General features: G+C 39.7%; 4 protein-coding genes and 1 pseudogene across 7 annotated transcripts in view; 3 read left to right on the top strand and 2 right to left on the bottom strand.

The window, feature by feature from the left end:
• Window positions 1–12,469: 12,469 nt before the first annotated feature.
• Gmps (guanine monophosphate synthase) lies at window positions 12,470–57,380 on the bottom strand. 2 transcript variants are annotated; one of them, XM_032898299.1, is made up of 16 exons: window positions 57,216–57,380; window positions 43,615–43,796; window positions 41,619–41,733; window positions 37,886–37,983; window positions 36,164–36,267; window positions 33,530–33,723; window positions 33,086–33,251; window positions 30,489–30,640; window positions 29,817–29,990; window positions 26,797–26,902; window positions 25,105–25,220; window positions 22,441–22,566; window positions 17,229–17,344; window positions 14,868–14,998; window positions 13,624–13,796; window positions 12,470–12,595 (listed from the first exon to the last, which is right to left on the bottom strand). In XM_032898299.1, exons 1-16 carry the CDS (start codon window positions 57,363–57,365, stop codon window positions 12,494–12,496), a joined length of 2,205 nt encoding a protein of 734 aa, XP_032754190.1. In that variant the 5' UTR covers window positions 57,366–57,380; the 3' UTR covers window positions 12,470–12,493. The 2 variants fall into 2 exon arrangements, with proteins under 2 accessions (XP_032754190.1, XP_032754191.1); XM_032898300.1 differs by lacking the exon at window positions 57,216–57,380 and adding an exon at window positions 47,429–47,622.
• On the bottom strand, window positions 18,696–19,339 carry LOC116896824 (annotated as a pseudogene).
• Window positions 57,381–60,370: 2,990 nt separating the features above from the next.
• On the top strand, window positions 60,371–82,703 carry Slc33a1 (solute carrier family 33 member 1). 2 transcript variants are annotated; one of them, XM_032898301.1, is made up of 6 exons: window positions 60,371–61,757; window positions 70,951–71,141; window positions 76,721–76,905; window positions 77,302–77,419; window positions 80,344–80,559; window positions 81,704–82,703. In XM_032898301.1, the coding sequence occupies exons 1-6, from the start codon at window positions 60,983–60,985 to the stop codon at window positions 81,869–81,871; spliced, it is 1,653 nt and encodes a 550-aa protein (XP_032754192.1). In that variant the 5' UTR covers window positions 60,371–60,982; the 3' UTR covers window positions 81,872–82,703. The 2 variants fall into 2 exon arrangements, with proteins under 2 accessions (XP_032754192.1, XP_032754193.1); XM_032898302.1 differs by lacking the exon at window positions 70,951–71,141 and having other exon boundaries at window positions 61,617–61,757.
• Window positions 82,704–93,930: 11,227 nt separating this feature from the next.
• Window positions 93,931–112,032, top strand: C3H3orf33 (chromosome 3 C3orf33 homolog). 2 transcript variants are annotated; one of them, XM_032898303.1, is made up of 5 exons: window positions 93,931–94,064; window positions 95,510–95,569; window positions 97,336–97,483; window positions 106,471–106,631; window positions 110,746–112,032. In XM_032898303.1, the coding sequence occupies exons 1-5, from the start codon at window positions 93,951–93,953 to the stop codon at window positions 111,145–111,147; spliced, it is 885 nt and encodes a 294-aa protein (XP_032754194.1). In that variant the 5' UTR covers window positions 93,931–93,950; the 3' UTR covers window positions 111,148–112,032. The 2 variants fall into 2 exon arrangements, with proteins under 2 accessions (XP_032754194.1, XP_032754195.1); XM_032898304.1 differs by lacking the exon at window positions 95,510–95,569 and having other exon boundaries at window positions 110,746–111,239.
• Window positions 112,033–125,889: 13,857 nt separating this feature from the next.
• Window positions 125,890–144,179, top strand: part of Plch1 (phospholipase C eta 1) — a 195,689-nt gene continuing 177,399 nt past the window's right edge. The window contains exon 1 of the mRNA XM_032898305.1: window positions 125,890–125,976. The gene's annotated coding sequence lies outside the window, so the exon portion shown is untranslated. The remainder of the gene's footprint in view (window positions 125,977–144,179) is intronic.

Below are 144,179 nucleotides of genomic sequence, written 5' to 3' on the forward strand. Positions count from 1 at the left end.
TAATAGTAATGTTGTCATTACTTGCAGCAGTGGCATTTCTTTTATGGTATTTTGAGGCAAAATATAATTTCCACACAACTCTGACTCAAGAAGCCTTAGTTCAGAAAAATGTAAATGACCTTGGGTGTTTGATCACATGTACAGAGCCCAGACTCCTTGGTCAACACATTGACTATATTTTCTGCACTCTCCCAGCCTTGTTTGATTGAGCCTTGAAGGTCTGAGGCACTCAGGCCTCTTTCAGAAATAGTGATAGATTCTGTCTAGACTTGTCTTTGCCTCCAAGCAAAGAAAACACGTGAGCCCAGTGAGGCTCTGAAAAACCAACTACTTTACTAACACTTACTAATCATGCTTGACACCGTTCGAATGTGAAATATTCACTGTAATCTCGTGCCTAATTCCCTAGCTCGTGCTGCTGACAGGGTACGTTATGGAACCTTTAGGAAGCAAGGCCTAGGTATAGGAAGTCAGTAACTGAAGAAGGGTCTTACATACAGGCCCTACTTTCTATCCTCTATTTGCTTTCTGGCTGCTATCAAAATGTAGTCAACCACAAAGCTACAAACATAGTCAAGAGCTCCAACCGTCACGCTTCCCTGTCACGAAAATGATCTAAAGTGAATCATACTTCCTCTAACTTACTGCTGTCAGACTGTGTTGGTGTTCTGTACCTATTTTGGAAAACAGTATTGAATTGAGTAGTTCTGCATGGATGATAAAATAGTATACATAAGTGACTGTCAAAGTTCTACCAGAAAACTCCTACAGCTAATAAACACCTTCAGCAAGGTGTCTAGATACAAAATTAGCTCAAGGAAATTGGTAGCTCTCCTTTATACAAATGATAAATGGGCCAAGAAAAAAGTTAAGGAGAAAACATCCTTCAAAATAGTCACATATGACATAAGATATCTCAGTATAACTCTAACCAAGCAAATGAAAGACTGAATGACAAAACTTCAAGTCCCTGAAGAAAGAAACTGAAGAAGATATTAGAAGATGGAAAGATCTCCCATGCTCATGAATCAGTAGGATTAACACAGTGAAAATGGTCTTCTTATCAAAAGCAATCTACAGATTAAATGTAATTCCAATAAAAATTCTTACACAATTTTTAAAGAACTTGGAAAAAACAATTCTCAACTCTTTATTCAAAAATAAGAATTCCAGGATAGCTAAAACAATCTTGTATAATAAAATAAATTATGGAGTTATCACCATTCCTACCTTCAAGTTGTACTTCAGAATAATAGTAATAAAAACTGCATGGTATTGGTATAAAAACAGACAGGGTGATCAACAGAATAAAATCAAAGACCCAGAAATAAATCCATACACTGACAGATACTTGATTTTTGACAAAAAAAGCAAAAATCATATAACGGAGAGCATCTCCAAAAAATGGTTCTGATCTAATTTTATGTGTGCATGTAGTAGCCTGCAATAGATCAATATTTATGTACGTTTTATCAATATTATCCTTCACAAAATACAAGCCAAGTGGATCAAAGACCTCAACATAAAACCACATACATTAAATATAAGAATAAAACAGAAAGTGGAAAATAGCTTTGAACTCAGGAGATAACTTTGTGAATAGAATACCAACAGTTCAGGCTTTAAGATCAACAATTGATAAATGAGACCTCATGGAACTGAAAAACAAAGGACACATTCAACAGGACAAGATGACAGCCTAAAGATTGGGAAATGACCTTCATCAATTGCAAGTCTGACAGAGGGCTAAAAAACACATAAAGAACTCAAGAAGTTAGACACAAACAACCCAAATAACCCAACTTAAAAAATGGGGTACATATCGAATGGCTGAGAGGCACCTAAGGAAATGTTCAACAATCTTAGTCATCATGGAAATGTAAGTCAAAACAACCCTGAAATTCCACTTCATACCAGTCAGAATGGCTAAGATCAAAAACTCAGGTGACTGCAGATGCTGGTGAGGATGGGGAGAAAGAGAAACACTCCTCCATTGTTGGTGGGACTTCAAGCTGGGACAACCACTCTAGAAATTAGTCTGGTAGTTCCCCCAGAAAATTGGACATAGTACTACCTGTGGACCCAGCTATACCACTCATGGGTATCTGTTCAAAAGATTCTCCAAGACATAACAAGGTCACATGCTCCACTACATTCATAACAGCCTTATTTATAATAGTCAGAAGCTGGAAAGGACACATATGTCCTTCAACAGAGGAATGGATACAGAAAATGTGGTACATTTACACAATGGAATACTATTCAGCTATTAAAAACAATGACTTCTTGAAATTCTTAGGCAAATGGATGAATCAAAAAAATATCATCTTGAGTGTGGTAACCCAACTGCAAAAGAACACACATGATTTGCACTCACTCATAAGTGGATATTAGCCCAAAAGCTTGGAATATTCAAGATACAATCTACAGACCATATGAAGCTCAAGAAGGAAAACCAAAGTGTGGATGCTTCAGTCCTTAGAAGCGGGAAAAAATACTCACAGGAGGAAATATGCAGACACAGTGTGGAGCAGAGAATGATGGAAAAGCCATCCAGAGACTGCCAAACCTGAGGATCCATCTCATATACAGTCACCAAACACAGACATTATTGTGAATGCCAAGAGGTACATGCTGACAGGAGCCTGATACAGCTGTCTCCTGAGAAGCTCTGTCAGAGCCTGACAAATACAGAGGCAGATGCTTGCAGCCAATCATGAACTAAGAATGGGGTGCCCTATGGGGAAATAGAGAAAGAACTGAAGGAGGTGAAGGGGTTTACAACCCCAGAGGAAAAACAACAATATCCATCAACCAGACACCCCAGAGCTCCCAGGGACTAAACCACCAGCCAAAGAGTACACATAGAGCAATCCATGGCTCTAGCCGCATATGTAGCAGAGGATGGCCTTATTGGACATCAATGGGAGGAGAGGTCCTTGGTCCTGTGTAGGCTCAATGTCCCAGTGTAGGGGAATGCCAGGGTGGTGAGGCAGGAGGGACTGGGTGGGTGAGTAGGGGAGCATCCTCATAGAAGCTGGGGGAGGAGGATGGGATAGGAGATTTCTGGAGGGGAGATGGGGAGAGGGGATAACATTTGAAATGTAAAGAAAATATCCAATAAAAAAAGCAAAAAAAAAAAAAAAGTGGGGTATAGAGCTAAGCAGAGAATGCTCAACAGGAATCTCTAATGGCTGAGAAACACTTAAAGAAATGTTGAATGTCTTTAGTCATCAGGAAAATGCAAATCAAAACAACTCTGATTCTACCTCACACTGATCAGAATGTCTAAGAACAAAAGCTCAACAGATAGCACATGTTATCAAGCTAGGGGAACATTCCCACATTGCTGCTGGGAGTGCAAGCTTATACAACCACTCTGGAAATCAATTTGGTGGTTTCTCAGAAAGTTGGGAATAGTTCTAAACCTCAATACCCAGCTATACCACTCCTGGGCATATACTCAAAAGATTCTTTACCACCCCACAAAGACACTTGCTCAACTATGTTCATCACAGTTTTATTCATAATAGCCAGAAACTGGACACAACCTAGATGTTCTTCAACTGAAGAGTGGACAGAGAAAATGTGGTTCATTTACACATGGAAATGCTACTCAGCTGTTAAAAACTATGACTTCATGAAATTGGCAGGCCAGATGGATGGAACTAGAAAATATCCTGGGGTTGGGGATTTAGCTCAGTGGTAAAGCACTTGCCTAGGAAGCGCAAGGCCCTGGGTTCAGGCCCCAGCTCCGAAAAAAAAAAAAAAAAAAGAAAATTGCACTGATTCGGCTAAGTGGATAATAGTCATAAAGTGTAGGATAATCTGAGCTACAATCTTCAGACCCAAAGAAACCAAATAACAAGGAGGACTCAAGGAAGGGTGGTTGAAATCTTTCTTAGAAGGGAAAATAAAATAGATATTGGAGGTAGATAAAGAGAGGTAACTGGGTAGGAGAGGGGATGAGGAAGGGAACAGTGAGGGAATCAGGTGAAAGGAGAACAGGAGAAAGAGAATGACTATCAGCAAATCTCTAGGATGTGCCAGTGACCTGGGATGGGTAGAGAGGGCCTCCCAGGGTGTCTATGGGGGCAACTCTGGCTAAGACTCCTAACAGTGGGGCATATGGATACTGAAGTGGCCACTTCCTATAACCTCCTAGGGGAGGGCTAAGGACAGCAACCCAGCCACAAAACTTTCAACTCAAAATATGTCCTACCTATAAGATGTGCAGAGGCTAGGATGGAACAGAAATGATGGGAATGGCCAACCAATGACTGCCCCAAGTTGACATCCAACCTATGGGTAAGAATCAATCCTTGACGCCATTAATAATAATGTTATGTCTATTTCAGACCATAACTGTCCTCTGAGAGGCTCCTCGAAGCAGCCCATAGAAACAAATGCAGATGGGGTTGGGGATTTAGCTCAGTAGTAGAGCGCTTGCCTAGGAAGGGCAAGGCCCTGGGTTCGGGCCCCAGCTCCAAAAAAAAAAAACCAAAAAAAAAAAAAAAAAAAGAAACAAATGCAGAGACCCACAGGCAAACATTAGATGAGGTTGGGAAGTCTTGCCCAAGTGTTGAGGGAAGGAATGAAGGACCTGAAGAGGACAGGGACTCCAAAGGAAGACCAACGGAATCAACTAACCTGGACCCTAGGGGGCTCCCTGAGAGTGAACCACCAACCAAAGAGCATACAGGGGCTAGAACTAGGCCCCCTGCATAAATATAGCCAATGTGCAGCTTGGTCTTCATGTGGATACCCCAACAACTGGAGCAGGAGCTGTCTCTAAATCTGTTGCCTGTGGATTCCATTCCCCTAACTGGGCCTTGGTGGGAGAGGATGTGCTTAGTCCTGCAGTGACTTGATGGGGAAGGGGGGATTCTCCCTTCTCAGAGAAAGGGATGTATGAAGGTGGAACTTGAAAGGGGGGGGTGCTGATATTAAGATATAAAGTGACTAAATTAATGGAAAAAAGAGTTCTGCATGAGTCGGTGGTGTATGAATTACACGTGGTCCTGAATGAGAAAGGAACCTAGAAGATCTGGCATTTAAACGCTTGGTTTCCAGTTGGTAGCACTGTTTGGCAGAGGTTGAGGTACAGCCTTGCTGGAATACAGCACTGGAAGTGGGCTGAGAGTTTAAGGCTGCACATTTCCTTCACTCTGGCCTCATTGCTTCCATTTGAAGAGGTGGACCCTTAGCTCTGCCAGCAGGAGGGTCAGTACTTTGCTTCTTTGAGACAGAGTTTCACTAATGTAGCTCTGGACGGCCTGAAATTCACCTCTGCCTCCTGAGTGCTGAGATTAAAGGTGTATACTACCACACTTGGCTCATAATGGACTCGTGTACCTCAGGAATCGTAAACCCAAATAAGTTCTTTCTTCTCTGTGTTGTTTCTGGTCATGGTATTTTAATAGAAAAACGGTACGATAAAATAAAAAACTTGAAAAACTATCTGGAGACTGAAGTGGTTAACTTTGCTTCTGCAAGGGAGTAGACCAGAGAAAAAGGCAGACAGAAATATTGTTTTCAATTAATAATATTGTTTTCATTTATTTCAACTTTTATTTAAAATGTTATTCTAGGCCAGCATGTTGGTGCACGCCTTAAATCCCAACATTCAGGAGGCAGAGGCAAGCAGATTTCTGTTAGTTTGAGGCCTGTTTTAAGGACAGCCAGAGATACACAGAAAAACCCTGTCACACAAAACAACTTTTTCCAATTACTAAGAAAAGAGTTCATTAATTTTAAAAGAAGTATAGGGGCGAGTTTGGTGGGATAAATGTTACAGTTTTTAAAAAGTAGTAAGTATGTTACTCTCTACTGGGCTGGAATGTGAGCAGTTTGCCACTTTAGCTGGTTGTCCACTATGTAACTTTGCATAGCCTGCTCTTAGACACTTGGGTCCCAGCACACTCTCTGCTGCCTCATAACTCTGCTAGGTCCAACTTGAGTATCTGAAATTCTCCCCTAATCTCCAAGGGCATTGCACTCTCATGCACATACATACAGCCACACACAAATATACAGTTTTGAAAACAAAATCTTAAAAGGAGAATATCCATTCTAAAATCAATTGTCATAGAATATCACCAGTGAATGGTGATTCACCGTCCTGACTTGCTTGATTTCTCTCTCTCTCTCTCCCTCTCTCTCTCTCCCTCCCTCTCCCTCACACTCTCTCCCTCCCTCCCTCCCTTCCTCCCTCCCTTTCTTATATTGCAGTGTCCTAAGCTTTGTATTTAAATTTTTCCAAAATTTTAGAGACGCTTGTGGAGTAAACAGTCCTTAAATGTATGTGTGCCATCTGTATATGGGCTTTTTGGTACTTTCCCAATAAGATGCTATAAAAATTAGTTCAATTTATTACGTCTTCACCACTATAATCAAATAAATAGAAGCTGCATTAGAAAGAATCACAAGTTGGAAATGTCTTGCACTTAGCTAAATACTTTTTTTATTCCACAAATTAGAGTAAATGCCAAACACTGCAATGTAATTAGACAAAGGTCTCCTGTGTATTCTATTTTACATAGCCACATGAATGGGAATTTTTAAATGGTTTTCACTAACATGGTTTAAAAGAAAAATTAGTCTATTTGGCAGTGATATGATTTCTAAAAGAACAGTAATGCAGGTACAGTATTCTAATTAAAGACAAAGTTAGGATTTAACGTAATAGCAAGGTTAGATAAGGATCTCTAAATTCTTTTCTTAGGATATAACCTACATAAAGTCTTGTAATATACATCACAAATAACTTTTAAAATGAACAATAACAAAACTTGTCCATGTTAAACATGGTATTTTTTTAAAGTGGAGAATGACAGTTTTGATTTATGAACTCTCCAGACTTAAACTCAGAAACTTTTAAGCTGTGGTAAGATACTAAAAAACTTCTCAAAAACAAAGTTGAATTTGTTTTCTGGGTTAGCAGAAGGCTATACCAGGTCACAGGTTTGAACCACTAGCAAGGCAGAGTACCCTGGCTGTCAGCAGTGTGTCTGCCCATGGTTTCCTTTAATTCTCTCTGACAGGAGATGACTTTACTCCAATCGTAACACACCTATAAAGAAATACGAACCCAGTGCTCATGATGTAGCTGTGGACAAATGCTTGCACATCAGTCACTGGGTTTGACTTGCAGCACTATAAAATACATTAAATTAGTAAACCCTGCATTTTGAGAAGCTGGATATTTACAAAAACTGAATATTCAGAACATTTGTGGCTAATTTTAAAAGCACACGTGCTTTTAATACTTTTGGTTGGCCATTTAACTACAGAACAACCCAAAGACTTGTGTCCACTGTTAACACTGGACATGATGTCGACATATTCCTACACACCTAAGCTTACTGTCCAGAACTCTTGATATATATGTATATTGATATATATATCCAGAACATTGATAATATATGCAATGTTTTGACAATATGAACATGTCAGGTCCTTTTGGTTCTTGCTTTCTTTTTTCATAAACACCAAGACTTAATGACAAATTATGAAATCATCATTTCCTCCTTTAAGAAATTTACTGAAGACAGAAGGGATTTTAGTCATTTCACATTAATTTAGCAAAGCAATTTTATAGTCAATATTATTGCAACATAAAATACATGGCAGTCACTAACAATTACACAGCAATTCACAAAAACTACACTATTCATTTCAATTAACAAGTAGCACTTTATAAAAAATATTTCAGAGGATGTTTACATTCACTTTTTGTAAATCAACTCATATTTTTGTGTTTCTGAATGTAACACAGGAAGGAAATAACCAATCTCTTTTGTGTATTTACTAACTCTAAATATTAAACTCCAAAGCTGCCACAAGGTTCACAGAAAACAAAGACCTTAATAGGAAAATTACAATGGTGCCATTAAATGACTAGTCGGAAGGTGCCTCTATTTCTAATAGCTAATAACCAAATGGCACAGATCCTAAAGTTTTGGGGTTTGTTTGTTTGTTTCCAGCTATGTAGGGATAGCTCAGCCTTAGCTCATGACCTGAGCAATCTCAGAATTGCAGGTTGCTATAACACAGGGGTAGATTTCTTCTAAGAAAAACTAAAGAGTAGGAAGAAAGAGGGTGAATAAGTCCATGGGGTATACAGATCTCAACATGGATAACCATGTCAGTTGCCCTTCAGATTCCCTACACAGACTGGTATTTCTACCTTCTATGGAACATAGACGCAAGCAGATCCAAGTCAGTATCCAGGGTCTAAACTTAGCTAATGAGGCCCTCAGCAAGACTCTGATTTACATTCTTAACCTGTTTGACTCTAACAAGAGACCAGTTATGTCCCTTAATAATTTTTTCTTTCTGAGAAACTTGTAACTGCGTGTTAGTGTGTGTGCATGTGTGTGTGTGTGCGCGCACACACACACACAGACACACACACCCCAATTTGGTCAAATTTGAGTTTTTTTTAAATCCTCAGATGACAGCAACCATGGTTGGGATCCAATTAAAAAGGTGAACAGTTCCATGAGATGCTGACTCTTCTGTATACAGTGTGCCTACTGTTGAAAGGTGGCATCTTGATATTCTGGGGACTCATTATGGGCTGTTAAAATGTTCACATACTACAACTGGATCCAGGTTCAATTCCCAATGATGGCCGAACAAAACTGTAGATACAGATGCAGCAAAAGCCATTACTGCCGTGAAAGCTTCGTGTGGTAAAAGATAGTTTTCCTCTGCCATCTGGTACAGCTACTTCAATCAAGACAAGAGGGAATTCTCCAGTTGAAAACATTTAACCTGTACTCAGTTAAACCTTGGGTTAATTAAAGAAGTATCCATCACTGAGGCAATCTTAGTGAAGGCTTGCCATCTAACATCACTCTAAAGAGTCTTGGAGAGCGGAGTGAGGATCATGCAGAAGAGCAGTGAAAGCATGGTCAGAACACAGGGAGTGAGAATGTTGGTATCATTTCTCAAAGGCAATGGGGTCCCCAGAATTCCTGTTAAGAGATACTGTGACAGTGGATCTATTCCTGATTAGTTGTATGCAGAACTTCAACAGAGAATTAGAAAGCCTGAATGCACTCCTGCTCTGCCAACAGTTAACAATTACAAATACTTATCTGTTGTCAAAGCAGCAACATATCCTAGCAGCTCTTCCAAAAACACATAGTAAAGAGACAGTCTGCAAACACTGCAAGTGAGCATTTTCAAGAATCTGAGATGACCAAATCTTGATGGTATGTTCTTCAGCTGGTGAAAACAGATCAATGTTTATATATAAAAAACAAAACAAAACAAAAAAACCACTATCCTGCTAATGCTTTTTCTTGCTTATAACTAAGAATGCATCTAGGCACGTGGCCCAATTGGTAAGTGCTTGCCAAGCACACACACATGGTTCTGAGTTCAATTACCAGTAACATAAACTGAGCACAGGACTGAGGTGGTGTAGGCAAGGGTGAGAAGACTCAAGGCCATCCTCAAATACATGATGAATTTGAGGATGAGCCAAATAAATCCTGTTTCAAAGAGACAAATGTAACTATTCAGCATTGGATTGGTGTTGGAACTTCATAAGATGAGGCAACAAGATTAAACTGACCTTTCCAGGTCCACGCTTCCTTAATAGCAAGGCAAAACAGTAGGATGTACAGTGTTGTCTATTTTACCTGACTACCCTCATTCTCTATACAGAATAGAATTCAGTTATTCTCCAAAATTGGCCATCAGAAGCTAAGTCCCCACACAGCAATGAAATCAATATTATGATTTATGGTTGCATGTAGCTACTATATGATGAAGAGAAAACAAAAAAATAAATAAAACAGTATAATCCCATCACTGAGATACATCTAAAAGCTTGTCCTCAAAATTTATGTCAGGGGACGGAGAGATGACTTAGCAGATAAGAGCCACTGACTGCTCTTCCAGAAGTCCTGAATTCAATTCCTACCACCAACCACATGGTGGCTCCCAACCATCTGTAATGGGATCTGATGCCCTCTTCTGTGTGTCTGAAGACAGTGACAGTGTACTCATGTAAGTAAAATAAATTACTCTTAAAACTAAAAAAAAAAAAAAAAAGTAAAATAAAAACTTATGTCAGGTTGTTATATCCCATGGACAGACCATCACTGATAGGTCCAATAAGATAGGACTAGGATTTATTGATTTGACTTTTAAATTTTTCTGGTCTGCCAATTTGGGAATAAATCACATTTTCACAGATCTCTCTTACTCTAATAGTTATGAAGAAATAAAACACAATTATGCAGACAAGTATCCAAGTAACTAATAGTGTAAGCCAAAACTGCCCAGTATATCAAGTGATAAATGTTACTAAGCACGAAGTCCAAGTAAAAAGTAAACAGCTTGCAAGGCCATATGCTTTTAGGGCTGGAATACACTTAATGGAAGGATGGCTTCCTCTAAGAAAAACTGGAGGGTGGTTCTTAAAGTCACTGGCACATTTCCAAGTTGAGCTTGTTTGTCTCCTTGACTGTAACTATTTTCAATGGCCCACATGAACTACTGTGACATCAAGTAAGCTATACAGTACAGGGCAAAATGACCACATAGGAAAATAGACAGTAAACCTGAAAATCCTCTTAGTCTCACCAAGTGTCTATATCATGTGCAGATATGTTCTAGAGAAATTCTTTTCAGCATTAAAGATTACATAAAGGCATCTAAGAGAAAACATAAGAAAAACAGTAAGCACATTTTAACTCTTTCTGAATATTATATATACCATCAACGTCCAGAATGCAAAAGTCACAAATAAGCAGCACTTCCAAAAGATCACCTGACCAGCTATACACAGACCATGGCAGTGACCAACTTCAGGGTAAGAACATCTTACATCCGTCCTGGTTCTTGCTGTTTATACCATATATGCTTGCTAGGACAAAGTTTCTAATGTAATCAAACATGCACTGACTCCTTGGTAAACATTCTGGATTTGGCAGCTCCCACTCAGAAATAACACAACCCTCAATCTGCCTAAGTCTATCACATCTTCCTTTTAGAAAGAACTTTCTCGCTGGGACAATGAACACTTAACCTTTTGTAGAAGACAAATACTGTTTCCAGTGTGTATGTCTGCTGTTAGAGATCCTTCCCCCTTGGTTGAGCAGCAGTTTCTGGCTATCCTCTAGACTATCCAAAAAGATGACTTCTGCTATATGTCATTTTGTTTTCATTTAACACTGAATCCTAAATAGAAATTGGTGCTTGAGTAATAGAAAAGATCTTCGACAACAGACTGCAACCTGGGGTAAAAGCAAGTAAGAAAAACATGGTAATATTTCTTAGAAGACCTTAACTTTGTACTGCCTACTTTCTCAGGCTTGTGTGGCTGTCATAAAGAACCCATGAGAACTACTGGCAATGGCATCAATGGCATTCAAGTGGTCTTGAACCCTCTCCAGAAGTTGGCAGAAAAGATGCTGGCAAATACGCTGCACCCATCAAGACTTCTGTCTACAGACCCAGAGAGTCCATCTACAGCTCTTTCCTAAGGAACAGGAACATTTCCTCTCCCAAAAGAAAAGGAACATGTTCTCATCTCTTAACCTTTTCCGAGACAGCCTCTTGGGGAGAGTATGGAGATGGCCTTGGGGACAAATTAAGAAGTCTTTCTGCACAACTGTAGGAACTGATGACACAAGGCTGGACAGATGAAGCTCTTGGCCTACATTAACAAGATGACGGTGAAAAACACGGCATCTGTAAGAAACATGGTCAGTTCCTTTTTACTCATGGCTGTGACATCATCAAACTCTAAGTGGTTCCATAATAAATTCCTGGTGTGCTACATCTTTGAGGCATCTTATATTTTACTTTCCTTGTATCATGCCAAAAAAAAAAAAAATTGTCAAGACAATTTTCTTATACCTTTGTATGGCATGAATAGGTTTTCCTCACTTGTTTAAGAAAAAATAAAAATTTTAAAAAATTCAGATTCTTCAAAAGTCACACACAGTAAGTCATGCTGGTAATTTAAGGGTGTTTTGTTTCTAACAGTTTCTAGATGTGGGCAAGCAGACAGAAGCTAGTCATCCATCATCATATACAGGTATCAAGAATCTATGGCCCTGCCAAGGCTGGACTCCCCCAGTGAAGGGGTTATGTCGGTGGAGGGGGAGAGGGGAGCGGGGAAGGGGGGCGGCACACCCTTATAGAAGAAGGGGAGGGGGATGGGATAAGAGAATAACATTTGAAATGTAAATAAAAAATATCCAAAAAAATAAAAAAAAGAATCCATATATAAGAGTGAGGCAAAAGCAAGAATAACCTGTCTGCATTTGGGCAATGGTGCCTTGATTATTTACCCAGACGATTCCTTCCCTTTTAATCATCCTCAGCTCCACACTAAGCCATGGATAGCTGCTATGAGACCTGGAATATGAAGTAGCTGCTTCAGTAACAGTTTTCACAGTACTGCATGTCATTAACAAGTGGTTTCTAATGAGCGTCAATTGCACACAGTTCTTCAACAACACATTTATTACTCCCACTCAGTGGTTCCCGGGGGCTTTGACGTTAGGTCATACATAATTCTAGAAATTCCAGGAATCTTCTTTATCTCAGTGACCATCTTTAGCACCACCTGTTTACCAAAACAAAGATTACAAAAAAAAAATGAGAATACACCACATGTTCAATAATCCTAAAAGGCTTATGCTTGCACCTTAAAACTAAAACATGAGAGGGTTCTGATTAAACTGAGATTATTTCTCTCCATAGATTCAGCGACTTCGAGTCAATACTCCCCAAAGTGTTTGACAATATTATAGCATCAAAACAAATCACTTTATGTGTTAATACAATACTTTGTAAATTATCTATGGCTCAAACATCAAACTCCAGCACTACCAAATTATTACAGGAAGCACTCTAATAATAACTTTTGTCAAAGACAGTTTGAGCACCTGACCATCTTGAAGATCTGACAAACTTGGCCATAAGAAACAGACGCTAAACATTTCCCACCCAGGCACCCAGCAGGCCCTGTCACAGCCTCACATTAGTGCAATAATAAAGAGCTGCTCCACTAATCAATGTCCCAGTTCCACTTCTCACCAGTGCAGCATAAATAGCTCCTATGGAATTTCACTTTGGTGAAGGACAAAGAGAATGGTGAAGAATAACAATGGAACTATAGGATTCAATCCCCAGCAAGGTGGGTGGCACATGCCTAGAATCCCAGCACTTGGCAGGGTGATCAGAAGTTCAAGATTATCCTCAGCCAGAGATTCACAGTTTAAGAAACAAAAGACTTCATCTTAAAAAAAAAAATTGTAATTATAAATATTATCAAATCCCATTCATATTTCTTAAAAATCCCAACTTTTCTCCACTCCTAGGAGTGTGCCCTTTATATGAGAAAACTATAAGTAAAAATCAGCAGGGTTAGGTAATACTCTATGTTGTAATCAGAATAAGCAGGTATCTCAACATTGTATTAGATTTAAAGTCCCTTTCACTGTATTAAAAGTGGAAACAAAGAAAAATAAACCTATCTTATAAAGAACCAATCCTAGAAATACAAATTGTCATAGCCTATCTCTGTCACTGTACTGTGCAATAAATGAGGCAGTGACAAACATGTATATTAGGAAACGTAACATAAATTACCTCTACAGGAATCTCATTGCCAGGTGTTGCAGGTACTCCAGTCATGAAGTCACTAGTAATAAAGGTTCGAATAACCACAGACCTCTGGCATGAAGGCTGCTTCTGAAGTGGATCTCGATCAAAATGTAATGGGGTTAAAATCACTGGCATCTGGCTGATTTTCCCAGCATACCCTAAAGAAAGAACCATGTAGTGCTTAGTATCATCCCAGAATGGAAAAATACTCTAACCTAATTCAACGAAATCCTAGCAAAGAATCTCTAGTTATCCCTCCCTCTTCCCCTTCCTTGCACGCATAAAACACTCATCACACACTGAATTCAAATACGTGTACAGGATTGAAAGTGGATGCAGCAGAGTCTTATGCAGATGTGGTAGTTCATATCTGTACTCTCACCTCATGAGAGGCTGAGACAGGAAGGTCTCAAAAGTGAGAGCTACCCAGACTATTCACTGAGAGACCTCCATAAAAGAAAGCAAACAATTATTTTGTCCACAGCAATGTTGCAGCAATGAGAGACATAAAAGAAAGGCAATTTCTGTTATTCAGTGTAGTCCCACATTCTACACTGGAAACACTGACTTAGTGATCAACAGTCCACTTTTCCCAGGGGAAAAGGAAATAGGCATAGGTTCCTATAAACCTATGATCAAATGTGCTCTCCGCAAAAATCAAGCCTTGAGTGCCTTTCTGTTTAAAGACATCTAATCTGACATTTATTTTAGATCCATCAACATTAAAGTTACAATTAATGGAACTACAACTCCTGCCTTGACTTATCTAACACCTGAATCTTCACATGAGGTACACCACAGCTTTCTAGTGCTCTAGGGTCTAGCCAGCTCTTCAGCATTACACTTCTCCCTCTCCTCCCTCTCCCTCTCCTTCCCTCTCTTTAGGGTGATTTTTCAATAGCAAAATCATCAACAACAGAAAACCCTGAAAATGTTGAAAATACAACAGCCAGTGAACAAGAACACTTGCAAAGAAGCTCAAAGAAGAAGTGTTGCTGTGGTCCACATCAGCTGCTGTGATGACAAGCATGGCTATGCACATGTTTTTTGCTACTCAAGTACCTGTGAATAGGCGAAAATTTAAATTAATTGTATTTAAAAAGCAATATTATGGAAACGCCCATAATAAACAGCAAAAGCTACATCCTACTGCTTGAAATGATTAAGGCCAACTTTCTAAAACCCTGTTATCGTTATAGTGCTCTATGATAAACAGAAGGTGCACTTACCAGACTCCCGGAGAATGTTATGGGCCTCAAAATCAGCTTGGCGTAAAGTACTGAGCACCCCTGTTGTCAAAAATGTTGGAGTAACATCTGTAGGAGGTTCTTTAACTGGTGGGCCAAAGATATAGACAACTCTAGATGGAAACAGGTCAGAGAAAACATGCTGCTGTGAGAAACTGTATGTGGGACTTTCGATCATCTCAGGACAGTTCAGGGTGGCATGTTCCTATGGATTTGGAATTCTGGCTTTCCCAATTCTCTCCTTATCATTAACACAACTCTTCCAAGTTATACCTAACAGATGCATTTCAAGTTTCTGTACAAACTAAAGTCAGAAGTCTCAAACAACTCTTGTTGGTTAAGCAAATAATATTCATAAAAAAAAAAAACTGGATAGAGACAATCATTCTTTATTTCTTAATATATACCACACTAAATATAATATTTAGTGATTCTTTGATAATATAAACCACACCAAACTGTCAAAGTGTTAGCAAAAGGAAACACTTTGAATTCAGGGAATCCTAATTAAATTGGCATAGTCGAGAATAAAGACAGATGCTACCTCATTTTTAACCACTGTCTGTGACAGGGTAATGATCAGACACACAGGAGAGTTCTGCTTAATTCTCAGACAATTAAGATTTCCCCAGTGGTTACTAAGCATATTTTCATAACTAATGACATAATCTAAATATTAATCTAAACTTTGAGGTAGCATCCTCCATATTTATGATGTGATGAACACTAATAGTTAAGTCCAGCTTTATCTTACAATGAGAAGCAATGATAATATTTATAGAGGTAGGACTACTACTTTGAGAGATTATATTCACTTTACTTAATTTACTTATATTCAATTTTACTTAAATCTGGACTGTCAAAAAGAAATTTTCTGTAAGCTTTTCATGATCTGAATTGTAGCCTGATATACAAATTACATTTAGTAAAGACTAAAAGACATGTGATTATTTTTGTTTTGTAATAAATAGACAGTGGCTGTTATTCATTAGTGGCCTTTTTTATTTATTTATCTTTATGTGTACACTGTGACTGTCTTCAGACACACCAGGAAAGGGCATCAGATTCCATTACAGATGGTTGTTAAGCTACCATGTTGTTGCTGGGAATTGAACTCAAGAACTCTGGAAGAGCAGCCACTGCTCTTCACCTCTGAGCCATCTCTCCAGCCCCATTAGTGGCCTTTTTTAAGATAAGCTACTAAATCTGCATTTTTCTCCCCGCTTAATTCCAGCAGAGACCACTCCTCATCCAAGGATGTACTACTGGGATTCTCAAAATTCTCTATCGGTGTTTACTTTCTCTACCCTGTGTTCTTGTTGGTATTTGTGTAAGAGAATCCGGTGGACAAGTCTTCCTAAACAGACTATGGAGGTTCAATCTAGCCCTTAAACATTGCCCAATTTTAATTTTAATTTGCTTTTTCCAATAACCACCGCCACCACAAACATTACTGATCCAAAGCCATACGTCAGTTCTCTAGGCCAAAGACATACCAGTTTACTATCACCTTAGTTATGGCTTCTATTGCTGTAATAAAACACCTTGACTTATCGCAACTAGTTATTTCTTATACTTCCAGGCAACAGTCCATCATCAATGAAAGGCAAGGCAGGAACTCAAACAGACAAAACCTGAAATCAGTAAGTGATGCAGAGGCCATTAAGGAAGGCAACTTACTGGCTTGCTCAGCCAGCTTTCTTAGAGAACCAGGACTTCCGGCCTAGGGGTGGCACTGCCTTCAATGGGCTGGGCAGTCCTACATCAAACACTATTTAAGAAATGCACTATAGGCTTGCCTATAGGCCAATCCTACGAAGTCATGTTCTCAGTTGAAAGTTCCTCTTCCCAAATGACTCTAGCTGATGTCAAGTTGATATGAAACTAGCCTGCACAGAGGTCTCTGGCCTTTTTGGATGCATATATGTCTTATCACATGTGTGGAGGTGAGAAAACAACTTGTCAAAATTCCTTCTCTCCCCTTGTCATGAGGATCCCAGGGATCTAACTCAGGTCTTACGGCTTAGTAGCAAGAACCTTTTCCTGATGAGTCACCTAGCTAGCCCCCCAAAATTTTTTTTCAGTAAGTTTTCATGATTAAGCAAAATAATTATATTGTGATGAGGGATCAAAATATAGGATAATATTAAATATTCCCCTAACCACAGCCAAAGCACAAGAAAAAGGCAAGTTAACCAAAGCACATTACAAAGAGATGTGAGTATACCACTCTCATCTCCTATCTTACTTATGTGAATAATGAGGCCTTCTAATCTTTCATTAAGATTATTCCCCACCACACTTCATCCACACCCTCATCTCCTCTCCACCTAGGAAATATACCTGTTAATGTTATGACACATTCGAGGTATAAGTCTGGCAAGGAAAATAAGAGATTCCCAGTCAGGTTCATCTTTACTGGAGATTCCACACACATAACTATAAGAACGACAGTCACCCTGTAAAAATAAATATAATCAACTTTTAACAGTTAAGTAAAAAAATGCATCAGAAAATGTTTTTTAAAGTGATATTATTAGTAGTAATTTGTTTTCTGCTTTTAAAAATATATCTGAAAAGTATATTCTACATATTTGTCTAGTAATACAAGTTAGGTCCTAAACCAAAATCCTTCATTAAATCCCACCTGGATCAATTCAAGAATAAAGAAACCATCATGGACATTTCAACAATTTATATGAAACACGCAGGAGTCCACTTGAAGTCATTCCAAATGGCTGTCCAACTATCGCAAACCAGCATATTGAGTTTGACAGGCAAGATCTAATACCCATATTTAACAATTGAGTAAAAAAGTATTTTGTTTAAAAATAAAATACTAACTTAGAAATAAATGAATGGAAACAATGTGAATATTCATCAATAGAACTATAAATTACTATATATACACAATGAAGTGCTATTCAGCTAATTGAAAAATGAAATCCTCTCCTTTGTAAAAATAAGGGTAGAACTCAAGATTTTGATATTATGTGAAGTAAGCTGTATACCAAAAGACAAGAAGCACATGATCACACTCATAGATAGAACTTAAAAAGTTTATCCTACATAAGTTGTAAGTACAATATCGGTTACCAGGGGCTGGAAAAAGTTAGGGATGAAGGAGGTGAAGAAGGATGAGGGAAGGGTTGATCAAAGATACAGTTACAGAGTTAAAGTTGAACAGTTTAAACACGTGGCAATAGTCAATGTTTTAAGAGCAGACTTAAGCATAACACAATTTACGCACACATGCACACATCAAAGCATCGCAGTACCTGGAAATGGTAGCAGGAAGGCAGTACTCCTCCCCAGCACAGATCTGCACTTAAGAGATAACCTCTAACAGGACAAAGGCATACAACAGGAGTCTAAGAGGGGTGAGAGGCCCAGCCTAGATAAGGGCTATCTAAGGTCTATCTGGTACTACAAGAAGAAGTATCTGAGGGGCAGCAGCTCTGGCTGACACTGCCTATTTGCCTACCACACCTACAAGAGAACAAGACACTTAGGACACATGCTTAACCAGTGCTCCACCTGCCATGTGTCTAAACTACAGGACTCAGAAAAAAAAGGACTGGTCCAATATATCATCTTTCTACAATGGTGGGAGAAGGGGTGGGGTGGAGGCACCCAGAGCCCATCAGATGCCCTGGAGCTAGTTATGAAGTGTTGTGAACAGCCTGACTAAGGATCTGCTCAGGTCCTCTGAAGAACAAATTTCTTAGTCACTGAGCTACACGCAGCCCCCACCCCCACCCCCGCCACCCCAACTTTTCTTTTCCTTTTTCTGTTGAGTAAGGGTGCGTCACTTTTTCTTTTAACAACATTTTAGTAGATTTGAGGGGGAGTCTTCAAGATATGATTATTTATTTATTCTTATTAAAGATTTGTTTTTGACTGGACTAAGACTTAGCAGTCTTAAGTAGATGCTCTCCATGACGACAGCCTATGTGTCTTGTAATCCTTTCTGATGTTTTTCTTCAGCTTCCTTCACTCTCTTGGCCAATAGTTTAACATATCCTACAGCGTCCTCCTTGTTCTTCAGAGCAGTAAGTCAGCATTGGTATTACAGGACAGATGGAGTAACAAGATGCTGGATCTTGGTTGCTTTGGTCACGGGCTTCTTACCTTCTTTGTTTGAGGGCTTTCTAACAACATATTGATAGACATCATCTTCTTTTAGAGACTGAAAGCTTTCTGATTCCGCTAGTTCTTTAGTTTCTAACCAATGAGGCCCAATAGTGTCTGTCACTCCTGGTATCCTTCTCTCCTTTTTTTTTACAATAACCAAATTGAGAACACTCAGATTGCTATCTACTGCATCCACAAACAGACTTGCACTTCTGCTCTTCAGTTCTCCTTGGTCTATAATAAAAATACCCCTTACTCCACAGCAGGCACACTCTGCCATAGGTCAAAATGACTTGTTTCATGGAAAAACTTTACTTCATTTCCACAGAACTCTTCATCCTGACACAGCCAACTACCTAGAAGCACTACAAAAAATGAGCCATTCTATTTTGGCTGTTGTTCACAGTAGTTATTTGATTTTGTTACATTGGGATTTGGGCTTGTTTTTCCTTTGCTTTGCGGTTGTTTTTTGGTTTGTTTTCGTTTTTTATTCCCCTTTCTAGTTATATAAAACTGATCATGTATTTTTTTCCTCACTATTAGAAAACCTACTTTTGGTTTTTCTTTGCTAGTTTTTTAAAACAATCTCTTGTTCTTTTCCCCTTTGCAACATTCTTCTCTATTTCTTATTCTTTTCTTTTACTTAAGCTTATTTCTTATGACCTTCCCTCTTCCTTTTATCTCATTCACTATTTATTTTCCCTTTACTGTAAATGATTTTTTTGATTCTACGGCATACTCTACAATAGTTTTTGCCGTTTTTCTCTGTTTTATCATTATTGTTGATAGATTAACAGGTTTATTCAATTTAAAGTGTCTTTCTGTATCCTGTACCATTTGATGTTCATATGCTCACTTTCCACTTTCTTCTGTAAATAGTACTAAGACTAGAACTCTGATGAATAGGCTGCTTGGTCGGGTGTACTGTCACTTGCCTATAATCCCAGAATTTGCGATCAGATGTGGGAGCTGGTAAATTCAAGTACAGCCTCCATTACATATAGACTGAGGCCAGCCTGGACTACATGAATCCCTGCATGCACACGCACACACACACACACACACACACAGAGGGGGACAGTGTCTTTTTTAAAAGATTCAGACTCCTCTCTTGCTAAACACAAACGTACTGAATGAGGTGGAATGTCAGAGGTAGTCTTCAAAAATCAACTAATATAAATGACCAATGACCTCAAATAAGTTGATAGAATTCCTTCTAGGACCTGCAGGGCATAAAAGTATTCAACATAGAGGAAAAAGTAAAAAATGGACAAAAATGCCAACAATAAGAAATATTTAATAAGGAAACAACCTGAAAAACAAATTAGAAATGATAAGGATAGTCTCAAACTTAATCAAATAAAAGACACAAGACAAGTAACCAACAGAGTACAACAAGCAGATTAGAGAAGGTGGAGAAGCCCTAGGAGCACAACATTCAAACATCAAGAAAGAAGTAAAAAGGAAAAGAACATGACATTGTTCAGGAACTCTTAGACAAACAGGAACTGGGAAGAGAAGAAATATACTTCAACTTAATCAAGTTTACAAATAGTACGATGGTTCGAATGCGAAGGACCCCACAGAATCACAGAATTGAATGTTCTGCTCCTAACTGAAGGAGCTGTTTTTGAGAGGCTGCGTTGGTCTCATTAGTGTCACGAGGAGATGCTTGTTTCCATTTAAAACTAACAAATGCTAGAGATGACTCAGTGGTTAAGAGCACTGGCTGCTGCTGCAGAGGAGCACGTGTAGTTAACAACACCTGGAACTTCAGTCCCAGGGAATCTAGGGCCCTCTCATAGCCTTCAAGAATACTGCATTCACAAGATGCAGATGTGCACGCAGGCAAAACATCCAATATACACTAAATAAAAAATTTTTAAATCAGTCATCAAACAAACACCTCAAATGATTATCTATCTTAAAACATCTTTGAAAAAAGCACAATGGGGAACTATTTCAACTCCATATCTCACAGGAGCTACAAATAGACAAGTTTCTTTAGTAAACTCTCCTAAGAGTTTAATTTTTAACTGAGTGGTGTGGTGGCACACACCTTCAATCCCAGCACTTGGAAGGCAGAGACTAGTAGATCTCTGAGTTCAAGACCAGCCTAGTCTACAGAGCCAGTTTCAGGACAGCCAGGTCTACAGAGAGACCACTGGGGTCTTAAAAAGCCAAAACAAAATTTGATTTTTTACTAGTATTGTTTTAACTGTGTTGAGACTGAACCCCACATGTCAGATAAGAACTGGGAAATGTTTAAAGAAAACCAATCTGCACTTTAACTTTTATATTTATAAATATCTGCCTATAAATATCAGAGCAAAGCTGAAGTAGAACTTAATGTGGTGGTCATTTATCAATAGCATTCCAAAACCCAACTATCATTATCATCACAGAGTTTTATACCTAGAAAAGCAGAATAATCATAGTTTTAAAAGCAGTGTATCACAGCTAAAAGAGATGACACATTAAAGAGGAGATAATACTGGGCCTATATAATCTTCAATGAAAACCTTAGAACACTGAGGGATAGTCAACATTTTGACACTACAACACAATAGTAGTTGGTTATCTACAAAGTTCCCACTCAAGTTACATGCAATTAAATTATAACAACAAAACCACAGGTAGGTGAGATGCTCAGCAGATACAGTAGCTACCTATGTAAGCCTAAGCACCTCAGTTCAATCCCTGGAATCCATGTCAGATAAACATATATATGCAAGTACTGTGCCACATGTGTAATCTAAGCACTCTTAGAGGAGATAGGAGACAGAGAGGAGAATCAGCTACCCTGAGGTAAGAAATGTGGCAGAAACAAGAGAACCTGCCTAAACACACAGGAGAGAATCAATGACCAAAAGTTGCCCTCTGATCTACAAGACAGACAGACAGACACACACACACACACACACACACACACACAGTTGTATATGAGTATATATATATATACTGTGATATATGAGTAGTACACACACACACAGAAATGTCAATGTTTTAATAAGCTTATGATTTTGTCACATATGCTTGCAGACCAGAAGCTAAACATGTACATATTCATCTGATCCTTCTTGCAGCTAAAGAAAAGGCTTCTCAAGCCACAGTACATATTCTAAGTGTACAGATAAATAAGACCTGACCTTTGATCAGCAAACTGTGAAGTAAATGGTTCTCTGAAAGTTTTGCTTTGACTATAGGTAAAACAAAACAAAATACTAAAGCTATAAAATCTATGTCTAAGTGTTCAGTTCTTATAAGTTCATTCACTCCACAACCATCCATACAATAATTTTACCTTTCTAAACTTAGAATATAATGTCACATTTAATTCTCCAAAGTAATTTCAAATTCAAACTTTGTAAAAACAAGCAGCAGAAAGTCATATCCCTGTAAGTGAGATCATATAACTTACCTGCACACCCACAGTCTTAATTGGCAGCAAGAAAGCATTCAATGAATGCTGACTTGTAATTTCCATGAGTTTCTCCTGGTCCTCTTCTGTTGTGCAAGCCTTGACTCTTTGTAACAGTGTATGAGGCTGAGAAAACCAGACAAACATTTTTGTTCATGTTGTAAAAAGTCATCATCTTATGTACCTGTATAGACTAGATTTTAACAGTAGATCATGTAGAATATGCTATGCGCTATACTATAGCAGAAATTCATCTGTGGGGTAAGAAATATAAATTAAATTTATATACACTGAGATTTTGACTTTCCTGCCACCTTTTGTGCATTTTGTGTCGTCACCTTCCCCCTTTTATCTTGCAACTTTTGCTCTCGTAAACTGGTGATCCTCCCAACTCATTTATCTAAACCTTTTTGTCCTTTTGGCAAAACAATCATTTTTAATGCTTTACATTTTGTTAGTTCTCAAATAGTAATATTGTTGTCATTAACTATTTTGTGCAGTCTATGTTTAGGTCAGTCTTACTCATTTATAACTTTATTTGCTTACCAATCCCTTGTAGAGCTAAGACGTTCTGTCTCACAGCTTTTCCTAAAGCCAGTGCTTTATTCAAGACTACCAAAGGCAGGAATTCTAGAAATGGGCAAGTATCAAAGGCCCCCTTACAGCCAGACGTAGCGCACACCCAGAGTCCTAGCACTAAGGAAAAGGAGGTAGAGGGCCATGACTGTTTCAAAAACCAATTACTATTTATATTTGCTACAAGAAAGGCTAAATACTAGGAGATGAGGAAGAACTGAATGTAGGTAATGGACATGAATAATCAAAAGATGTAAAATTAATTGTTTTCCTACTTGTCTTAGACTTCAGTTTTAGTATTAGATAGCTGAATTAAAATATATTCAATAGTGAAAGTGTAAAATCCAACGTGAAACTTTATAACCTTAGAATGGTTATTCTAATTATACAGTTCACCGAGAGGAGGAGGCTTACAAGTTTTTTCTAATAAAGTTTATTTTTTAAAAAAATAATAAAAAGAACAAAAACTCACCCTCCCAGTTAACTTCAAACCATTATGAAAAAATACTGCCTTAAATTCCTCAAGCCAAGGGTTGTTGGTAGTAAATGCGCTTATTTAGAAATGCCTTTATTTGAATACTTGCTTTAGTTTTTAAAACAACTGGGCATGCACCAGTCATCTCCTTGAGCACCTTGAGTTGTTCTGATTTTTAATTCCGCTCTCATCCTGACTGCAGTTTCCTTCCCTCCACTCTTCACAGCTGTGACCCTCTCCTCCAGCAGATCCATTTCCCTTCAGAAAAAAAACAGGTCTCCCAGGGATATCAACTGAACAGAGCACTACAAGTTATAAAAAGGCTAGGCACAAGTCCCATAGCAGGGCTGGACGGGACAACGAACGCACCAGGAGGGAAAGGGTCCCAAGAGCAGAAAGAAAGACACCTCCATACCCACTATTAGGAGTCCCACAAAAACACCAAGCTAAATAACCACGACATATATGCATATTTGCTATTGCTTTTAATGTCTTAGTTTTGCAGGTATGCGTCTGTTCCTGTATGGTTGTTGCACTATTGGAATCTTGGTCTCATGAACAATTCCCTACCAGGAGTCAGGTTGTTTCACTTACCCATGTTACATGTGCCATTTGCACAATCAAAGCCACTACATGTCACAAATTTAGAAAAACTTCTCTTGTCCACTGTGGCCCTCTGGACATATTTAAAGCTGAATTTCTCAATTCTACCTGAACTTCATCTATCCTTAATTTTTTTTCTGATCACTTGTTCTATTTCTGGAAATTTTATAATCTCTATCCTTGAATCCTTTCTTCATATGTTAATTTCAGTTGCTAACAGTTCTAGAATTCAACTATCTCAGTTTTTAAGTATCATAAAACAATACTGTTAATAGCTTCTCCTACTTTACTTCCTCATATTTTATTAGCAAACTACAGTATGCAGGGTCACTGAGGATGCTCTGCTAGTTATTTATAACTTAGTGGGTCATATGGCTGTGTTCTGTTCTTTGTAAGCTCTTACTGTTTTGAAACTCTGGGAATTCTTTGGGAAACAGGGTGAAGATTATAGAGAACCTGTGTAGAACTTGCCTGACTACTTAGAAACAGTACCAATCCAGGTGGACCTCAAATGAAACTAACTTGCTATTTTCAATCACATAGATTATGAGTTAACACCTCACATCTGAGGGACTGGGAAACTGCTATACATTCTCAATTTGTACCTAAAGTATTACTAAGAAAAACTGTGATCTAATTACTGACACTTCATGGCCCCAAGGTCTCCTATTTGGACAGTTTCTGCTCAAATGGAACTAGTGGAATGCTGTCTTCAGGGAAGCACACAGCCTTCTTAAATTGACACTTCTACTTCACTCATGACTTACTTTCTTTCAGTGCCTATGAAAGAGCATCTGATGTAGCTTTTCTGGACAGGGGACAGGTAGTCTTATTTGCTTATCCAGACAGATCTACCAAGTAGTCTCTGTGTTATGATTTCTACATAGTCACTGCAAGTATATATTGTTCTGAATTTTCAAACACAAAATAAATAAGTTCATTTTAAAACAAGAATATAACAGCAATCTATTTTGTCCAATGTATTGACTAGATGTCAAATCATTTATTACCTTCTTAACACTTGCAGAAAAATCAGCTACTATTTTCAAAATATTGTTGGTTTCAGGAAAGTCTTTACAAATATAAGGTTCTTCAGCACATATTACTCTGATTGCCAGGCCAGGACCTAAAGAACAACAATTTTGAATATAAAATCTATAATTTCAATTTTAATAGAAAACTGATACAATCTCTAAAACATAAAACCCTTAAAAAATTAGGATCTAACTACTATCCCATGGTGTTTTGTTTTCTTCTTTTTATTTAAAAGTGTTAGGGTTCAAATACAGGGCATCGTGCATGCTAGCAAATAGTCTACCACTGAATCCTAGCACTCTAACTTCAAGGCCAAAAATGTAGCTTTTTGGTAGAGCCAATCTTAAGTATGTACAAAGACATGAGGTTCAATCTAAAACTAAAACAAATGAACACAAGATATTTAATTTCAAGTATATATGTATTAATTTCCCATCCAAATTGACTAATCTATATATTCTCATAAAAATATTTTAATTCATACTATATATGGTAATTTACTGAAAATCTCTTAATTGAAGGAATTCTCTACCATACATGAATATAAAAATATATAACGAACCACCTTATCTCACAGCCTGTTTAAAATTGAAATATAAAAGTAAAAATATTGTTTAATACAAACTTGTGAACTAGCACTTTTATTAGTCATAAGTAATAGTCATAAAGTACGTAATAGTCATAAAGTAACTAAGTAAGTAAGCAAGCAAGTAAATAAATAAACAGCAGGGTCCAGAGACTCCTCAGTAGTTGAGAGTACTAGGTTTCAGCTGCCAGCACCATGTATCTCAGGGGCTCTGATGCCCTCTTTTTACTTCATTAGGCATCTGGCATGCCCATGGTGAACACACACATGCAGACAAAAACACATGCAAACAAAACAAATCTCACACAAGACTAAAAAAGAATAAAAGGCATGCACAAGACCTGTTGCTTTACTATAATATGGGAAAAAAAAACCCTTGAAGTGTCTACAAGCAAAATGAAAATCATATTCCATTAGTTGTTCTCAGTACCATTACTAGTTTTAAAATAAGCACCCAGGGTTTGGGGGTTTTGATATTTGGTTTGTTTTTTTGTTTGTTTGTTTGTTTTCTGAGACAGGCTTTTTTTGCAGAGCTCTGGCTGTCCTGGAATGTAGACCAGGCGGGCCTCAAATGCATGAACCCAGAGCATCCAAGGCAACCTGGAGGTGGGAGTGAGAGGGATATCACTATTTTTTAAGAGAACCATTTTTTAAAAGATGCGATCTTTAAAAACAGAAGAGGAAAAAACAAAGATTTATTTTTTTTCCCATGGAATACATGAATACTCATGGTATAAATGGTAAAATACATAGTACTCATGGTATAAAAATCCTAGATCTACAACTAAGAACTATGTAGAAATGTAATTAAAATATCTCTATGATCCACATCCCCATCTGGAAACAATGCTATATGCTAGACTCCCAGGAATTATAGAATTATATAATACCTAAATACAAACAAAAAAGAGAATGATTCACATATGGTGTAAATACAGGAGACACTTCTAAGAATGTGTTCCCTGTCATTCTCTACCTTCTTTGATGTTACACAGTCCCTAAGAAGACAAACCATTGAGAATGGTCTGAATTGAATCCACATGACAGTCCACCAACAAACAAAACCCAAGTGTGTTTTTACCTGGAAAAGGATGCCTGGAAACCAATTCTTCTGGCAGGTCAAGCTCTCTGCCTAAAATCCTAACTTCATCTTTATGAAAATCTTTCAGAGGTTCTATTACTTTCCCCTATAAGAAAAAAAAAGGGGGGGGGACCAATTAAAAGATTAGACTATTATTTAAGATATTTTCACCTACGAGGCTTAGAAGGAAATTAGATTATTATTGAGTAGCACTCACAATCTTTGTTGAAGACAGTATAATCCTTACAAGTTTTATAAGAAAAACAAATTCCAGTGCTGGAGAGATGGTTCACTTTTAAGATCTCTCTCTTCTAGAGGATGCAGCATCAATACCCAGCACACACACAGTCTAAGGGTCTTACACACACGGTCAGTTCTAAGGGATTCAATACCCTCTTTCTAACCTCCACTGGCACCAGGCACACACAAAATGCACAGACATCCATGAAGACAAAACAATCAAACACATAAAGAAAATCTTTAAAAATAAAATGATAAGACCCATCATCATATCTCATCCACTTCTCACAGGATACAAGAAAGGCAATTGAAATAATGTTCCCATTAATGAGTCCAAATGAGCTGGGTGTGGTGGTGCACACCTTTAACCCTAGCAGTGGGATGCAAAGGCAGCCAGATTTCTGTAAGCTCTAGGTCTAGCCTGGTCTATACAGAATGCCTGTATTTAAAACAACAACAACAACAAAACAAAACAAATAAAACTTTTCTAAATAGTATCAAAAAATAAAAGGATAAGTCACAAAACGGTAAGAAGTAAATAAAATGTATTTATTTCATGTGCACAGACAGTTTGTCTATATGTGTAACAGTTGTCTGCCTTTCAGAACCCTGGAACTGAAGTTACAGAGGATGGTGAGCTGCCTTGTAGGTGTAGGAATTGAACTCCAGTCCTCAGAAAGCAGCCAAGTTCTCTTAACTGCAGAATCTTTTTGCCGGTCCCAAGAAAAAAATAATTCTAACTATCAAACTAAAACTGAGTATATGAGCAAAGAAACAGTATGAACAGTCATTTTTCCAAGATAAACAAATGACCAATAAGCATCTGAAAAAATTCTAGACATTACGACAGGGAAATGAAAATCAAAACCACACTGAGCTTACAATGGCAGTGCTTGCACACAAGCGCAGTACTGGAAAGGTAAAAGGACAGCAACCTCAAGAAACAGGGAGATCCATCCTTTGTCCTATTTCAATGGACAAAGATTAAGAGAGATACCCCTTATCAAGGGAACAATGACAGCTATTAGGATGGCTTTTAAACACAAATACAAAACAGTGAATGATAACTGGAATATACAAAAACCAAAACTTCAGTTGTACTTTTGGTTAAAAAGTAAAATGCTGCAACTGCTCCAAAAGATAGCACATACTTTCCACAAAAGAAAACTAAAAACAGAATAGAAAAAAGAAAAAAAAAAAAAACAAAACAGAACAGCAATCTCACTTCTAAGTATGTATACTCAAGAACTGAAAGATTCTTGAAGCATTAAATATACACCTACATTCATAGCAAGGTTCACGATATTCAAAGCATAGATGTATCACAAATGTCCAGTGATGAATAATTAGATAAACAAAATGTAGTATCCACATTGCAATGTTCTGTTACTTAGCACTTGAAAAGAAGGAAATCACATCACATAATACAACCTTAAAACTTTAAGGACATTATGCTAAGTATGAAATAAGCTAGTAACAACAAGACACTATTGAAGACAAAAATAAAAGGAAGACATGCTTGTATGATACCACCTGTATCAAGTATACAAGGGGCTCAAATAGAATTTAAAGTAGAAGGTGGTTATCAGGCAGTACAGCAGAGACAAAACGGAGTACGTTTAATGGTTAAGTTTCAAATCTGCAAGCAGAGAAAGTTACAGAGATTCTACTATTCTATTCCATATGGAAGAACTTATTTTATGTTTTATACTATGAATTTAAAAAGACAAGTCTGGATAAGATATAGAAAATGGAAAATATGGGAATGTATAAATTAACATTTTGGACAACAGTCTTTCAAAAAATCAAAATGCTAAAGAGTCATGACATTTGGGAACTATTTTTTGTTGAAATAGGTTCACCTATAATCCAATCCTGGATTTTTAACTTGCTATGCAGCAGAAAGACCATGAAACTCTGGATTCTCCCACTTAGACTTCCTAAGAGATAGGATTTATAGCAATGCAAGATCACAGTGTGCTTGCTATTCTAGCAATTCTATACCTAGGTATCCACTAGAGGAAAAGGCAAGTTGACAAGAATTTGTAACCAATATTTATAATGTTATTTCTAACATCCAAAACAGGAAATGTCCAACTGAAAAATGTGAAGATATATATACAATGGAATACTATTTGGCTATAAAAAGGAATAAGTTCTAATATGCATATACCATAGATGAGCCCTGAAAATACATAAGACTTTAAGATATGTGCTGGGCACCGTAGACCATGTCTGTAATCATAGCACTTGAAGGAGGTAGAGGCTAGAGGATCACCAAGGTCAGCCTCAGCTATGTAACAAGTTAAAGGCATGAGTGACTTGAGGTCACTTTTTTAAAAGCAAAGTAAAAAAGCCAATCACAACAGCCCAGGTACTGGTGATAAAGTTATGCAAGGTGTCCAAAACAAGCAAAACTACAGAAGCAGAAATTAGGCCTATCTACATAGCAAGTACCAGGACAGCCAGTCAGGAATACAGATATCATGTCTCCAAAAGTAAATTTAATTAGTAAGTAAGTAAATAAATAAATAGTGGCTAGTGGTTGTCTAGGGTTGACAGGAAATGAGGAGACCACAGTCAGAATGAAGAATGACTACCTGCTAAATTAGAGCACAAGATACACTGTGTTCCTTTTGAGGGTAATATAGATATTCTATGATTAGTTTGTGGCAATGGTTAGTCAACCTTTAAAGAACTGAAAAGAAACAAGAAAGGATGGAGGAAAAGGAAAATACTCCATGTACACACTTTACGGAAAAGTTCTCACAAGCCTTTACCTCTTCCCTTAACTTCCTGATAAGCTCTGTGTCGTTGTGGTGGGTTTTGATGAGTTCAGCTTTGCCGCTCGCAACAAGGGATGCACTTTCGATTAGATCAGGCCGTAAAGTGCCTTGGGCAAGAAAAACCTCCTCTGGCTTCAGACTCATTTCTCCAATGACTTCATTGGCAATCTGTTACCACAAAAGCAGAGCAGTTTTCTGGGAAATCAATCTTTCAACAATCTTTCAACAGTTTGAATTAAATTTGACTTTTTTTTTGAAGTACCAACCAAGAAAGTAGATCCATCAAATTACCAAAAATAAATTTCTGAAAACATTGTACATTGAACATGATTTTAAAATGTATGTGAGCAGTCCTTTCAACATTTCCTAAAATCTGGTCATGGGCTAACCCAAGAGAAGTGCAACGTCAGCTGAAAGGTCCATTCCTAAATGCTTAGAACAGCAGCTTAGCAGTATGCATACTTTTTAAACCAAAATAGTTTCTATCTGTCCACAGGACAGACACAGACACAGACACACACACACACACACACACACACACACACACACAGAGTATACATATTCAAAAATAAAACAGAATTATCAAAGTTTGTTATTTGATATAATATAAAAACAAACTAAAATAGACATAAAACAATATACATTGCACACATTTTAAAAAGGTACCTTAACAAAAGTATCACCAATAATTTTTCTTTTCTCCTCAGGACTTGTTGTCATATTTAATGTTTTGCTAATTCTTTTCCGTGGGGTCCTGTCTTCATCTGATATTGGTAGAGTAGTTGTTCCATTATAGAAGGAATGAGCAGCATTTATCACTGGGAGAGATGACAGAAATATTTTAAGCTACTGTATTTCTTATTATATATATATAAGTCAAAGCACAGAATGAAAGCCAAGATATACCCACCATTTGATGTCCTTTACAATCCCCATGTGTTCAAAAAGCCAGCAACAAACCAGCAGTAATAATTCAGGTCTAGGGATCAGAGATCTCTGAATTCTTTCAGAACCTCTGTGGCATTTAGATATGAGGCCATGACCCTGCCAACAGTGCTGGTTGCTGTCTCTCTGTTCAGTGTTGAACTAGAACAATGCTGTAGATACATTTACAATTACATGGGTATTCTTTTATTTATTATTATATAAGATCAAGTAACCATAGTAGTTCTGCAGCAAAGTGTTTGCTTAGAGGGTCATGGGTGTGATTCCCAGCACTACCAAATATGAGAAGCATGTAAAGAAAGATAAAACACTATGATCTCTATTTGGTAATAGAGTGTAACTACTAGTAAGTTTCAGCATGAGATGATGACGTAGTTGGCTGTTTCAATCAGGGTCCATCAGATGCCTGTAGTTCCTCCTCATAACCTGCTCAATTACCCACAAGCTCCTACCATCAGCATTTGTACAGTTAAACTGAGCAAGGAAGCGAAGGAATGGATCGCCATTTAATATCACTTAGTTCTATTCGTATTGTACAGTCCTACCTGTAACCTCAACTATGCCTGGTGCAGTGTTGCAAGTCCAAGGCCTCTTAGTAAACCATTAGCTTTCTCATGGCGAGGACAGATGTAGTGCACTCCGCATTAAGGATCTGCTTCTCATGCTTTCAAATACTCCGTGCTTTAGTCACACCCAGTGACCTATTTCTCCCAAAATCAAATGTTCCCACTTCCTGAGCCTCCCCTATAAGTCTGCAGTCGAGTAAGCTTGTTTCCTATAGCGTCCTTCCCACTTTAGGCCCAAAACTTTGAACTCCTCCATTCTATCGGTCCTATTAAAGTTTCTCTACTTTAAAGGCTACCTTAGAAAAAAATGTAACTACACAAAAATGGTTATTGCAAACACTAGTAAACTAAAACTAAAGGTATCTCTAGGCCAACTTTTTCTTAGTCGACTTCAAAATGTTCACATTAAACCTCACATAACAGAGACTATTTTATACACACACACACACACACACACACACACACACACACACACACACACACACACTTGTGTATATGTGTGTGTATATATATATTTGAAAATTTACTTGTGTAAAATATTCACTTAATCAAGTGGGTACCTAAGCCCTTCTACAAATACAGGTTGTTTTACGAACAAGCTCAAACAGAGAAAGTAGATTAAATTTTGTAATTTGTAAAGTCCAAAAATAAGTGAACACATTGCTAGGTCCCTGCTGGGACTCTGTTAGAAGAGTACTGAGGACCCTTTAAAGTTAAAATTCCTTAGCGTATCAGAGAGAATCCTCCCTCCTCGGACACCTGCATTTTACTCTCCACTGTTCTTTGAAGTGATTGCTTATTCCTTCCACCTTTATCACTGTATCCGTTTATGCCTTTGCTAATATGTAGGAGTCATCACCTTATACTCAGCCTTTTAGCATCAGTTAAACTGATAATGTAACTGTGTCCAACTGTACTTTTAATCTAATGTATCATTTCATCACTGTAGCCATTAGTTATCTGTTTTTCAGAGGATAAATATAAAGTTTCTTAGTGACTATCACTGCCTTTAGAGTGACGGTAACTGGGGATCTTCGGCACTCACCCACACATGACAGATGTGTCTTCCTCCATCATGCCCCACTAAGTTTTAAAGTGTCATCTCACTAAACGTGGAGCTAATTAGTTGAGCCAGATGGGCTGGCCAGCAGGCCCGAGGGATTAATTAGTCTCCATCTTCCCAGTTTGGGGGATTATAGGCATACAGACACATACGTATTTTTAAATGGGTTCTAAAGATAAGTTCAGATCCTCATGCTCCTGTGGGAAGTACCATATCAACTGACTGCCTACATGGCTTGCCTTAATTCTGGCAATGTTGTCTAAACTAATCCAAGTTCCTTGTATCTCCTGCCATGGTTTGGTCTCCTAAGAAGCTTAGGATTACAGGTGCATACAACAAACATGTTTTGCTAATTCTAGACTTTTAATCTACTTTCTCTGTATGAATTTGATTGAAAACAGCCTATATTTGTAGAAGGGCTTAGATACTCACTTGCATAAAGAATGTTGTGAAATAAGAGGGGAGATTTTGAGAAGACAAAATGGTAAATGCAAAACGGTAACTTACAAGTATCAGTATAACAATCAATGAACTTTTCTTGAAACAGAGAAAATGATACATATGAACTAGGTGTGTTTAGCCTTTAGTTTATAGAGGAAACTACATGTTTAAGATTGGACTGACCTAAATCACATGGCTTGGAGAAATGAACCCTAGTGAAAATGAACTTCTCCATGATTAATTAATACCTTTGACCTGAATTCCAAGCTTTTTGAGGGCCTCTTCAACAGACTGGCTTTCTCGTTTTCTCATAAAGCCATTATCAATGTGTACAGCAATGACTTGATCTTGGTTCAAAGCACGATTTAGCAAAGCAGTACAAACAGTTGAATCTACACCACCACTGAGTAAAACCTGCAAATAAAACGGAGAGAGAAAAAAACAAGCAGAATAAACAAACAAGAAATAAAGAGGTACTGTTACCTTTTATAATTACTTAAAAGTACTGTATATATCAAGATATGTACAGTAACTGACAAGACACTGAGGGGATGCAACACACAAACTACACACACACACACACACACACACACACACACACACAGACAGTTGTCAGGGCTAATCAATACTACTCTGGATTCCAATATTTCTGACCTAAATCTTTATAGACCAGAAATAGATCAAACGCTTACCAACACTTTTGACGTTCCTACTTTCTCTTTAATCTCTCGAATGCACTCAAGTTCTCGGTTCTGCACAGTAAAGTTCCCACTGCATCCAGCTATATCATATAGGAAATTCTTCAGTATTACTTTTCCATTTTCTGTAAGGCCAACTTCAGGGTGGAACTGTACACCATATAGCTTCTTAGATTCATTGGCTATACCTTCAAGGAGAAAACAATCACAGAGCAACTTTATGTTGAAGATACAACTAATATTCACAATCCATTCTCCATTCCTCAAAACCTTTCTCTATAAATATTAAATGTATATGTCTATTCAACTTTTAATTACAGAGAAAAAACACATAATAAAGCTATAATCTTTATAAAGTATATAGCAAAAAAAAAAAAAAAAAAAAAAAGAGGTTTAGGACAGACCAGAGACTATTTCACTAGATTCTTATCTCTCTGTCGTTACTTTGATTTTCTTATCTATTTAACATAGAAAATAACTCAATTTTGGTTCTCAGTCCAACATGACTTCCACTCATACTCAGCAACTTCCAATGCCCAACATTAAAAAACCTTCATACAACAAACTTTTTCAGTATTTCCTAATATTTTCTTTTCCAGTTCCAGTAACTACAAATACAGGTTGAATAGCCCTACTCTGAAATGTCTGGATTCAGAAGTGTTTTAAGTTGTCATACTGTAACAGTTTCCAGAATTGAAACATTGCATCCTAGGAAGCTCCTTAAGCAGAAAGGTAAACAAACAATCCAAAAAGCTTCAAGAAGTTCCTGAAATTGACCAGATTCACTAGAATGCCTTTAGGATGGGAGAAGCTGAACTACAAAGAAGACCAAGACCAGACCAGCTACCTAGAAGAAGCAGAAACCTGCTGGGCTGCCTGGAAGAGGTTTAGACCCATTTGGGCACCTAGAATAACATCCAACCTGTTAAGATGCCAAGAAGCAGTGCAGTATGTTCCAGGTTCACAGCTTTGTGAACTGTCGCCATGTTGTGGTAGGCTTTGGTAATGCAGCTGTCTGAGTCATTTCTGTTCCTGTAAGTAACCTCTCACTCATATTCCTGTAGTAACCCCAAGGAAACTCATTGTTCCACCTAACTGGACTTAGTGATATCCATACTTTGGACTGTTGTGGGTTCCCTATCAACTGTATGTTGTGTCTCCCTAGGAAAAGTTTTGTCACACAATAGACAACTTTTAAATGAGATCCAAGAACAAACATGAAAGTCACATAGATAAGTAGCCTAAAATTACACAATATTTTAAGTGTACTTGCATTTTGACTACAACTTGTCATCTGGGGATACTTATAGAATTTACCACTATGACATTAGTTAGTAATCAGATAGTTTTGGATTGTGGACAACTGCAGGTATTCAGATTGGGGATATTTACTGTATGACTGCACACACTTGATCAAAGAATTTAACTGATTATCTACTAAGCAACAAGTGCTGAGCTAGGGGCTTTACAAGGGCATCATTAGCCTTATTTTATAGTTCATGGATCAAGAAATTTATCTCAACTCTTATAAGTCACACCTGGCAGGCTCAAGATGGAGGCATTTATATTCTATAAGTCTTCCAGGATACCACTCTCAGTTTACTTATTTCACTGTTTGCTTCTTACTCTTCATTGCTGGTTCCTCTTCGCCTGGCCTATCTTTATATATAGAATCTGCCAAAACTCAGGTCTTAAATATCTTCTTCATAAACTCTTAAGTGATCTCACATTCTCATGAACCTAATATTCCACACTTTGGTCCATCTGTATAGCTCCAGCCTAGGTTTCTCCTCTGAAATCAAGATATATAACTGCTTACCTAGACACCTTTATTTTGATGTTATTTAATAAAGCCTCCTGAATTTCATATGAAATCCCAAACCCCTAGTAGAAGTTTTTTCTACTAGGTAAATAGAAATTCTACCCATCTGTTACTCAGGCCAAAAATAAAATAAAATAATTTTTTTAAAAAAATCCAGCATTTAAAACCTGGTTGCTTTACCTTTGCTACTCCACACTCAATTTATTAGCAAATCTTTGTCTCTCCACTTTGTATCACATTACAAAGATATGACTAGTTCACTTCTACCATCCTGCTCCAAACTTTGCTTTACTTTTTCTCCCCTGATCACCAGAAAATACATCAGACAGCTCAAAGGGCCTGCAGCTCCACCTTCAGAGAACCCACACCACTCTCACCTTCTTGGGCACATATACAGATACACATACATTTATACGAATAAATTAATTATATTTTAATTTAAGTACTTTAAAGCATTATTTTTGCTTTATTTATGGTTTAAGTACTTTAAACCACAATTTTCTTGGTTAATAATGGATCCTACCACATTTACAACAGCTATTAAAAAGAAAAAAAGAAAAAAGAAAAAAGAACCCACAGGACAGCTCAATGGATTAAGGCACTTGATATCAAACCTCAACCTAGTGGGATCCAAACAGTGAAGGGAAGAATCCTTAAGCAGTCCTCTGACCCACGGGCAAAATACATGTTTTGTTAAAAACAAATAAAGTAAAATAAACATTTTAAATGAAAATTTAAGAAACTCATACAGAATCATGATCACTGAAAAAAGTTTAAATGAAACCTGCAACATTTTGAACTTTTACCTGCAACAATGTTCCCAGAACGAGCTACAACCTTGAATCCATCAGCTACTTTGTCCACACTGTCTCCATGTGTAAGTAAAACAATTTCTTCCTTCTGCAGGCCCCTAAACATAGAAAAAGTAAAATTTACACACAAATATCTCAAGGAGAACTATGGTTGACAGGTCAATGAACTGTCTAGTTTTATAACAACTTGATACAAGCTAGAATCATCAGAGAGGGAGCCTCAACTGAGAAAATGGCTCCCTAACATTTGGCTGTAGGAAAATCTGTAGGACACTTTCTTAATTAGTGATTGACTATGGAGGGCCCTGCCTACTATGGGTGGTGTCATCCCTGAGATGGTGGTCCTGGGTTGTATAAGGAAACAGGCTGAGTAAGCCAAGAAGAGCCAGCCAGGAAGCAGCACCCCTTCATGGCCTCTACATTAGATCCTGCCTCTAGGTCCCAGCTCTGCTTAAGTTCATTATGATGAGTTAACTTTCATGATGAATGTGGATGTAGAAATAAATAAGCTAAATAAATAAGTAAACTAAATAAATCCTTTCCTCTCTAAGTTTCTTTGATTGTAGTGTTTTATCGCAGAAATAGTAACCCTAACTACAACAGTCATTTTGTTTAGAAATAGAAGTTTGCTATATGTAGATTAAGAAAATTCAGGAGATAAAAGCTATGTAGCAATGCAACATTGTTAGAATGTACATAGAATTTATGTATGAACATACATAATTATTATAAATAATGCCAATAAAAGATATTAAATCTGAAAAAGGGACAAATAGTAAAAATTGAGATCTCGGGGGTTGTATAGAAATCTCAGTGGTTTAAAGTACTTGCTTAAAACAGCATGAGGATAAAAGTTCAAATCCTGAGTATCCACATAAAAAGCCAGTTGCAGCCACATGTGCACCTGTAACCCCAATCCAGAGGGCTAACAAAACAGGAAGTCATAGGTATTTCCTGGCTGCCAGTCTAGCTCCAGGTTCAGTCAGAGAACTTGGCTCAAGAGGATGAGGCAGAGAGCAGTAGAATAGGGTGTCTAACATCCTACTGTGGCTTCTATGTGTATGCACACATATGCATAGAACGCACATAAGCATACACACACAGCATATACACATCATACAGCGCACACGCACACACATTATAGCATGCAAGTGCATGCACATGCACACATACACATATCATGTACCACATACAGCACACACAGAGAATAATTTTTAAACTTCAAAACTAAACTAATGAATATATGAAGCTAGTACACTAATTACACTTTAAAAAGTTACAGGTGTAATTTCAACATTTAATTTCTGAGATTTTTCTCTTTAAAACAGATATTTCAATGACTTAATAATTCACTGTCATATCAGTAATGATGCTGCTGATACTGTTATTCTACAACTATATGTACAATATAGATATATGTAAGATTCAGGTTATTATATGATCAAGCTGGCGGGAGTGATGGCTCCGTGGTTTAGAGCACTTATTTCTCTTCTAGAATATCCACATTCTAGTCCCAGTACCCACATCAGAAGACTCACAACCACTTATAACTCCAGTTCCAGGAGACCTAACACCTTCAGTTCTGATCTCGAAAGGTATGCACACATGGAACACACACACACACACAGACAGACAGAGAGAGAGAGAGAGAGAGAGACAGTGGCATACAAATATGGATGAACCCAAAATTAAATAAATGTAATTTAAAAATAATACCTGAACAATGAACACGTATTGTCCATACTAATGTTGAAAACGCCATCCTCTCTAACACTTTTTTTATGCACAGTGCCTCCAAAAACCTTATTCATCATCTGTTCAAAGAAAAAAGGTAATATATTAATATGAATCAAAAGAAAAGTTTGTATGTTGATAATTATTTATATCCTTCGCCTTTAAAAAGTTGTTTGTACCATAAACATATCTGAGTAAGCAAGTGTTTAATGTGTGTAGATAACTATATTACTGTATATAAAATTATTAGAGGCATGAATTTATAAGAAAATTTGACTAGGAATTTGACCTGAGGTTAATCTCTGCTAAACACTGAGATACTTGTCCATTTCGGGCACTTTAATTAACATTAAAAAGAAACAGTTCAGCCAGGTATAGTGGAGCATCCCCCTTCATCCCAGCCCTCCGGAAGCACAGGCAGTGAGGCTCTGTGGGCTCAGGTCATGTCTGCTCTACACAGAGTTCCAGCACAGCCAGAGCTACACAGTGAGATTCTATCTCAGAAAGAGTAAAGAGAAAACTTTCTTTAATACTTAAGTCAGAATTTAACTTAAAACCAGCTACAAAGGCACTTTTGAGATTTAAAAGCCATTGCAGGTAAAAAAACTGTAGCAACAACACAGGAGTTAGGGCATGAAGAAAAAAAAAAAATAGGAACCATTTTGACAATTATACAAGTTTGAATGGCTGAATTAGAGAATGGCAATAAAGATGGGAGGCAAAATATTAGATGAGGGCAGTACAATCAAATGTCCTGTCAATCAAAGGGCATGGAGGCATGTTGGAGCATGTCTTTAATACCAGCACTCGGGAGGCAGAGACAGACACAGGAGGATCTCCACAAGTTCAAGGCAAGTTAAGTCTACAAAGCAAATTCCAGGACAGCAGGACCTCTTATACAGAGAATCCATGTCTTTGGGGAGAGGGAATGATGATTATGATGATGATGAAGAGGAGGAGGAGGAGGAGGAAGAGTAGGAGGAGGAAGAGGAAGAGGAGTGGGATGTAAAGGGGATGAACTAGCTCGGCAGTGATGGTACACTCCTTCAATCCCAGCACCCAGGAGGCAGAAGCAGGGTGAATCTCTGAATTCAAGGCCAGCCTGGTCTACAGAATGAGTTCCATGAGAGCCAGGACTACACTGAGAAACCCTGTATCAAAAAAAAAAAAAAAAAAAATCAAGAAGTGGCCAATATGGTATATTACTCAATCTGTTTTACCCATTATGTGAGTAAAAGGACTGCAAACCCAGGTGTTTGCTCTTAACCCCTGAATCATCTCTCCAACCTCTTGGCTATTCTTTTTTTTTTTTTCCATTTTTTTTCTCTCCTGCATCAAGAGCAACATTCATCAAATGACACAGACTCATGAGAGAAAAAAAAAGAGGGGGAGGAAGAAGAGAAAAGAGAGAGGAGGAGGGGGAAAGGTTGTGTTTTCAGATTCTATAGCTGTCAGGAATATGTTAAATTGAAATTGCACAAACACATTTTATTCCATTCTTCATAAAATATTTGGTAATGACCTGAATCGCACAGATGGAACATTGCACTAGATGAAAGAAAGATCTAGGAAGAGCATACAGCCTTATAGTTAAATACAACAAGCATGAGGGAAGGCAAACAGTGACAGGACAGAGATGTGGGAGTAATTTTGATTCAGATATAAGGAGGTTCAAACAGCTTTTGTCGAAGTGTGTGACATTTGTGGAGAATCTAAAATGAACTTCAAATTTTACCAAAGTGACAGGTTTCAGGCAATGTGCAGAGCCAGAGGATAGAAATATCAGAAGGTGATGTGTTACCACACAATGAAAGCACAGCAGACCCAGGCAAACCCTGCCCAGAGTGTCAAGAGATCTTGTGTGACTTATCTTTTCTTAAAAAAAAAAAAAACACTCACATCATCAGCAAGATGAGCATGATAACAGTACAGAATGCATAGGATTGTTGTGTAAATTAAATATATATGTGGACAATGCCTCTGAAATTACTGTTTTGATTCTATGTCCCCCACAGAATATGCATCAGATAAAAATCCAGGATGAGCCTCACAACACGCGCGCACACAGAAGGGCCACAACTGACATGGATAATGTCAGTACTTTCTTTCCTCTTGGCTATTCTTAACATAGAGAAAAACCTTTAGAGTACAAATATATACATATACATACATATGTATACACATACATATATACATATATACACATATATATTAGTATAGTTATTAATATATATATAACCATTCTTGAGTTTAAAAGTAAATTGGGTATGATGGCTATTCTTGACTAAAACTAAAATTAACTGAAGACCAAGTTGCTGGCTCCATTGGCTCATTCGACATAGGAAGACTCATTACTTAAATCCAGGGTAAAGGAACCCTTTCCCCTTCCAAAATCTAGACCACATCATCTCCTGGCAGCCAACATAAAAGATAAGAAACAAACTTTGGCCTTTGCCTGCTTACCTCTGCTTATCTCACTGGCATTAGAGCCTACCTTCTTTGAGATTCTGATGTATACTGAAGTCCAGCTGAGACATATGGCCTCAAACTAATGGATTCTTAAGACTTTCCATTAGGAGATAGCCAATGTTGGACTACCTGGACCATAGCCTGTAAGCCACTGTAATAAATTCTCTTTTGATAGATAGATAGATAGATAGATAGATAGATAGATAGATAGATAGATAGACAGACAGACAGACAGACAGATACAGACAGACACACACACACACACACACACACACACACACACACACACACACACACACTGATTCATTCATTCTATCCATCCTGTTCCTCTAGGGAACCCTGACTAGTATGGGGAGAGTTTTTCTAAGTGAAAATGTCACAGTACTCAAGAAGCTTCAGCAGGAAGGGAAATGATTTATGGGTTGTTTGACTATGCAGAAAAAAGTTCTACACCTAAGCAAGATGAGCAAGAGGGAAGAAAGATGGGGGGGCAGAGAGAGGAGGCACAAAAAAATGTGCTAATATACAACTAATCATAATACATTATTAAAGGATGATTTCTAGCTCTGTTTCCAGATGGCCCAATCAAGTAAGCCAATGTTTAAATGTTATAAGGTGAAAATGCTAGGCTTATAAACATAAGGGAAAACTTATATACATGGTTTATGTTTTTACTCCCTTAGATCTTGTTTAATAAAATTGTTTCTTTGATAAGTGAGATTTTAGCACGTTTTGGTTTAAGGTTATCTATCATTATGTTCAATGACATTTTTCTTGACTAATAAATGGTTAAAATGGCCACGATTGAGAATGCAGCAAATGAAGTGGCTGGGAGAAACAACAGGAATTCTCACTGTTTAAAAGTGGACAGTGGTGGGGCAGAGGAGCATACCTTTAATCCCAGCACTTGGAGAGGCAGTAGCAGAAGGATCTCTGTGAGTTCGTCTAGCCTAATTCACATAACATGTTCTAGGCTAGCCAGTGCTACACTGTGAGACCTTGTCTCACAGTGGATGGATGGAATGGACGAATGAATGGATAGACAGATAGACAAACAAATAAATAAATAGTAGTTTGCTAAGTGATCTAGTTACTTATGAACAGGTTTCCTTATAAGGTCAGTTCCAGCACAGAATAGCAATCAATATACAGTGGTACTGTGCCCAAATTATCTCAGAGAAAAATAGTGTTTAAATCATAAGAAGAAAACATTAAGTCAACTCTCAAACTCAATTTGTAGCTTTACCTGCATTCCATAGCAAATTCCTAGGACAGGCTTGCCAATGGTAAATATTGCTGGATCAAACCAGGGAGCATCCTCTGCATACACAGAATTAGGTCCTCCAGATATGATAATAGCCCTGTGTATGAGTGAAAGAGTCAGTAAACAATGTGACTACTAATTTTTAATTACTTAATACAACAATATATATAAAGGTTGAAGAAAAAAAGTACAAACACGGGTCCTCTGTCTGTACAGATCAATACTGTAGTTGTTCATGACACCCAACTCACTTGGAAGACAGCTCTATATTACCTACTCCAGGAATATGATGAAGAGAGCATGTAGGGTGAGGAAAATTGCCTAGACCACGATCTGAAAAGGTGAGTGTGCACCAAAGGCCTCTAGTATACAGAGAAGGAAAACCCGTATGAAGGAGAAGAGCAGTGGGAGGAGAAGGAGCACTTGAGTCAGGAAAATCATGAGTTCAACCTTATCCTCAAGTTACATACCAAGTTCAAGGCCAGCCTGGACTACATAAGACCCTGTCTCAGAAAAGAAAGAAAAAGAAAACAACAAGCCACATAGCTAAGTCTTGTAGTGCATGCCTCTAATTTTATATTTGGGAGGAAGGGTGAAGCAAGAGAATCACCACAAATTTCTACAATAGTGAATTCAGTAACAGCCAGAGAGGACTGCAAAGCAAGTGCCTATGTTTTGTTTTCTTTTTTATAAATAAAGAAAAACGGAAACATACTCTGGAGCTAGTGAAAAGACTCATCAGGTAAAGGCACTTGCTACCAGTCCTAATAGCCTGAGTTTGATCCCTCAGATTCATACGGTGAAAGGAGAAAACTGGTCCCACAAATTATCTTCTCAAGCTCATATGTAAATGTACTTCACACAGTTTAAGTTTTAAACCTACCTACCAGGCAAGACATCTGAAGAGAAAGACAGCACATCTAGTGTTTAGGCTCAAACCCCAGACAACTAGCCGAGGTGCCCATTAACAGATCAAAGACCACACTGACCACCAGGTTTGCAGGTTCCTTATATCCCTCAGGATATGGCTGGCATACTCCATCGCCTACCATGAACTCCTCCATCCAGCCATTTCCTACATAATCCAGCCATTTAAATTAGCTATCCTTTTAGTCTAGCCTTTAGTCTCTTGGCCAAGGCTGCCCCTCTTGGTAGGCAACTCCTCCCCCTTTCCCATTTTCCTTACATGGCCCAGCTCAAGGTCCTGTTCAAGGGACTCTCAGATGTCCCTGCCTCTAACTGTGCTTTGCTCTCTACCTACAATAAGCTTTCTCCTCCACCATACCTAAGAGCAGTCATGTCCTTCCTTTTTCAGTTCTTTATTTTCAGTCACCTAATGTAAAAGCCTGAGTCAATTAAGGATGGCCACTGCAGACACTTCTGGGGAAAACCTGTCAAGCACTAATCCATGTGAAAGGACAGAACATTAAAAGCTGTAGAACCAAACGCCTCACATAACTAGGCTGTCTTGCCTGGTAGGGGCATGAGCCACTGGAATTATAGCCTTATATGGCTTAGGTTTTTCTCCTTTAGCAATTAGTTTTAGGAGACAAAAGGGACTTCTATATAAATACTTCTTCCCTTTCAGCTACTCTACCCAACCATATATATTTTCCTTTGATTAAATGCTCTAAGAGCAATGAATAAATGATCACTATAACTGCATCTAACTGTGATCCTCAAATCATATAAAGTATAACCTATTCAACAAGGTGCTCAGCTCTATCATGGAAATCAAGTAAACTCCTAGAATCATCAAAACAAACAAACAAAAAATGAAAACATCAAGGTAATCTTTTTGACTAAAAGTATAAATTATTCCTTTTTAATTCCAAATCAGAGCTATAGGAAATTTGTTACAAAAGTGTGCAGGATTTTTATTAAAAAAAAAAAAAAAGTCAGTGCCCAAATAAACTAGTCAAAAAATATTCCAAAATCTAAACTCAATCTCATTGACAATGTATTGATCAGAGGCTACCGAAATCCTTGTTCCTTTATGGCAAAAGCTGGTGTTTCCAAGGGAAAGATTTCAGACTGTACAAAGAGCTCCCGCACTCTTCGGTCAATGACTTTTCCATACTGAGCCCCAGCATCCAGAATGACAACAGCTCCTTCGTAGTGGTGACAACCATCCTTAAGGTCTCCTCCAGCATTCTCCGGCTACAAGTAAAACAAACAGAAATTCTAATTTACAAAAACTATATTACTAGGGGCTATTAAGATGGAGCCAAGCCCAAAGACCTGAATTTGATGCCTGAGGCAAACCACCAGGAGAAGCTACAAGCTGCCCTCTGACCTCCATGTGACTGTTGCAGCACACTGTGTCTCCATATACGCAAAGTAAAAATTTTAATTACACTGTTTTAAAATATAGGGGGTCATTGTCAGCTTCACCACACAGAAATGCAAACTGTTAATTTTTATTGTATTTCTAAGCTATGGATTCAGAAGTTCTGCTAAGTGTTAGATGTCAGTATACTCCCTCTCATGAATATATGAACCTGTGAATACAAGGTGCCATTACTGATGTGGTCACTCCTGCTAATGAGCTTTATGTGCACAGTCAAGCAGGAAAAGAATCCCGTTCTGCTAGCAGATCTGTTCCCTGCCTGTTATGCCAGCGTTCACATTACTTGTGCCTCCTCTGCACAGTAAGTAATACGACCATCCCATTAGGCACAGAATTCCTAAGAAACATTTTAATGAGGTAATTAAAACCTGCTGCTAGAGTGTAAGTATGGCCAAATTCACTTTAACAATTTTTTTACACTACCTGAGAAAAACAGTATATACATCTAACTTAGAAAACATTTATTTTTAATTTTAAACTTTCAAACTTGCCTATTGAGGATAAACTTTTAACACTTCTGGAAAGCAATTTAGCAAAACCTAAAAGTGCTAAAGGTCAACTGCCTATGTCTGTTTGGGCCTGTGGGCTTCTTTGTGGGGCACTGTCTGATGGCTAATTTATATAAAACAACCCTGCCCAGAGAAAGAACACCATCCATAACTAGGCAGGTAGTCCTGGGGTATTAAAGAAAGCTAGCCAAGCGTAAGTTTGAAAAGAAACAACAAAGCAAGCCTGCAAGCAACAGTCCTCCATGGTAAGTCTTGACTTCCCTCAATGGCGTTCCCTCAATGGCGAATTGTGTTCTTGTTGTGTAAACCAAGCCAACCCCTTTCCTTACCAAGTTGCCTGTGGTCAAAAATGTCTTATCATAGAAAACTTGAACAAATGTGCTTGGAGATATCTACCTGGACTAGAATGCAAAAGTAGAAGACTGGGCATGAATATAACAAAATTTCCAATGTTCCACAAGCAACTGAAGATGGATGATAAATCCAGTGCACTAATTTAGTCTAGGTTCTTATCTTGGTTTCTGCAAGACCTGGAACTGAGGAGAGGATCCAGAGGAGGGGCTGGAAGGTAGGAAGAGGAAAAATGGGAGAAACAAAGAGGAAAATGTAGCTTAACAGACTGCCTGCCTGGAAAGTGAGAAGTGCTTTATTGGTCTTGTTTCCACTTTGCCACCATTATGAGGAAATCAAGAGCTTACTAGCATCAGAAGAGACAGAAGAGACAATAAAAAATGAGGCTAGACAATGACAGGTGGCCCATAAATTTCTGAACAAATAATAATAATACAGTTTAAACATTATTATTTTTGTGCCTGTTAATTATCATTCTCATGACTATAGCTAACTGATACGTCATAGTAACATAATCACTATATAGTATAATGGTATAGTACTTTACAACCCTGGTCCACCTGCCCAGGGCTGGCACCTCCACAAGGTAGGCAGTCCAATCCACAAAAAAAAAAAAAAAAAAAAAAAAACCTCCCTACAGCCTTACCTACAGGCCACCTGGGAGGCATTGTCTCAACTACTTTCCATCTATCTTTCCAGATAACAAAAAGCCAAACAGAACACCCATTACATAAAATATTGTAACAGAATTTTTATAGGTTTTAAAAATAGGGGCTGGGCATATGGCTCAGAGATTATGACACTGCACTGAATATTATTCCAGAGGAACCAAGTTCCATTCTCAACCCACATGGCAGCTCACTCGTGTCTATAATTCCAGTCCCAGGGGATCTGATGTCCTTTTCTGACCTCCATAGACATGCAGGCACGAGTGCATGGTACAGAGCACTCATGCAAGCATAACACCCATAAACGTGTGTGTGTGTGTGTGTGTGTGTGTGTGTGTGTGTGTTATATGTAGGAAGGTAGCCTTAAACTGACATATGTCTCCACCCACCTTGATGGTGCTAGAATAGCCATCTGTGATGATTAATTCTAATTGGCCAGCTTAATAATTAGTTTATTGTTTGAATTAAGTTTTTGCATTTTATTTTTAAATTCCTTATAAGTGTTTTGCCTGCGTGTCTGTCTGCAGCATTTGTATGCAGTGTCCACAGGGGCCAGGTGAGGGCGTTGGACCATCTGGGCTGGAGTTATAGACAGCTGTGAGTTGCTCACTCTGTCACATGATCTTGACATAAAATTTTGCTATTCACCTTAAACTCAAATATATCACAATGATCAAAAATATCATCTTGAGAAAATGTTGAAAAAATGGTCATACTGTTTTAGATAATTTTGTGAAAATACTATAGATCGCAGTATGTTCTATAATACCGCTGTGAACTCACCCACCATAAAGAAGAATTCTTCCAGTGAGTTGTAAGATTAAAAATTAAAGACAAATGTGTGTAAAGTGAGACTTATTCTTCATACCATGACAGGTGCCAACGTTTGAGAATATAGGAGCTACCTCACAATGTTTATTCACTTGTGCATTACAGGTTTTGAATGATTATTATATATTAAACAGCCATTCACGAGGTCGTGACACTTAAGCTCCAAGTTTGTAAGGGTAGAAATTATTCCTGGCTGTAGAACAGTTATCCCCACTCCAAAGTTTGGAGTTTCATACACCCGAGGAGAAATTTAACCAGATTGCTAAAGCTAGGCCACAATCATGCACAAGAGTGATTACTTTTTGCTAAAGTAATTGTATTTCAACACTGCAGTTTCTCGCTGACAAAACTGACTTTGTGAAGGTCAGAAAGCTCTCCAAGTCAAAGACGACTTTCGGTCGGAAGTGAAGGGGGCCAATTCAGAGGCCAGGCAAGAAAGAACGACGTCTAAGACTGGGAGTTGAAGGCCACAAGCGCGAATCAACCGCCCAACGCTCTCGCGTCTTGGCTAACACAGTTAGTCAACTTTTTCAAGCACTCAGGGAGACCTCAGTTCCCAGGGAAAGACCCCAAAGGCGGGAGAACACGTTCCCCAAAACTCGCACGTAAAACACGAGACATAGTACGCAGGAACTATAGCTGGCCACACATTCCTCCCCTCCTAGGATGGCGGGAGAAGAGGGTGACAGAGAACACCTGGGACTAGGAACAGAAGCTGCGGTCATTCCGGAGACAGAAAGGCCTGCACTAGGTTGGGAAGAATGCAGGCAGGCCTGGCGCGACCGCCGCAAGCGAGGCCCCGACCCTGCCCTGAGGCTGAAGGGCCTGGGAGTCCCCAAGAATCGCGGCCCACGGCTGGGTCCCCTCTGCGCTGGAACTTGACGCTTTCGGCGGCGAGGGCCGCTCGCTCCGCTCGCATCCACACACTAGCAAAGCCAACAAAGCGCCTCCGAGCCGGAAAGCCACGCCGCAGGCCGGGCTGGCACATGCGGAATCCCGCTAAACCCGCCAAGTGAGGCGGACGGATGCCCAGGCCTCGCTCACGCTGCCGGAGGGAAGCAGAGACCCCAATCACAGACTGACCTTGGAATCTCCGTTGCACAGGGCCATCGGGGACCAGCGCGGCGGGCGCAGACCGCTGGCAAGGCCTGGACGCGAGCAGCACAGCACCGGGACCGGCTGAAGCGTGAGGCACAGCAACAGCCCGGAACCTGGCCTCGGCCTCAGAACACAGAAGCGCGCGCTGTTCCCTCCTCCAGCTTCCGCCCGACCGCCTCTAACCGGCCCCGCCTCCTGGCCCCGCCTCCCAGGCGGGGCCGTGCAAACTCCGCCCTCATTGTCACTCGGAGAAGAAAATACCCAGCCTACCAAAAAGGAAAGCATCAGCCATGCCCCTAAGCAGGGCAGTAGAACTGGATGTGATAATTGGCATTAACTAAGTAGTGGCTACATACCATCTCAAACCTCAAATCTTTGTAAACTGCAAGATACATTTAAGTAATGGATTCATTGTCACAATAAGAGTGGCTCAATTTTTCTGGATTTTTGTTTGTTTTTCTAAATAAGGTCACTCTGAAGACCAGACTACCTTCAAACTTAACTTAGATCTACCTGCCTCTGCTTCCTAAGTGCTAAAATTAAAGGTGTGTGCCACCACTCAGTTTTTTAACAATAAGCTGTAGATTTCTCATAGAGCCTACCTTGTTGAAGAAATTACCTTCTATTTACTTGATTGCCTGTTTGATTTTGGTTTCTTTCTTTCTTTTGTAACAATGAATGGTAGCCAGTCACCACCTTTGACCCCAGCTCTCTGGAGGCTGAGGCAGGCACATCTAGGCCAGACTAAAAAAATAAGGAAATAAATAAATTTTTAAAAATGTTCAAAGGCTCTTGATCTATTTATCTATCTCTCACTCTGGTCTACAAAGTGAGTTCCAGGACAGCCAGGGCTGGATAAGGAAACCTTGAGTCATTGAGCAGGGTGGCTGGGGAGATGACTCAACAGGTAAGAACTACCTAAACATTGAAGACTTGAGTTTAATTCCCAGAATCTACATCCAACCCAGGTGTGTCCACATTCACCTATAAACCCAGAAAAGCGAAGGACAGAGATAAAAGAAACACATGGGCTTACTGGCCACCAGCCTGTACCCTCAGGTGTAATGAGAGAACCTGTCTCAAAAAATAAGGTGGGGGGTGATAAAACAGAAAACCTAATATCCTCCCATGGCCTCTGTGCCTATAAACGCATGTGCACATAGACCCAGACCCTACCCCCAACACACACACACACACACACACACACACACACACACACACACACACACACTCTCTGAAATAAGAACTTTTACAAGCAACAACAAAAAGAATGGATGGTGTGAATGAAGAAGCTAGGTGTCATTGGTGTTCTAACACACTTGTTACAGTGTCCCTGTGAGTTGGAGACCAGCCAAGACCACAGCCTGGGCTACAAAAAAAAAAAAAAAGGAAAGGAAGTAAATAAAATTGTTCAGAGCTCTCTCTCTCTCTCTCTTTCTCTCTGTCTCCTCCTCCTCCTCCCCCCCCCCCAAATCCCTGTCATGGGGTGATAGTTAATCTTGGCTCTCAGTTTGACTGAGTCTGGAATCAACTAAAAGATAAGCCACTGGGCACAAGTGGAATAGATTTTCTTGAGTAGGTTTTCTGTTGTCATCATGTTCCCACACAAGGAGATCCAAGAGAAGGCTTTTCTTTTCTGATTATGGGATGTAGGTGTTGCTGTGAGTCCATCTACCCTGTCACTGCTGGTAACAGCTTCTTCACTGTTGAACACAATTTTTTCAACCTGCTAATGTGGACTAAAGGCCAGTGGCTCTCCAGGAACCGTTATGTCCTCAGTATAAGACTAGGACAATGGAGGAATCTCAACAGCTGAGTTGTCTGAACAGCTACCAGGTTCTTGGTCTTTCCAGAACCTGTTCAACAACACACACTATTTCAGGTAAGGCACTCTAAGAAATCTCATTTACTATTCTCAGTTCTAGTCTGCTGGAGAGCCCTGAATAATACACTCCGCAGTACTTGGGACTGGACCTGGGGCAGCACACATACTAGGACATCTATTTGCTATATTCCCAGCACTCTTGTTTTTAAACTTGGATTTCACTAAGTTACCCAGACAGGCACTGAACTTACATGGCCTAGGTTGGCCATGACCTTGGGACCCTCTTACCTCATCATTCTAAATAGCTACAATCTTAGTCTTTCACCACCAGGTGCAACTGAATTCCAAACTGCTAAGTTGCTCACTAATCAGAGATCTGGCTACCCCTAGCCTATCTGCACTGCAGCCTGCACCTTTCTACAGTATATATTGAGACCCTATCTTAAAAAAAAAAAAAAAAAAAAGAGAGGAACTGCAGCAGGAGATAGGTGACACAGATAGACTTTATGATAGACTATCAAATAATAAAAGCTGGAACTGTTAAAGAAACATTTTCAGCCATCATAGCAATAGTAAGTTAAGACATGAAATATCAATGAAGGCCAAAATTAGTGAGTGAAAGATAAGAAGTAAGCTTTACTTATATTTATGCAAAGTAAAATATCAAATTTTCGTGTCTTTGCTTGTTTGTGAGTAGGGTTTCACTGTTAACCCTTGCTAGTCATGAACTTGACATGGACTAACTACATTAGCCTCCCAAGTGTGTATGCTACCAAATCTGACAAAAATTAGCAACTTTAGAGGTGCCTCAAGACACACCTTACTTGAGTGATCAACATGAATATCACTGATAATACAATAAATCAGTATTATGTCTCACTTGATGGTCTACGTGAAATGGGAATAGTGTTACTGTAGTTCTGCCTAAATTCATGAAAGAAATGGAAATCAATTGAAGACGTGTTTCACAAAATAACTGGTCTGTGATTGTATGCAGTTACTTATTTCCTTATGAAAACAATACCCCTAAACCTGATCATTAAAGGGGAATTTTCTTTGCAATTAGGACGGGGTTTATTCATCAAGAACAGCTTTTCTCTGTGATACTGTATGAGTTGGTACAGTCTAAGGGCTAGCTCTACCAGGCCTGAGATAGAGAGGCCCAAAGGCTGGGACTATGCTTTCCCATTCACACCTCAGACAAAGCTTTGAGAATATCCTCTGAGGGCTGGAACACTTTGATCCTCAGAGTATCTTCATCTGTCTGCAGCCTCTCTCTTACTTCTGCAACAATCAGGTCACAATTCCCAGAGAGAGTATTCGAGGTAGAAGCCATGTAGCCTTTTTTGATGTTCTTTCCTGTTAAGGATGAAATCTGGGGCTTTTATTCCCAGCCCCTGAAAGCCTTTTCTAATCTTGCCTTAGCTTGCAAACAAAATTGTTTCTTTGCCTTTTATTCGTTGGATGAATTACAGTCCCAGCCCAGATTCACTTCTCATTGCTTTAAAAACTTTATGATTTATGGAACTATGTAAGATTCCAAACAACCAAACAATCCTGAACAAAAATAGCAGTGTTGGAGGAATTGGATAGGATTTCTATCCAAGACCTCAAGAAATATTATAGAGTCACAGTAATAAAATATATATATATATATGGTGCTGGGCATGGTGGTGTAGAGGCAGGTGGATCTCCATAAGTTCAAGGTCAACCTAATCTATAAATTAAGTCCAAGACAGCCAGGAATACACAAAGAAACACTATCTAAAACAAATTTTAAAAAATCAAAAAACCGGGGCTGGGGATTTAGCTCAGCGGTAGAACGCTTACCTAGGAAGCGCAAGGCCCTGGGTTCGGTCCCCAGCTCCGAAAAAAAAAAAAAAATCAAAAACCAAAAACATGAGTATGAATAAGTACTCATAGCTACAGCTATCTGATATTTGATAAAGGTGTCAAAACGTACGCTAACTAAAAAAATGGGATATTTCACAAATGGTGCTGAGATAAGAATACATGCATTTATTTTTTTAAAAGAATGAAAGAAAGAAAAGGAAATAATAGACCCCTCTCTATCACCTTGCATAAAAACAAATTCCAAATGAGTGGGAGAGCGAGATGTCAAACCTACAACACTGAAACTGCTAGGAAAAAACACAGGCAGTGCCTACATGATGTAGGTGAAGGAAAGGACTTCCTGAATAGGACTCCACTTGTCCAAGAACTAAGACCAACAATTTGTAAGTGGGACTTCATGAAACTGCAAAGCTTCATGCTTCACAGCTAAAGAAACAATCAAGTGAGAGAAGAGGAAGCCTGCCACCTTGTATGATAGAGAACATAATAATATCCAGAACACACGAAGAACTCAAAAAAAAAAATCAAAGGAAAAAAAGAACAAATTACTCATTTTTAAAAAATCTAAATTCTTGAATCTAAACAAGAATTCTTTTAAAAAGAGGGGGTATATGGCTAAGAAATATTGTTGTTTTTTTTTTTAACGAAAATCTCAATCATTTGATTTTATTAGTGAACAGATGATACAAAATCCACAAACATCAAATTACAAGAAGGAGCCACAAGAGGGTGGAATTAATTTTTGAAATGGAGCCCAGGAAAAAAGAAACTAGAGGTCACAATCCTGAGTATAAGTTACTCTTGTGCTTTTGAAAAATATTTCGTAAACCACAGCTGTAACTTCTTAGTATCTAGAATTTCACTGAGCTTGGCTACTGTGTTTTCTTTTGGCCAAATGCCCTGGTCTTTTAGGGACCACGAGAAGTCACAGTATCTTTCCGGTAAAATTCTCCTGTAAACTAAATATAAGCTAATTGGGATTTCTAGTAGTTAATAAAAAGGGAGAGACAAATATATTCTTCTAACATTTCCCCCTAGATCCAAGAAAGATTAGAAATTTTCTAAACTGAAACGTAATAATCCTGACTACGAGAAAAAAAAAAAAACTAACAAAAGTTATTAGACCCCAGTGTGTGGTTTAAAACAGCTCAAAATAACTCAATTGCCTTTGGTTATTTATAGGATAGCCAAGGTAGTTCATACCATACTGAACATGCCAGTGATTAAAATAAAAACAGAAACACACACACATACACACACACAAATTCGGAAGTGGAATAATCAATATTTTGGTACAAGCCACTTGGTTAATTAAATTGGCCAAACTGATTCTTGAGGTTTATTCTAGTTAGGCAGATGATGACTTAGAATGGTAAACATAGGATCATGTCCAGTGCTTAAGCATGCTGACTCAAGCCTAGGTTCCCAGCACTTAGGAGACTGAGGTAAGGTTGCCCTGAGTTCCAGACCAGCCTAGGCTACACTGTGAGGTCTTAAAACAAAGAGCAATTTTTAAAAAAAGTCAATCAGCTGATGACTGAACCACCAAACAAGTAATCCACAGTGATAAATGGCCAGAGTACAGGCTTTACTGGGCTACTTCAGAAATCACATATACATTTTTAAATCTAAGCATATTGCTACAAACCTATAATTCTGGTATTTAGAAAGCAGAGGCAGGATGGATCAATGAAAGTTTGTAAACATCCTGGTCAATATAGTGATTTTCAGGCCAGTGGGGGCTGCATAGTGAGGCTGAATCTCAAAGTTCATGTCTTAAAGTTTTACTGCTGTGAACAGACACCATGATGAAGGCAAGTCTTATAAAGGACAACATTTAATTGGGGCTGGCTTACAAGTTCAGAGGTTCAGGCCATAATAAAGGCAGGAGCAGGGCAGCATTTGACAAGCATAGTGCAGGCAGAGCTGAGAGTTCTACTTCTTCATCTGAAGGCTGCTAGCAGAAGACTGGCTTACAGGCAGCTAGGATGAGGGTTTTAAAGCCCACACCCACAGTCAAACATCTACTCCAACAAGGCCACACCCACTTCAACAGGGTCACACCTTCTAACAGTGCCACTCCCTGGGCCAAGCATATACGAACTATAACAGTCTTCTTCCCAAACAGACTTCTGTTAAGATCTTAGACTAGAAGCTGTCCTCCTGTTAGTAGGTGAGAGAATCAGAATAAGAAAAAAAATTTATCCCAGAGAGGAAAAGTATAGAAATTCATGAAAGAAGTAAAAAAAAAATACAGGAGAGTAGAAACAGCATTGCATAGAGAAAGCAAGCCAAACACAGCCAAAGGAGCTCCCTGCTAGAGAGGAGACTTCGAAGCTGCTTCCCAAAGCAGTCTAGAGGCGAGCCAGATGCAAGCAGCCCTCCCCTCATGACCAGCCCACATATGACCCTCATAAATTCTCACAGATCTGGTGAGAATGAATACATAGGTCAGCAGCAGAGAGAAATGTCATTTTGTCATGTTAGTTCACTTAAAAGAATGTATTATTTAAAAGCTGAGCTATCTGACTGATGTCCTGAGACTAGAAAACATTCGTAAGTCTGGGGACCTTAATTTGCCCTCCGAGTGAGGGTAAGCCTAGTGAGACAGTTGTTCAAAGCAAGAAAGTCAAACACAAGAAAAGTGCAGATATCAGGTGGCTAGCTCAGTCTGAGAAGTGCACAGAGAGATACCATCACACTCAGTGGAAACAGGTTCCATCAAGCAAGAATACCCTAGATATTGACAGCTATGAGCCAGAGGCCAGTGAGTAGACCAAATTCTGCAGGACAGCCATCTATCTGTCACTTACAGATAGATTGAGAGATGCCTGATCAGAAGGACACACGCTGCTCTTACAGAAGACCTCATTCCATTACCACATTGCCTGTCATTACAGTTTCAAGGGATCTGATGCCACCTTCTGGCCTTTGAGAGCACCTGCGCACACTGGGTACACACCCAGACAAGCAAACAAACACATATACACATAAATAAAAATTAATTTTAAAAAGAAAATAAGAGGGAACTATAAATAATGGGTCAGTTTTCCACAGAATACTTGAGTAATGCTGAAGAAAACGCTGGTATTAAATAAACAGTAAAAGCCATTCTGAGAAGAGGCAAACCTCGCAAAGTAAACTGTGGCAGGGAGTATTCAGGTGCAGTGTTCTGCAGAGGGTGGAATTTGTGAAACCTGTCACTTCCTAAATCGGGTGTGTTGGTTCATGCCTGTAATTCTAGCCCTTGGGAGACAAGACAAGAGGATAAGTCCAAAGTTATCCTCAGCTACATAGAAAACTTTACATTGCTGGCCAGCCTTGACAAAGTGCCTCACACAAACCTACAGGGGCTGGGCTGCCTGGCGTAGTACTAGAAGAAAGTCTCCACTAGGTAGGTCTGCAAGGGCAGGACCTCTATCACAGGTGATTCAAAGGCCAAGAGAATTATGGTGGTTGAAAAGATAATGGACCCCATGGGCTCACAGATTTGAATACTTGGTTTCCAGGGAGTGGCACTATTTGAAAGGATTAGATGTGGCCTTGTTGTAGAAAGTGTGTCACTGGGGTTAGGTTTGTGTTTCAAAGAGACTGTTAGCAGCCCAGAGTGTCTCCCTCCCTGCTGGCTGTGGACCTTAGTGTAGAAGTCTAAGGTATTTCTCCAGCACCAAGTCTGCCTGCTTGCTATCATGCTTTACACCGTGATGACAATGGACTAAATTTCTCAAACTATAAGCCAGCTCAATGAAATGCTTTCTTTCATAAGAATGCCCAGGGTCATGATGTCTTTTCACGGCACAGGAGCGGAGACTAAGGCAATGATTATTCTCAAGCCTTAAGATTTCATATAATTTGCCTTGTAATTTGGACTTATCTAAGACCTGCCATTTCTTTCTTTCTTACTTCTATAGATATGATATATTGATTCTATGTCTGTCCTATAACTGTACTAATTGTCTTGAGGCTGGGTCTCACTTGGTATCCAAGGCCAATCTGCCACTCTTGTTATGAGATGACAGGAATGATCTATCATTCTGGGCACCATAACTGAATTTTGAAAGTTTAGAGCATATATCTCATGGGTTCAAAATTAGGGATTAATTTCCCTCAAAATTAATGCTATATCAAGTCTTTCATATATTTGAGTATACCCATTATCACCTATTGTGTGATAAAAAGACCCCCACCAAAAAGCAACTTAAGGGAGAAAGGATTTAGTTTGGCTACAGTTCAAGGGTATAATCGATCATAACAGGGAAGTCCTGGTGTTGAGATCTTGAAGCATGTGGTGACAATTGAATCTACACTCAGGAGGCAGAGAGAGATGGATGCTGGACTCCCTAACTTTCTCCCTTTTAATTGAGCCTGGGGAATGCCTTCCTACTTCAAATAACCTAACCAAGACAAAGCTTTAGAGGCATGCCCAGAAGCTACTAACTTAATTAGATAATTCTTTACAGGCTTGCCTCTTTAGTGATTCTAGATTCTTTCAAATTGACATTTGATATTAACCACATTACCTATATTTGATATGTAGATGAGGCTTTGGATTTAAAGTTGATGCCAGTAAAAGGTAAGGCGTTGGGGATACAGGAATGTAATGAGTATATTTTATAGAAGGAGATAAACTGATGCAACATAAGTAGAATGATTATGTCTCCCCATATTATTCTCTTTAATGTTAACCCCTAATCTTTGGATGGGGAGCCTTTGGAAAGTGATTATGTCCTGAAATGGAGCTTTCATGAAAGGAATTAATGCTTTTAGAGAAGGGACTCAGAGCTGGGTCATCTCAGAATTCACAAAGTAGCTCAGGCTGGTCTGTAATGGTGAATCTCTTGCCTTCGTCTCTTCAGTACTGTAATTACAACATGCATGTCACCACATCTGGCTGTAGGCTTTCTTTTAGTTAAAAGGTTGTTTTGTTCTTGTTTGATTTGTGTTATCACTATTCATTTAAAAGCAAAATTATACACATACAAAAAGATTGGGTTGGATAAATACAAAATGTTTCCCTAAAATTTTGCTCTAGTAATTTTCTCCTCTTGTTGGTATTTTTGTTTAGTTGGATACAGAAACTTAACATTCAGTTGACTGATAAATTAACTGGAGTGAAATAAGAACAATTATTAGCTCTGCTGTTACTGCTCATTTCCCAGCACAATTTCCTGTTGCTACCTAGAACAGACCTTGGAGAAATAGCTACAGTACAGTAGGTCATTGCCTTTAACAACCTGATCACAAAAATTTACATCTGTCCACTACAATATATGTCTTTAAAAAACAAAAAGCAGACTGCAAGCAGGCTTCTGTAAAACCTCCACTGCTTGCTCACCTCACCTCGTGGTTTTAGAGTATAAAGTGAGAATGCAAACTGGACCCTATACTGAGGGCTTTCAGGAACTATCTTGGTTTTGGTGGCATCTTTATTCCATTCACAATGGTGTTGGGGTGCTTATTCTAGAAAGATCCCCACAACATAACCACTAAAGAAAAACTAGTACTATATCTAAGTAGTAATATTTGGAACAAATTATTTAAAACACTGATAAAAGCCAGACTGTAGTGAGTTTGAGGCTAGCATGGGTTATATGAGGCCCTTTCTAAAAATAAAAGACATTTTTAAATTTAAAATTAAATAATAAATAGGTTACTAAAACTACTTACTGATTAGATTTGCATCTGCTCCATATGAGAGAGTTCATGTTTGTTATTGTCAGCCTTGTAAAAAGCCCATCCCAGGAGACCAGAGGTCCTGGAAGGGTAAACTTACCATTGTTGCTTTGTGAAATGTCAAACTGCTCTCTAAATATTCATGATTATACCCATACATTAGTGCTGCTTTCAGACTTTGTCACAGAACCTTCTTTCTGCAGTGGACAGCAGCCCATACAAAGACTGACTCAACTGATCAAAATACTGGAAATAAGTGATGGTTGAGTGCTCAGCCCTACCTGAGACGTTTACATTAATAACCATTCCTGGTCACCCCACCAAGACTCAAGGTACAATCTGACAGCTGGAAGATGGGGAGAGTGCTGTGTAATACTTTTCTAGACATAACATGGCTATGCACTCATGAACTATGATTACCTGAACAAGATCAATCCAGCCAACATTACAACACTGATGGGAGAGGGGCTCAGAAGACTCCACCTCTAACTCAAGAGCGCTTGACAATTGTTGGCTACTGGGAGAGGAATCATTTTTCTTTGAGTATGTGGCTGCCGGTAGGTTGCCCATGCTCCAGTGGTTAGCCTCAAAGACACATCCACTAACTGGACTCAGTGGGCTCTAAAAAGAAGAAGAAGAAGAAGAAGAAGCAGAAGATATAAATATGGGAAGGGATTGTAGTGGGGAAATGGAGAAGAAGAATTTTGATTGGATATGATCAAGATACATTGTATACATGTAAGGTATTTTCAAATAATTAGAAAAAAGTTAGAATAAATTCATTTGTTTGTTTAACCCTACCACTTGGGAGGTCAGTCTGGACTATACAGTTAGAATCTGTCTCAAAACAAAACTCCACTAATGTTATATCCATAAAATCAATGACTTTACACAATAAAAAAGAACAAATATAATATCTACTGAGATTGATCTATAAATATCTTATTTGTACTTCAAGGATTTCTATTCTGGGGATATAGTTAGATCTAATGCCAAAGGTTACATATTATATGAGTTTACTCATACACTTCTTCAAATTATATACATATAATCAGGAAAAATATTAGGAACTGAAGAGAATGAGGAGGAGAGAGGTTGGTGCAACTGTAAAGGTTTGATACCAAATAGCAACAGCACTTAAAAGTTCAACACAGAACACACACACACACACGTGCACATGTGTTAGTGCACATACATGTTCAAAAGTTAATTATTCGTCTAGATGCTACTTTATAGGTGTCTACTTCCTATGTTTCTAGTATTAAAGTTAGTAACTTGTTACAAAACTTAACAAAATAGCTTGCCCACTTGGTAAATTCCAAGGCAATATATCATCTCAAAATGGGGATGGGGATGGGAATGAGGAATTGACAGCACCCTGAGAAACAACATCCAAGGTTGTCTTCTGGTCTTCATATGCACGTGCATTCATGTGCACATTCACACACAAGTGTACCCCCACCTCCCAACACAGGAAGACTCATATAAAAGGTCTGTACTTAATTCAGTTATATAACTCTTGCCCCGTATGTGTGGGGCTTAAGGTTTAATCTCAAAGTACAGAGGGAAAACAGATGGGAATGCAAACTTATCATTTTTTCCTCAAAAATAGAAACCAAAAACCCTACTGACTCCATAGCTTTTGTCTCAGTTAATGTTCTCTTGATGTGAAGACACATCATGACCACAGCAACTCTTATAAAGAAAAGCATTTAACTGGGCTTACTTACAGTATCAAAGCTTTAATCCATTATCATCATGACATATAGCATGGTAGCACACAGAACACAAGGTTCTGGAGAAGGAGGGGAGAGTTCTATATTCAGATCCGAAGGCAGCAGGTAGAGAGAGCTATTGGTGCTTGCCTTGGGCTTTACTTATAGAACCTCAAAACACAGTCAGAGTGACACACTTCCTCCAACGAGGTGACACCTATTCTAACAAAGCCACAGTTCCTAATCCTAAATAGTGCCACTTCTTGATGACTAAGTATTCATATATTTGAGCCATGTGGGCCATTTTTATTCCAACCAATACAGTCTTGTAGGTTACTTCCTAAAAGTCTTGCAACTCTAAAATGGATGTGATAAAACTTATTCTGTATTCATTGAAATTGAGATTTTTACAGGAATGACAGCACATACCTGTAATGCTACGATTTGGAAAGTGGAAGTAGAAACACCAGGAGTTCAAAACCATCCTAACAAGTACATATCAAAATCAAGGCTGTCATAGGCTACATGAGATCTCCTCTCAAAAAAAAGCAGAAACAAAAAAGGAGGGCCAGGCAGAATAGTCCATCCCTTAATCTCAGCACACAGGAGTCAGAGGCAAGAGGCTTTGTGAGATCAGGTACAGCCTGGTCTACAAGGTGAGTTTCAAGCCAGTCAGGACCATACAGTAAGAACCTGTTGCAAAAATAAATAAGAAAAATAAATTGAGACTTTTGGTCTCTCATAGATAACACTACAAACTGTTTTCTGTGCCAATTTTTCAGACAGAGTCTTGCTATATTGCCACGATGGCCAGGAACTTCATTTATGGATTATAAGCATGCACTACTCAACCAACTCTGCTCTTCTCTTTAACAAAGATTGGAAGACTTCATGGTCACCGTTTTCCTTTATTTAAAGACTGGGTGTGGTGGCTCATTTATACAATTCTAGGACTCTGGAAGTTAAGGCAGGAGTATAGCTATAAGTTTCAAAGTACTCTTGCCTTCTAGTCTCTGGGGGCACCCCATACCCATTCATCCATACGCAATTCATTCGAATTCTCTCCTTCCCTTCCCTCCCTCCACCCTGCCCCACTCTGACACAGAAAGGGGCGGGGAGGAGGTTGGGAGGAAAAGAAAGGAGAATGAGAGAGAATACTGGGAGTCAGCTAAGTGGTTAATAAGCTGTAGAAAGAAGAAAAATGTGAAGGCGGCAAATTCACAAGGGAATTTAAAGCATTTTTTTTTTAATGAAGAAAGCATGTATATTTGTAATGATGCTTGAAAACTGGCCAAATAAGGGTTCAATACAATTTTTGGAGAACTTAATTCTTTGGTAACAATAAAATATTAAATCTAGTATCCCAACATTTCCAGCTCCAAGAGCTTCCAACAATTCACCAAAACCCGAAGAAGGAAGGTCAATTAAAATGCATAACCACGGATGACAAGGTGGTTTCGAGAAGTTTCCATTGGAATAAAAATAAGCTGCAGCAGATTGAAATTTACCTCCTTCACCCTATGTCTAGTGTTCCCCTACATTTCTTCCTTCACACGGGAAAGTGGACAGCCTTATTCGTTCTGTGTATTAGGTACCAATGTTTCCATTTAGGCAGACACAAAGGACCCACATCCTGACACCAAAGCTTAGTAACCTTTCTGGCAGGTTCACAAATATCAGCAGCATTACACAACTACGAACCAGAAAGTTATGCACTGAATTAAATACAGACACTGTAGCCTCTGACCATGCGCAATATTATTACCAAGGCCTAGACCAGTCCAGAAAATTCGCGCTCACGTGGCGATGAGGGCCCAATGGCCGAAGCACACGAGTTCCATCCAGGCGCATGCGCAAACGGAACCCGGGTAGTTAATGCGCTCGGTCCTGGACGCTCGGTACGCTGGCGTTATTCCTCCCTCGGGGTCAGAATCGAGGGAATTAATAGTTCCTAGCAAACTCTGTTTGCGGTCGCTGCCACCGGAGCTTGTTCTGATTCGCTAGCTTCGTCGGGAGGCACGGAACCCATTTTGGCAGGGAACCACTTCCCGAAGCGCGAGGCAGGAAGTTATCCTTTACCTTTGGTGTCTGCTGAGAGTACCCGCTGCAGTGTCAGCGGAGATCTAGTGGCAGGTGGGCAGGCGGGCAGGCGGGCGTTCGAGACCTGCCGCAGTTACGAGCCAGACTCCATCGCAGCGCCACGGCACGCTCCGCCACCCTCGAGCCCCGCGCGGCTGCACGGGGAGCTCTTCCCGGCTCCCTGAAATCGCTCCTGTGGGCAGCGACCCAGGCTTCGCCTGGGCCACCGGCCGGGGACCTGGCTCCCTGCTGCAAAACATCGACTAGTCTCTCCGCGTCCGCCCTCCCGGCGTTGAACCACCGTGACCCTGGTTCAGAGAGGCTGTCTTGGACTTGGAACTAGACATATCCAGCCTCAGGCCTCCACACACCGGGCTCTGCGTCGTCACTGATATGTCACCGACCATCTCCCACAAGGACAACAGTCGGCAGCGGCGGTCAGGCATGTTCAGCCACGCTCTGGATATGAAGAGTGGCCCCCTGCCACCGGGCGGCTGGGATGACAATCACCAAGACTCGGTGGGCGGGGAAGGGGACCGGGAAGTTCTTCTTGGGGATGTCGGCCCTGGTGACTTCCCAAAAGCCAAGCGGAGCTATAGAGCCGAACTAAGTAGCATTTTGTTACTACTCTTTCTTTACGTGCTTCAGGGCATTCCCTTAGGCCTGGCGGGGAGCATACCCCTCATTTTGCAGAGCAAAAATGTTAGCTATACAGATCAAGCTTTCTTCAGTTTTGTCTTCTGGCCATTCAGTCTTAAGCTGCTCTGGGCTCCCTTGGTTGATGCCGTCTACTTTAAGAACTTCGGTCGTCGCAAGTCCTGGCTTGTCCCTACTCAGTATATACTAGGAATCTTCATGATTTATTTATCCACTCAAGTAGACCGTTTGCTTGGAAATATTGATGGCAGAACACCGGATGTAGTTGCTCTCACTGTGACTTTCTTTTTGTTTGAATTCCTGGCCGCCACACAGGACATCGCTGTGGACGGTTGGGCATTAACTATGTTATCCCGGGAAAACGTGGGCTATGCTTCGACATGCAATTCTGTGGGCCAAACAGCAGGCTACTTTTTGGGCAATGTTTTGTTTTTGGCTCTTGAATCTGCTGACTTTTGTAACAAATATTTGCGGTTTCAGCCTCAACCCAGGGGAATCGTTACCCTTTCAGGTAGTGTACTTGAACTATTATACTGTTAGGTTTATTTTATGCTTTTGACGAAACATTAGATGGGAACTCTCATTTGCTTGCATATATTTGTTTACTTTTAATGATGCACAAGATGTTTTAGTTCATTCCCTTTTCAAATTAACGCAATATTGGATTCCATTATGAGATTTTCCTACGCTGCTCACAATCACTTCCATAACACAGCCTTATTCTCCCCACCTCCCTCTTCCTTTAAATAGTTCACACACACACACACACACACACTTTTTTCCTTCTAGATTCTTTGTAGGAGAGAAACTATGTGACATTTGTCCTTCTGCTTTTGGATTATTTCTGAATTTTCTTTACAGGATTTGTAAAAGGCTCTGTATATCCAAGTTGAGACTCAATCCTGCTTCACCCTCCTGCGTGCTGGTATTCAAGCATGTGCCCCTGCAGCTGGCTTTTTAAATTTTACCTAAGGATGTTTTCTCTTTTATTAAAGTGTTCTTCTCTCAAGAATACCTCATGCCAGCCCATGACATTAACACAGTCATATTGATCAGTACTCTTTAGTGAATCGGGAGAAGCAGCCAATAGAATAACAAAATTCTGAGTTAAATATCCATGGGCATTTGCCTGACACATAAGTATACATTTTAAAAATGTGAGTCACATGGTTCACATTTTTCTTTTGTGTTTTGGTGAATTGAGACTTCTAGTTTCTTGTTTTCCAATTCCTTTCCCACCTTTATTTAACAAGTAGTCCCCATTTACCCATCTGCTCAATGGGAAGGGTAGTTAATATAAGCATTCTGGAAGTGGCTGAATGACAGGATTCTGAGAGCCTCCTGCAAATAAAGACCACCTGTGCCAATTAGGGACAGTAGACAAGAACATTGCAGAGGCCCAGAACAGCTTGCCATTGACCATCTCTACTGGTAGAGATAACAGTTGACTATTATTGGTTGAACCTTTATATGAGCTGGTGTGATTTTTTTTTTCTTATTTCTTTATTTATTTTGGTATAACTGGAATTTGTTCTCCAGAAGATTCTAAAATAGCTCACTTTAATTTTTTTCTATCTGTAGTGGACTTCTGATTGAGTTTAAAATATTTTGAGTTAAAAGAGATCTTAATTATAATGCTTGAACATACTACGTTGCCAATTTTGAGGTTTCTGTAATTTGGTAATAACATAACTAGTTTCTGTATATTCTGTTTCTGTTTGTGTGTTCCTGGTTCTGGGAAATGAACCCAGTACTTATACATAAAAGGGAAGCCACCTTATACTGTGCTAAGTCCCAATCCCGTTAACCAGTGGGCGTTTTTACTTTTTTCCTCGCTTAGTGCTAGGAATCTGTTATTGACCTTTTTTTTCAACAGGAGTCTAGACTGGTCTTTAGACTTCCATTCCCTAAAGATCCACATAGTTAATTATGCACACCAGGATGTCCAGTTTAACTACCTAGTGGTTTTGAGGAATTTAAAGAATGTGGAGTCGTAAGAAGAAAATATCATTGCCTAGGTAGTTAAAGAGGAGATAAAAACACTATCTAGAAAATCTATGTATTGGAAACCTTAACTTGAAACGAAGAAAACAGCCAAGGGCTTGAGAGATGGCTCTACTGATAAGGGGTCTTGGTGGTCTTGCAGAGGTCTTAAGTTTGGTTCCCAGCACCTACATGGTGGCTTAAAACCCTCTGTGACTATAGTTTTAGGGAATTTAGTACCCTCTTCTGGCCTCCACAGACACTGGGAATGCAGTGCATTTACTTAATTTCAAGCAAAATACTAATACACGTGAAAGTAGGCAAACCTTTTAAAAACATTGTAGTTGTGTAATTAGTTACAGACACTACAGAAGGGCTATACTGAGGAACAGTTTGGACATTTAGAAAGCAGCACTAGACAGCAAATTGAGAACAGGAATGATGGGATGAGAGGAAACCAAACCTTAATTATATTGACTGGCTTTTTGATAGCTTCATAACAGTTCTGAACTTTTTCTAATTCCATTTGTTTTCCAAGAACCTCCAGAGACAGAGACCCTTAAACAGCAAGGGATAAGTAATGGCCAGGAGAGGAGGATGGTTTATCTGTTTCTTCCTTTTCTGTAATGAGAAGACTGCTGTCAAGAGGCTACTTAAAGATAGATGGACTTGGAGTTAGGTGTTTGCAGCTTTTAATCTGATATTTTGCCTCTAGTTGGTAAGTTAGGAAAGCCTCAAGGAAAACCTTAAGATCTAACTATGTGCTGATTGGATGAGGCTTCCCCCTCTCTTCCCGCAATGAGACAAATATAACATTGTTATTCCCAAGAATCTGAAAGCATCACCCACTTTTAGAATGCCTGATTCTTAGAAATAATAGGTTAAAGTTTTAATCTTTTAACTGGCCTAGGCTGAGCCACTGTGTGGGTTCTGGGGACTAAACATGGGTCCTCTGGAAGAACAGCCAGTACTCTTAATTGCTGAGCCATATTTCCAGCCCCTATGTGACTTTTAAATTTGTTTTAAAATAAGAATGCATATATAGGAGTCAATCAGAGGAAAAAAAGGTATATTTCTCTGGGAAAAAAAAGGATCTAAATCATATATGTACTAGTAAAGTACTACATATAAGATAATCATTTTTAACAAGGAAGGAAGCAGACCAATTTCTCTTTAGTAATAAATTTGTCTTGTAGTACTCATTAACATTTTGTGTAACAAATGCTTTTTAGAATTTAAGGAAGTCTGATTGTTTCATTACTAAATAGGTAAGTTATTTTTTTGTTTTCTAATATTGACTGTGATGCATCCTTTAGCACTCATGTTAGGCTTAAAGTATTGCACTGGGAGATAGCTCAGCACATGAAAAGTGCTCGCACCTCAAGCCTACAACCTTATTTCAATTCTGGAACCCACAGTGGGAGGAGAGAACCAACTCCCAAAAGTTTTCCTCTGGCCTTCACGTGTACTCTGTGACGTGTGTGCCTGTGCCTGTGCACAAACACAATAAGAACAGTAATAAACAAGATAGTACCTTTTGTTCAGTTATGTGTGGAGAAGTTAGGTGATCAATGAGAGTGGTAAAGCTTTTTGTACCACTAGGGATTAAAAATGGAATTTATGGTAGTAATTTGAAATTAGGCATCTGCTAAAAATTCATTCAACTATACCAAAAATTCAAGTTTATGGTTTAACAGTTTAAGAGTAAAATTTATCCTAGAAAATTAAAAACACGAGATTTTATTTTTTATCTTTGTTTTTAACCTTGAAACTGAACTTTTGTGCCTGAGAGATGGGTCAAAAGTTAAGGGTCCAGTACTGCTCTTGCAAAGTAATGAAGTTTCCTTCTGAGTACCTATGTTGGATTGTCCACAAACACTTGTAATTCCAGCTTCTGAAGATCTGGTGTCTGTGGCTGTCCTAGGGCCCTGCACAAACATACATACACCCGCTCAACCTTACACATCATTAAAATAACTTTTCAAAAATTGTCAACTTTTAGGGAGGCGCTAGAGAGAGAGGTCAATAGCTCCATTGTTTACTACTCTTCCAGAGGACACTAATTAACTGCCTTTAACTCCAGCTCAGGGAATCCAGCAGCCTCATTCGGTCTCTATAGGTACCTGCACACACATTCCATATATTCAAAAGACACACCCACATGCACATGAGAAAATTGAACTTTTTAGGTAAGTAATGTTCAACGTGAATAATATGAACCCTTTGAATTTATTCCCCTTTTTGCTTCTAAAGAGACCAGGTAATGAGCATGGTGAGTCTTTCAATTAGGCAAATATAAAAAGTTAGAACTTATCCTCAAATGTTAGTAGCAAATAAAGCAGTAGAATCAGGGACAATTAAAAACCAGAGACCCACTCCTCAGAAAGAAGGTTGTAAAGGTATGGGGTTTTTTGTCTTGTTGTTGTTTTGTCTTGTTGTTGTTGTTGTTGTTGTTGTTGTTTTTAACACAAAGCAAAGGGGAAAGGGCACTGGCTGCTCTTTACCAAGTAGTATCTGAGAAATGCTTTGTATGAAAGGCCCCTCTATACAGCATACTGTATACTTAAAACATAATTTATTTCAAGTATATTCTGAAATTTACTTTGGATTTAGGGGATGCTGGGGATTGAACCCAGGACCTCCTGTGGTTAAAGTATACCATGCAACTGAATTCTAGCACTTTACTACTAGCTTGTAAATTTGCCAATGAGCGAATTGTAGGACCGCACTGATTACAAGAAGTGTCCTATTTTCACTTTTAATGTGTTCATGGGAACTATTTTAGTCAACAAAATAAAGATGACCATTTTGTTCCTAGAGAATTAAAAACACAAAACCTGACACTCCTGATTTTAAACTTACCCTTTTGGACACAATCATGTATGTCTTACAAAGGCATATTATTAAATTTAATTTTTTTCTCTTCATTGTTTTCACTGTTCCCACTGGTTGCAATGTAAGTAGTAATTAATTAACTCAACAAAAGAGGTAATTTCAGTATGCCTAAAAAATTTCAATTTCTTTTTGAGCATCTTAAGTTGTTTTGGTTTTGAAAGTTTTATTTCTTACTCCTAGCTCGGTCTTCAAAGTTTGTCTTGCTATGTTTTTAATTTTGATAAGTTCTCTCCTTTCCTTCCCTCCTTCTCTTCCTCCCTCTTGCCCTTTCTTTTTCTCTGTAGCTCTGCTTGTTCACTGTAGTCCTGCAGTTCACTGTGTAGACCAGGCTGGCTTCAAACTCACAAGATTGCTTCCCAAATACATGGATTAAAGGTGTGCACCACATGTGGCCAATACTTTTATATATTTTAAGTCTCATGTGTGTTTAAATTAGTGTGTGTGTGTGTGTGTGTGTGTGTGTGTGTGTGTGTGTGTGTGTGTGTTAGAGAGAGAGAGAGAGAGAGAGAGAGAGAGAGAGAGAGAGAGAGAGAGAGAGAGAGAGGAGGTAGGTAGGTAGGTGTGTCTGTGTGTCCAGCCTCAGGCCTGGCTTTTTAAAACTTAAAGTACTCATAAACTCTTGGAGGTTGCAAAGAAATGTTCAGAGAGGAGTCTGGTGAACACTTTCACTTGTCAGCATCATACATATGAATAGTATAATATTAAAATACTGCCTTAATATATAAGTGAACCAAGATGGCAAGATGACTCAGTGCCTAAGGATGATTGAGGACCTGAATTTCTGTCTCTGGCCCACATGATGGAGGAAGAAAGCTGACTTCCATAAGTTCGGACTACCACATACATACATACATACATACATACATACATACATACATACATACACCTGCACATAGATAACCAGAAATTGATGTGGATATAAGCTATAGACTTTATTCAGATATCACTAGTTAACCATGGATAGGCATATATGTGATTTATGTGTATGTTTCCATGCAGTTTTACTCCTTGTATATATAGCCCTTTGTAACTGGCGTGATAACCGTAGCTGACTGTTTAGTTCGCCTTAGGATTCCTTTGTGTTGTCACGCATGCCTTCTTATCCTTAATCTGATCTTCCTTCCTTCCTTCCTTCCTTCCTTCCTTCCTTCCTTCCTTCCTTTCTTCCTTTAATGGGAGGAAAAAGTGAGTGAGACAGCCTCACTTTGTAGCATGCCTTCCTGAGCATCCTTGAATCATTACATAACCCCAGCTAAACTTGAACTTGTAATGGTCCTTCTGCCTCAGTCTTCCAAATGCTGGGACAAGTGTTAGCTACGAGCTGGGCTTGCTTTTGATTTTATGACTGTTACATGAGAATCGCTTCCTAGATGAGATTGTGCAGTATATTTCCTTTGGAAAATGGCCCTCTTCAGTCAGAAGGAGCCATCATTGCATTCTAGTGGCTGCAGGCATTAGCATGATCTGTTCCTTGTCAGCATTTATTTAGTAATTTGTATGTATAAGTTCGGGCACTTGTGCCACCGTATGCATGTGGATCAGAGGACAACTTTCAGGAATTGGTTCTCTACTTCCACAGAAGGATCATGGGATGAAACTCAGGGTTTCATGTTTGTGTGGCAAGTACTCTCACCTGCTGGACCACCTCACTGTTCTCTGTTCTTTTATAGTAATATGAAATATTTCATTTATTAAGCAAGTATTTCATCACACATCCATTGGAGGATTCTCTGTACTTTCCAATTTGGGGCTTTTCCTGACTGAAAAGGAGTCTTGATTCCTGAGATAAATGCTAAAACTCTGCAAGTCCACTTTCAGTTTTGAAAGGTACTGCTACAGTATTTTCTAGCACAGATAGGCATGTTTTGATTGGGGCAAAGTGTTAGTCTGTGGGCCAGGCTAGCCCTACATTCTCAGTCCTCCTCCACTAACCTCTCTAGTGCTGGGATTACAGGTGTACACCACCATGTGCAACTGCTTATGTGTTTTATGTTTGTACTAACCCCCAGGGTATAACTCATTCTCTTTGCTTGGTGTTCTTGCTACTTTTCATAGTTTTACAGAGTAATATGTATTATAAAGAAATATTGGAACCTGATGTGTTTTAGTTTTTGAGACAAGTTTTGTGCAGCTATAGGTAGTCTGGAAGTTGCTATGTAGACCAAGCTGGCCTCAAATTAAGAAAGACCCACCTGCCTCTGCCTCTGCCTCTGCCTCTGCCTCTGCCTCTGCCTCTGCCTCTGCCTCTGCCTCTGCCTCTGCCTCTGCCTCAGCCTCCCACATGTTGAGATTAAAGGTGTGTGCTACCATGCCCGATCCCAATACTTCCTACTAAGTGATTTCCCTATAAGATTGATATTGGAGAATGTCTGTAGCATGAAGTACCAGCCACTCTTAACTATGAGCTCTATAATGGCACTATATATGAAAATGTATAAGATGAAGTCTTTAAAAGATTTTAATATTGATATTTATTTGTGTATATGCACCTCTATCTATCTGTGCCTGTGGAGAGATCAGAAGATGACTCTTTAGAGTCCGTTCTCTTACCTTTGTATGGGTGCCAGAGGTTGAACTCAGGTAGTCAGGCTCATGAAGAAAGTACCTTTCCCAAGGCTCTCAACCTTGAGTTTGAAACTCACTTGAAATGAGTTGGACTGCTTTTCTCTTGCGATTATAAGGAACATTAGGGTGCTAGCCTTTGCAAAAGTGTGTGTGTGTGTGTGTGTGTGTGTGTGTGTGTGTGTGTGTGTGTGTGTGTGTGTGTGTGTGTGTGTTTCTGAGACAGCGTTTTTCTGCATGATACTTGCTATACTAGAACTTGCTCTGTAGTTCAGGCTGACCTGAATGAAACTCAGAGATCCAGCCTGCCTCTAACTCTCTAGTGCTGGGATTAAAGGTGAGTGCACCACCATTTGACTAGCCTTTATACTTTTATTCATCAGTAGTGAATTGCTACATGTTGTTAATTTCTGCCTTCCTGGGTACATTAGGCACGTTTTTATAGGCACTTCAGAATCTGTAGTCAAAACTCATGCTTGTGAAAGTTTGACGTGAGCTTTGCCATCTTGGTCTTGCATCAGTATACAGACAGTCATGTTATGGAGCTAATGGCATATATACGTAGTGATTGGCACACTGTGCTACGGAAGTGATGTTACTAAACAATAGGCAAATGGTCAGTGTGTTTAATGATTATGCTTGTAGCAGTGACTAAGCCTTTCTTTCTGAGCTGTTGACATTTCTCTCGCTGTAGATGTGAGGTGCAGACTCTTCAAATTCTGGCTCTGTGAGTGTCCCATTGTGACTATTTCCTATTGACCATGCTGTTCTTTTTCCCGTAAAGAACAAAGAAATCAGAATAGTTTTACCTGTGCATATTGCAGAATCTTGCGTAATTCATTAACATCTTTCTGTTGGCAATGGAATAAAGGAATTTAAACTCTAGATGGAGATTTCTTTCCATTAAAATCTTTAAGATATACTAAGCAAATAGTTTTTCCTTGCATTTTTTTTTTTTTTTAGAGAAAGGAAGCTTCTAAAATATAACTAGAGCATCTTTACCTTTCATTCAACTCTTACTAAAAGACTTAATTGGACTTTCTGCTGGCAGCCCTTATAAACCACCAACAAAGACTTTATTAATGAAAATACTGGTAAAGTGAAGCTCTCTAAAAAAATCATTTGTCTCATTAAGATTCATTTTTATTATTTCTAATTGTGTATGTGGGGTGGGTGAGTATATGCATGTGAGTACAAGTGTCTTTGGAGGCCAGAGTTGCAGGCCACCAGGTGGTGAGTACTGGGAACACTTTGAGACAAATGCGTTCAGGTCTGAATGAAGGGGAATGGGCAACTCTAAAGTCAGTTTCTCAGTGAGCTCAAACAGCATGTAGAAGTTTATCATATAGTGTACATTACAGAGAGGACATGTGCAAAAATGCTGTAAACATTTATATTATATGGCATGTGCTCTGTCACTGTCCCTTCTAGCTATGATGAAGATTCTTCTAGGTCCCAAAGTTGTTCTTTGACCTCTACATAAACTTGCGTCTGCACTCTCACACACACACTCAAGGGACTGGGGCAAATCTGATACAAATAATTATGTGATTGATATGGGAAGGGGTGGGGTTGGGGAGTTTGGCTCAGTGGTATTTGCCTGGGAGGCACAAGGTCCTGAGTTCGGTCCCCAAAAAAAAAAAAAAAAAAAAAAAAAAGATATGGGAAGGGTATTTAGCTTTATATTAAAGCAGGGCTATATATACCCAAGGTTAGCATTAAACTCTTTTTTTGAGTCAGATTCTTACTTTGTGTTTTAGACTGGCCTTGAATTAGTTTTGTAGCTCAGGCTAGCCTTGAAACACTCTTGTCTCAGTTTCCTGAGTGCTGGGGTTTCAGGTGAGCACTGCCATGCTTGGTTCAACCATGCATTCTTTATCATCTGAATTAGCATAATCTAGCACAAGAAATGCTTGGGTATGCAAGTATAATTAATGAACCTTATGGGCTATGAAAATCATTTCCTTCCCCTACCTACTTCTTTCTCTATATAAAGTGACAAGATAGGCATACACAATGCAATTACATCTGGAGCCCCCAAACCCTACTGGGACATTTTTCAGGCAATTTTGAGTCTCTATGCTTAACAGAGCCAGGACTGTTTCCTTCATCTGTTGTGCCTCTCTCAAACCTAAAGTGTATTACATAAAACTTAAAAAAAAAAAAATTAAAAAATCTTAGGTTAAGAGCAGTTGTGTTTTATTTAGTATCAATGAAGTTAATTTTCAGAAATTAATTATAAACTAAAACACTCTTAATTTCAGATTTTCTATTTTTCTGGGGAACTGTATTTTTAATAACAACAACATTAGTAGCCCTTCTGAAAAAAGAGACCAGAGAAGCGTCAGTAGTAAAAGAAGAGACACAAGGGATCACAGACACATACAAGCTGCTCTTCTCAATTATAAAAATGCCAGCAGTTCTGGCGTTTTGCCTTCTGATTCTAACTTCAAAGGTAAGAGATTTTTAAACAACTTTATCATGAAATACTTTCAATGTCTTTCCATAAGTCCTTTTCTACACCATAGAATTTAGTAATGCAAAGCAATTATTTCCTGCCTACTAAATATATTTTAAAAGTGATGATATCAAATATCACTTCTAAGTCTTATGTCTGAGAATTTCGAAGAGTTGTCCAGTGTGAAGATACTGTTAGGAATAGTAATGGTTGAAATGAAATGATCGCCGTGAATATTTCTACTGCTGTAAGGAGCATGCCCTTATCACAGGTATGAGAACGTGCCTTACAAAGGTGAAGAAGTGTATGAGTATTTACACTATTGAACAACCTATCGAATTATTTTTTTTAAATACTGAGAGGAAATCTGTCATAAGACAAATGAGATTACTGGTGACTTATATTCTTCATTAAGATGTCTTTGTTTAGTTGGGTGGTGGTAGCACATACCTTTAATCCCTTGGGAGGCAGAAGCAAGCTTGGCAGATCTCTGTGAGTTTGAGGCCAGCATGTCTACAGAGCAATTTCCAGGACAGCCAAGGCTACAGAGAATAACACACTGAATTGGAAAAACAAACAAAAAAAACACAAAACAAGAAAGGTAAGCAAGTATATTTTGTCATAATAGGCTGTCGCCTATTCCCAACATCTAAACTTTTACAGTGTTTTCTTTTGAATCTATCTATATGAACACTCTACAGCTTGTCTTATGAAAGACCTCATTGTTTTAGTTGTAATAAGAACTTCTCTTTAATAATGGAAAAGTAAAGTTAGAAGGCGGGTTCATGGAAGATAACATTCAATCACGTCATTTAGAAATGAGCAATTTTTTTTAGCATGTTTCTTTGTTTTGTATTATTTTTTAGATACAGTCTCACTATCTAAACTAGACAAGCCCTTTTTTGTCTAGAACTCAACATATAGACTAGGCTGGCCCTGAACTCAGAGATCTTGCTGCCTCTTTGCCTTTGAAGTGGTACTTTATTCTTTTTGAGCTCCTTCCTCTTCTCTTATATTTTTGCATGTCATGTATCTGTATATACATGTTTCATATGTTTATACATAGTTTAAAAATAGAATTGAATTATACTGTATATAATTTTAAAGTTATTTTGTCTTATTCCAATTTCTGCATCATTCAGTATTTTTAAGTATGTTGCATTAAGTACTATTACACTAATAGTAATAGTATGTGTGTTTGCTTTTTTTTTTTTTTTTTTTACAACGTCTAAGTTTGTAGTCCTTGCTGTCCTGGAACTCTCTGTGAAGACCAGACTGGCCTCAAACTCACAGAAATCCACCTGCCTCGTCCCCCAAATGCTGGGACTGGAGATCTATGCCTCTAAAACAAGCTGCTGTGGGTTTTAAGGAGACATTATTTAGCTCAGGGGCTGTCTTTGAACTTAGTGTATAGCTACTGATGACACTGAATATTTTTTAAAAGACTTATTTTTATTTTATGTATGTGTATGTTTTGCCTACATGCATGCCTGTGTACCACATGTATGCCACACTTTTGGAGGCAAGGAGAGGATGTCGGATCCTCTAGGACTGAATTTACAGATGGTTGTGAGTTGCCATGTGGGTGCTGGGAACTGAATCCTAGAGGAGAAGCCAGGGCTTTTAGCAGTCAGCTTTCTTACAAGCTGAATTCTGAACTCTTGAACTCCCTACCTCCATCTCCCAAGTGTTAGTTAGTTAGGACTATGATTTCTTCCCTGTTTAATTTAGGATGTTATTTATAGTGACCATTTGTTCATCTCATTACTCTAAATTCCATTTTATGAATATACCTGTATTTATTTTTCAGAGTTATTTAGATTATTGTGGTTTATTATGAATAGGAGTAATAGTACTCCTATAAATATTCATGAAGGTGATTTTTTGTGAATATGTATGCTTATTACTGATGGAAAAGTATACTGATGGGTAATTCAGGAATAGAATTACATAGTATATACTTAGCCAGGTTTCTTTTTTTTTTTTTTTTTTTTTTTTTTTTTTTTTTTTAACTCTGTTGGAACAACGGGGTAGAGCATAGAGACCTGTCTCTCTACTTTGACCTGTAACAGTCTTAGGAGTTCCTTTTTAAAAAAAAAAAATATATATTTTATTGATTATGAGGAATTTCACAAAATTCACCATGATCACAGTCATTTTCCAGTCCTCCCAGATCTGCCCCACTATCCTTATGACCTCCCCTCCACAAAGAAGAAGGAGAGGAGGAAGAAGAAGAGGACAAGGAGGGGATGGGAGGGGGAGGAGGAAGAGAAGAAGGAAGAAAGAGGTGAAGACTGTGTGGGAGTGTGGGGGTGCATGTGTATACACACACATATACATATAAATATATTTTCCTTTTTACAAATTTAAAGACAAAATGCAACTTTGAATATTCAAACAGCCAGTAAGAACATGAAAGATGTTCCACTTCCTTAACAATCTGGCAAGTGCAAATTATAAATATAACAAGGTGCCACTGCAAATTTAACAGAAATACAGTTAAGTTTATGTGTTTTCAAAGATGTGAAACAATCAACTCACAGTGTTGGGAGTGAGGCAGTTGGAACCAAGGACAGGAGGGAAAAGTAACGTGACATGGAAAGGGAAAGAATCCTCTTACCCTGAATTCGGTTGACACTGTTGACAGTCCAGCACATCTGGGAAGAGTGGTACAAGCCTTTAATCCCAGCCCATGCAGATATTTGTGAGTTTGAGGCTAGTTGGTCTACACAGGGAGTTCTACGTCAGCCAGGTGAGCGTCATGCCAGGAAAACAAAACAACAACAACAAAAGAAAGAAGACACCCTGCACAGAAACTCACCCAGAAGCCGCACTGAAGACTGGCTTTCACAGCATCAGACAGGGCTGTGCACGCTGCCAAGGGAGAGGGGTAATCACTGACTTACCTCTTTGTAAAGCCTGTGAAGCATATCAACCACCACAGAAACTAGACTGGCAAGATATCTACAATGTGCAATAGTGACACTTTTCTTTAGTTGGTAACAGACAGCTATCTAACTGGACTTGAGGCTCACTCAACAGTAGGAAATTGATGGATTGAACTGAAGACTTAGATAGCTATCTGTGAATGGAGAGATCATATAGATCTGAGACCTGAAAGGAAAACTTATGTGTATGTGTGTATGTCTGTTCATATGGAGAACACAGGGACCAGAAAGAGGACATCAGATCCCTTGGAGCTGATGCTACAGGCAGTTCTGAACTGCATAATATGGATGCTGGGAATGAACTCAAGTCCTCTGGAAGAACAGTAAGCACTTTTAATGGTTGAGCCATCCAGCCCCTAAATATGTGTGTGTGTGTGCGCGCGCTCATTCCAGAGTAAGTGTTGCATATCACAAGCTTTCCTATATAACTTAAGTGTGTATTTCCTGAGAACAAAACATCATTTAAGAAAAATGGTAGCTCACAGTTGGTAGTGGAACACATTTGTAATTGAGGTCAGAAGGAGTTCAAAATCATCTTCAGCTTCATATTGAGTTCCTTGGCAGCATAAAACCCTGTCTCAGAAAACAAACAAAGCAAATTCAATATAGTTCAGTGAATAATTAAAACCTTTTAAATTAAGGTAGTTGCCTAACTGTCATAGTTAGGTCTTCCACTGCTGTGACGAGATGCCATGACTACAACAACTCTTGTAAAAGAAAGCACTTAATTAGGGCTGACTCAACGTCCAGAGGTTTAATGCTTTGTCATGGCAAAAAGCATGGTGCTTGCAGGGAAACATGGTGCTAGAGAAGGAGCTAAAAGTTCTACATCTTGTTCTGCAGGAAGCAGAAGAGATACACTGGTCCTGCCTTGAGCATTTGGAACCTCAAAGCCTACCCCAAGTGATAAAATCCTCCAAAAAGGCCACCTACTCCTACAAGGCCACCCCCTGCAACAGTGGCAATCCTTAAGAGCCTGTGGGGACATTTTCAGTCACCACACTACCATAGCTTATGTCTTAGTTTTACCCATTGTTCAAAAAATGGTCTTTCTCATTCCATGCTTCCTGGCTGTGATCCAATTCCAGATCCTCTTCAGCATGCGTAGGTTAAAGTTTGACTACAACTTTGAGATTGAGTTACAGACCTGTTTAGAAGGAGGCATAGGGGCTCACTTGTCTAACCTCAGCATCCAGGAGGTTGAGGCAGAAGGATTGCTATGACTTCCATGTCTATGAGACCATACTGGGTTACACAGTTCCAGGCCAGCCTGTGCTTCAAGAAAGACTCTGTTTGAAAACAAAAGAAGCCAAATAAACCAACCCCACCAAACAAAAACTAAAGACCAGATTTCTATAGAATGACCTTCTGTTTACATTTCAATTTAGATTATGTTATATTCAGTTTATACATAACTTGGTAGGAATATCACTGAATAGCTCACTGTCTTCAGGGAATTATATAGGATCCACACAATTGTGTTATCCCCTGTTGTTTTTTATATTTTGGTCACTTCATTAATACTTTGGGAACTTACTGTTTTTCCTTCTGAAACTAAGGAGATCCTTGAGACTGTCTTATCTCAGACTTTGTCTGCTGCTTTTATCATTCTTATTCTTTTCTGATGTTTTAAAGAATTACTCTAATTAATTATCCTTTTTGTTCTTCTACTTTTTTTTTTTTTTTTTTTTTTTTTTTTTTTTTTTTTTTTTTAGCTAGGGTTTCTCTGTGTGGCCCTGGCTGCCCTGGAACTAGCTCTGTACAGACCAGGCTGCCCACTAACTTAGAGAGATTCACCTGCCTCTGCCTCTGCCTCTGCCTCCTGACTGCTAGGCCAAAAAGGTATGCATCGCCTTTCTAGCATACTGTTACCTTAAAATTGGTTTTGAAGTGTTAGATATGCTAAGAAATTTTTATTCTAATTTATAAAAATAGAATATGTGACAAAATAAGTGACTGTGATTCTTCATTTGAATCAAATTTTTTATAGTTAATCAGAGACTGATAAATGTATGATACACAAAGCAATAAGTAAAATTTTTAACTTGTAATAATTTGAGCTGGTATTTGTTGGTTGACTTTGTTTGTTTCTTTGTTTGAAGACAGGGTCTCTCTACATAGTCCTGGCTATGCTAGAATTCATTATGTAGACCAGGCTAGCCTTGAATTTACAGAGAAGTGCCTGCTTCGGCCTCCTAAAAGCTAAAATTAAAGGCATGCCATTTCAACCAAGTGTTTTTCTCTTTTGTTTTGTTTGCTTTTTTCAGACAGGGTCTCACAGCATAGCCCATATATTTATAGCTACTCGCTATATAGACCAGGATGGCCTGGAACTCACAGCTGCTGCCACCTCCTAAACACTGCAGTTAAAGGCCTGGATTTAACTTCTTCAAAGTGAAAATGTAGTTGTAATTAAAATCGTCTGCAATTGTACCAATATTGCATTTCCTATTGTTTTCAATATATAATGTTAATAAACCATAATGCAAAATATACCTTCTATAACTTGACAGCTATGCACTTGTGACTGAGGGGTTTACAGGAAGTTGAAGGTTTACAGGACTTGCAGGTGTTCTGACAAGGCGACTCATGTGTCAGAAGCTCAGCCACTTCCGTTTTCCGTTGCAGATTGGCTTTTCAGCAGCAGATGCGGTGACAGGCCTGAAACTGGTAGAAGAGGGAGTGCCTAAGGAGCACCTGGCCTTACTGGCTGTCCCAATGGTCCCCCTGCAGATAATCCTGCCCCTCCTCATCAGCAAGTACACGGCAGGTCCCCAGCCTCTGAATATATTTTACAAAGCCATGCCCTACAGGTAACAACAGAGCCTGCTAAGTAGTACATTGTGTGTAGTTTAATGCATGTCAGGGTAGAGCGTGTAGCTGAAATCGGGGAGGCATGAACATCTTCAGTGTCAGTGTCATTTGGGTGTATTTTTTCTCTTTATAGTCTTCTAGCACGTCCTTTTGTTGGTGGGGCAGGGACAGTATTTTTGTTTTGTTATCGTCACTTAGAAGCATTGTCTCAGTATGTAGTTTTGGTTGTTCTGGAACTTACTGTGTAGACCAGGCTGGCGTCAGAGATTCTTTTGCCTCTGCCTCCTGAGTCTGAGATTGAAGACATGTGACACCATGTCTAGGTCTAGCCATTTTTAATACAGGTTATTCTTTAACCTAAAGTGGATGGCAACTCATTGTTTCTCTTTTTGCAGATTGTTGCTTGGATTAGAGTACGCCCTCCTTGTTTGGTGGACTCCTAAAGTAGAGCATCAAGGAGGATTCCCTATATATTACTACATTATAGTGCTGCTGAGCTATGCCTTACATCAGGTAAGCCGAGGGAAAGTGCTGAGTGAGATGCAGGCGTGTCTGTGCATGCATGGTATACATGCACGTGATTATGTAAGTATGTGTGCCCTTGGGCACAAACGTAAAGGCCGAAGCAGGATGTTGGCTGTCCTATTCTATCACTCTTCTTACTGCCTTGAAACAGGGTTTCTTAGTAAACTGGAAGTTTGCCATTTTCACTAGACTGGCAGGCCAGTGAGCTCTGGTGACCCTCCAAAAGCTGGAGTTACAGGCCCTCACTCACTCATGGGTGAGGATGTGAACTCAAGTCCCCACGGTGGTAGAGCAAGCTTTCTTAAATACCGAGCTAGCTTCTAGTCCTGGAAGAAAAGTTTTCACAGCTACTTTAATGAAGTGGAAGGTTTTCAGATGAGTTTGAAAATAAAGTAATTTGATAGTGAACTTGTCAAATAATGTCTTTCAACTTTGTGAGTTTTAGTTATGAAAAGGGAGTTTATCCACTGTTTCTTTAAACCGCTCATTTATTAAGAGTTTATTATACTTACAAATCTATTCCAACTAAGTTTACTCCTACTAACTAAGCATACCTTGGTCTGTTGTTCGATGTAGAGGGAGGAGGGGCTTCTGTTTATTTTTGTTTATTTTGAACTCACTGTGTAGCTCAAACTCACACTGATTTTCCTGCCTCACGCCAGCCTTCCATGCTGGGATAATAGACGTAAGCAGCTGTACGTGTCTCGGGTCTAGACTCTTTCTCTCTTTAGTTTAATTGTCCTTTTTTAAGATAGAGAGAGAGATACTGGATTTAAGGTTGTAATCTTCAGCGTAGATGCTATATTAAAAACCTTAGTCTGAGGTTTTTTGGCAGTATGTGATAAACTAGCTTCCCTTCCTGTGTTATATGTTTGTGGTCCGCAAAGAAAGGGATCTCTACTGTGCTTTAACCTCACTTAAGTTGCTGTTCCAGAAAAGGGTTTTTATTCTAAATATAAATGGCTCAAGTAAATGGCAGAGGCCAAGCTGTAAGTTTTGGTATTCAACTGTAAAATTGCTATTATATATTAAAGAGTCACAATTTTTTTAATAGAACCTAGTTTAAATCTTTTGAAAGTAAGCTATATATTAACTTCTGGGTTTTGGCTGAAACATTAACAGTTTCAACAGTTTTTTCCCCACACAATTGAATAATTTAGAATCCAAGTATGGTAATATTACACATGAAAACCTAACAATTTAGAGGTATAGGCAGTAAGATCTGGAGTTCAAGGGCAGTCTTAGCTGAATAGTGAATTGGAGGCTATCCTGGACTACACAAGACTCTGTCTCAAAAAATAAAACAAACAAAACCACTCAATCAATAAAAGATAATTTTTTGGTGGTTCATATATAACCAACCATATGTTTGTAAAATTATTAAGGCCAGTGCGTCAAATACATTTTTTTTTTTTTGCAAAGTTAATGCTAGGCACAAAATAGAAATTAAAAAGGAGCGCTTGGTTCAGTCACTGCCTCACTGTCTACCCACGGAAAGAAATGTGTGGACCGTATTATTATAGTCAGAGGCTTATCTCTTTACCTTTTGCTTTTCTTAGAGAATCTCAAAATATAGTCAGAGAAGCTTAGGCAGTCACACAGACCTTAAGGAGAAAAGGGTTCAAGGCCTCATAGACATGAGGAATGGACATATGGCAGCAGTGTTGTCACTTCTGATGTCATGCATGAAAGCAGCTGTCCTGAGTGCTGAGTGTAACTGAGTAGGTCAGGCCAAAATCGTTGCCAGTTGGGGAAATTGTGTGTTAAAGTTATCAGAACGCTTACCTTGAAAGGCACTTGTTCAGTTTTGTGGAATTTAATGTCTTCAGTCTGATGTGACTTTGTTCCAGCACCGAGCTGCTCTCTCCTGCCTCAGCTTTCAATTTGGAATTCCTTTTTTAAAAACACCTCATAGAACACTGCTAAAACGGATATTATCATGGAAATAATTTCTATCTTTCTAATGAAGGGTTAATTACTTTTTGCACCTTCGTTGGTTATTTTTGAGACAGTATCCCAGACCAGCCTTAAACATGAAATCCTCCTGCCTCTTTCTCCTAGGTACTAGGATTAAAGATGTCTGTCTCCATTCCTGTCTCTTAGTTTTTATCTCCTAAGGTTTTTTTATTTTCTCTCTAGTTTGTATTATAAATTTTGAAATGATATTCTTCAATGTCATTTATCACTATTTTTAGAAATATAACTATATATCCATGTTTTGTTGTGTTTGCATCTATAATGAAGACATATAAATGTATATATAAACATATTTATACACAGAACACATAAATATTTTCTTTTTACTATGTGCACCCTTCTGTATTAAATACAGAACACATAAGTATTTTCTTTTTACTATGTGCACCCTTCAGTGCCCCTGACCTCTTACTTTCTCTTCAGTTTTCTCTGACTGTATATGGTACAATGAACCTTTTACCTTTGTCCTAGAGGTACAGTGTGTGCACTTCTAGTATGTTTTATCTTAGTTCTTTATTCCTAGTTTCTCCAGCATATAGTATATTCAAGAGAATAGCAGTATTTTTAAAAGTTCATCCTTATTATCATCCTTCATCATTGTCATGTTCTCAAAGTATTGCTTATAGTGTATACTCAAATGTTTGTTGAATTGAGTTCAGTAAAAATTATAAAAATTTAATTTTTAATTTTTATGATTTTGATGTTCCTAATTTAAGCACAGTTTTGTAAGTCTGATCATAGAAGTCAGAAAACAAGACTTTCAAGTTTATGCCTTCAAGTTTGGTTCCTCCAACCCCACCAGCCCATCCCTGCAACCACACCCCATGCCTAGCCCTGAGTACTCTTCCCAAAAAAAAAAAAAAAAAAAAAAAAAAAAAGGAAAGGAAAGGAAAGGAAATCTCCTTCCAACTTTCTAATGTTCTTTCTTCTCACAGGTCACTCTGTACAGCATGTATGTGTCGATAATGGCTTTCAATGCCAAGGTCAGTGATCCTCTTATTGGAGGAACATACATGACCCTTTTAAATACTGTGTCCAATCTGGGAGGAAACTGGCCTTCTACAGTGGCGCTTTGGCTAGTGGATCCCCTCACAGTGAAGGAGTGTGTAGGAGCTTCAAACCAGAACTGTCGGACACCTGATGCTATCGAAGTGAGTTTTACTTTTAGATTGCCATGAATAGTTTTAAGATATGATTACTGTGTCTAAAAATCATATATACCCATAGTTTTTAGTATAGAAATGTATGCATTTTAGCTCTATCATAATTAAGAGTAACTACAAATTATTATCAATAAGACTAGCTTCTCAGCAAAGGAAGACATACTCCCATACTGAGAGTCCCTGAACTGGGTATAAATGTAAAAATAATAGCTAACTTTTACAGTGCTAAGAAAAGGACTCCACTGGCTCCTTAAACACAGCACCTATAGCTAAAGCTGAATGGGGAATGATTCATTGGCAAATTACTTCAAAGTAAAATTACTCTTGGGCCAGATATGCTGAGGCAGAGGCAGGCTGGTCTCCATGAGCTCCAGGCCACCCTGGTCTACATAAGGAGTGCCAGACTAGCCGGTCTACACAGTGAGACCCTTTCTCAGGAAAACCAAACAATTTTGCCTACTTCTATAGTAAATTCTTTGGAAATTGCTTCACAACTTAAAATATGAAAAGTCCATTTTGAAAATAACTATTATTTGCAGTAAGTGTTCAAAATTGTTTTGAATCCTGTTTGTAGCATTGAAAAAATTAAGTTTCATGAACATACTCAGGCAATCGTATATGATTATAATCCCAGCACTTGGGAGCCTGAGGCAGGAGAATTGTGAATTTGAGGTCAGTGTGTTTTCCAGATAAGCCTGAGCCACATAGTAAGACCTTGTTTTAAACCAAAGAAAGTGAAACAAACTTCAGTATATCTTACCATTTGAAATAAGTGAAATATTGAAATATTTTCTCAAAATGTACTAGATTAATCTCCTTAATTACAAAATAGAAACATTAATTATTGAATGTTTCCATATTAAAATCACAGAGTATAGGCCCTGAATATAATTCAGTTGATGTAATGCTCAGCTAGCACTCACAGAACTCTGGGATTCACACCTACAAACAAGCTTTGTGGTGTACGCTTATAATCCCATCACTTGAGAGGCGGAAGGAGGAGTCTCAGAAGTTCCGGGTTATCCTTAGGTACAAGTTTGAAACTAGCTTAGGCCATCTGAGACCCTGTCTCTATAAGGCAAGCAATAAGAAAAAAAGTTATAGACTATTTGTTATACTTTTATTTTTATAGCTTTGCAAAAAGCTTGGCGGCTCATGCGTTACAGCTCTGGATGGTTATTATGTGGAATCCATTGTCTGTGTTCTCATTGGATTTGGTTGGTGGTTCTTTCTTGGTCCAAAATTTAAAAAGTTACAGGATGAAGGACCATCCTCATGGAAGTGCAAAAGGAGCAACTGATGCCAATATTACTGGACATTCTAGAAGGTAACTGTAGCTTAGTTTTACTGAGAAAGCTATGATAATCAGTGTGTAGGCTGTAAAATATCGTTTTAAGACATTTTTAATTTAAAATGCCAAATAGTTGAAAATCACAGATTTCTTTGTATGTTTGATTATATTTTTCCTTGCCTTATCAATGTATTTAAAGTTTACTTAAGGCTAGGAAACAACCCTTTTGGTTGTATTACTTGATTTCTGTTAATTTACTGACCAAAGCATATTTTAAGCTGCAATGGAATAGCCATGGGTGGTCACCATGCTGTCAAGTATTGCGTTAGTGCCTGCCATTGAGTTGTAGTTAACGTTTTGGTACAGTGTATCAAGTGTGGCCAAGCTTACTATCCAGGTACTAACAAGCTCGTTTAACATTATTGGAAGTTAATTCTCACTTCGAATTGTAAATTTGTAAAAATGTATGTGGAATTAGATGCAAAGAAAATGTAGACTACTAAAACTTTGAGTTTTTCTGACTATAACCATATTGTACAAATGAATCTGTTAAAAAATAACTATTTTAAATGTACTTTTTTGCTTTTGTAAGCATGAAAGATTTATAAAGATTATCCAAACTATTTTTTTATAAAATGAGAGCTATGGTTTTTAATTTATTGATTTCCCTGTCTCTCCCTCCCTTTTGGGGAAGCTATTTTGATTTCTTGTTAACTCTTGCCCTAGGTTTACATATGATTTTGTCACAGGTGCATCAAGGCACACAGACAACTAATGAGGGATCAAGTTTGTGATGTGTATGTGACTATACCTGAGTTGTACAAATAAAGATTTAATGTCATCTCACTGTTGTTGTTCTTCTTTAATTATCGTGAGAAGAAAATGTAAACTTACACTTAAATAAAATTTAAATGAGTGACACTATAAATCTCGAAGCTGTTGTTTTATAGAGGTTTTTTTTTTTTTGTGCCTTTGACAAGTCTCTGTGGGAGATTTTTTCTTAATCTTTTTTCTTAATCTTAAACATTTATTTCTTATAACTACTTTATGCCAAATAAGGAATGCTATTTCTGTTTCTTAAGACACATGCTTTCCTTTGTAAAGAATAAGGTTTAGTTGCTAAGCCTGGAGAATAAGAAACAAGTACAAGAGCAGTTTCCAGCATGCTACATGCTCTACATGCTATAAAGGCTTTGAGACAGGGATTCACTCTGCAGCTCTGATTTGCCTGGAACACTCTCTGTAAACCAGACTGGTTTCAAACTTACACTCACCTGTGTGCTGAGATTAAAACTGTATACCACTAATCCAGACACTTTTTTACACAATGTCTCTATGAAATTCATTATTATCTACGGTGACTCTGTGGGCTTTATGCCATCCTGTCTCAAAAGAAAAGAAAGGGAGTGAGCTGGGCATGGTATATGTTTTAGTCCCAGCACTCTGGAGGGAGAGGGAGACTTTCAGGACAGTGGAACTTGTGCTGAAAGAGAAGACTTGGAAGCTAGATCATCTCAGGACATGTGAGAAACTGTGCAGAATGTCTTAGTTCTCTGGGGAGGTGAAATGTTGCTTCTGCCATCACTGTGGCACATTTCCTAGCAAGAGTCCATGGGTGGAGAGGGTTGTTTTGTTTTACTCTTTCAGAAAATACTAGTCCATCACAACTGGGCTACATGGCAGGATGCCTCAGCCCTGCTGTAGGAACCTACAGTGCCTTGTTCACCTGGAAGCAGGCAGGAAGCAGAAAGTGCATGAATGGTCAGGACCAGGAGTGGCAAAACTCTTAAACCTTAGTGACTCACTTCAACCAGTCAAGCTTTACCTCTTAAAGCTTCCATGGCATGCAAAATAGCACCACAAGCAGGGCCAACTCAAAAAAAAAAAAAAAAAAAAAAAAAAAAAAAAAAAAAACAGCCTGAAAGGGATAGTTCAGTTTCAAACTACAAGAGAATTCAAAGCAAAGTAGCATACCAAGACTGGGCAGCTTGAGAGAAATTTGCTTTCTTTCATTCCAGAGGCTGAAAATCCAAGATTAAGGTGTTGGCAATTAAGTAATGTGTCTTCACATAACCCCCTTCTGCTGTATGCAGTGATCCTGGTTTTTCTTCCTCTTGGATTGGTTCTGGGTAGTCAAGGCTTATCCTTATTCTCCCTAACCCTCAAACTTAGCATCTTAAAAGCCCTGTCTCTAAATGCATTGATATTGTGGGCTAGGACTTAAGTTTATGTAATTTGAGAGAACACACAACTCGGTCCCAAAGAGGTTTTGTTGTATATAAACATTTTAAAGGAAGATGGTGCCATAGAGACATAGTGATTTTGCAAATCTGGAGAAATTTTGTCTGCTTTCTAGAAACAAATATTCCAAAGGCCAAAACCCTCCCCTAGAGCCAAGGACCAGCCTTGGCTTGAAGAGTGGTTCTGAGATAAGAGGTGTTTGAGAGCAGCAAAACAAATGACCTGAAGTCCAAGCTTCAGGTGGGTCCAAGCTGACAACCTATGTTCTGCTCGAGAACTCTCTGTTCTGGCGCTCCTTCTGTTTCCTCCCTCTCCCCTCCCTCCCTCCCTCCCTCCCTCCCTCCCCTCCTCTCCCTCCCTCCCTCCCTCCCTTCCCTCTCCCCTTCCCTCCCCCCTCTCCCTCTCCCTCCCCCTCCCCTCCTTTCCCTCTCCCTCCCTCCCTCCCTCCCTCCCCCCCCTCCCTCTGGAGATCTCCAGATAGCTCTCTGGTTGAGCTTTTTTGCAATTCTAAAAACTCTGGATAGCTCATCTCTTACAGATCAAAAGCCCAGTCTCTTATTTATGTATCAATCCAATCATCACCCCAGGTTCCCCTTTGATTATCCTTCGAATCAGCATCCCACAAGCCCAGCTACTTGATTCTTAGAAAGAGACAGCAAACAGAAGAACAGACAGTAAGATAACTGGGTGGGATCCTGCCTGACTCTGCCCTGAAATTGCCATCTGACCATACAATTACCTCTTTCCCAGACTGACCTTGCACTCAAGAATCCATCTGCCTTAGTTAGCATAAACAAAAAATTTAGCTGAATGGGATATGGGAACAGTGGACTGAGTCACCAGACAGAACTGGTAAGGTAGTAGTAACAAAGTTTAGAACCCTGACAAAACTTATAATTAAAAACAGCAGGAGTTCAAACTAGCTCCCAACCAGATTTCCTGTCCTGGAGCACATGACCATGACACCTCATTAAAAAGACCATGACAATGGGTCATGCAGCATAGAACTTAGGGTTCCTTATGCTAGTGAGGTATCTAGATAGGCTTTGAGTGTTTAGCCATTGAACTTCTCTTGTTGGATATCCCTTCCCACAAAGCATATTTCATCTCTGGTTTATCCGGAGTAAGTCTTATACATCTTCATCTGCCATGAATAAAACAGTTTGAACAAGCAAGGGCTGTTGCCTTCATCAGGAACTGCCTGGGATGGGAGTTGGGGTGGCAGGGTGGCGGGGGTGGGGGCAGGTAATCTCAACTCTCCATGGTTCTCAGCAGCTTCTAGGTGCCCAAGAATGTGAGAACCACTTCCTCCATCCAGCTCCCTGCTATTTTCACCTGGAAAAACATGGGCAGTGACTCCTATCTTAGACTGCACTTTGCCTCCCCTGACTGGTATGTGTCAACACCCCAGTAGCAAGGTGGAAATGCAGACCCACAGTGGGATATTGCCTTGCGATAGATCACCATTCCCTAAATCTCTTTATCTCCTCCCTTAGTCTCTTCTGACAAGTTGGCTCATAGTGCAGTTGCCTCTCTCTGTTCCTTTAGATCTGTGAAGCTCTTTATACAATTCATATTTCATCCTTATGTTTTGCATAGTTGAGAATGCATATATTTTCAAACTCCTGTATTCAGCACTTTCCCACACCCTTAAGGGCTGTTCTGAGGGTCACAGAATTCCACCATTTTGCTGTAGATATGCCATTGCCTTCTAGACTCCTGCTGTCTCTGATTATCATGGAGTCAATATCCTCTGCAGAGAGACATTCCTCAAAGGAGGAATGTGAAAATATGTATGCTATTATACAAACAAGCCTTTCACCCACAGCAGTGATCTATCCACACTTGAGGAGGCTCCTGTATTGTTGGCTCTTTTCCAGGGGCAGGAACCATGTCATGCCATTCCTTACACACGGTCAAGCAGGACTCAGGATAATCTGTTTTCAACTAAGAACTAAGATTTCTATTCCTCTCTTTGGAGGAAGTTAGGACTTCTATACAGCTGCCAAATATAACTACCCAGATTCACATATTGGGTCCTTCACCTGTTATCCAAAGTCTAATACATGCAGGTTTGTATCACTCTGACAAACTTTGATTGGTATGACTCTTATTGATTACTTGCAGGTGAGAGTTAGCCCTGGTGAACCAATGAATCTGTCTCTGCTATAGAAATGTGTGTACTTTTAGGACACTGTAACTATAGATCATAAAAACATGCATTTTAAAGCTGGATATTAGTGTATACCTGAAGGCCAAGCATTCAGGAGGCTGCGGTAAGAGGAACAGCAGAAGTTAAGTGAATAAGACTTCCTTTGGTGGGTTAGGGGAGGAAGAGGTAACCAATGTTGGTGGTAGTACATGCCTATAATCCCAGACCTCAAGAGGCAGAGGCAGGTGGCTCTCAGAATTTGAAGCCAGTCTGGTCTACATAGTAAGTTCTAAGACAGCTAGAGCTACACAGAGACACCTTGACTCAACACCAACCACAACCCCCAACTTAACTAGTAATCAAGCCATTTACTTTAGTTTTATCCTACTTAAAATGAGACTACTGAAGTATTGTTTGTTATCTATCTACTTTTTTTTAAAGTTAAGAATTGTACTATAGGGGTTGGGGACTCAGCTCAGTGGTAGAGCGCTTGCCCAGCAAGTTTAAGGCCCTGGGTTCGGTCCCCAGCTGAAAAAAAAAAAAAAAAAAAAAAAGAAAAAAAAAGAATTGTACTATAGCCCAGACTTTTTTGGAATGTTCCATCTAAACTGGTCCCAAACTCAAATCCTCTGGCTTCATTCTCCCAAGTGTTAGGATTACAGACAGGAGCCACCGTATCAGACTTCAAAGTAAATTAATGTGGGACACTTGCATAGGTTTAATATTTTAAGTTAATATCTTAGTAGTGAGCTGAGAGTTGAGACAAACTGTTGAATTTTTGTGTAGGGGTGGTTCTGATTCTAAGGTCCTGTTTTCCAATTGGTTCTTGATCTCAGAAAAGAAGCCGCAGGCCATTTGATGGGCAGAAGGAATAGGTGGGACTTCCAGGTCTCAAGGAGCCAGGTGACAGATGCAAGAAGAGAAGAGAGAGAGTTTCTACCATGTTTCTGAGGGAGAAAGGGTGACCAGCCATGTGAAATCTCAGATGGAGTGGCCACAACTAAAGTTGAGGGCAGGTGAAGAGGTGTGGAGCTAAGAGTATTAATAAGGGCATACTTCTCCAGGGAGAGAGAGAAGTAACACCCAGCAATTGTGCCAAAAATGCACATTGAAATTGAGCAATGTGTGTTGTCTGTTTTTTATCTGTGGATTCAAGGGAATCTGGGTGGAGCTGGAAGCATGGCCCATTCCTGGAACTTAGGCCAGAAAGCAAAAGCTACATGCAACAGTTTTGTGTAGAGATATCCAATTCTGAGAGTCCAGGAATGAAATTTTATAGAAAAGCAGAAAGAAATAGCTAAAGATTTTTGGTGCGGAGGAAAAGGGTGGCAGGCATGACACTGTAGGAGAGAGTTATTGGTCAGATTCAGAGCCTCCTGTGAGATATGTGCTCTATCACTGAACCTCATCAGCAGCCCAATAACTGGATTTTAAAATGAAAATATTTTTATTTGCTTTTATTTTATGTCTCTGAGAGTTTTGTCTGCATATATGTACAATTACTATGTTTCTGTTGACCTCAGAAGCTAGAAGAGGGCATCAGATCTCCTCAAACAAGAGTTACAGAAGACTGTGACCCATCATTGGGTGCTGGGAACCAAGCCTGGGTCCTGTGCAAGAGCAGCAAGGTTTTCTAACCATCGAGCATCTCGCCTGTCACTAACTCTGGATTTTCAAAAAGATGAAGAGGTGCTGGAAAAGTAACTCAGTGGTCAAGAACATTTGCTGCTTAATGGTGAGGGCTGTAGTTTAGATCACAGCACCCAGTTTGGCAGCTTACAACTGCCAGCTCCAAGCGTCCAGCACCTCTATTTTCCTTGAGGCCCTGCACTCGTGTACAAGTATACATACACGCAGACATATGCAGATGCATACTGGCACACAAAATAAAAATAATTAAACTAAGATGAAGAAATTGTGAAGTCATGACAAAACACTGTTATATATTTTTAAAGAACATTTTAGTTTCTCAAGTTAGTAACTTTTGATGAGAAAATGCTAAGGAGTTGCCTTCTACCCTAAACTATAACACTTGCCCTTGGTTTTTTGAATGTGCCTTGTTATGTAGCCCAGGATGGCCTCAAATTTACCTCAGTCCTCCTGCTACCATCTCCCAAGTGCTGAGATTACAGGCATAAGCTCTAAAAGTGAAGAGGAGACAAAGGATAAACTATAATGGTAGCTTTAGAAAAGGAAACAGAAAAACAAACGGAGTCCAGAAGTTGTGAAGGTGAGTTGTAAGGAATTTGTTACCTCTAGGAAACATGATGTGTCAGGGTGGCTAGGGACTGTTCCTACACAAGTGTTTTTCTAAACAGTTGAAGCTGAATACTGTCTTAAATTTAGTGAGTCAAGAAAATAAGGGCCCAGGGTATAAAGGAGAAGGAGCAATTTGTAAGTTAAACTTCTAGAGACAGAAGGATAAAGAATACATGTTTATTACTTTCATTTTAAGATTATTTTATTGTTTTATGTTTATAAATGTTTTTGCCTCCTTGTATGTATGTATCTCCACCATGTGCATGCCTGCTGCCCAGGAAGGCTAAAAAAGGTTATTTGATGCCCGTGGACTGGAGTTACAGGGAGGTGTGAGCTACCATGTTGGTTCTGAGAATTAAACCCTGGTCCTCTGTAAGAGCAGCAAGTGCTTTTAACCCCTAAGCAGAATATCCAGCCTCAAGAAGATAGTATATTTCAATATTTTATCATCATAAAAATTAATTGATCTGCTGGAGACAACATATGATGACATTTACAAGTCAAGCATTAATCTGGAACTACTATCGTGCAGTTAGTACATTGTTTCCAAGATGAGAACACACAGTATGCACCTGGGCCATTAGGGCTGTGCTGTGCTGTGCCCCTATGCCTCAATTTCCAATTGTTTAAGAATCATAACATCAAGGAACATCTAGTTTCACAGAATCCACCAGAGCAGAAAGAGAAAGAAGTAGGAAAATCAGATATAATAGAATAATTATGTACACCAAGGCCAACTGAAAGGCAGTTACTAATGAAATCTATGCAGCCGTTGTCCAGGGCTAAGGTTAGGAGAAATGGGAACAACCAGTTTTTAGAAAGAGCTGCTGTGGGCTACTGAGATGTCTCCATCTCGACCAACCTATTGCAGGCAGCCTCTTTTTTCAGATGGCGGGTCCCCTGGAGGGATGTGTCTCCTGCTTCCCAGGGTCCCAGACACCACCCTACTTTACAAGGAGCTGCCTCGGGCTTCTGAGATGTCTCCATCCGGTGTAACGCCCACCTCATCAGGCAAGCAAGACGCAATACCGTCGGATCCTTGTCAACAGCCTTTATTGGAGGACACCTTCATTGCTGATACGGGGACCTTGAGCAGCAAAAGCGCTCGCCTTATATACACAACAGTATTCTAATAATCCTTCAGGGATTGGTGGGGCACGGGTCATCCCACTATCACCCCACTACTTGTCCTCCAGGGATTAGTGGAGAATGAATCACCTCACTAGCATGGTACCGCCCCCTCATTAGCATATTACTGGCCAACTGACACCAGGTGCAAAATCTGCGCATGCGCAGTACCGATGTTCACCACTGGAGGGCGCCCTACAATCCGGGCCTACTGCTGGCAGTCCCTGTCATCGTATGTTGTCCCCAGCATTGATCGACTTCACTATTTTGTCTTTTACTTAAAAAAAAAAAAAAAAAAAAAAGAAAAGTTGTTAATTCTTCATGGCCATCATCAAAGAAGTTTTGCTAGTTGCTTCTCAAGTCTAGAGCTGCACAACAGCCCTCTGATGGTTCTTCCTTTCTCAGCTTTTTCTGTCTTTTACCTATATTCCTCATTACAATTATGTAGATTTCCTGTAACATGTAACCAGAAAATGAAAGCTCCTTTCTGTAGGACAAATGGTATCTCCTGAGTGCTGAAATTATTATTCTCCATTATCTAAGCTGAACACCTTAACACAAATCCTGCCCATCATAATTCCGCCTGCCACCTGCAACCAGAGAATCCCAGGTTGAAGAAGAGCTGTGTGCTCAAGTTAAACTAAAGAACATATCCTATGGGTGCTTCTCCTTTAAAATTAGCAGTGGGAGCTAGAGGAATGGGTGAGCAGTCAAGCGCACTGGCTGCTCTTCCCGGGGACTTGGGTTCAGTCACATCATCCGTATGGTGGTTCACAAACCTCTGTGACTCCAGTCCAGGAGATGTGTTGCTCTCTTCTGGGCACTGCATGCACTTAGTGCACATTCATACATGCAGAACGCACATACACGCGCGCGCGCGCACACACACACACACACACACACACACACACACACACAAAGGCACATGAGAAGGTAAGTGTTTTGCTTGCTTGCTTGCTTTTGTTTTTTGTTTTTGTTTTTCAAGACAGGGTTTCTTTGTATAGCCCTGGCTGTCCTGTAACTTGATATGTAGACCAGACTGGCCTCAAACTCCTGTGACTCCCAAGTGCTGGGACTAAAGGGATGTGCCACCATGCCCAACTTAAGTGATTTTTCTAAAGACAGCTTGCTAGTAACGTCAGTTCCAGCTACCATCCCACCGTGAGAGTACCGAGCTGCTGCTGCTACGCTCTCCTGTTGCCAGCTCACCTGCCACACATCAAAGCCACTTTTGTACGATCTAAATTTGCTCCTAAACAGTGGCAAGCTTCATATTGCATTTCTCCTTCTTAAACCAAGATACCAATGCCCAGTTTATATCCTTTGATTTATAACCTTATTCTGCACTTAAAATAGTTGCTCAAAAGTGAACTCTCCCTTCTCACATGCCAAGATTACACACACCCAGCTCTATATGGTGAAAATTAGTTGACTAGGTTACACGTATATGACTAGTTTTATGCAAAAGAGATTGAACCTAGGGCTTTGGATGGCTACGCAAGCGTTCTACATCTTTAGCTACAAGGGTGAACTTCTAATCAAGTTATTTATCAATGATGAATTTTAACTAGAAGAGACGTCATCTTTTGAATTTGGAAAGCATGGGAAATTTAATAAAGTGTGAATGGAAAGAATGTTATGGTCTGATCCTCCTAGAATAGCTTTAGCCATTTTGTTCCATGCCTGCCAACTATTTCTGAGCGTTGCTGTAACATGCCTGCCAGGCATTGATACAGAGAAGTAACTTGGCTCAAGGACATGCTGACCACACACCCTGTTTTGTTCCGTACGTTCTGAATGTTCTGTATGAACTTTGCTAATCTTAAGAAATTCCGCAAAGCTTACATAGAACCCATCACATCAAAGGTCAATATGAATTGTTATCTATAAAATATCTTGAGTCAGAGCTGACCACCAGGCAGTCCTTTCTGGACCTTTGTAGGAGCTCACTGTGGCTTTTGTGGCTGACATTAAAGAATGCCATTAAGTTATTATAAGCCAAAAAGTTATTATTATAATACTCATGCTCTGTTATCTCAGTGTTCTGAAATTCCCCTGTTCACCACCCATCCCCCACCCCCTTACCTTACTCAGGACCAATCAGCTTAAAGGTTGGCTGATGACACTTTGCCTAGTGAGCCAACCGCTCCCCTCCTTGCCCTTTCAACGTTTGAAACTGGGTTCTCCTATAAAACCCTGAGGACAGACTACTGCCGCAATTCGATTTTTCTTTCTTCTGGTCCAGTAATATGATACATGTTCAATAAACTCCTTTTCCTTAACCAAAATTGGTGTATGGATAGTTCGTGTGGCAATTTCCAGACCCCCCAATAAAGAAGAGGTCAAAACCAGGGGAGCTGAAGTAGTTAAAAACATGTGCTGTACTTGTAGAGAGCCTAAAATCAGTTCCCAGGACCGGTACCAGGTGCCTACCTGTAGCCCCAGTGGAATCCCTGACCTCTGCGAGTGTCTCCTCTAAGGAACACATCCACACAGACACCATGATTGAAAAATTTTACAAGGATTTTTAAAAGTCAGATTCTGAGTTTTGATGTAAGTAAATTGAAAGTAAAGAAGTAGGGACAGGGACATGTGGGTGAGTGGTAGGAGAAGCCTGCAGAGGCAGGAAGACATCCTGGGACTGATCCCTGATCTGGGGTGGGGTGGTGGGGGTGGGGAGGTTTGGGGAAATTAGGGTGGGGTGTAAGGATAGCAAGATGTGCTGAAAAGACAAGGCCCGAGGTAGGGATAGACGACAGGTCTTCCGCTGGAAGATAAAGCTAACATTAGAGTTTACTGTAATATTTTTCAGATAAGATTAAGCAGCTTTGTTTTCTAACTTTCCTAGCAGTTCTTGGAACTCAGGAGGGACTTACCCATGATGACTTAGTCTTGTAGATATGAAAGCATAATTAGCTACTTCAAGTCTTTAATGGACTATTTTACTGTTATCCATTTACAACAATATAATATCTTCCTTTCCTATCTGGTGCTTTTGAAAATATACCTGGGTATGCACATCATGTAAGCAAGTAAAAACATAGGCTTTGCAAGTGGGTGCCACTGTCATTCATAAAACTGTGGGGTGTGAGAAGGCTAATTCACAACATTATATATTTGATTTCTCTAAGGTAAATTTATTGTACTTTTTCATTTTTTATGTTATGTTTTTGCAATGCTAGGGATCTAACCTAGGGCCTCACATGTTAAGAAAGCCCTCCTGTAACATTTTAAACATTACTTCTAAATAGAGATGACAATATAGCGAACCATGCAGAGTTAAACAACTTTTAATACTTCTAACACCAACTGTAGAGTTTGGGAATGTCCAAGGACACCCTCAGGGTGTGGCAATTTGTTTTAAAAGCATCTTCACTCATGATGTCATGAATAACACTGACTCCTCTCAGAAAACCATGTGTGAGAAAGCATGGGACAATGAAACCAGGAATGCTTCCCTACACCTGTGTGTAGAGGTTTTTACTATAGTACACTGCCAGTCTCTAGCCCCTCTGGAGGTCAAGCTGAGGTCAGACTCAAAGCCTCCACCATAAGTGGGATGTTAGATTTTCTTACAGGCGCAAAAGCCTCAGTAAAGGATAATTTTATCAGGTAAGATATTTTAGAGTTACCCGGCACAATGGGAAAGGCCAGATCTCTCTTTGGACCAAAGTTAAATTTATTTCACAATGCACATTTTGGCTGAATAAGTATATCTCCATCTCTCGTTCCTTTATTATCCTTGGCATTAAAAATATTTAGAAAGTCAGGGCACACAAACACAGCAATGGCATCTGTATCGAAGAAGTTGAGGTGAAAGACTAGTACGCTGAGGCCAGCCTGTGCTACATAAACCCTGTTTCTAGAGAAACAAAGGTTGGAACACAATCTGCCCAATGTGTAGAAGGATCTGGGTTTGCTCTCCAGCACCATAAAAAATGGAAGGTGGATCTCTGAGTTCGAGCCAGCCTGTCTGCTTGAGCAAGTTACAGGGCAGCCAGGAATAACGCAGAGAAACCCGTGTCTCAAAAATATAAACAAAAACAACAAAAACATAAAAATAAGCTTGTAGAAAAAGTAGCAAGACTAAGAAGATCGTGTATATTTACACAGATTTCCTAATTCTTTATATTTTACGGCATTTTTTGTGTTGTGTTGAGTCAGTGTTGTTCTGTTGCTATGGCTGGCATGGTGCCAATCAAAGGACACGCGTAGGCAAGGTTGCAAACGCCCAGGAGAGGCGGGGACCCGGAGCGCAGCTCAGCGCCCCCTGCTGCCCACCAGCGGGAACCCGCTGGACGCCGGAACATGGCGCGGCCGCCCGCGAGCCTCGGGTCGCAGGCTTCCGACCGCGACCGAGGGGAGGCCAACGTGGTAACGCGGATGTCGCAGTGGGCGGACAAACATCTGCGTCTTGTCCAGGTGCCACGGCCCGGCAGGGTGGGCTAGCCTGAGCGCGGTGATCGCGGCAGGCCTCGTAGAGGACCCGCTGGAGCGGAAGGACAGCCCGGCTACAGGGGAATGGCCAGGGAGGCGACATCGCCTCTTTTGCCGCCCTAGCGGCGGCAATCAGGCCTGGAGGCTGGCGCAAGGCTGGGGACACCATGGGGCTGGTCTAGGACTAGCTCCTCTTTCAGTATTGGCCTGCTGGAAACGCAGTAAGAGCAGAGAAACCTGGGAGGCCTTGACAGAGCCTTGATGGGTTTTCTCAAGGCTGAGGTTCAAACTTCGGTAAGCTCTGAAGTGCTTACCACTGAACTGTCACCAGTCGTGTTTTGTTTTAAAGCGAAACAAAAGACACTGAAATTTAACCAAAAGGGGGCACGTAGGCTAATAAGTGTTCAGGCTAATTCTAGAGAAAAGATGCTAAGGTTCCTGTGGTGGTGATGTATGCTAGGCGGGAGCTGCCCCTGGGTTGATGATGGTGATGGTTCCTGACATGGACTTGCAGTAAATGATTTATTGGGAAAAACTGCAGAGCTCTTGGGCATGCAAACGTGGAGACTCAAAGCACAGTTGTTTGAGCCGGCAGAGCATAGTTTAGTATTCAAGGGAAATCACAACTGGACGTGAAGCTGAGAGTGAGCTGCATAACCTGGCAGAGTGGTTAAAGCCCTGGTCTTGACCAGCATCTTGAAACAACTGCAGAAAGTTACAGAAGATGTTCTGGAAATGAGGCCTAGGGGATTCTCTGGGGGAGGAGAAGGTGGCAGAAGCAAAATCTGAGGCAAACAGGGTGACAGATCACTAGGACAGATGAGTAGCCAAAAGCCAGAAGGACAATGCATTTAGAAGGAACAACAACTTTTAACCATTTTGCTAAGAATTGGAGGGACCTGAATTGTGCAATGCTTTGCAACAAGGCAGCATGAGGTCCAAGGCCATGCCTGCTGACATGCCATTGTAGCGCCATCCTCTGAGCAGTCTAGTATGTGCCCTTTAGTAGTAATCAGTGCCAAATAAATACATGTATTATTACTCACTATACTAATATTAATGTCCAACCATTTACACACACGCTTACCCAATGTTTGCCATGATGCTGTATTCTAAGGTTTCCTACCAAGTACATAATTCACCATGGATGAAAAGTTAGAAATGCTAGGCCATGTGTGCATACAAGGCACAATCACTCACTCCAGTCCATATGCATGCCAGGTTGCTAAGGAAGAATACTGTAAGAGCTGAAGGACAGGACAGAGGCGGTGGGGACAGGGCGCGTTTGGAAGAGTCGAGCCACCATTTGAAGCATCTGTGTTACTTGAACCGTTAGTGGTCACAAGGACAGTCTCCTTCCTTTTAAGTTAGTACACTGACTATTGTAAACGATAATTGGTGAGAATTAATCGTTAAATCTCTTCCTGTAGAACATCAGCACTGGAATGGCCATAGCTGGGATAGTGTTACTAATAAGGAGCGTTCGGCTGGTAAGTCATCAATGGTTCAGGCAACAGACAATCGGCTTGGTCTCATTCCAGGCCACTTGGATTCATCCTAGAAGATTTTTAAATTGTATTTTAAGATTGCAAATGTACTTTAAGATCTTGGTTAAGATTTAGAACAGAGAATTTATTTTAGGGCTGTAGAAAATGTGCAGAATTTTGCTTACTTAATTCTACAGGCTATTTACATAGCCATATTTTTAAGACCTAAAAAATGATTCCATAAAGGATTTAGCTTGTTATAAAATAGTAGAGTCACTGAACTTGGAGAGCTGAGGCAGCATTGCTGCAAGTTCATGACCAGCCTGAACTGCTGTTGAGCTCCAGATCTGCCTGGCATGGACTGAAGGAGACCTTGTCTCAAAACCAAAACCAAAACCAAAACCACACAAACTAGGGTTTGTCTGCTCTGGATAGGAGTTGTTGGTACAAATGAAATCTTGTCTTTTAGGCAAAACTGTTTCTCAGCTGTTTTGTTAATAAACTATTATATGTACATAGAAATGCAAGTTCTGCTGTGGCTGTTATTAAGTTATCAAACCTAAACGGTTACAACTTTCCAATTTAACTTGGAATGGTCTTTTGAGACTTTGCCTAATATATATATAATAATACCTATTATATATAAAATGATATATTATCTCCATAGATAGATAGATATAGATATATAAATATATAGATATATGGAGAGAGAGACCACATCTCAAGAATGTGGGTTATCATTATGACGTTCATGTTGATGAATATCTGAAAACAAAATACACATAAGTATTTTATGTACCCCTCCCACACACACACAAAATCCAGAGTGGTCCTTCTGAATCCCAATTAAAAGTGAGTCCTGGAGCTTCGAGATAGCTCAGTGGATAAAGGCTCTCGTACAAGCCTTGGAGACCAGAGTTTGGTCCCAGAACCCATGTGAAGGTGGAAGAAGAGAACATGCTCCACAGAGTTGTCCTCTGATGTCCACATGTACCATGAAACATGCACACACACACACACACACACACACACACCCCACTAAATAGAAATTTTTAAAAATTCTGGTTGATAGACGACTAGAAATTTCCCCAACATTTGGATAAAGCTCTTCTCCCTTGCAGACAAAATACTCTATAGCATTATTTTCTGGAAAAAGAAACAAATCCAGTGTCGTGTAAAGTTATGAACTAGCCGTGATATGCGCTGTGCTGCCTGTCACATTAAATAACTACTAACCCTGGGTTCCAAGGAGTTGCTGAGGAAATAAAATTTCAATGTTGGCCTTTGTCAACAGGATTTGCTTTGTCTCCTAAATGATTGTTAAACATTAAAACATGTCTTGCCAGTTAGGAGTCATTAACGTGACACAACTTTGGTTGGGATTTATAGTCGCCATCTTTTATATAGTAGTTTGACATAGAAAAGAAGAAGTAGTGAGTAGTAAGCTTTAAGTCTCTATATATGTTTTTAAACTTATTTACTATTTATATGTGTGTATGTGTGTGCATGTGTGAGTTTCAGATGTCAGAAGAGAGTACCAGGAAGTTGATGCTGGAAACTGAACCCACATTAAGTGCCTGTAACTGCTGAGCCAGCTCTCCAGACCCTATAAACACTTTATTAAATATTAAAACGTTAATGTCAAATTAAGAACCGAGTTAAAACTTTTCAGCGGCTCTGTCTTCTTGTTAAATGCTTTGATATCTTCACATTTTATTTTCATTTTAAGTGAAAATTACATCTTCTTCTTCTTCTTTGTAAACCAACAGACGTCAAAATTTACAACCTCCTCAGATATTCCAGTAGAATTTATAAGAAAGAAAGTTAAACTACGTGGCCGATTACAGCGGATAACTGAGTGTGGTCTAGAAATTGAACATGTACCTATTACTTTACCTTTCATATCTTCATGGAAACGTAAGTAAACAGTAATTGTTAAAACCGAGTGATGACCATAGTGATTACTGTGGTATTCAATAGCTAGATTTATAAAGTAGCATTCTAATTCTGACTACTTTCCAGAGGCTATGGAAGTCTGAACCATAGTTTGATTTACAAGAAATTATTTAATTTGTCTCTAGAGTTCTCTCCCTTGTTTTAGTTGACACTCAGTCTTTCATTTAGGCCGTCAGCTGCTCATCCCAGAAATGATGACAGTCTGTTCTGGCCTAGGACCTAAAATAACTGTGTGTGATGCTGAGTTAAACAAGCACAGCCCTTCTAACTCTTGTATCTTACAATCTTGGAGGAAGATGGATAACATACCTGTGAAAATCTGTCCTAATGTCACTGAAGATGGAGTCCTAGGATACATAATTATTCAGGTCTGATGGGGTTAAAGAAATATGCCCATATACAGTAGTCAGAGAAGGTCTCGTTGAGGAGTTGTTACATAACCAGAGGCCTGACCATTTGAGTGGGCTAGCCTGGAAGAACATAAGGGAATGAGCCTCCAGTAGCTGAAACATAGCAAAGAAAGGTTTAAAGGGTCCAGAGGAGACTAGATGCATAGTAGGAGCCAGACTGTTTTTTGGGGGGTTTTTGCTTTTGTTTTTAGTTTTTTTGGGTTTTTTTTATTATTACTTATTATCATTTAACTATGTTTCATATTAAAGAGCCCAGGCACATACACATTTCTCCTGTAGATGCAGTCTCATGACTACAGGGGTATGTAGGGTGACCCTATTTCAAGACAAACAACGGAAGAACAAACAAGAGTTTGGCGATGAAGCAGACTCCTTGGAGATGGTATTTATCACTGAGAGAGTGCCATTCTGTGTCATTCTCTCGTTTCTTAGTTGTCCATATTTTTGCCCTCATTGGACATACTTTCTCCTTTCCCTGATTCTGTGTTCAACTTTAAAAGCCACATACTATCTTTTTGACAGAGCACTCTTAGCCCCCTCTACCAGAACATGTTAATGCTCTTTCTGCTACCTTCTAGCATCTCTGTATCATCCCATTCAATGTGGATTGGACTTTTAAAGATGTTTCTATGCAAGATTTATTGAAGGGGACTGTAGGAAAACTTAGTGATTTAGGGTACTTGTTGCTCTTCCTGAAGACCCGGGTTCAATTCCCAGCACTATTTTGTCATAACATGGCTATAATGACTAGTACATCATAACATCCATCACAATTAGTGTGTAACAGCCATCATGGCTAATGTGTATGACAGCTATCATGGTTAATGTGTAACAGCCATCATGGCTAGTGTGTATACAGCCATCATGGATAGTGTGTATGACAGCCATCATGGCTAATGTGTATGACAGCTATCATGGTTAATGTGTAGCAGCCATCATGGCTAGTGTGTATACAGCCATCATGGCTAGTGTGTATACAGCCATCATGGATAGTGTGTATGACAGCCATCATGGCTAGTGTGTATACAGCCATCATGGATAGTGTGTATGACAGCCATCATGGATAGTGTGTATGACAGTCATCATGGCTAATGTGTATGACAACTATCATGGTTATTATATTTTTAACATATCTGTCATCCATTATTAAGTTATAACAGCTATAAAGACTATTATACCATAAAGTGGCTATCAAAACTATCATGTTAGAACACAGCTATCACTGTCATGCAGGATTTATTAAGGAGACTGGAGAGATGACTTAGAACATCTCAGCCATGGTCATGATGGCTCACAACCATCTTTGACACCAGTTCCAGGGGATCCAATTCCCTCTTCTGACCTCTAAGGATGGGAGCACATACACAATGCAGACAAAACATTCATACACATAAATCTTAAAAATGTAAAAAGGTTTATTGAAGAACTAGAAGGACAAAAAGATTCATATCGCAGAGGCAAATATAAAAATAATTAGGAATTAAAAATCATGGCTATGCAACATGGCTCAGCAGGTTAAGGTGCTGCCTTGTTAGCCTTTCTAGTTGAGTGCAATCTCAAGGACCCACATGGCAGGAGAGAAATAGCATCACACGTTATTCTGACTTCCATGTGCGCACACACACACACACACACACACACACACACACACACAAATAAGTAGATGAAGGTAATAACTAAAAAACCCAAACAGACAGATATTTGAGGGCTGGCGAGGTAACTTAGCATGTAAAGATATTTGCCACCATACTGAAGACCTGAGTTTAATATCTGAGGTCACATGACAAAAGAAAGAATTGACTGCCACATGTTGTCCTATCATGTCTGCATGTGTGCTGTGGCAATGAATGTACCTGCTCACACACACAATAAATAAATATGATAATTTTAAATATAGAAATATAGAAATAGTGTGGGTTTTTTGTTTTTGTTGTTTTTTGGGGGTTTTTTTGGGTTTTTTTTTTTTTGCTATTATTTTGAGACAAGTTCTTCCTATATGGACCTGGCTGGCCTAGAACTCATTATGTGTACCAAGGTGGCCTGAAACTTGTGACAGTTTTGCTTCTGCAGGTTGTAGGCAATGCCCAGCTAAAAACCACAGGCTTTTGAAAGGAATATTTACATTTCCAAAACTATTCAAAGGTTTTGGTGAAAATCTATAGACATTCTCCTACTCATGCATTTGTTATGGGTGGTTTATTAAATCATAATGACTTTATTCTTATTGACTGTTTCATATTTTGAGTGTTCAATAAGAAATGTCCTCATTAAAAAAAAACCCAGTGGCTTTATTATGTGAAACTTTGAGACACTGATACTAAAGTTGATAGTGTTGAGTTAGATTCAGACCATCCACTTCAAGTTTTCGGTTACCTAATCTTTGGTCTCACAGACTGTAGAAGCTTTTAGTGGAAGACTGGTGGTACTGGCAACTTCAAACATTAGAAGAGCCCTCAGAATTTATACCAATGGTATAATTGATCAATGGTATACCAATGGCTTATAGTCATCTAATTTTTAAAACTTGTTTATATATTTTGAGGTAAAATCTTGCAGTATAGCCCAGGCTGGCCTTGAACTGTTAGTACTTCTGTCTCTGCCTCGTGAGTGTTGGGATTACAAGCATGTACTTACTACCTTAACCCCAGAACACCAACTAATCTGTGTTCTATGTTCTATCTTAATCTAGTTACATATTACTTGTATCGAATTTTTTTCCTAAGGACACAAATTACCTGCTCACTGATGCTTTTTCGCCTGAAACTCAGGGGACAGGTTTTAAGCAACCCAATCTGAAGGAAAGGGTTTGTTGTTATCAGCATAATTGAGTTTTAAAACATCTTTTATTGCAAAACAAACAAGTAAACAAACAACAAAACCACATTGCTGGGTGTAGTGGTGCCTGCTTTAAATGTTAGCAGTCAGGAACTCAAAGCCTCTTTAAGTTTGAGGCCAGTCTAGTTTACATAGAGAGGTCTCGCTGGTCAGAGTAACACAGTGGGACTCGTCTAAAAATGTTTCAAAAACTACACTTTCAATTTGTTTCTTTGGTGTGTGTGTGTGTGTGTGTGTGTGTGTGTGTATGTGTGTGTGTGTGTGTGTGTGTATGTGTATGTGTATTGGGGGGAAGGGTATGTACCACAGTATAGGTGTGGAGGCCAAAAGAAAGCCCACAATCTTTTCTTTCTACCATATGGGTCTTGGTACTCTAACTTAGGTCAGGCTTGACTGCAAGCACCTTTACCCATCTCACCTGCCCTTAGGACATCTTTTTAATCAAAATTTTTTCACCTAGAAATAGGTGAAATTAACCTTAGATTTTTTAAATCTCTTTGAAAACTCTCTATATATTTTAAGTATATAATTTCTTATTAAAGAGTGTGTGGGGGGTGTGTGCTACAGCATAGTTATAGAGATCGGAGGACAACTTCCAGGAGTTGGGTCTCTTGTTTCACTGTTGTGGAAATAAAACTCAGATTGTGAGACTCACAGCAAGCGCTGTCACTTGCTGCCTTGGTTGCTTTACATGTTCTTGAGACAAAAATACCTGACCAAAGAAACTTAAAGGAGAGAGGTTTGTTTTCGATTACAGTTCCCACAGGATATAGTTCATCAATGTGGGAAGGGCATGGCAGTCGAAGTATGATGCTGGCCAGCTAGCCACGTTGCATTGACTGTCAAAAAGCAAGAGAATATGGAAAGTGAAACCCAGCTTTAAAAGGTCAAAGCCCCGTTGGTTGTGGTGGATGCAGGCCTTTAATCCCAACACTCAGTAGACAGAAGCAGGTGGATCTCTGTGAGTTCGAGGCCAGCCTTGTCTACATATCAAGTTTCAGGATAGCCAGGACTATATAGAGAAAACTTGTCTCAAAAAACAAGCAAACAAACAAGCCTGAAGGCCCACCCCAGTGGTATACTCTTCCAGCAAGTCTCTAGTTCCTAAAGGTTCTAAAGTTGTCTACTGGGCACCAAGTCTTCAAACACATGAGCCTATGGGAGACATTTCATATTCAAACCAGAGCATCCCACCACTGGCCTTACAGGCTTGTGACTGCTTCATGATGCATAATGCATTTATTCTAACTTCTAATGTCCTTACCGTCTTTAATAGTCTCAATATAGTTCAGAAATTCAAAGTCCAAAATCTCTTCTAAAACAAAAGTCATCTATTAAATGTGACCTGTAAAAAACAAAAACCAGGGCTGGAGAGATGGCTTAGTGGTTAGGAGCACTGACTGCTCTTCCAGAGGTCCTGAGTTCAAATCCCAGCAACCACATGGTAGCCCACAACCATCTGTAATGAGATATGATGCCTTCTTCTGGTGTGTCTGAGGACAGCTGCAGTGTACTAATATACCTAAAATTAATAAATAAATAAATCTTTAAAAAAACAAAAACAAATTACTAGCTTGTCTTGGGGGCACATATCTTTAATCCAAGCACTCAGGAGGTTGAGAAAGGTAATCTCTGTGAGTTCAAGTCCAACCTAGTGAGTTCCAAGCTAGCCAGAGGCACATGCCCTGCCTCAAAGCACACGCATATTTACAAACACATTATTCTAACATACAATAACACAAAGTAAACATCCCTATTCGAGAGGAAGAACTAAAGTATAAAAAAACAATACGAAAGCAAAACCAAACTCTAGCAGGAATAAAAGGAAAACACCAAATTCTATAGCTCCATGTCCACCATCTGGGGCATGCATTATAATCAACTAGGTTCAAAAGTCCTATTCTTCCAACCGTGTCACCTGCAGCACATACAGCTTCTGCCTTAGACTTAGGCTAGGTCTACTCCAAGACTGCAGCTCTCCCTGTTGGATAACTTATGGTCCTAGTGTCTTTTTGTTTGTTTGTTTGTTTGTTTGTTTAATGAGTATACTGTCACTCTTTCAGTAACACCAGAAGAGAGCATCAGATCCATTACAGATGGTTGTGAGCCACCATGTGGTTACTGGGAATTGAACTTGAGACCTCTGGAAGAGCAGTCAGGGCTCTTAACTGCTGAGTCATTTCTCCAGACCCTTATACATATTAATTATTGTTTCCAAATGTAAAATTAAATCACATCACAGGACAAACAAGTCCCATAGTGAATATAACTTTCTCTTTGAAAGTTCTCCAAACCTGAATAAATTACATATTTTCTGCTTTTTGTTAAGTCAGGAGAACACAAAAGTTTTCTTATAATGCTTTCATAAATTCTTCAATGGACTTAAAATGACTTTACATTAAACAATGTCTACTTGGCTATTGGCTGGTAGATGAGACAGGCTTTTGCTTTTGTTTACACATAAACAACTATTACTGTAACTTGCATGTATAGCCTCATGCACATTCCATTAGGGAACCTGACCTCACAGAATGACAATGTCAACAGGACTCAGAAGGTGGTTATAGAACTGCATTACCTGGCATCTACCTTATGAGTTTTGTTTTTTTTTTCTTTTTTTCGGATCCATCTATAGGCCTGTGGCTGATTACTGCATTTCACAAAGACAGGCAGTGGGAAACAGGCAGTGGGAAAGCATTAAGTCAGGAATCATGAGAAGCAAACTTGCTTCACAAATACTAAATTAACAGCACCTATGGAGTTTTCTTTTAACCTGGAATAAAATGCATTTTTCAGAAGGTTGAGAAGACAGTACCTAGGACTCTTTCCTGCTTCTTCCCCTAAGCTGAAGATGTTATATAGACATGCACTTCTCATCAAAACTAAGAAATGAACACCGGGAAATACTGTTACCTAAACACTATCTAAAGGAGAAGCCAAGCTCTGATTCTATCAACTATACAGACTTTTCCAGGACTATGTTCAGCTCAGCAAATAGTGAAGAGAAATTTAGGGTAAACAATGTTTCACCTTTTGCAGCCCTTTTGTTATAGAAAAATGCTTCCTCTCTACTTCTATTAAAAAGCTAGACTCTTTTTTCTTTTATTCGATTTTTTATTTACATTTCAAAATTATTCCCTTTGCCAGTTTCCCAGAAATGAGCCCCCTATCCCATTCCCCTCCCCTTTTTTCTATACAGGTGTTCCTCTCCCCATTCATGTCACTCCCACTTCCCCCGGACATTCCTCTACACTGGGAAGTCTAGCCTTGGCAGGACCAAGGGCTTCACCTTCCATTGGTGTCCAACATGGCCATCCTCTGCTATATATGCAGCTGGAGCCATGGGTCAATCCATGTATAGTCTTTGGAACCTTTTGTTGGTTAGCATTGTTATTCTTTTTTTTTTTTTTATAACATTGCTCTCATTCATGTAGTCATTGTAATTTTTTTTTTTATTAACTTGAGTATTTCTTATTTACATTTCGAATGTTATTCCCTTTCCCGGTTTCCTGGTTTCCGGGCAAACATCCCCCTAATCCCTCCCCCTCCCCTTCTTTACGGGTGTTCCCCTCCCCACCCTCCCCCTATTGCTGCCCTCCCCCCAACAATCACGTTCACTGGGGATTCAGTCTTAGCAGGATGGTCCTAGTATCTTAATGCTCCTATGGTCTCCATTTCAACTGAGGTTTCTCCTGCACAGCAGCCTGGGGGGGGGGGTGCTTTCTGTTATATCTCTAACCTTGCCACACAGCATCTGGCATCAGCCATTCTTCATGACTCTCTCATCATTTATTCCTTGAAAACCAGTAGTGCCGTGGGGGGCAATAATAGTGCTGCCACATTCTGTAGCCACATCAAGACGTAGGCCAGCCCCCTCGGACCACAGTTGTCTCAGTACTCTGCACTGACCCTGAGGAAACATTTCTGTAGTTGCTTTCCAGAGGCTGGAAATCTCTTTTGCCTTCTGAGCTTAGGCTTTTTCCTTTTAAATGAATTTGCATTTTCAAGGATCATTGTGTTCTTGCCCTTAGAGAACCTGTCTTACTGTCTCAGGGCAGAGCAGGGAGGTTCTTTTTACCACATTGATCTCTAACAGCTGCTTTGTCGTCTGCACTCTCCTTGTTCAAAAACACTAAGCCAACCACACACTTTCCTTTGTCAAGTATCACATGATGACCAGAACGTGAGCTGACTGGTCACCTGTGTCAGCACTCAGGAAATAGAGAAACCAGGAAGTTGGACCAGGCTATAAAACCTCAAGGCCCACACAGTGATGTACTTCCTCCAGTAAGTCTCTGTCTCACAGAAGTTCCAGTACCTTCCCAGATAGCACTAATAATTGGAAACTAAGTGCTGAAATCAGGAACCTATATAGGACACTTATATTCAAACTGTAGCACTTACTGAGCCGTCTCACCAGCCCTTCCTTCCTTCCTTCCTTCCTTCCTTCCTTCCTTCCTTCCTTCCTTCCTTCCTCCCTCCCTCTCTTCCTTCCTTCCTTCCTTTCTTCCTTCCTTCCTTCCTTCCTTCCTTCCTAACATTTTTTTCTGAGTTCCACAATCAAGTAGAAGGTCACTTGAGCCTAGGCGAGTATTAGGCCAATCAGGACAACACAGAGTGAGCCTATTTCCTGAAAATATAATTAGTTAATAAATTAAATTATTATTAAAGTTAAGTTGGTAAAGTTTTTCGAGGATTTAAGTAATATGTATATATACATATACACATATATATCTTCATATTGTATTGTCTTGATTATGAATTGGTGAAGTCTTGTTTGGAAGTCTGTTGTGCAAAATGTGTTTTATTTTTATTTGGGCTATGGCTCAGTGGTTGAAAGAGTGTCCTGCTATGGCAGAGGACCTGAGTTTGGTTTCTGGGAGCCATATTGAAAGGCTCACAGCAGCTTGTAACTCTGGCTACAGGGATCTAATGCTTCCTCTGGCTTCCACGACCTCCCTCACACATGCATGCAGCATATATTCACACGGATACACATAATCAAAAAATTACCTCCTTTCAGAAGGCCATAGTGCTGATGTAGCCAGTTGTTGTTTAGATGGGAATCGAGTCTCCTTAAGACGTAGTTAATAGCTGGGTGATGTTGACTCATGCCCTTAATCCCACCACGCAGCAGGCAGAGGCAGGCAGATCTCTATGAGTTCAAGGCCAGCCTGGTCTACAAAGCTAGTTCCAGAACAGCCAAAACTACACGGTTCTACTTGTATCAGTAACCATATCACTAAGCTGCATTGTTCATATATGTGAAGAAACAGCTCCAGGAGGTTACAAAAGGTGAAGTGGGCTGGATCTTAATCAAACAGGTTTTAGAATTATTCTGTTCTATACTTGTATGAGGACTTTTGTTTGATCGTGGGATTGTGTTGTTGTTGGTTGTTTTTTCTTTCTTCATTCAGGAAGACCTGCCTGGTCCTGAACTCCTTATGTAGACCAAGCTGGCCTCAAACTCGCAAAGCTCCAGGAGCCTCAGCTTCCTGAGTATTGGGATTAAAGGCTGGCTATACTTGTATTATTTTTTAAAATAACTTTATAAAAATAAGTGGTCCTAAGTTTAAAGCTTGAGTATTTATAGATAACTACAATGCATTGTTCTATGTTTCAGGGGCTTGGAGGGAAATGACTTTGGAATTTGCTTTGTACCCTGCCCTTGAAGCTAAATTGCTTTCTACATTACTTTCTTAGAAGAGCCGTGTGGAGTTTTGTTGGTTAAATTGGCTGGAGTAGAACTCACTGAAGCCGGTAAGGTGTGGCTACAGAAAGAGCTGAGACCTTCCCAGCTCCTGTGGTTCCAGCTCCTCGGAAAGGAGAATTCGGAACTCTTTTGCTACCTCTTAGTGAACAAGGTGAGTAGTGAGAAGAAACTGCTGGGTATCTTTATTCTTAACATAAGTAAACATTTAATTAACTTGTTGAATCTATAATGAACTTATCAAACTGCTAATCATGGTTGTATGTAGAGAGCAAGGGGTTTCATATATAAATTTCATTGTATAAATTTATGGATATTTATTTTAGTCAGAAAGAATTCCTAAAGGGGCAGGAGAGGTGGCTAAAGCAATTAAGAGCTCTTGCTGGACTTCCAGAGGACTTGGGTTTGATTCCTGACACCCACTCTAGGCAGCTCACAACCACTGGTAAGTCTAGTTCCGGAAGATCCAGTTCCCTCTTCTGGCCTCTGTGGGAACTGTACTCATGTGCATTGACACACAAATATGCATTTAATATTAAAAGTTAAAAACTAAGGCCTGGGGATGGTTGAAAAGATGGCTCAAGTGCTTAAGAGCTCATATTGTTTTTGTAGAGGACGTGACTTTGATTCCCAGCACCCACATCGAGCAGGTGACAAATTTGTGTAACTCCAGCTCCACAGGATCAAGCTCCTCAGGCCCCACAAGGGCATGCACACACATACATAAATAAAAGCAGTAAAAATAAATTTTCTAAATTAAATAACTAAAAAGATAGGTCTGGAGGGAAGGTACACTGGTTAAGAACACTTACTACCTTTGTAGAAAACTTAGGCTTGGCTCCCAACACCCACATGGCAACTTATGAAAGTCTGTGACTGAAGTTCCAGGGATCCGATGTCCTTTTCTGGTCTATGAGGGCACACATGCAAGCAAATACGTGTATACATAAAAAAAATAAAAATAACCAGGTGGGGGTGATGCAGAACTTTAATCCCAGCACTCTGGAGGCAGAGGCAGGTGGATCTCTGTGACTTGGAGGCCAGTCTGACCTACAGAGCAAGTCTCAAGACAGCTGGGGCTACACAGAGAAACCCTGTCTCAAATAAATGAATGAATGAATGAATGAATGAATGAATGAATGAATGAATAAATAAATAAGAATGATACAAAAAGGAAGTTATAAAGAAAGGAGAAAAACTTTAAAATTATTAATGATTTTGGCCATTGCTAGGTAAAGGATCATTTGTTTATTTACATACGCATGAATTATAGTATCAGTTGTTAATAGAAGTCATTTCAGAAGTGTATCTGGGCAACTGGTACAAAGTCTTCTACAAAGAACAAGGATGTTTTCACAGGTAAATACTGCTCTATCCGCTCCAACATCCTGTGTGCTCACACACACAAGCTGTAAAAGTCAATGCCATGCACATGTTACTTCACGTGTACAGAAACTATCCTGTGGGGTCGCCGGTCTCAATTACAGTAAGGACTCTAAGGGGTGATGATCATCTTGCCCAGACTAGGCAAAGAGAGAGTTCTTCCTGGCTCAAAAGTCCACCTTCATTCCACATCCTTACATTGCTTCCCGTAAGCGACCATGCTGTGCTGGTGGGATTCAGTTATTTCTGCTTGAATTCTGCTAGTGTGTGAGACTGAAATTTAGTTGTTTGGTTTGGCTCAAGAAAATGAGCTTATAAAATGTTTAAAACTGGGACAAATATGATAAACCGAGCATAAGTCTTTTGTCGTCATGAACCCAAATTTACTGTGTGTAGAGAAATAATGTTTTCTTTTTAATTTTGTATTAAAGTCTTTTTCTTTTCCGAATGATTACTTAGTTTGTAGAATCTTAGAAAATATTTCTATATTTAAGCCAACTTCAACATTATAGAATTAACTTCACATTACTTGTGATTTACGTTTTTAAAGATGTGTATGTGTTCACGTGTGAAGGTGTGTATGTGTATCTGTCTGCTTGAGATTATGTGCACATGGGTGTGAGTGTGTGTGTGTGTGTGTGTGTGTGTGTGTGTGTGCGTGCTGGCATATGGCATACACATGGATGATCCTACTGCAAGAGGGCATAGAATCCTTCTGTGTTAGAGTTATAAGTATGTGCAGAATACTGGCCTGTCACATGGGTGCTAGGATCCAACTTCAGTTCACGTGATTGTGAAGGAAGCACTTGTTTTTGCTATGTTCTGCTTTCCTAGGATTTGTTTTTATATATAATAGTGTGTCTACATGTGTGTAAGCACATGTGTGTGTAGACACCAGAAGAGGGTGTTGGATTTCCTGGAGCTGGAGATACAGACTAGAAGCTTCCAGGGCTAGGCTTAGGTTAGCAGACTGAGGCAGTAAGCCTTAGAGATGACAATTACTACAAGAGGACAAAAGTTACTCTAACTGGGGGAGGGTCATTTATTGATTTGATTATAAATAGGAGATTCCAGAAATAAGAAATTTAAGGTAAAGATTCAAAAATTATGTGGCGTAGGTATTTTTTTAAAATGTACATACCTGGGGTTGGAGAAATTGCTCCACAGTTAAGAATGATGGCTATTGTTTCAGAGGTCGCAGTCCTCAAGTAGAGGTTTAACTCTGGTTTCAAGGATCTCATGCCTTCTTCTGGCTTCTGCAGGCACTAGGCATGAAATGGATGCACAGGCATACAAGAGGGAAAAACACCCTTACACATTAAAAACAAACAAACAAACAAAAAACCTATCTATCAGAGCCCCCAACCCCTGTGACTTTTAGGTTAATATTTAATGCTGTTCAGTTCATTGCGACTTGTTGACCCGTTAGATTTTAGTCTACTTTATTTTGCTATGGCTCTCATTGTGCAAATCTTGTGCTTCATTTTCTCTCTACATAGCCAAGAGAGTTAATAGCACTTTTTTTTTTTAAAAAAGTAACCGTTTTGTTTTTAAAATTTATTAGTTTATTTTATGGTTATGAATACACTGTAGCTAGCTTTCTTCAGACACACCAGAAGAGGGCATCGGATCCCATTACAGATGGTTGTGAACCACCGTGTGGTGGATGGGAATTGAACTCAGAACTTTTGGAAGAGCAGTCAGTGCTCTTAACCACTGAGCCATCTCTCCAGCTCCAATAGCTTTTATACTTCGTCATTTCTATGCTTCTTTACATTAGAGATCAGTGAGAATCAGTTGACTTTGAACAAGGCTTACATGAATGTATTATATCAAAAAATTAAATCTTGGGCTGGAGAGATGATGGCTCAGAGACTAAGAGAGCCATCCAGAGGTCTCTTCCAGAGGTCATGGGTTCAATTCCCAGAAACCACATGGTGGCTCACAACCGTCTATAATGGGATCTCATGCCATCGTTTGGTGTGTCTGAAGACAGTGATGGTGTACTCGTATACATAAAATGAATAAAGAAATCTTTAAAAAAAAGAAATCAAATCTTTCAATTTAGAAATAGCTGATTTAAGGTCTTCAACATTTTTGTTGTTGTTGTTGTTGTTGTTGGTGGTGGTGGTGGTGGTGGTGGTGGTGTGTGTGTGTTTAAGTATGTGAGTAAGCCTAGATAAGATTGTACAGAGACTAGAAGCTTCCAGGACCAGGCCTAGGTTAGCAGACTGAGGCAGTAAGCCTTAGAGACGACAATTACTACAAGAGGATAAAAGTAGGGGAGGTTCATATGTATTCACAGGTGTGCACTCTTGAGTGTGCATATGTGGAGGCCAGAGTTTGATGTCAGGTGTTTTCCTCATTACCCTGCTCCTTTACCTTCTCTTTCTGAACCCAGAGATCACCTACTCCCCTAACAGCTGGCAGGCCAGTGACATCCAGGGATTCGCCTGTCTCTGCCTCCCAGCACTGGGATTATGAGCCTACACTGCCATGCCTAGCTTTTTGCATGGATGCTGGGCACCTCCACATCCTGTTTTATTGTTGGTACTGCTTTGTTCGAGACAGCATCTCTTTTTTGTAGTTCAATTTGGACTTGAGTAAATAAGTAATCCTCCTGCCTCAGCCTTACAAATGCTAGGATTACAAACATGTGACCTTTGTGTTATATGTTTTTGGGGTGGTATTGTTTTTGGTAGTGTTTGGTGGTGGGTTTTTTTTTTGTTTGTTTGTTTTTTTTTTTTGGTTTGGTTTTGTTTTTTCTTTTCTTGCTGTCCTTAGAAAAATAAAATTGCTGCATTTTAAGGTAAATTAGATAGTATGGATATAATAATAATAATAGTCACTTCCTAAGTAATCAGTTTCCTCCTTTTTTATTCAAGGGTGGATATTTTAATGTGAATCTGAATGAGGAGATTTTGAGAAGAGGCTTGGGCAAAACCGTTCTTGTTAAAGGGCTAAATTACGACTCAAAAACCCACTGGAAAATTCACAGAAACTTGCTTAAAGCTGAATTGACAGCCTTAAAGAAAGGAGAAGGAATCTGGAAGGAAGAGTCTGAAAAAGAAAGTTATTTTAGAAAATTGAAAGATTCCTGGAGGGAGAGATGGACAAAGGACAGTGATTTAAAAACAGCCGGACCGGGTCTCAGCGCCACCAAAGAGGGTCATTACAACAGGTTTTGCAGGGCTTACGGAAGCTGGAAGGACAACATGGGCAACTACTCTTTAGTTCTGAAACTCAGAGAATTCGTGAGCCGCTTACACTTTCGGAGGAAAGGATGAACCTCCGTGAAGTCTGGAGTGGCCCTCCCTGAAGAGTGCCTTGGAGCTGTGAGAGCACTTTTCATTTGACTCAAAATGGAAATTCCCTCAGGTGATCACAATCCCAGTCTCGTGGTACTTGCACATTATAGCCACTGTTAACATCAGCATCAATGAAAGAATGACACACTGTGAATGTTACCCGGTAGAAGGATGTATATACTCTAGAACTTATGTTTTGCCTTTATCTTTTCCTCCCTGCCCCCTAGTGCCATGAATTGAACTCAGGGTCTCAGGCACTCTGGTCTGCAGCACACCATTACTGAGTTTTATTACCAACCCTACAGTGGTAATGTCTGAAGAGTAAGTTTAAGTATTGACTTATATTAGTGGTTTGGGGCAGCCCATATTTAACATTCGTTTTTCAATTTTATCAACTTTATAATAAAGGAATTGTTTTAAAAAAGATTTTCTCTCTGAGGTCACTCTCTTTCTTCAAGCATCTTTCCAGTTACTCCTGAATTAGGACCACTGATCCAAGAGGTACAACCACCATTCCTTGTAATAAATACAGCTAATTTCATTCTGTTGTTAGATAAGAGGATTGCCCTTAAGACAAAGATGAGAAGGACAACACAGAGGACAGAAAGGAAGGATCTTTAGGACATCATGGAGCCCCTGAACTCACCAATTCTTGAACTACCCTGCCTTCCAACTCCTAAGTACCCAAGAGAGTAAACTGCTTAGACGGTAAGGTTAGTTTCAAGTTGGGTGTGGTGGCACCACCTGTAATCCCAGCACTTGGTAAGTACAGACTGGAGGAGAAGAATTCAAGGTTATCCCTGGTGCATACTGAATTCAAAACCAGTTTGAGCTAATTAATATGAGACTTTATCTAAAAATCAGGATTGACGGAAGCAAAAACACCCCCAAACCACTTTAAGGAATGCATTAAAATCTTCCTGACAATGTAAGCCTCTTTCACAAGCCCAACAGTAGTTTGCTAACTGTTTCGACTTGGTCTAACAATGGAGTCCTTCGAGGGAAATTCTGAATGCTTGTGAGAAAACTCCAAGAAAACAAGAAAAGAGTCTTGTGACCTAAGTTTCTTCAAAAACAAAATTGTGTATAAAATGTGCTTTCGTGCCCTTCCCAGGTATTGCAGATAGGAGTGAGCTCACTCCAGAGTATTCATTACAACTGGATAGCGTTACTTGTTTATATGCCTCTTTGGGAAAACATGTTTTTGCCACATGTCTTTGTAATTGTAAACTTTACTCAGATGACTTTTCTTAACCCCCAGAGAATAAATTGTCTGAGGTTCTGAATAAAATTGGCTATTGCATGAGATTTTAGTCTGCCTCATTTTTAGACCACACTATTCCAGGTTTGTACTGCCAGCTAAAGTAGCTAACATCCTTGAAAATCTATACAAAAGGGGGGTTTTGTTTTGTTTTGTTTTGTTTCATTACATGGCCCTCACTGGCCTGGAACTCACTACTCAAAGGTAGCTTTGAACTCATAGAGAGAGATCTACCTACTTCTGCCTCTGCCTCCTAAGAGCTACCATGCCCAGCCAAGAAGAATTAAAAAAGCAAATTGTGATACTAAGAAAAGTCAGACCTAGAAGGCCCGGAGAATTGGCTTCAGATAGAATGCATACTATAGGAGTCTGTCTTGGTTACTTTTCTGTTACCTTGTACTGTTGGGGTCTAAGAGTCATCCCACAAACCACGCAAATGCGGATCTTAGACAGGGATAGTTTATTGAACACGCACCTTAAGCCTGATTGATTAGAGGGCCGTAGCTTAGAATTTTGGGGCTGAGGCTACGACCCTGAACATTTTTTATGTCAGCTTATAAAGGCTAAAAGTGCAAAAACCACAATGAGCTCATACACAAGTGCTGGAAGCACTGAGAGGTCGGCCCTGACTAAGCCATTTTAGCTGTAACAGTGCGTATTGACCTTTACTTTGCTGGATCCTACCTGAAGCTTATAGCTGTGGGATTTTTTAAGATTATCAAGCCTCATAACATACAAAGCATAACAGGGTATATGTTAGCATGACCCTGCTGAAGTCAAGTTCTTTTTCTATGTCAATGGCTGGCAGGCATATTACAGCAACAGTATGAAATAGCTGGAAGATATTGAATGAAATGGCTACAATTATGCTGGGGACACAGACCTCAACATTGACAATATACTATGACCAAGGTAACTTATAAAAAAAAATTTAATAGGGGTTGGGGATTTAGCTCAGCGGTAGAGCGCTTGCCTAGCAAACGCAAGGCCCTGGGTTCGGTCCCCAGCTCCGGAAAAAAAGAAAAAAAAAAAACTTTTAATCTGGGCTCATGTTCTAAGTGGTTAGTGTCCATGCCCATCACGGTGGGGCATGGCAGCAGGCAGACCGTCATAGTCCTGGAGCAGTAGCTGAGAGCTTACGTTCTGACCCACGATCACAAGGCAAAGAGCTAAGTGGGAATGGCAAGGGTTTTTGAAACCTCAGAGCCCACCCGCAGTGGCACACCTCCTCCAACAAAGCCACACCTTCTAATAGTTTCCAAAGACTTTAACCAACTGTGGACAAAGTATTCAAACATATAAGCCTGGGGGGCTCATTCTCATTCAAACCACCACAGAGTCTAGGCTGTGTACTTAGCATTAGCAGCTAACTGACTCCTTGTTAAAACCTAAGAAGAGGGTCCGAGTCTGTAAACATTAAGCACTATTTATTTTTGTTGAGTTCCCTGAGATTCAGAAGAGTCTGTATGTGTGGATGTAGTTTTGCATCCTTCCTTTTTTTTTTTTTTTGAGTAGAAAGCTATATTTTGGTTTTTGTTTCCTGCTCCTAATATCTCAATAGGTTTTGTCTTGCTTTTAACATTTAAGTTCTTGCATTCTAGTCTTTTCCATTTTGGCACATATAATTCAGTGGCATCTGACGTTTTAGCTACTACATTGTTGCCTTTCCGAGTATGACATGGGAAGAGCAGGCTTTTCAGGTACTTCACCCAGTCTAATCTCCTCTTGATACAGGGAAATGATAGAAAAATGAGCAGGAACATCCCTACATGGACTCCACTGGCTGACTTCTTGTTCTGCACCTAATAGTAACACCTTGAAGGTCTTGTGGTCTCTGGAGGAGAAATTTCATTGGCTGGCAGTTTTCTTTTGGATCCACAGATCTACTTTCTTGGCTTGATCACTGGTCTGTGCTAACAGACCAGTTCATTTGATAGTACAAAAGCCGAGATATACTGGATAACCTCAGACACCTTGGATGTTCGTCTCTGAAGCTAGCTATATAATGCCTATTTGGAAAAGGTCCCAATTAGCCCAGATTGCTGGACAAAGCTGTTTCCTTTGTACTAGTTGCTTCTGCCATGACTCAAAACATGACATTTCAAAATATTGTACCTAGATACACTCAATATTTTAAGATGAATGAAATTAAAAACAAACCAACAGCAAAATAAAAAAAGTGCAGAAACAGGAGTATGAATCTCTGGCCTCCTCTGGCTTACATTTTGTGATAGCAGGTCCAGAGATATTCATTCTGAGACAAATTAAATAGGCATATCACTCCTCGGATGTTAGGACATTTCTACAAAGTATTAAACATTCAAAATCAATATTACTATCATTTATTAATATTTATTATTACTATTTTAAATTATGTTTATATGTGTCTGTCTGTGGGCATGTACATGTGTGGGGTGTTTGTGGAGGCATCAGATTCTCCTGGAGATGGAATTATAGGGAGTGGCGAGCTGCCGGATGTGGGTGCTGTGACCAAAACTCTGCAAGAACAATTGTGCTTTTAACTGTTGAGCCAACTCTGCACTCCCAATCCTACTATTCTTTTTGGAAGCACAGCTTCTAATGCTTATTTTTCTATGACAAAGCAAATATGTTGGAAAAGAGGGTGATTTGACACCTGTTGTTCTGGCTTCCTTGTACACGGTTTCTGTGAACAGTCTGTTGGACTCCCCACATGTTTGCACCGTCCACTGGTACCGTCCCACAGATGCCTTGAGGGAGGCAGCCCCTGAAGCTGTGGCCAAGCATTCATTTATTGATAGTTGCTTTTGGTAAAACCATTGCCTGTTCACTTGGACCCACAGACAACATGAAACTCTGTGAAAGCCTGATTTGTGCCTTTATCTCATGCCTGTCTCTTTTAGGTTGGGTCGTCTCCTTAACTGTTCAAGTCATTACATTAATCATTCAAGGAGTGCTTCTCTAACCTATCTCATCCACCTTTAAGGCAGAGAGGACAGAGATAAGTCATTGTTCTAAATCTGTAGTTACCGTGGATTCCAAGTAGAGAAAAACCTCATGGCAAAGATTCCCCCTGCCCACACACACAGTCAATGGCAATTATGCTTCCGTATGCTGACCCAGAAGCAGACACAATCTCCCAAAGTACACTTTGTTCTTTCAATCCGCAACAACCACTCTGGACCACCCTGAACATAACTGAGGCAATAACCAGTGCGACCACACCTTGACCGGGATCATTAATTATACATATCTCTTGTCCTTAATTTAAACCAAAGCTTCTGCTGGGTTTAATCCTAGCAGAAGCAGAGACAGGCATATCTTTGAGTTCAAGGCCAGCCTGGCCTACAAGATAAGTTCCTGGATAGTTGGGGTTATGCAGAGAGACCCTGTCTCAAAAATAACTAAAGAAAGAAAGTTCTGTCAGTGCTCTGAAGACGGACTTGGGTCATTAGACTCCTTTATCTATTGTGCCAAACGTGACTGCATCAGATAAATCTCATCTGTCTGTCTTTCCTCTTTGCCCAGCTATCATCCAGCATACTAAGGACGAGTGACTGACTGAACCTAACCTGCTTCAGTTGCCAGAAACCAGGAACAGATCACCGTGTTTGCTGGCTTGTTGAGACAGCAGATCATGTATCCCTGGCTGGCCTAGAACTTGGTATATTTCTTCAAATGACTTTGGACTTCTGAGTTTCCTGTCTCCACTCCTGAATAGAAGATTACAGGCATGCACCACCAGGCCCAATATTTCACTTCTTGCCTGTGAAATATTGACAACAACATCAACTTTATTATGATTAATGGTGAGCAAAGTAAAAGAGAAACAAAGAACACAAAATGTACATGTATACATGATCCAGAACTGCCAGTTTTGGGCTACTAGATACATATTCCCATATGACACCCAGATGGTCTTTTTCTTTTCTGTTAAAAAGCTATCTAGTATGTGTGTTTGTGTGCATACACATTAGAGAGAGAGGGAGGAAGAGAGTAAGAAAGAGAGAGAGAGAGAGAGAGAGAGAGAGAGAGAGAGAGAGAGCGCACATGTACCATTATATGTGGAGGCTACAGGACAACCTGTGGGAGTCAATTCTGTCCTTCTATCATGTGGATTACAACTTAAAGCACATAGAGATACACAGGGAAAGAATGAGATGCTCCCAAGTATGAGCATGGACTCTTCAAGGGAGAATGCCTTAGCATTGACATATATACTATTTTAGTGACTAATGGGTTATATCTCAAAGGTTGCTAAGAACACCCCGCCCCATATTCTATCCCTTTTAGATAAATGAAATTATAGGGTGGCTCCAGAGGTGTCTTAGAATTGTATCTCCATAGGTAAAACTGGAAGCCAATTGTGTTGCACAAGTTTTGGTGAGGTTTTCATATGGGAAGGCACCAAGGCCTTAAACAGTTAATTGCTTATTGAAATTCTTTCTTGTCAGCTGATGAACAGGTTCAGCCAGACTCTGGGGTGAAGAGCAACTTTGTCTTCGACAATTGAACCTGAGTCTGTCTATCCTGCTTTATCAAGACTGTCTTAAAACAGAAAGACAAAGGTCTGTCTGTGCCCTGAGCTGACCCTGAGTCACAACCCCTGATGCTCAAATACCGCTGGGAGAGAACTGGTCTCCCAGAAGTGCTGACACACTGGAGAGCACAGGTGGGACCAACACTTCTGTTCTGAGACACCCACCTGGAAACCTCAGGATCCAGGAGCCAAGGAGCAGTCTGGGACAGGATCCTTCCAGTTAACATCTGCACCTGGAGCTGAACCTGAGCCACAGCCCTCTGTGCCTGTGTCCTGGGAGAGAGCTGGTCTCCCAGGAGTGCTGACACACCTGAGAGTGCAGAAGGGCCAAGCCACTGTCAAAGACAGTAAGACCAGTTAACACCAGAGATAACCAGATGGCGAGAGGAAAGTGCAAGAACATAACCGACAGAAACCAAAGCCACTTGGCATCTTCAGAACCCAGTTCTCCCACCACAGCAAGTCCAGGATACCCGAACACACCAGAAAAGCAAGATTCTGATTTAAAATCACATCTCATGATGATGTTAGATGACTTTAAGACAAACATAAAGAACTCCCTTAAAGAAATACAAGACGCTGGGGATTTAGCTCAGTGGTAGAGTGCTTGCCTAGCAAGCCCAAGGCCCTGGGTTCGGTCCTCAGCTCTGGGGAAAAAAAAAAAAGAAATACAAGACAACACAGGTAAACAGGTAGAAACCCTTAAAGAGGAAACACAAAAATCCCGTAAAGAATTACAGGAAAAGACAATCAAACAGGTTAAGGAATTGAACAAAACCATCCAGGATCTAAAAATGCAAATAGAAACAATAAACAAATTTGAAGGGGGACAACACTGGAGATAGAAATGCTAGGGAAGAGATCAGGAGTCATAGATGCAAGCATCACCAACAAAATACAAGAGATAGAAGAGAGAATCACAGGAGCAGAAGATAGTACGCTTTATTCTGGAGGAAAAAAATAAACCTCATTTTCCTAATAAAGCCTCAGTTTTATCCCAAGCACCTTTTCCCCCAAATTCATGAATGAAAGAATGAAATGGACCTTTTTTTCTTTTTTGGTTAGAATCTCTTTTTCTTTATGTTTGTTGTTTTTGAGACAAGTCTCACTGCTGAGTAGCCATAGCTGGCTTAGAAGTCACTATGTAGACAAAACTGGCCTTGAACTCACAGAGAGCCACCTTACTCTGCCTCCAGAGTTCTAGGATTAAAAGCATGTGCCACTGTATCTGGTCTCTTTTTATTTTTTAATTCATTTTTAACTCTCTACTATCCTTCCCCCCCTCCCGCCCCCGAATGAATCTGTGCACTTGAGTCCTGAAGGTACCTGTGGAGACCAGAAGAAAGTATGGGTCCTCCAATGCTTGAGTTAAAATAGTTGTGAACCAGCCCTGAGGAACCTATTTTTCTAATCTAAGCCTCCTCTTTGAATTCCATGATGCTAAACACTGAAGATTGAAGATTGGTTTTCCTTAAATGGTCTGAAGATTTTCTTTAAGTGGTCATTTAAGGAAAACCATGTTGAGTTTAAACTATCATTTACTTCACTTCTTGCCTAGCATGTTTGAGGCCCTGGGTTTCAGCTTTCAAACCAGAAAATAACGCGAAAAAAAACCTAATGTAAATAAATAAAACTGACACATGGTTTCTTTTTCTTTCTTTCTTTCTCTCTTTTTTAAATAGCACTTTCACCTTTACTATGTTTGTGTGGGAAAATCTGACCATTTGCTTTTTTGGTTAAGGAAACAAAGCAAAACAGGTGTTGGTTAATAAAAAGTACACCCTACTTGAATTCCAAATGGAAGGGAAATAGAAAAGGTTTCCTCCTGTTACATCAATTGCTTCCCACAGCTTTTCAAAACTTTAGATTTCCATTCTGTTTTAGTACTTTCTTCATTGTCTTTCAACATTTATTTCAGTTTTTCATTACTATCTGTAATCAAGGTACCACAACCACAGTATTGACACAGTATATATGACAGAATATGTAGTCACAAAGTTTCAACATTTGTTATTCTGAATACTGTACCTCCTCTAGACATCTTGTCTAGCCCCAAGAGCAGAGACTGGCTCTGTGGGAGGGCTTTCTGAAAACAAAAAGCCCAGAGGACCTTTCTGAGGTCCCTTGCAGAAAGGGGTCTGTTCTTCTCAGACACTTTTCTTTCCTGTAAAATACTCCAGTCCTTCCAGGAGGAGGAGGAAAAGAAGAGGGGAAAGGAGAGTTCACTTTTTTAGCATATATTTTTACTAGAATCTTATGAAAAGTATAGCTGAATTTAAGAAAAGTTGGAGTTCAATTGATGAACTTACTTTCAGCAAAACCTACTATTTTGTCTTTATCCAGTAGTCATAGGACACACTGTTTTGCCAAGACAAAAAAATGAAGCTAGAGGGCCAGGCCCCAGTCCAGGCACAAGTCTTTAATTCCACTACTGTGAGACAACATGATCCCTCTAAACTAGAGGCTCATCACATCTACGGAGGGAGTTGAGACCATCCATCCAGGGATAGACAGGGAGATTCTCTAAGACCTTGAATTCAATCTGTAGAACCAGTGGAAACAGGGAAAAGACTCCTGAAAGTTGCTCTCTGACCTCCACATGCCCCTGTGGTGTGCTGGTGACTCATGAGTTAATTAATAACACTTCCTATTCTTTTAGCAGACACAAATTTGGTTTCTGCCACCCACATCAAACAATTGCCATGTTGGTGTGGAAAACTTCTGTTTTGTGTTTTTCCTTCCTTGTTCTTCAAAGGCATTTTCACAATTTACAAGAGTCAAAGAGTATAATGAATCTCCTGTCTTTTCTTCATATTTAAAATGTGAAATGCATATTTGCATATGAATAATAAAATAATTTGGACATTGCCATATAAAAAGGAAAAAGAATTCTATTGTCTTGTTGTAGAAGGAATATGAACATCCCATTTAAAGAACGGATGTTTCAAGATATTACAAGTGCAGGCAAGAACAGGAAGAGTAGAGCCTTGAAAACATGCTTCCTCTTACATAGCAAATGCATTTCTATATATGATCGCAGTAAATGGAGTTCTAGTATCTTTGAGAGCTTATTTTGTACCTAGTAGTGACGACTATTCTTGGTTGTCAATTACATCTGGAATTAACTTAAATTCCCAAAGGAAGGGTACAACTGTGAGAGACTTTTGCTTAATTTGAAGTAGGAAAATGTATTTCTAAACTGTATCTGTGAGATGGGGAAACATACCTTTAATTCAATTCTGTTGAGCTGGGAAAGCCTACTTCTAATCTGGGCTGTGCCATATATAAGTACATGGAAGAACAATGTTTTTTTTTTTTTTTTTTTTTTTTTTTTTTTTGGTTGTTGTTTTTTTTTTTGTTTTTGTTTTTTTTTTGTCTGCTTGCCCTTACATCCATAGTAAGTCCATTCCTTTACTGGCATTAGACCTTTGTTCTTCTGGATTTCAGTATATACTGAAGACCAGCTGAGATATCCAGCCTCATGGGCTGAACAACAACTGAATTATTGGACCTTCTGTTAAATAGGCAGCCATTGTTGAACTAGCAGGACATAGCCTGTAAGTCATTCTAATAAGTTCTCAATTCCATAGACACAGATAGATAGATAGATAGATAGATAGATAGATAGATAGATAGATAGATAGATAGGTAGATAGACTCTAGAGAGCTCTGACTAATACGCTGGCATTTTGCTAAAGGGCTTCAGATACATTGGTCTTATTTAGTTACTGTGAAGATATGCATTTCTGTCCATAATGAAGATCACAGTTCTATAAAAGCATGTAAATGCATGAATTTACTCATTTCAGACCCTCTCCCCAACTGCTGTCTTAGTTAGGATTTACTGCCATCAACAGACCCCATGACCAAGGCAACTCTTATGAGGACAACATTTAATTGGTGCTGGCTTACAGGTTCAGAGGTTCAGTCCATTATCATCAAGGCAGGAACATGGCAGCACCCAGGCAGGCACAGTGCAGGAGGAGCTGAGAGTTCTACATCTTCATCTGAAGGCTGCTAGAAGAAGTTGACTCCCATATGGTTAGGAGGAGGGTCTCATTGCCCACCACTATAGTGACACACTTCCTCCAGCAAGGCCTCACGTACTCTAACAACCTCCTAATAGTGCCACTCCCTGGGCGAAGCATATTCAAACCACTCTATCCTAGATGTCAAAATCTGATAGTTTATACTGAGTAACTAATACACAGGCTTCAATATACTATTTTACTTTGGTAAATGTGTCAAAACTCCTTCCATAAATAGTGAAAACCATAAGACCCAACTCTCAAATGTGAGCTTTCTTGCTCATGTGTCTCCCCATCTTGAGTTTCACATGATAGTTGGCCACATATGGGGAAACATCTCTCATGCTTAGTAATTTGATGCAAGATTTTATTATTTGTTCTGAAATTTTTTGGACAATACAGGAAGTCAGGCCATAAGGACAAGTACTACTCATCACTTCCAATGCACTATCTATATACTTTAGCTAAGACTGATGACCTAGGGCTGGTCTTGGCCTGGCAGGCTCTTGAGAAATCGGTGTTGAAAAGAAACTGACCCCTCCGTGTTAAGCCCCCTAAGTCAGATTCTCTGACTTCCTGGTGCACTAATTAAAATAGAGGTGTTGTTTATCTCCTGCTCCCAGATATAACTCTGTATTATTGCTGGTTAAATGGAGTACTTTAAATAGAGCTCTTTTCTACCTCCCTGTTCCCTGCATCAAAAATACTGGGTTTTTCTTCTTTTTTCTTTCTTTTTTTTTTTTTTTTTTTGCTCAGCTGGGAAAATCTCCTGCTGACACACACTTATTAATAGCATAGTTTTCTTTTAAAATCCTTTGCAATACACAGGCAAACGGGCTTAGTACAAGGCACATTAATCACCTTCAGTGTATCAGACACTGCTTATAGGATTTTATGTGATCCTGATTGTCAGTGTACCTATCAGCCAGCAGTGATATGTAGGAATCTGGCAGTTATTTAAAAGGGAGGCCTGGCAGAAATGTGCCAGCATAATTAATGAGTGGCATCCCTTAGAATCCAAAGCTTAGAAGGTGAAGAGGGAGGAAAGATGCCTTCTGCCAGTCTAAGACACTGAAGAAAAAAATGAACATTTTCATTGTCACTTTACCACTTTGAAGAATTTAAGGACCCTGGACATGGCTTTCTGTGACTGTTGTAGGGGTGAGATCCTTTAGTCTGGGGAAGCAGTGGGATTCACCTCCAGATTCTCTGCAGAAATTGCTTCATCTTGGGAAAGTGCGAAAGACTTACTGTAAAAGATTCTTGCTTGCAACACGTGAGATGATCAGCTAGGAAGGTACGTCACCACAAAGGGCACGGTGTAAAAGGAGTTCTAACGTAGAGCTCTTCCTCTATAGTTCCTTTTCAGCGGGGAGGAGGGGGGTATTGGAAGTGCTATTTATTTTGTTTTCTGTTGACTCTGGTACCATGGAAGAGGCTATGCAGTCAAAGAGGCTGTTCACTCCCCACTGTTTAATCAGTTTGTCATTATTCTCTCCCTTTGCCACAGCCGGGAAACATTACTCACCCCTTCTTTCACAAAGTTACCAAAGTAATGACATTTTCTTGTTTTAACCAATGATCTCTATCCCTCTGTCTGTCTCTGTAACCCCCCTGTCTTGGATGACACTCTGTATATCAGGCTAGCCTTGAGTTCAGGACAGGTCTGCTGCTTCCTAAGTGCTAGGGTCACAGGCATGGGACTTCATTTTCTTTGGTTAATAGTGCTTTTAAAAAACACTTTGGAAAAGTTGCATTAAAAGACACCCATGGTCCCAGCCTTTGGGGAAATTACGAGGGGTGGGGGATCAGAGCTTCAAGAACAGCCTCTGCTACAAAATGAGTTTGAGGCTAGCCTGGGCTGTAGGAAACCCTGTCTAAAAAAAAAAACAAAATGAAAGCACACACACATACACACACACACACACACACACACACACACACTCACTCACTCACTCGAGCCCACTCACACATACACACGAATGCATGAATTTCAAAACATACATGCTTGTGTACGAACTCATTAACTCATTAATACTTAGAGAGAGGGTGGTAGTGGGTTGGACCAGAAGATGGGGTTCTAGCTTAAGTGTTTTAGAAGTCAGAAAGAGGGGCTGGAGCACCGGTTGCTTTTCTAGGGGACTTCCATTTGATCCCCAGCACCCATAAACATTTGTAATTCCAATACCAGGGGATCCAACCACTCTTCCAGCCTCAGAGAGCATCAGAGATGCACTTGGTCCAAAAGACATACATTCAGGTACTGTGTGACAATACTTTTCTTGGAGAGATACAATACATACATCTATTCATCCCAAATGGGGAGCCCGTGACAACTACAAGTACAGATAACGCCAAAGTCCAAATTGGTAAGTTTTATTTGGGTTACTTATAGGAATAAGGATGATGGACTATTTGCAGAAGCAGAAATGAGTCACGTACAGCTGCATCACCAAAACCCACCCCAGCACTGGAGACAGCTCACAAAGCTGGGAACCTGGAACACACTGCACAGCCTGCAGGCAGCTCAACAGGCTGGAGAGTGTCCTTTCCGGGTGCCTCAGTTGGTCTAAACCTAATGCAGGCAGCTCTAGTTTCTGTTTCTTCCAGATAGCTGTTGTGGTCTCAGAGTCTCTGTAGCCTTTCTCCTCTGAGAGTCTTTCTTTCATCTGAGCTTCATTTCCTCTGAGAGGGACTCTCAACTGTTATTACTTACTCAGATAGGTAGAGAGCTAATGAATCTGGTTAGTTTCAGGGACTTCCTGAGTTGTTTACCTTCTTGCTCTAGGAGTTTCCTAAGGATGGAATAGTTCAATTCTCCTGGAAAAGAACTGTTATCCAGCAGCAGGCAAAACACCAATACAAATGAGACAATAAAATATTTCTAAAAGAAGGAAGGGAGATATTACATGTTCTCGTTCTTGTTTTAATGTATTTGGAATGTTGCATGGTTTCAGATTTTTAAACTTCAGTGTTACAGAAATAAACAGCATCAAAACCAAGAATGCATAGCATACACAGACTGTTGTCAAGAAGCTCGTGTCTGAGTTTATTTTAACCCGTGCATCTGTGATCTTTCAGTTCCAGAAAGACAAACACAGGAGGCTAGAGGATGGATAACCATGACTGATGGGGAGCTTAATTATCTTGCCTCTTTTTTTTTTTTTTTCTATTCACCATGGTGATTACCACCAAAGTGAAACTCTAAACAGGCCTTTTCTACACAGAGAAAAGCATTTTCGAGGCAGACAATGCTTGTCTAACTTTATTCTCCCCCCCCTTTATTTACTATTTATGTATTTATGTATTTATTTATTTGGTGCTGGCGATTTCAGGTCCTCAAAGCATACTTCACATTTATATCCTCAACTCTACTTAATTTCTTGCAATTTAGGTGTTTGTGATCTGGTTAAAGGGAAAAAAAAGGGGGGGGGTTCGGTAAAGGGAAAAAGAAAAATTAGGCAATTAAATATTTTTCCTTCCAAAGTTAAAAGACCTTGCATTTCCTTTTCTAAACTGAATTCTTCCTTGCAGTCTGTAGCTATTCTGGTGGCTTGTTTTCTTTTTTTCTGAGAATCCAGGATAGCTTTCAGGATAAAGTTTCTTTTTGCCCATGATGCTTTGCTGTCACATTGTAATTGCCTCTGTTGAGCTGAATAATACAAATGGGTTGTTTCTATGGTATCGGCTAAGACGGATGAAAAGGTGAAATACTATATCTGCGCTGAGAGGTCACCGAGCATCCCTCCTCCCACCCCCAACCGTCAGTCAAGAGGACTAGTGATCCCTCCAATCTCAGGCTCTCCTTTATTACTTCCTGAACAAATTCACTCAGGGGGGAAAAAAAAGACTTTTGTTTATGTTGTCACCAGGCCCAGACAACCCCTGCCAACTTCATGCTGCCATGCCAGAGCTCCTGACTTTCTTACTGGAGGAAAGTTTTACTTTGAAAGGTGCGCGGAGCGTCTTGTCCTCAGTTCCTCCTGCCAGTCAGGCTTTGAACTAACAATAGGACAGGTTGAATGAAGGCTGATAAAAGCAAGTCCTGGAATCTCGAAACCGGATCTCTCCGCAGCACGCTACTCCTTTTCCGCCGTCAGTGAGCTCAGATCTCATCTTTAGTCAACTTTGGAACACTTGTGAGTGCAAACGTCCCGCTGCCGCCGGTGTGATCTTTAACCCCACATTAGCTTCTCCAACCCGCTAGCGGGTAGACTGACAATTAACTGGCTTGTTGATTAATGCCAACGAGTGGTATTTGGAAGAGACAGAGGGATAACAAAGCATCCTATAACCCGCATTCCCTGTTCCTCAATTTGATTTGTAGTTTACTTAAAATGGATAGTTGAAAATAACAGATGCTATATTTATTGGAAAGGGGAAAGGGGAAGGAAAGAAAGGTTTTACTTTCGAAGCTGTTCAAACTCTTGTAAGAACATTACACAGGTCGCTTCCCCTGAACTCTCCAACTTTGTTCCGGCAACTTCTTTAACCAGCCAGGCACCTAAACTGATAATCGACTAAGGGTGTCTTCGGTCTTGGGATTCTTTGAAATTTGCTACGAGAGAGGACAGAAGAGCTTTATTCTCAGGTTTCTGGCCTGTGCCTAGCAGGAGCATCTTCAGCAGGATATAGGGCAAGGGGTCCATGTCCAATACTTGGCTCCCGTTCATCGAGGCTACAAGCGCTCCAGTCCATTCGCGCGCGCTCCAGTTCCGGATTTGCCCTGAGCTGAGGGTTAAGAGGGAGGGGGCTCCAATGTGAGCGTGAGGATTTGAATGAGAAAGCAGGTTGTGGCGGCAGCGCAGGTCTTTACTCGGAGCTCCTCGGTGGGTTCTACTGGCTGGTGTGTGGTGGTGCCCATCTAGGGGGCCTGTCTTGGCGGAATTGGGGTTGGACTCACACCGGGACACTCGCAGATCATCCAAGCATTTGGGAGGTTGCGCTGGTGACAAAAACTCCGAGGATCCTTCATCCGCGGGATACTCAGTACTGAGCAGGTCAGTGCTTTCGAGGGGTGGGGGTGGGGGACAGAAAGAGGGACGGGAGCGTGAAGAGGAGAACTGGACTGCTGCTCCGGCGTGGCGCGAGCAGGTGGCTGGATTCTTTCCGGGCAGTCCCAGCCCGGAGCACAGGGGGCTGTGCTGTGTGCCAGCTTGCCCCGGGCGAGGAAGTGGACCGCAGTAGCTTGTGGGCTCTTGATTGGAGCGCGTGAGCTTTTGTGCCTGAGCAAGACCTAACCTCTCGCCTTCCTTGCCCTGGTTGGTGGCAGAGGTCCAGCCGCCAGGAGGGTCCGGCATCGCGGCGGGATGGTCCCACAAGAGCTCCCGGATCCTCTGGCCGCCAGGAGAGCAATTCTGCCTCCCTAGAAGCGAGTCCTCAGTTGCCCGTGCGAGTCTCACGGTTCAAAAAAAACTCAGGGCATTAGGCGCGAGAAGGATTTACTCCAACTGCCCTTTCCTGGGACAAATCAAGGGTTACCAGAGCGACGCCCAGGCTGTGAAGGCGTTCTCTGCGCCTGCGCGGGATACCATGGCAACAGTGCCGGGTCGGAGACGCCACTTGAAAAGCAAAGCTCTTTTGCATTGCTTCACTGTGGAGCCCAAGTCTTTCTCTAGACTTTTTATTTGTTTGTAGCTTGGAATCAACTTACGATCTTATTTTTCTTTTCAAGAGCTTAGCACTGAAGTGATAGCCAATTGCATGAAGTAGAAAGTATATAACTTTTCTCTTTCCTGCGTCATCATTTTGATCATGGAAGAAAAAAGATACTGAGAAACTGCTCATTGGAGCATTCAGGTTTCCTCCTTTTATCCTGTGAAAAAGAAGAGACGAATAAGATTTTATTTCCTTGTGCGTTTTTTTTTTAATTTATTCAGCTTGGGTTTCCACAGTGTGCAGACAACCCGGTAGCGCCTGTGTTCTCTGCATACAGCCGGTTTATACTTTACAAAACCTGATGCTCTCCAAATGAGCTAGTGTGTAAAATACCGGTGAAGGGAAACAAGGGCTTTCTCTGTCAGCAGAGACGTTGCTTTTTAAGATGATGGTTGCTTACTGGTGGAGTTATGATCTTGTTTAGAAAACGAATGTTTTAAGACGCGTTATTGCAGACTAGTCTTCTTAAGCTGTCTGTTGATGGCTTAAAATTGTGTCTTGAAAAAACTCCTCCCGTTTTTTAAGTTTCATCGTTTACACCCAGAGGAGCATTTGGCAAAAGTACAAATCTTCAGAGTTTCCTAGTGGGTGCTATAACTTCTTGTTACTATGTTTTCTCAGACCGCATCCCTATTTCGCAGTACGATTGAGAGCTACTTGCTATATAAATAAACTGATTAGAATTCAGATAACTGTTAATAAGTTTTAAATGGAGTTGTGTTTCTCGGGACCAAGTAGGGCTTACAATAACAAGTGAAGTAGCTTAAAGGATTCTGCATCCTGGTTTTGAACACTATGCATTCCAGAATATCAAGTGCTTAGTTGTACCAGAAACTTTAAGATGATTTCCTCTAGTGCTAACAGCAAGCTGCAGTCAATGACAGCAACACACTACTTTTCACATAGTCTGTAAATAACATCCAAGTAAAGTTTTCTCCCCCATCCTTTTTCTCGTCAGTGTCAACATCCTGCAATCTGTGTAGCTCTAATATTAAAAGCAACAACAAACCAAAAGCCTCTTTTCTCTTGAAAATTAGAAAAACTTTATTTTCATGTTCAAGTCCTTCGTGACCCTATTCAGTGGCCTGTAACTGTCCCTGATTCCCTAATTCTCCATGATGTGTGTTTCTGCTGCTTCCGGAAGGTAAACTGCAGTTTTAGCAGATCCTGGGATAATGAGATTGGGAGCGCCTGGAGGAAGGCTGGGAAGGAAACAAAGGGAGGAAAGGTTGGGAGGCAGAGACAGATTTATAGTGGCTTGTAATAAAATGTATTATCCTTGCTTCTGTGTGACATAGTTTCCACTTCATTGACTTCAAGTAAATTTATTTTGAAAATTAGTCTTTTACATAATTATAAGAGATAGAGTTATAAAAACTCTGTATGATAAAGGTGTTTTGTGTTAGGATTCCTTAACATAAAGTACTATGTACGTACGTACGTGCGTGCGTGCGTGTGTGTGTGTGTGTGTGTGTGTGTGTGTGTGTGTGTGTTGCTAGGGATTGAACCCAAAGCCCCACTTTTGCATGCTAGGAAAGCAGTTTATATCAGGCTTTGTGAAAATTCTTAAGGTGTTTTATATTTAATTTATTCATTTAGTCAACACATATTGAGAATTTATTGAGAATTTATATGTAAAGCAAGATGAATAAATTCAGTTTCTTGGCCTCAATGAATTAAGAGTCCTGGGTTGTGGAATAATTCTAATGCAGCTTCTGGTTTTTGGGGTGGCAGTACCACCTTTGGTGTCTTTTCTTTTGTCCCCTAGTACTGGAGACCAGACTCAGCTTCTCACTTATGATATGCAGGCATGCTACCACTGGCTGCACCTAAACTGACGGCTTTGGTATTCTTAAGAGAATAGTCAACTTGACCCTGATTAGATGTCTGGAGTCAAATAAATGGTTAACTTACTTGTTATTAAAAAGTGGTTGTAGGTTTTTTTTGTTTGTTTCTTTTCTTTTGCTTTTTTTTTTTTTAACTTCTGGCAATTTAGTTAAGTCTATTATGTGCACATGTGTACCTAACATTGACACAGCCCTCAAACTTGTAATCTTGGCAAGTGCAGTGCTTAGTGTGGGAGAAACCCAGAAGCCTTCAGCTCATGTTTCCCAGGGGAAGGTACGTGAGAACTTCAGCACTCCTTTGTTCTGGCTCCCTGTGTCCTGACACAGTGAACCTGCTGCTAGCTTCCTTCCAAGAAGAGTTGGGCTTCATGCTTGAAAGATTGTGACTGTTACTTCTCTGAGGAGGAAAAAAAACATGGGTGCAAAATTAAGAATGGATGAAGGGAATACACTGGAACATTTTAACTTTTAAAATAGGGTAACATTTACTGAGTCCAGACTAATGAAGTCCCTATGTCCACTATAAGAACTCTATCAAAATCTTGACCATGGTTGACAAATATTTCTTCTTGCCATTTCTAGGACAGAGGGTAGAGAGGATTCTGGCCCCCTTTTTCTCCACCACTTCACGGGTTCAATACAGATTATAAGGTCAGAGACACGCTGAGGAGCATGCCCATTTGGTTATGGCCCTTTGTCTAGTAAAACCAGACTCAGCTGTGAATTGTGGACCAAGTGGTGCAGAACTCATTACTTTGAACAATGCCTTCCCTGCCTGCAAAGTGTGTTCTCTCTTCTCCCTGGCAGGGGCTTATTCCAGGCTAACTGTGGTCACAAGGAAAATCATTTAGACACAGTTCAGCAGGCGCTTACTTGCTTGTCTTTGACACCCGTGACCAGTTTTGTTTAGGGAGAAATCCAGTATTGCTGTGATAGGGTGTGCCAAATTGGAAGGGCACTTTAGGAAGCCCATGCAGAAGTTTACACAGCTTTTTGCTATTATCATCAAAGTTTCTGTCTTCATTGCTTCAAAGTAGAGGACAGGATGGATAAAGAGGGGCAACATAAAAAAATGTTTATGCTAAAGTTAAAAATGTCCTTTCCAGCTCTGCATTTCGGATACAGCAAGTGCTTGGGTCCTGCAGGCCTTACAGAGCAAAGAAAGATGACTCTACCATATGTGTTGCACACATGAGGAAGCCAAGGATTAAAGCTACTAAGTGATTTTAAATTCCTAAAGCTAACAAATGGCAGACCGGGGATGAAAGCACGGAGCTATTGATTTCTGAGCTCGCCGTTTCGGAAATCTAGAGAAGCATACATCAAACCCTTACTCGTGGACCTGCTGTTAATAGAGTTATTTGAAGTCAGTTTAATTGCAGAAGCAAAATGGTGAAACAGTAGCCATTGAATAGGTTTTTTAATCTGACAGTGAGTAGAACTGACCATGCATATGTTCTGATAATATCTTTGGTTCCAAACACACACACACACACACACACACACACACACACACACACACACACACACACACACAGACAGACACACACACACACATACACACACACACACATAATGAAAAGACATGTTTTATTTATGTAGATGAAAAGAGTCCCTTAGCAATTGGAGATTGCTAGTCTGTAATCTAGTAGATTCTTGTCTGCTAAGAGTTCTGGAAGAAATGAACTAGGCTTATATTTTATGTCTCTTTACAACCCATTTTGATCCAAGGAGGTTACAGTTATCCCACAATGAGACTTAGAGAGGTTACTTTCTTGCCTATGTTGCACATAGGTTGAGAAGAGATTTGGAATTTGAGCCTAGGTTTGTCTACCTCAGTGTTCAGGACTGCAAGAACACATTTATGCAAAACAGAGTTGATTTTATTTTTAAGTCCCACACTTCATGCAAAGAATTGACATGTAGAAGTGTTCCTGCTCTGCAGTGAGTCAAGAAGCTTTATTCTGGAGGTTAGGAGGTTATACATTTGGGTCTGGTTCCAAAAAAATTTAAGACTTTGTTTATAAACCGTGTTGGCTATTTGTTCAGAAGTGAGCAGTGGTTAGCTTCTTTTCTCCAGAGCTCCGTACACACCAAAGCAGCCCACTTATCACTTCTGGTCTGTTGCCTTCTTGTGTTAGATCTGAGAGGACCATTCACCAGCCTAAAGTCTCTTTTCTGACAAAACAGAAATCTTGGTTTTATGTTAGACTACCTTCACCTATCTCTTTTTCTTGAAATGTATTTTGAAACTTGCTGCAGGGATGGAGTGATGAGGTTTTATTAAAATGCTTTTCAAGTTTGGAATTATAATAACCTTGGATCGTTTTTTTTTTTTTAATTTTTAATGTGGTTAAGCTAGAGTTCTGGCAGTCCTAAAGCCTCTGCTGGAGTGCTGGATAAGTGTGATCCGATTGCATGAAGCTGATTGCAGTCAGTACACTTTAAAGTGTCTTTATCCTTGAAAAACTGAGGCTCAGGAATGCTCAAGCCCTCACAGCCCACTGGGGCTGGGTTGTAGCTGGACTGGGCCTCGAACCTAAGTCCGTAGTAGAGGTAGGAGTCTAGTGTCTTTGATAGCGCAGCATACAGTCCTTCCCTCTGTTTTCCTCCGTATTGTCTGGTTCTAGTTAGTTCCCAGCCCTTCACCTCCTCCGGCATCAAGTACTCCAGACTGATCTTGAACTCAAGGTTTAGTTGTAGATCGCCTTGGACTCCTGATGCCCCTACCTTCTGAAAACTGGGATTGCACATTTCCATGCCTACCTTGAATTATTTTCTTTGACTCTTTTCTCTGTGGCCGTGTCTTCCGCAAGGAACTTAACTAACCTGTCCAGCTAGTCACCTGTCAAATTACCCTGGAAGTCTGGAAGGTCTAGTTAGGGCTGGTGTAAGTGAGTTACTGATTAACTAATGACAGACCGCGTGATTTCTTTTCACCAGTCTTTATTTCCGGTTGCTAGTCTACAAGAATCAAACATTCAAATTCAGCTTCCCACTTCCTTCTTCCCGCCTCTTGGATGTAATAAAGGGGCCCCAAGATAGAAGAACAGATCTCCACGGAGCGCAAATAAAAACCTCTGCAAAAAATCACCCTTGATGAAACGTGGAAGGGTTGTCAGGGACCAGAATCCAGGAACAGAAGCGAGTGAGTTCATTTACTGGTTATCGTGTACAATTCAGTTCTCCGGACTGTCTGCGTTGATTTGCCAACAGTTCTGTCTTAACTGTCAGTGGAATGGGAGGTACTGAAAAGAAAATATGAGATATTCTTGTAGACAATGGTAATATGTTCATATAAGGAGTTAGTATTATTAAAATAATCTGATTTTTATTTCAATTTAAAGTTGATGGTTTTGTATAATATTCGATGGTGAAAAGCGTGGGAAGATGGAAAATGTCTTTTCTTATATGCATATAAAATATACCTGGATAGACTGTAGAATAGCTTACTGAGTGACAGAGGGTAGGAGAAAGCTACTCATAGTAAACCTTTTTGTGACTTTTGAATTTTTAAAGCTTTTGACTTAAAAAAAAATCCTTGGTTTCTGCTTAGTCCTTAGTAGATTTAAGAGGCTGGGGAAGCAATTTCTTTAAAAAAAATGAAAAATTCTTATTCTTTTTGAAAATCTCATCAAAAATAATATTCAGTAATTTTGTTTGTTTTTGAGACGACGACTTTTATGTAGACCTGGCTGCCTCACTATGTGGTAGCCCAGGCAGATCTCAATTTGTGGCAATCCTTCTGCCCCAGTCTTGGGAGGATATAGATTGCAGGTACACATTACCATACTGGCCATATTTACTAATTTTTTAAAATTAGTGTACTTTAAGCTCTTGATACTGCCAAGTTTATATATGTATATATTCTTTTCTCACAAAGCCTGCCTATTGGCTGAAGTCAAACTCAGTGGACTGCAGGCAACCAATGTTTGTACAGAAAGGTTAAAAAGTGTCTCTTCTTCTTCTTCTTCTTCTTCTTCTTCTTCTTCTTCTTCTTCTTCTTCTTCTTCTTCTTCTTCTTCTTCTTCTTCTTCTTCTTCTTCTTCTTCTTCCTCCTCCTCCTCCTCCTCCTCCTCCTCCTCCTCCTCTTCCTCCTCCTCTTCTTCCTCCTCCTTTTCAATTTCTTTATCTTACCCACCATGTCTTTTCCCACATCCCTCTATTTTCCTGAGCAGTGTCTGAATGAGTGTCACAGAAAAATCTTTTCAAAAGCAAAACAAGAAAAAAAATTGTATACAAGTGTTTTATTTTGAACCACAGCTTTTCTTGATTTAAATAGCTTGTAATCTGGAAGCATTTGCTGTTTACCGAGTGAATCATTAAGACACAGTGTTAGAAGAAAGTAAGCATGAACTGTGGGCTTGCCTCTCTTGAATTTGTCAGAAGAGAGAAACGTGACATCTATTATTCAGTGTCCAAGTTTGAATCAAAGGCAGAAACCATTCTGAGAAGTCTTGGACATTCTCATGTCAGATTTGTTTCAGTATTTTTTTCCTCACAGAATTCTTGTTGCTATGCTAATTTTCATTCTCTGGGAAAGAACAGTGTTTTAATTTTGAGTAGATTGCACATTCTCATGGAAACAGGTTATATATATAAATATGTTTTTGACAGTGTCTTCCCAGTGTAGCTCAGGAAGGCCCTTGATCTCATGAGCCTCCTACCTTGGCTTCCTGAATGCTGGGCTTTCAGGCCTTACCACAATACTCAGCTCTAAAAGAAAAAATTAGGATGTTTTAGTAAAAATTTCTGTCTTGTAACTCTGTCTCTTAACCCTTTAGCTGGTTCCTTCACAGAGCAATAGCATCATTTGTTTATTTTGTATTTTTTCCAAAGATATAATTAATTCACTTACCTTTAGATTTGGTTACTTTATTTGATGTGCACTAATGTTTTACTTTTGTGTACTATATACACAGTATCTATGCCTGTGCCTGGTGCCCTCGGAGGTCAATAGAGTGTATTGATTTCCCCTGTCGTTTTAAACCAGCGTGTGGTTGCTGGGGATTGAAATTGGGTCCTCTGCAAGAACAACAAATGATTTTACCCTCTGTACCATCTCCCGAGCCCGGCATAATATATTTTTATATCCCTTTAATATCCCTTTGTGTGCAGATGGACTGGACATGCTGGAGTGCTTGTACTCCTCCTTGTACTTGAGAGGTGAAGCCAGAGGACTGTGGCTTTAATGCCACTCTGGGCTATACTGGGAGATTCTGTTTCAAGAAAAAAAAATCAAATGGTAACATAACAGACACACATTTTCTTTTTTCTTTTTTCTTTCTTTCTTTTTCTTTTTTTTTTTTTTTTTTTTTTAGTGTTGCTGAAGACTGCACCCAAGGTCTCACACACGATAGGCAAGCACTCTGCCACTGGGCTATATGCCCAGTCCCATTTTTGTGTATGACACTTTCTACATATTTTGTTCATTATCCCATATTAATTTATGTACTGCCTTCTTATTGAAAGAAGTATTCCTTAATTTGAAGCCGTTACTCAGTGTGTGTGATGTAAGGAAGGCAGAGTGTGTAGGACAGAGGACACCTGCAAAGTCAGTTTTCTCGCCCACTATGTGAGGCATAGAGCTGGGCAGCAAATGCCTTTATCCACTGAGCTATCTCAGTGGATTTTGGTCATTTTCATGTTGTCTGTCACTCTTTCTGTCTCACTGAAACCATTCTTTCCAACAAGCCCCCTAACGCTTTGATGGGCTTTGTTTTTGGAACCAGTGCGTTTACCTACGTGAGCCTGTATGAGCATGGGTTGGGAGCTATGTACTGGAGCAGTTACATACAGGAGCAATGGTTCCACCACTGAAGAAAATGACCCCCACCTCTCTCGAATCCATTAACTGTTCATAGACCCACAGTGAGGGCTGGGGCCTTATAAGCTCCTGCCCAAGCACGATGAAGTGATGTCCAGTGTGTGTAGATAGCCATGGTGGTTGTGAGTTCCTGAGGACAGAGACTGTCACGTCCAGGGGAGTGTTTCTTAGCACTCCCACCAAACTTCGACTCTCCTGGTCCTTCACTTTTCTCTGTGATTGGAAAAGTCCTTGACATTACAGTAATTACTGATGATGAAGGACTGCAATGCTGTCCCTTTGTTATTTGTTTCTGGTTATTTTGTGGGTCCTTCATTCTTTCTTCCTTTCATGCTACATTAAATATCCTTTGAGATTAAATGATTTTCTTAGTATGCTTTGGTTTTTTTTCTGCATTTGTCTAAACACTTTTCTTTTGCTTGTACAATGACCCTTATATAAAACATCTTACAGTTATAATAGGCTGTTCTAAGGGACAATCACCTAACTTTGATCTTATTTGAACTCATGTGGTCCAGCATGCCTGTGATTCTGTCATCTGAGAGGTGAGGACAGCGGGATCAGGAGGCCACGGTTATGCTGGGCTAGTTTGAGGCCAGCATTGGCTACTTGAAGCTCTATCTCAAAACACCTGACCAAAGCCAAAACCAAAACCCAAACAACAATGGCCTGAAATAAACAAATCCAACATTTACGCTCACCATCAGTTTCTGTATTTTTGGATCAGACTATATCTTTTTCATATTATACTTTTTATATTATATATTCTTTAATGAATTGTCATTGGTTATATTTTTAATAGTTGTACTTTTTAAGATTTTATTTATTTATTTATTTATTTAGTTTTTTTTTTCCCCAGAGTATCTCTATAGAATCCTGAAACTTACTGTGATACCAAGCTGGCCTCGAACTCACACAGATCTACTTGCTTCTGCCTCCTTAGTGCTGAGATTAAAGGCATGTGGTACTATGCCTGCAAAAGTAATTTTATTTAAAATTGTGTGTGTGTGTGTGTGTGTTTGTGTGTGTGTAGAGGCTAGAGGTAGACACCTAGTGTCTTCTATCACTCTCCACCTTAGTTTTTTGAGACAAGTCCTCTCCTTGAACCTATAATTCATTCACTTGTGGCTATATGGGCTCCAGGGATCCATGTGTCTCTGCTTCCTCTAAGTACTAAGGTTACAGATGCTGTGCCACCACACCCAGTGCTTTTACAATGGTCCTAGAGCTCTGAACCCAGGCTTGTTTGCTGGGTATGCCTTTAACTAACTGAACCATCTCCATGGCCCCTATTACACTATCTTGCTATCTCCTTGATGGCCAGATGTTTTCCACTTTATGGATGAACTGTAATTTAACCGTATTAATTGGTAGTTATGTTGCTTTCAGTCTTACTCAAAGGAATACAGCAAATAACAAGGTATTTGTAGTTTTGAACAAACCTAGAAATGGTTATCAGATATTTAGAAACAGTATTGCTGAGTGGATACACATTCTGGCTAGTTTTATATCAACTTGACCCAAGCCAGAGGAAGGAGCCTCAGTTGAGAAAATGCCTCCAAAAGTTCAGGCTGTAGGGCATTTTCTTAGTGATTGATGGGGGAAGGCCAAGTCCATTGTGGGTGATGCCTTCCCTTGGGCTGAGGTTACTGGGAAAGTAGGCTGTGCGTGCTATGGGAGCAAAGTAGTAAGCAGCTGCCCTCCTCTCACATTCACATCTGCTACCCACCTCCAGGTTTCTGCCATTTTTAGTTCCCATCTCGGCTTCCCTCAATGTATATGTAAGCCAAATAAATCTTTTCTCTCTAAGTTGCTTTTTATGGTTCCATCAGAGCCATAGTACCTCTAAGTGAGACAGTACATTTCTAACTTGGGTAAGGATTGGTAAACTGGCCTCCACACAGTCTGAACAAGTTTTATTGCCATGGGAAATGTGTCACATGTGATGATCTCTCCACAGCCACCCCAGTGCTGCTTCGACACTTCATGAAACTTCAGTTTTTCAATAATCTGATAGCTAAAATTGTGTAGACAAGTCTTGCTTTTCTCCTATTAACTATGGGTTGCTTGATAAATTAAAAAAAATTATATTGTAAATTTTTTTTTTCTTTTTCGCTATGTTGGAGATTTAACCCAAGGTTTTGTGCACAGCACACAAGCACTGCCCTGCTGAGCCACACCCCTATCAGCTAATTTCTTTATATATTCATTATTATATCTATTGTATTCAATAAGCATATTAATGCTAATTATGGTTTGCATGTGGTTTGTCTGTCAAACCAAAGCTGATAGTCAAAAATAAAGAAGGTTATCAAACACTCTTTTGGGGCACAAATAGAAGTGCCTCTTCCACTTATAATACTACATAGTTTGGAAGGAGAACAGACAGTTTGACTGGAGGCTTTATTTCTACAGCAAGGCATTCTTTTGCTGGAGCTGAATTCCTCATTTCATGCTGGAAGATAGTGATACAGGTTACAAGGAGAATCTAGCTCTCCCTGATGATAAGCTTCATTTACTTATCTATGAGTGGGGAGTTGGAGACAAGAAGGCAAGATGAAGTGGAGGAATCCAAGGCATCTGTCCTCTCAGTGGGGGTGGATATCCTTTTTTGATTAAACATTAGGTCCCCTATGTATGCAAGAATAAGTTGGAAATCACTGGTTTATTCATTTTATGCATCAGTGAAGGTATGTGAGGTTTATGCATACCTTCTTCACCTGATGTCATTGTTGTCTTGGAGACTTACTGCTCACACTTTCTAGCTCTTTGTGAACTTTGGATGGCTGGTTCAACTCAGCTGTTCTGACCCAAATTCCTCTCCAAGCTGACTGATTCAATATGGCTTCTCTTGGTTTCTGACTGAATTGCTCTGCTTGCCCTGAAACTAACTCTGGCAATATGTTCTGCTTCTGGCTCATTTTGTCTTCACTTCTGTTTAGCTTGTTCTGTGTACAACCTGTCTCTGTAAAACTTATACACATATACTACATATCACCATTTTTCTCCCTCAATGCTATTAAGTAGCCTCTCTTTCCTGTGCCATTCTTGTGAGAGTTATGCTGTCCTATCGCTGATTCATTCTGTCAAATCTTTCTCTGATTCATCACTTGGTCTGTTCCTCAATTAGATATAACTTTCAAACATGGGTGCTTCCTTCTACCAAGAAATTTTATCTTCATTGTTAGGGATTAAAGGTGTATACTAAGGGTGTGTCTGTATTCTAGCCAGAGGGATTAAATGTGTGTTGTTCCAGTCAGATCACACAGACCTAAAGGTTCTTTGGATGTGATCCCTTGCCAGGGCAGCCATGTTTCTGGATTAAAATTCATCTACAGTGGAAGCCAGGGGAAGACAATGAGTGTCCTGCTCTGCTATTCTTCATCTTCATCTCTTAAGACAAAGTCACTCCTAAACCTGGAACAAGGCTGATAGGGCCCCTCCTGCTTGTCCTGCTACTACCACTTGTTGGGGAAGAGGCAGGTATGGTCGTGCCTGACCTTTTACATTGGTATTGGGATCCAAACAGGTTCTTATGCTGGCAAAACACATACTCTTACCCACCGAACCCATCTACAGCCCTCAAATGATTGGTTTAGAGACAATTAGTGTGAATCAAGGAATCTTTGGATGGTCAGTACAGGATTTGTGTGTTATTAGGGACTTTAGCATATGTGATTGAATATGCTAATATTGGGCTAAAGTTCAAGACTAATGTCTACTGATAATTCAAAATCTAATTACTAGTGACCTTTGCTTTGTTTTGCTGTGGAGACTTAAGAACTAAGTCACTTTGTGTACCCTCTTTTAAAATCAGATCCATGCCTGATATGAGGGGGATGGACTGATAATCTAGGAATTTCCCCAGTGACCCTGCAGGACTAACAGGGCTCTCTTTCACATATTTTCTCTCTTCCTCCCCACCTATCCTTGCCCCCTTTTATTCAGTTAGAGCTTACGAGTGAAATGTTTGAAGTTATATATTTTAGAATTAAATCCCAGCACTGTTGTTTTAACCTTAGATGATTTAAAATATTTCTGTGTTTCAGTTTTTCTAACTGTAAGACATGCATAATAGATATGTCTGACTCTGGGATAGTTGTAAAGACTAAATAAACAATATTTGTAAAATATTTTCTATGATACTGTTACACATAGAAGTAATTTTATAATACTAGGTAAAACAGATTATTTTCTTAAGTTCAATGAATCAGTAAAAAATTAATAAAAACTCAGACAAAAGCTAAAAGGAGTCAATTAAATACTGAAGTTGACTTTTGTATTGAAGATAGTTGCCAAACAGGGCCAAAGAGATTGTACCGCAGGTAAAGGTACCTGCCACCAAGACCAGCAACATCATTCATTCTGGGAAGCTCACATGGTGGGCCTGCAAGTTGTCACACATAAATAAACAAATACATAGCAAATATTTAAAAATAATGCCTTCCAAATGAATTCAGCAAATTATTTCAACTTTAGTTGTCATGGCTGCAGGAGACAAAAAGATGAGATTAGAAACATAAGAAAGGCCCCTCTAGTTATAAAATGGTAACTTCAAAAAACTGTTCTTGTTTTAGAAAAGGAAATTAGAGTGCTCTGGAAAACAAACCCACAAACAAAACCCACTTATTTTCTTTCAAAATTTATAAGCGTATAAGGAAATCATCATTAAATGCTTTGTTGCTACAAGATGGAGGTCCACCAAAATTCCAGCATGAATTCAGGAGAGCCTCATGGAGTCTCATAACTCTCCGGTGACTCATTGACAATTAGTGGCTGTGGAGGGAGGGGAAATAATTTCCTTTACTGCTCTGCCACTTGCCCTTGTCAATTTGCTCCAGTAAATGCCCCTCACACCATGACACTCATGTTTATGCAAGCAACCCTATTTAACTCAATGGAGCACACATGCTCTCTCTCTCTCTCTCTCTCTGTCTCTGTCTCTCACACACACACACACACACACACACACACACACACACACACACACACACGTGCATCCATGGTTGGGAGAGGAAGGGAAGGAGGGATGGAGAAGAACTTGTTGGGAAGAAGACAGGGTGTAGTGGGAATAGAAGGGAAGATAAGAGGGGAATGGAGTGAGTATGATTAAAATACATTATCCATGAATGAAGTTGCAAAAAGAGTAACACCCCACCCGGGAAAGGGAATAACACTCGAAATGTATATAAGAAATACTCAAGTTAATAAAAAAAACAAACAAACAAAAAAAAAAAACAAAAAAACCCTCACAAACAAAGTTTCTTGGTAGATATGGAGCCATATACTCATAGTTTGATCACTCTGGAGCTGAAGGGAATATGCAATAAGTTTGAGAGAGCTGTGGACTACAAGTTGAGTGCTGGGCCAGTCAGGGCTGCTATGTGATACCTGGGACTGAGAATTTGGGATCGTAAGGTAGCTCTGCTATAAGTGTACATCACACTAATTACACGGTCAGAAAAATACCTAGATGAATTTTTGTTTGTATGAAGTGCCTCTGGTATTGCAGAAGGTAAGTTTTTCCTCTTTTTTGATGATTCTTTTACCTCTAACTATAGAGAATTCTTATCCTGAAGTTAGAAGACAAGGTACTTCTCCTAGACCCCCAGTTCCACTGCTGAGCTGAGGACAAGAGACAAGAAAGACCAACCGTGCTGACTAGAATAAGAGCACAATAAAACTCGGAATGAGAGTAATGTAAGTCAGTGGGTTTAACAACAGAGAGATCCAAGTGGAACAGGGAATTGGCCACTGAATCTGGAGAAAATTTTAATTAACATTTGAGAATAAGAAGATTGAAAAACCGTATTTAAAGAGAAAAAGAGATAGTGAGTGAGATTCCTGAAGTAATGAAACCTAATCAGACTAAGTAAAGAAAAAATAGACAAGACGTAATTACACTGCAGAACTTAAAAGGCGAAGGGGATTTTATGCAGAATGAGGGAGATGGGGCAGTCTATTTGCAAAGGCTTGGGAAATTATCCTGAGACATACCAATGGCATTGATTCGAAAGGCAGGAAAACACCGACTGAGCTTGCACGCAGAAATAATCTGTCAGCTTAAGATCATGTTCCCATTCAGAATATTCTTAAAAACAAGGACCAAATACAGGCCTTGCAGGCTTACAGAAATCTAGAGTGTGTTCCACAGATCATCATGAGGGGAGGTTCACATCAAGCAGATGGAAATGATGCCCAAGACAAGTACTCAGAAATGACAGAGAACAGAGGAAGAGAGGAGTGTAGGACCACTGGTGCAACTGGAGAGAATCTTAAGTGATTTCAGTCTCAAAAGGACTTTCATTGGTCAGCCTCAGACTTCCTAGGTGTGTAAAGTCATATATGTACAGATAGCAAGAAAGTGGAAGTGGGTCTATGTAGGGGAACAATGAAGGCTAATGGAACGGGGAGGGGAGAGAGGAGGAATGGAAGGGTAGTCGGGTATAGTGGACAAATTCAACGTGCATTACACACTTGCATGAAAATGGCCTTATGTAACCCCATAAGAGAGACAGAAGAAACATATTATGGAAAGTCAGGATAAAGGGAAAGAATGGAGATTGAAGAAGGGGAGAAAGCAACACAGCAGCTTCAGTAAGAAATAGTGGTGTAGGCTTGAAGAGCAGACGCGATCAGTATGTTCTATTAGAGATATTGGTTATTTAGACTTGGAAAATTGCATGTTAAACTTCACCAAAGAATAGATGGCTTCCTGGCTAGTGCGGGTTAGATGAAGTGAGAAACGTAATCAAGAGAAGATGGTAATATGGAATAGAAAGGTTACAGGCCAATCTTCCTTAGGAACACACATGTAAAAATCATTATCAAGCATCATGTGAACAGTGCAAATTCACTAAGGCATAATAAAATGATACACTCTGACTGGATTGGAAATTGAAGCTAGGAAATTCACATTAACGGATTAATAGAAATATTCGAGGATCATATTATTAGAGGCAGTGACATATAGTGTTTAATATCAGATTGTGCAACATCTTAAAGAAATCAGAATAGACCGTGCTTAATATTGTAAGGGCTATTTATAAATAACTTGCAGTGGAAATTGAAGCACTTTCTAGCATGATTACCATTCTATGAAATACTGTATTACATAATTAATGCAGTCTTGTATCTTAGGTTTTTGCACATAACATTATTTTATGAACATTTTTCTATAAACTTCCAAGTTCTTTGCAAACATAATTGATAATGTCCACTTGGCAATTGGGTAACACTTCAGTATATTTAAATGTTCTTATTTTTCTGTGTCATAAAACTTGTTGTAGTAGATATTGACAATGCTCCAATATTTGTAAAGCATTACTTGAGCATGCATAAAATAATATGGGATAAGTCATTTCACAATGACAACAGTAGTCAGAAAAGCCCCCAAACTGTGGACATCAGAATTCTGTGATCTGTGGTATTGTTTGAACTAGTTATACCACAGTTATTAATTAGTAGTTATTTTTATTGTTTCTGCCTGTACTCTACTTTTGAAAAAAATAAAGATGTTTTCTTTTTAAAAAAAGATTTATTTATTATACATAAGTACACTGTAGCTGTCTTCAGACACACCAGAAAAGGGCATCAGATCTCATTATAGATGATTATAAGCCACCAGGTGTTTGCTGGGATTTGAACTCAGGGCCTCTGGACGGGCAGTCAGTGCTCTTAACCACTGAGCCACCTCTCCAGCCCAGGAATTTTCAAACTTAAAAAAAAAGTTACAGTGATCTGGGATGTAACTCAGTGTGGATTGCTTGCCTGGGATGCACAAGGCCCAGGGTTCACTCACTACTGTGAGAAAATATATTTGTCTATTCCTCTTGACTATGAATATGAATTATTGAAACAAAAGCTATTGACTGCTTCGAGCTATACTTCCTATATTTATTTATCTATGTGTGTACACGTGTGTGTGCACATATGTGTGTATGTGTGTATAGATGAGATCAGAGGAAAGCTTCGTGAAGTTGGTTTTCTCCTTGTGTCTTCACGTGGCTTGAGGACTGTGCTACCAGGTGTGCATGGTAAAAGCACCTTCCACTACAGGGCTATCTTTCTAGCCAACTTGTTCTCTTTTAAACCAGTTCTTTCATTTGTAGCAACCTCATGCCCTAGGAGGGTAAGGTGTATCATTGCTCAGCTAGGTACCTTAAGCCCATGATTGCTTTAAAGAAAGCACAGCAGAAACATGGGACTTAGTAATGCCTTAAGAAAATGAACTAAGTGTCCTTTTACTTATTTCCCTTTGTTTACCTAGCTGGGAGGGGAGGGGCTGTGGAATTAAGCTATTTGCAGAGCTTTTGAACAATCTATTTGGTGGTGCTTGGAAACCAGAGAGAAGTGAAGGAGTGGATTTCCAATTGGGAAGGACACCTGCTGGGTGGCTTGGGCACCAGCAGCAGACCTGTACCCTACCCACTCCCACACCTCTGCGTTATCCTGATTACCTTAAAATTAAATCAGAAATGGAAGAGGGGCAAGCTTCTTTTAAATCTTAGCTTTTCACTGGATTTCATTTGAATCCTCAGATTTTTGGCACTACCTGGGCGCAGCAGTCCTCAAGCATCAAGGGTCAGGCTGTGGAGTGCTGGACGGAGTTTAAAGACTCCTTCTCAGGCCTTCCTATTGGATGCTTGTTGCTCTGTGAACATTACTGTCAGAGACTATTAACTTTGCCTTTTATCTCCCAGCAAGGCTTGATGAGAAGTGCAGTCGGCACCTTCCCATCAGAATTCTGTGGGCTTTCAAGGTTATTTAAATTTATAATTAGAGATGAATGGCTTGAGAGACTAGGGAGGATTTGCCTAATGTTGAGTGAAGGGCTCCAGAGAGCATCTTATTTATGGCTAGGCCCACTGGGTCTCCCCTCCCTCCCTGCCTCTGTCCCTTCCTCCCTCTCTCCCTCCCTCTCTCCCTCCCTTTCTCCCTTCCTTCCTTCTTCCTATCTTTTCTCCCTCCCTCCTTCTTTGCATTCCCCCCCCTTATATTCAGAACAAGCTTGTGGAGACACCAGACCTATAGGGGCAGGACCTGGTCACACTTGCACTCTCACCCTGGCCTTTTGTCTTCGGAGGTGGGATTCTTTATGTGACTGTCCACGAACTAGCTAGTTACTTCTTTCCACAAGGAGAGCAGGTGCAGGCACTGCATTTTAATTACTGCCTAGAGCCTTGTGTCCTGTTGTTAGCAATTTGAAGGCATGAGCCAGTAAAATAATTTTTTTACAATGAGGCCTGGCTAGTAAACTTGCCTTTGTAGACCACACTCACTCAGATTTCATTTTGAAACAGCATTTCGTCATCTGATCTGGAAAGAGCTCACACTTTGCTTGTCTCCATTCCATATGTTCTAGAGACTCTTTGTCTAGAGGCATAAATATGCATTTAAACAATAAGTAGCATTGTATACAGCCATTTCCCTCCCTTTCTTCTTGGTCTACAGTGACACAGGGTGACATGGGGACAACAGGAGTTGTATTGGAAGGGTCTGTGTCTTGTGGGTCATCAGTAAGGAGACCCTAAGCTCTTTCTACAAGTGTCAGCGAGAAATAACACTGGGTGTCCTGGGATGGGGTGGGGGCTCAGGATCAGAAAATGTAGGTTTATACTTCACTGGTTCTCATTATTTTGGAACTCAGGCTCAAAAAAAAATGTGTGACTCACAGGGATATTGGGAGGACCATTAAAAAATAAACAATTGATACAAAGGGAGGGATATTGTAGAAATCATGGGGATGGTCGGCAAATAATGTAGAGGGATGGATGGAAAGTGTTTTTATGGGAGAGTGATGCCAGAAGCCAATGGCTTTGGTCGTGGGAATTACAGGAGCGAAGGGGGAAGAGATGCTAGTCAGAGTGGA

The sequence above is a fragment of the Rattus rattus genome, chromosome 3 (genome assembly GCF_011064425.1).
Source record: "Rattus rattus isolate New Zealand chromosome 3, Rrattus_CSIRO_v1, whole genome shotgun sequence".
NCBI classification, from domain to species: domain Eukaryota; kingdom Metazoa; phylum Chordata; class Mammalia; order Rodentia; family Muridae; genus Rattus; species Rattus rattus.

Bases quoted from the DNA above. Each gene is read 5' to 3' on its own strand.
- Slc33a1 (XM_032898301.1), top strand. From the start codon at position 60,983: ATGTCACCGACCATCTCCCACAAGGACAACAGTCGGCAGCGGCGGTCA. The intron at 61,758-70,950 runs GTAGTGTACTTG...TCTTAATTTCAG, and splicing joins GGGAATCGTTACCCTTTCAG to ATTTTCTATTTTTCTGGGGA. The intron at 76,906-77,301 runs GTAACAACAGAG...CTCTTTTTGCAG, and splicing joins TACAAAGCCATGCCCTACAG to ATTGTTGCTTGGATTAGAGT.
- C3H3orf33 (XM_032898303.1), top strand. From the start codon at position 93,951: ATGGCGCGGCCGCCCGCGAGCCTCGGGTCGCAGGCTTCCGACCGCGAC. The intron at 94,065-95,509 runs GTGCCACGGCCC...CTCTTCCTGTAG, and splicing joins AACATCTGCGTCTTGTCCAG to AACATCAGCACTGGAATGGC. The intron at 97,484-106,470 runs GTAAGTAAACAG...TTACTTTCTTAG, and splicing joins TTTCATATCTTCATGGAAAC to AAGAGCCGTGTGGAGTTTTG.
- Gmps (XM_032898299.1), bottom strand. From the start codon at position 57,365: ATGGGCAACCTACCGGCAGCCACATACTCAAAGAAAAATGATTCCTCT. The intron at 22,567-25,104 runs GTAATAAATGAT...TGGTTTTCTCAG, and splicing joins TTTCTGCAAGTGTTAAGAAG to CCTCATACACTGTTACAAAG. The intron at 12,596-13,623 runs GTAATTTATGTT...TTTGGTAAACAG, and splicing joins GCAATGAGATTCCTGTAGAG to GTGGTGCTAAAGATGGTCAC.